We start from the raw sequence: 144,179 nt of genomic DNA on the forward strand, positions 1-144,179 counted from the left end.
ATATCATGACAGGGTACCCAGTGAAATAGAATGCTCATCTCGAGGACCAGAAATGAGAAGGAAGAAGGTTTCCCTTCAAGAGAATATTTCAATGGGCTGAGAACTTCCCATGAGATTTTACTTTTTTTTTTTTTTTTTTGTAGTCACAAACCATTGATTTTATTAATTGGAAATAAATTTCTTTTACTTAATAAATAAAATCATACACTACTTATAGAGTTCTATGTGTTAGTTGATATGTTTATATCTTGTTATATGTGGTGAATGTGTCTATCATTTCAAATAGAATCTATCTATCTATCTATCTATCTATCTATCTATCTATCTATCTATCTATTATTTATTTATTTAAACTCCAGAGACCTGGGAGGTGAGAGACTCTCAGGAATCAAAGGGAGGGACCTTAGAAGAAATGTCTGACAGTAGAAAGAGGAAACTTATAGAGCCCATCTCCAGCAGGAAGACAGGGCATCAAATGAGGGAGGGGTTACCATCCCACAGTCAAAACTCTTACCCATAATTGTTCCTGTTTGAGAGAACTACGGGGATGGAAATGGAGAGGATCCTGAAGAAAAGAAGGTCCAGCAACAGGCCCAAAGTGGGATCCAGCTCAAGGGGAGGTCCCAAGGCCTGACACTATTACTGAGGCTATGGAACACTCACAAAAAGGGACCTAGCATAATCACACTCTGGAAGACCCAACAAACAGCTGAAAGAGTTAGATTTAGATATTTGCATCCAACCAATGGACAGAAGCTGCTGATCCCTGTGGTTGAATTAGGGAAAGGCTGAATGAGATTTTACTTCTTAAAGATTCTAACTTGTTCCAATAGCACCACATTGCAAAACAAGCCTTTGGGAAGCATTTATATGACACACAGTGGCATATATCACCTAAACTATTTAGAGATATAAATAAGGGCTGTCTGAATCCCTTCCTTCCAACTTCCAGATTATGATTTTTGTAGAATACAGTTCTAAGATGACATTCTTTTCTCAAAAATTATAAAAATCCTACCACTGATATACAAGAGATTAAGATTTCTCCCTAAATAGCTGATATAGTTGATATTCTGTGTACAAACACATACACATATATGCACATGCAACACACATACACACACACACAGACACACAAAGTGAGAGAGTGAAACACATATATATGTGCATGTTTCTATTAATGGAATGTGCAAATTTGTGTCTTCTTAGAACTTATTGACAAAAAACATGCTTTGGAAGTCCTATGAAAATCATAAACTCCAGGTTAATGTAAATACACACAAAGGACTTTGTCTGAGTGGTGATGTTTATCTGTGAGTGGCAGTTATATCAATAAAATAGAGAAGAATCAGCACATGGATAAATTTTACATCTAACATATAAGACAAGCAATATATAGTCCTTCTGGGAAAAACTGTGCAGAGCATTTTTTCCCCTGAAGATTAGCAGCCAAAAGGTAGCCTGAAATATGCTGTGATGCGGTCAAGAGCTGACCCCTTTCCTTGAGGGTATCCTGGAAGCAAATGAAAGGCAGCTGCAATGACTTCTAACCTGTTACTTGCTGGGGTTCAGTTTATAGATGATTCATCTCATGATTGAGCCCAGACTCAGAAAGATGTAATGAAGAAAAATGTGAAATTGTGAGAACTTGGCTAGCTTTCCTATTCTAGGAAAATAAGACCAATTATTCCTAAATTAACTCTAGTCCTAACATTTTATGATACTTGAGCTATTCCCCACAATTAAGTAGTAGTTGACCATATCATGAACTGTTTTTTTTTAAATTTGCAGTGTGATCATGACTCAAGGGCAAAGTGACCCAGAAATGAAAGTTATAGCAAACCAGAGTCTGAGAGTCCATACATACTGAAACAGGATGAAGGAAAATTCCAAGGGTAATATTCTTCCAAGCTCCCAAATTTGCCTTCCTCTTTCCACAACAATCTATTAGGAAAAATGGACATTGGGGAATATACTGTTTTTCTTTCACTCTGGTGCAACTTCAATACAGGGACTGAACATATGTGACATTTAACATGTCATTAAGGGACATTTTCATTGGAAAAAAGTTTCATCATTAAGTAATAGTAAGCAATATCCTGAGCATATTCAAGCTCCTTTCCATGTCTTTGATTTTTCTCTGGGATATAGAAATTTGTAAGCTCCACCACTTTCTAGACACAGAGAGGGAAATTTATTCAAATTCATAGCCATTTTCATCATTGGCTGGAAAAAATTACCTCTGCATTAATAAGTAACTTGTCAAGCTCCATGTATTTAGACAATTTTTAAGTTAGAAGGACTTTAAAGTAAGACTTCCTCAATTACTTCCTGATTCATTTTCTGTCAACAAATATGAACTATGACCAAGCAATTTGGAGCTTTTAGCCTTTTAACTATTTAGCAGTAAGTAAGTATCTAGTCTTTGACTTAGTAGTATCTAAATATGGTGGGATATACAGAGCAGAGGTGATACCTATGACAATGTGGTACAAGATGTGATGGATAAAAGTAAATAATTGAAGCTGATCTAAATTAAAAACCAGCATACAAAACTCCAGTCCCAGGTTTCTGAAAGGGCTGAGAAATCATGACCATAGCTTAAGAAGCGACAGAAGCTATTCAAACAATATGTCTTGATAGGTTTATTATTTTTTGCTAAGTCATAGAAACCACAGTTTGCATGAATCACTAACATCATGAATCCCAGCTCTGTCCTCCTTGGTGGTCATAATCACAATCACATCCAAGAGTGAGGTGCTGTTTGCACAGCTGCCTTTGTTCACGAGGGTGGATTGTCTTCTGTGCCTGTTTCTTTTTATGGCCAGTTGCTAATTTTATCTCAGATAGTTGTAGCTGATCCACTATATTAAGAGCTTTGTCTCTCTCTTATCTACAAGGCTAAACAAGATAGCAAGTCACCAGACATTTACCTTCATTACTAGAATAAATAGATAAAGGGAAAGAGTAGAATTTAAACTTTAATGGAGTATATCAGTGTCTTTAGGCTGAGATGTTTTTTTGAGGGAGTCTTGTTTTACTGTTACTCTTTGAGCATATATATATTTTTTCTATGACATAAGTACATATATATATGTACTTATAGACATCGCATTTGATGAGGGAAAGAGGTCTGAAGTCCATGTTGTGGGTGTACATCATATCTGGCTCACTCTGTAAAGAACTATATTTGTTGTTGATCAGAAGGCCTTTTGAATTCTAAAGAGCATGATACCCCTTAGTGAGTGATTCTTATCACGTATTTTGGGTGCTGAAGAAACTGTAGTCTCTTTGTCCTCCTTTTGACCCCTGCCAATCTATTGGCCCATTTGGCACCTTCATGTCCTACACTGAAGAAAATGGGATATTAATCCTTTATTGGCCCTTCCAAATGCCCCTGCAAAGAACAGGTATGCACTCTATGACTAACCACAGAAGGCCTGCACTTGGCACAAGCTAATATCCTGTGTATCCTGGTGTTTTTCAAAGAATCATGTACCAGTTAAAGTTCTTCCAATCCTAGTTTCCTCCTCCAACTCACTAGATGGAAAGGGGGTGGCCTCCATATTTTTCAACAAACCTGTAAATACATGAGGAAGTAACCTTTGTGGATATTTTAAATTTCTTTTAAGGACAATACATTCCAAGGTTGAATGAACATGGTCATGATTTTAGTAGGAAACTGAAAGCAGCTGGGAGAAGCATGCACAAGGCATCAATTCACTTACTCACAGCCATGTCAGTACAAGGAGTCGGGAAGGAAGCAGGGAAGGAGTAAAATGTGGAAAGAGATTTCATAAAGGAAGCAACCCTAATCCCTGTGTGGAGGACTGGTGGTGGGCCTAACTTAGGCAGCTTTAATTATTTCCACACAGGCAGCCTATGGAGCCAACAACTGTACAATGCTATTAGAAACAGGGAGGTGAATGCTTTCATTATAGCCAGACAGAACTCACCTTTATCAGATTGTCTTTGTGTCTGATGGCCCACAGAAATGTCACTGAGTGAGTCAGCACCAGTATCTGACTCACTTCCTCCACCACCGTTGACAGCTAGAAGACAGGTGAGCATGTGAAGACTCAGAGAATAACTCTGAGACTGATGTGCACAACTAAGAAGTGCCGAGAATGCTTTTCTCTGTGTGAGGGAGATCAGTGATTAAGGACTGTTTTAAAGAGCCTATAAAGGTTCAGACCCAGGAGATTAGGTTTTCAGGAAAGAAAAGCCAGAAATATGGGAACTAAGAATCAAAGATCCAAGATGAAGGCAAGAACAAAGCTCAAGAAAGCAGCCATGGGGTAGAAAACTAGACTTTAGAATTTAGAGAGTCGAGTAAGTACACTGCAGGAACTGGAGATGGAGAAAGAGCCTTCAATTCAAGTAGTGTCAGAGGCAGTATTTCTTTATTTAATACTGTGACTTTCTGTAAATAAGTGTAGTGGAGGCTGGTATGATGGTGCACTCCTATTGTCTCAAAAGACCAAAAAGGATTATGTTGCCAAGTCAACATGGATTGCATAGTAAGATCCTTATCTTAAAAACCAAGGCTAGAGGCTGGGGAGATGATTTTGTTGGAAAAGCCCTTGATGTGCAAGCTTGAGGACCTGAATTAAATCTCAAACTCCCATGTAAAGATCCAGTTGTGGGGCTGTATATCTGTAATCCAAACACTGGAGGACAAGACAAAAAGATTCCTGGAGCTGCTGGCCAGCCTAAAAATAAGGTGGAGAGTAAGTAAGACAACAAGAAGACACTGACATTGTTTTCTGGTCTCTGTGTGTTAGTACACACACACACACACACACACACACACACGCACACGCACACGCACACGCACACGCACACAGAGATCAGGATGGGGACGTAGATTTTCTTGCCTCCTGTGTGAAAGTCTCTGGGTTTGATCTCCAGCATTATGAGAAAGAAAGAAATATAAGTAAAAGGTGTGGGAGCCTCAGTACATATTGGACAGCAGAGGGTTATTACAGCAGTATTTCCTGCAGAAATCTACTGGGTGGGAGAGAGATGACAGAAAACACTGAAATCCACCTTAGGTTCATATTGATAGTATTTCCTGCATTGAGTATTTGCTTATCAGAAATATCTATGGGTATATTACTGAGTCAATGAGGTGGGGATAAAATAAAGTTCTGCCTTCAAATAACAATAAGAGTGCTTTACATATACAAACCCATATAAAATATGAACACATGGAATAAGAATTTATCAGAAAAATTATTAAGTGGAAGTGACTAACTGATGAAGCCAGATGAAGCAAGAAAGCATTTTTCTTATTCAGCGAAAGGAAGACTCTTACCTATTTGATATAAAGAAACAGCTTGTAGAACAAAATGGATAGGGATAGGGAAATAGAGAACCATTATTTAGGGAAGCAATATAAATGAAACATAAGAAAGTTAGGTTCTAGTCAGGAGGTCAGGAATCGTTGGACTGTTATAAGACGACTCAAGAAGGAGCTTCAGCAGGACTCTGGCTGGACTGGGTTACTTTAACAGTACAGTTACAGAAACAGAGGACTGAAAAATTCTGGGACAGAGAGAGGAGAGCAGGAAATAGGAAATTCTCTTCTTGGTCATCTCTCTGCTCTCTTCTTGGTTTGATGACTCCTCATATTATGCTTTTAAATCCAGAACAAGCCAAGGCTCACTGCTTTCTGGGTTGTTTCTCACAGGAAATATAAGATTTAGATAGAGAGGCTGTTTGAAAAAAAAATGGGTAAAACACATTTCTTAGTTTTATATTCTTAAAAACTTTCCTGTTACTAATACTGCATAATACACTGTTTTATTAACTTATGCATTTCCTGTTCATTTTATTCCTCCTTAATTCTAAACAACTGGGAATAATGTTGGAATTTACAGAAGAAAAAAAAAATAGAGCCAGAAAGGAAAGGGGGGTTTATTTGCTCATAGTTTTTAATGCCTATTATAAGTGTAGTGTTTTTGGTTTTTTTGTTTGTTTGTTTGTTTTGTTTTTTTGAGTAAGGAAGTTTTGGAAAATAAAGGAAGAAAACAGCCCTACATGTCTGCAGCATCTCCAAGTGATAAGGAAAGCGCTGATGTAGGAGGAACTGAAGCTGTCTGGCCTTACCTCTGCTTTTCAATCCACCTGCCTCCCCAGGCACAGAGGTGCCCACACACTGCATCACCGAAAGAGAATCTGGCCAGGCAGGTTCCACAGCTGCAAGAACATTTGTTTGCACAAAGAATTTTCATTTCCTGCCAAAGGAGTTCTTGAGGTTTTTGGCAATCATCACACCACTTTAATTTCCTTTTATGGAAAAAGAGCCTTAAGTCTAGTCTGATCTTAGATGTACCTTCTCCTTCCCAACCCCAACCCCCATCCTCATCCAACCCCACATGACATTTTAAACAGCTTCCATTTTCTTAGAGTGAAATGGTAGCCATCTCCCTGATTTGATAGTTTCAGGTATGAAGCCTGAATTGTGGGTATTGTAGTTCTCTTGCCTTCCAGCGTTTCTGGTTGGGCAGCATCTGTGTCACGTTGGTAGGTATTTGAATTCCAGGTAGCTCTGTCAGGAAGAGTGCTGGTGCTCTTGGATCACGGAGACAGGCATGTGCCTAAGCTGAAGAAACCTGGCCTCATATCCACAGATGTAAGTGTTACTTTTAAAACATAATATTCCTTGCATTGTTGATGTGTGTTACGCACTGGGAAGTTCATGATTTTCAGAAGCATTAACTAATGGACTGGTTCTTCTTTTATAAGCACTGCTTGAAAAAAAAAAACTGGGAGGTAACTTATTCAAAATACTTGTGGGACAGAGTTAGAACAACACTTTGAGGTATGGTTTAAAATGGTTTGTTTTTAAAAGAAGGAACAGGAGTAACATGAAAAGCAAGTTGTAGAACAAAAACAAACAAACAACAATACCTAACTTTAACCTGGATTAACATTTGGTTAAAAGCCTCTGAAAATACTGTTTCAAAAGGCATCTGATTTGGATGTGTTGAAAAGATTGAGCTTTGGAATCAGGTGGAGTTGGTTTGACCCAAAGTAACGGGGTGTTTCACCCTATGAAGCCTCAGTTTCCTTATCTGTAAAGTGCACGTAGTCTATCATCACATTATTCTTAACACATGCTAGGCAGTACCTGATAGAGGTGATTTAACCTCATCAAACTTAAGCATTAATTAAGCTTTAGAAACCGATCAAAGAGACAAATAAATATATATATTTACTCACATAAGATAGCTAGATCAGTCAGTTTCAGAAACACAGAAAATAGAATGGTGGTTGCCAGGGTCTGGGAAAGAGAGGAAGCAGGCATATTTTTTTTTTTTTTATGGGTGTAGAGTATAAGTTTTGCGCAATGGAACCATTCAGGAGATGGTTTCCATAACTGTGGCATTTACTTGATGATACTGTACTTTATAAATAGTTAGGGTGGTGTTGTTACATTATGATTTCCCACGATGAAATGACCAAAAGGAATGCAGTAAAAATCACAATGCTATCCACTTATTAAGGTTCTTTGATTCCTTAAAGTGCATCTGAATCTGTATTCATTGTGCCCAATTTCAGGTAACTATTGTGTTGATGAGGCTAGGGTATTGTGTCTCCATCAGAATAGCTAAGAGCTGATGGTGATGTACTTTAGCCATGTTTTTAAAGGTATCTGGATCTTAGTGGTGATCATTTTATGCCCTCCTTTACATAACTACATTATTTCATTTAACTCATAATGACAAAATTTTCAGAATTTCCTAGGTAGAATATAGAATGTACCAATTATGAAGTTCTGTTAATTAATACAATGGACATGGAAGCTGTAGTTACAATTCATTCATAACACTTACATCAAATGCATTGTTTATTTCTGTTTCTCACCTTCCCTGTAGCTAATTTTGAAGCAGAATATTTTTACCTGCTTGTGTCTTAGAAATAATTAAGAATATTAAACCAAAGCTTGTAAAAGTCATCTTGTGTTACATGTACTAGCTAGTTTGAAGGATAACATAGTTTGAAATTATATTGAAATTGAATATATGGTTATTTAATTTTTAGTAAGTCTCCTATATGTTACTAATAGAAGTGACCTATGATTTGGTTTCGGGAAAAAGTCTCATCTATTTGTTTAATAAATATATCTAGTACTGCTTCAGTGATTTCCACCAGGGCTAGGCCTGGAGACCATAAGAATGTCTTAGGTAAGCCTCATCTATTCCAAAAGACTCTACTCAAAATAATTAGCAGGAGAAGGGGCTCGCCTATTAGTTACCTGGGATACTCAGGGAGTCACTACTGCTGATCCCTCCCCATAGAAAGTGTGATGATGAGAATCATAGGATTACAAAGAAGCCTCTCTAAGTCTTTATTTTGAATTGAAGGCAATGGAGGCTAGAAAAGTGAATGTGTGTAGGTGTCATTCAAAAGTGGATGCCATTGGAAGTAACAGTAACAGTGTAATACACTTTCAGAGGACACTGAGGAAAGTGGTGGACATTTAACTGGTCTAGAAGAATGGACAACGATGATCTCTCCAGAGAAAGATGGTGAGATTATTGCATGCACAGTAGCAGTTTTAAGACTGTATACATGAAATTATTTTAGGCAACATATAGGCTAGAGAATCATCACCATTGAAATATCAGACTTGGAAAGCTGCTATTTTCTAACATATCACACTATCTCAGGATAATTTTTTTTATTTGAAAATTCTTCTAATACTTGTTTTATCTTTATTCATAACACCACCAGAATAAGCAATAGATTTTATCAGGTGAAAAGTAATTCAATTACTCTTTTAAAACAACATTCATTTATAGGTACTGATTATTTATTGCACATATATTAAAAACATAACATTATTTTAATGTTATAAGTTGACCTTTAAAACGTTTATCTGAATTAAAAAATAATAGTGGATTTACAGGCATATTAAATGAGAATATTCTTTTTATGGTAATTGGCAACAAGTCTGAGAAATGAATACTAAAGTTCGTTGAATTCTGAAATAGGAAAAATGTTAAACATAAAAATCTGGCATTTTCTGTATGTTTTGGGCAAGAAGGGATGTTGAGTATTCTATAGAGAGGCCAGTGGGAGATTTGGGACAATAGCTCTGAAATCGGATTGACTATGGAAACTTAAAGAGATGTGAACTTCTAGATAACAGAGTATTCAAAAGTGTCCTAACTCAGTGACTTACAAACATTATCTTAGAAGTATCTTAGGAGCCTTGCATTCCTCAGCAGATGCATCCAGGAGATAGCATGCAGGTGAGCTGGGGAATAGACAGCAGAGATATAATGGAACTCATGAAAACAGACTGGCACTTTTAGCATGGATAAAGAGGAGTCCAACAGATAAGGAGAGTGGCACAGGTGTGTATATATACATGTGCACTGAGATGTACATACATGTGAAGGTTAGGCATTGGTGGCAGTTTTCTGCCTTTATCACACTTTCTTCCTTATTTTTTGACACTACGTTTCTTATTGAACCTAGTGTTCACTGGTCTGGACCTAATACGTAAAGTCCTTAATGTACAAGCACAAAAACCTGTTTCACAGTAAAGACCTGTTTGGGATGCAGAGACATGCAGATCCCCAGAGCTTATTGGCAAACAGTCTAGCCAAATCAGTATACACATGTACCTGTGCACACTACCTCCCCCCAACACACACTCATAGAGAAATGAGGGTATAATCAATCCATAAGAATGTTGAACAATAATGACAAAGTTTTCAAGCTTGAAAGCTTAAAAGAGAATGACTAACACTGTAGGCCATTGGAAATTGAGAGAAATAAATCTGTAAGCTGAAAGGGAAACTACAGTGTTCATCATGAGAAAAAGGTAGTTACAGTGCAGCCAGAGCATGGCAGGAACAGTGAATGCCACCCACAAGAACGAAACCTAGCCTATTCTTCACCCCGTCCCACTGGGGCTTTTGGGGAAGAAAACTGAAGAAAAAAAAATCCTCCAGGTGTATAGAGATATTGGAAGCTGGTGGAAAGACACAACTTTATCTAATGATAAAGTTCTCTGGGGTTCTCTCTTGATTACTTTGACTACCTTGCTCAGAGGTGTATGATGCTTCAATATCCAGGATAAGTAAAGATTTATTTCTCAGAACACATAGGAATGTTTTCATCTGTAGCCAAGAGATGGGTTGGGTTTTGTTGTTGCTATTGGTGGTGGTAGATTTTTTGTTTTGTTTTGGTTTGGTTTGGTTTTGGTTTTTATAGGAACAATAGAGGAATTTTGTATATTTCCTTTTTCAAATAAAGAAAGAAATTAATTCAAATGTTTCTTTAAATCATAAGCTATTTGAAGATAGCCATCACAAAGACTTGTATATTTAAGTACCAGATTCAGAAAAGAATAACATTTAAAATTTAAAAAAGTATTTCTTAATCCTGGTCTCCCCCAAACTCAAGGATCGTACTACACTGTGTGTAGACCCTGCAGAGTGTATATGTATACGAATTTTTCATTAGTTAATGTATTTATTTACTTTGCATCCAGATTGCAATTTCCCCTCTCTCCTTCCCTCGCAGTCCCTCCCTCTTCTCCCATCTCCCTCTCTCCTCTTTCTTTATAGAAGGAAAGGATATCAGCCCACCTTGGCATACCAAGTTTCATCTTCTTTTATTGAGGCTAGACAAGGCAGCCCAGTTAGGGGAAAGGGATCCAAAGGTAGAAAACAGAGTTAGAGATAGTCCATGTTCCTGGTGTTAGGGGTCCCACATGAAGACCAAGCTACATATCTGTTACATATGAGTAAAGTATATTTTTACCTTATATTTTTAAAAAGTTTTATTCTTTTCACTGCCATATGGGCATATCTATAGATGATGTATAGATTGCCTTGGATACTTGGGCATTGTGCACAGACATTAAAGTATATATAATTCATATATAACTCCCTCTTTGCTCTCAACATACATTTTGAGATCAATTAGGTTGATCCTTACAGAATGACCTATTAATTCCCACAGCTTCATTTTGTTATAATGCATAAAACTGTAAGATACTCTACCACATTTTCTTACAAACTTCAGAATTAGACTAGATAGTTTCTAGGAATGGATTTGTTGCACCAGAGGTATATTTGTCTCTTTTACGAGATACTGAAAACTGTTCCAACATGTTTATACCATGTTTATACCATGTTTATACTCTTTCCCCAGCCAAAATCAGACTTCCTGGTTTTTTTTTTCCCATTATGGAGAAGTTTGTTGATAAAATTGAAACAAATAATCTTCCTGGATATAAGAAAAGTGAAGCACTCTTGTCATCTTGGAGATTCTGACAATTTTGGAACATTCCAATCTCTAAAATATGGTGAACAATTTCATTTTAAATTATCTCTATTTTTAGCTGATGGTGCAAGACATTGCCTGACTTTTCTTTTAAATGACATTAGTTTTGTTATAATTCAATTAATAGAAATTGTGATATTGATAATAAGGCCTAAGAGTACTAGAATATTTTCACACGCCAAATAATGTATTAAATGCTTTATTTCGCTTACATTAAATTTTGAGGATCAGATGATATTTTTTTTTTAGATAAATCAAAAAAGCATTCTTGAAGGATTCAAATAAGCGCAGTGTTTTTTTTGTTGTTGTTGTTTTTTTGTTTTTTTTTTTTTACTAAACTGAGTAGAGTTTAAGTTTGCCTTCATGTGGATCCCCCAACTAGAGCAGGGGTTATCCCTAAAGTTCCTGTCTGTCTGGAGCCTAACTGGGCTGCCTTGTCAGGTCTCAGTGAGACCTAACTATGCAGAGACTTGATGTGCCAGCATATGGAGATACCCACAGGGGCCTTCACTCTTTGAGAGGAGCGGAAGGAACTGTGTGTGGGGGCCTGGAATGAGGAGAGCAATCAGAATGTAAAGTGAATAAATAAATTCATTAATTAAAAAAAGTTTGTCTAGTAAATACCAGATCTCATATTTACAATTTGACCAAACTTTACAAAACTTTGTATACTTGAGAGAGGAAATTAAAGGGGTAAAACTTGGAGGGGATAGCTTTTAGACAATGTGGACAGCAAATCTCTAGCTGGAAAAGTTAAGTAATTTATTCAAACATTAATTCAACAAATAATTTTGAACATACTATATGAGAGCTGAGCTATTTTAAAATATAGCAGTTATTAAGAAATATGGCACCCCTCCTTACTGATAAATAAGCTTGGGATGGAGTATTCAGGAAGAAAAACACCCAAAAGAACAAAGAAAAATGATGGAAAAGGTGGGTGGCCATAATGTGAAGGCTTTTGAGGTCATAATGTACACCTTTCACTGAGGTCTGAAAGAATATCTGTAAGTCAATATGGCAGCAACCATTATTTATTCATTTAATATTTATTCTACCTGTAGCTTGCTTAGTACTGAGGATGGAGGAAGTGGCACTTTTCATGAAATAGAAGCGACAAAGAAAGTATAAAATTTATAATGAAATATGAAAATGAAGTCATGGGTTTACATCAGAGGCCAGTGGAGGGAGGAACATGTAGGAGATATACCAAGGTGTTTTGAAGTGGTTGGATATCTTTTTAATTTTTTTTTTTAATTTTAATATATAAGTGCACCCTGTTGGTCCATTTGGTTTCTTGCATATGTATGATTTCAGGCTGACCACTTGGTATTGGATAACAAATTAGGTCATAAACTTTCTTTAGTGTTCAGCATTCCTTAGTTGTCTGTAGTTCTTAGTTTATGGGTGGGGCGTATGTTTCTATGTTAATAGGTATTTTACTTGTTCAGGACAGTTTAGGCAGTCTTGCTTTTTTTTTTTTTTTTTTTTTTTTCTTTTTGAGGTATTGTGGATGAAGCTTCCCTACCATTTTTAGGAGCCTCAATTTCAAAGCAGATTTCCTGGCCCTTGACTTTTATAATCTTTTTGCTTCTTCATCTGAGATGTTCTCTGGACCTCACAAGAGTTTCGTTGTAGACATAACAAATGGGTAAGGAACTCCTTGATCAACTGTGTTCTGCATTTTTGGACAGGAATGTTTTTTTGTAATGGTCTCTATTTATATCAAAAAGAAGTTTCTTTGATGAGTGATGAGAGGTACATTTATTAGTGGACATATGGATAAATATTTAGAATGCAATTAGGAATTATACTGATTTAGTAAAGTGTTTCTCCTTTAAGACCAATGGTTTCAGTATCCCTAGGTAGTAGGCTAGAGGACCAGGTATGATTTTCCTCCTGTTAAGAGAGTCTTAAATCCAATTAGAGAGCTGTTGGTTACTATCAAGGTAAAAGCACCACTTTGAGAGGTCTTTGTTGTGGTTCACAGGTATCATGCCTGGTTGTTTTCCTTCCTTGAAAGCACTTCAGTTACTATGAAAGCTAGTCCTCAGAGAGTTTCTCAGTTTAGATCTGTCTCACATTCTCCAAGTCCTGTGTCCAAAGGACATAGTATCTTTATCAATAGGGACTTATCTTCACCATCTGGGAGGCAACCAAAGGCAACAGTAATTGCCCATATTGTTTTAGAAGTCTGATAAACTCCTCTGACCAGGATATTGGATATTCTTAAAGAAGATAGATTTAGCATTTTATAAAAATATGTAGGGTTTTTTTCTTTCTGATTTAAAGGTCTTTTCTGTTTACTGTAATAAATTTAAGAATCATATTCATATTACTTTTAAGTTTGTGTGTCTGTGTATTAGTCTGGTTGTACCTAAAGTAGATATTCAGAATGGTAATTGACAAAAAGGTTGTGTGGCCTTTATGTCTCACTTATTATACATTACTAATTGTTATATCACTGTTACATATTATTCTACCACAAAATTCAGATTAAGGGCAGTTGAGGATATATTGCAACTATTTCTTAAGAACATTGTAGAACCTTCCCAAAAGATGTGACATTAGTGATGGAGTATGATGGAAGTGATACCAACTACTTAGAAATTAGTAGATTGAGAACAATGCCTGAAGGGCAGGGAGGGGTCAGATTGATTCTGGATGACCTCATTCTTTCTCATATGGGTATCTTATTGGGTGGGTAATAGTGTGTTTGTTTCTTTAGATAGGAAGACAGGAGCAACAGGTTTTTGGAGAAGGACTATAAGTGATTTGAGTCCAGGCTGGTAGACTTTGACATTCTGTGGTTTTTCACACAAGGAAGTAACTGGGCAGATATTTGAGTCAGCAGTGTAAATGGGTTAGACCTGGATATAGAATCAGCAGACCTTAGGTATAGCTGCCGTCATTGGTGTAACTGTCTTTTCCAGTTGATGCCTGTGACAAAGCAACAGCCAAAGTTGAGAATGAATAAGAAAGGCCAAAGAAGTAGGGGGAAATCCCACTTAGAAGAGAGGCAGTGAACAAAACAGGGGAACTTTTAAAGAATGGAGAAGTTGGAAGTGTGTGTCACAGAGAGGTCAATGAAGAATGAACGATGCCCTATTAAGTGTCATTGTTAGTTTTATCCAGAGCCATTTCTCCAGTGTTTCAGGGACAGGCATCAGATGACATAGGACTTGTGTTTCAGGAAAATTACATATGGGCAATATGTAGAATGCCTTACAAAAGAAAAAATAAAGTGACAAACTAATTTAATTGGAAGAGGGTTCTAGAAGGTGACAATAAAGACTAACCCAGAGCAGAGATTAAGGCATTAACAGAAAGAGACTAAGGTAGCTGGATATGTTGACTTGATGTCTTTGATATATGAAGAAGAAGGCTGAAGTTAAGGGAGCACTAAGATTTTAGTTGGAAATAAATGTGAAGATTGTAAAATAGTGAACAAAAGCAGTGTGATGGAAATTTGAAAAGGAGAGCTGTTGTTTGAAGTTTATTTGGAGGTGAACACCAATTTGGAGGTGTGAGCACCAATCTCAGAGAGATACCTTGCAGGTGAATGTCAAGGTTCCACAGCTCAGGGAAGGTATTTAGGTGAAATGTTAATAAACTTCTCCTGTAAAAGCTGAGATTTGGAAGGAGAAAAAAGGCTGGAATACTTCAAGGATATTGATGAACATGAGAAGAGAAGAAATAAGACAACCTTTAGATATAGCTAAATAAATATGTAATAGAGAAGAACCTACTGGAATAAACAGAGAAGGAATGATCAAGTAACAACAGTAAAATCATGGGAACCTTAGCTCAAGAAAGCAGAAGATGAGAGAACATTAGACATCCAAGGTTAAGGACAAATCAGACAACAATCACAGAGAAGCAGGAAGAGAACCAAGCAGATAATCTGGGCTTCTTCCAGTTCTCTCTTATTGGGAAAGCTATGTGATACTGTGATTTACATCTTCTCCAAGTAAATTTCTTTTCAATTTCTCTTTTTTTGTACATGCTATTAAATATTTACTGTAGATTTTGTAAAATGTACTTAAATGAATCCATAGGAAACATTTTATGAATTGGCAACATTGCCTAAAAATGATCTGCTTAGATACTATGAAAATTTATGACAGGTAAAGCTTATATTCTTCCATTCATATATCTCTTGCAATTTTCAAGAAAATAAACTTTATTGATGTCAGAAGTAGTATTGATGTATATATTAAAATGCATCTGTTGAAAATTGCTCCTTAATAAGCCTAGCATAAATTGAATTCTGGGATCTACACATTAGGATGATGGGGAGAACCTCTTAACTCTTCTATGACTAGAATAGGGAGCTTTCACTAGTGCTTGCATCTTACTAAGTTGGTCATTCTCTTTTTGGATAATTTTAATAAGCAGAAAAAAGTAGCAGCCATTATTTGTTGTTAATATAAAAATGTGATCTAATTTTTAAGTACAATGGTTAAACTTTCTTACTGTCACGTTACTTATGAAGTTATATGATGCACAGTTTGTGTTAGAATACTGCTCATGTTTCAACCTATTTTCTTTAACTCATGTATAAAGAAAGAGTTGTAGATCATCTGTTTACTGGAAAACACCAAGCCCCTTGTTCACTCAGAGTTTTAGAGGTTGGTGTAATTAACTAATTGGCTGATTATGTGCTTTTTACTTTGACTTGGGTTGAAGCTCCAATGTCTTAGGCTGCCGGAACTGAAAAACAAATGCTGGGAATATTGTGCAAGCATAAAGACTTTTAATAAATCAAACTAAAACACAGCAGGCAAATATAGGCTTCAATATATTTCCCAGTATCCATGTAAGGACAATGAAAGTATGTTGTTGGGCCAGTGAGATGGTTCAGGAGGTAAGGATGCTTGTTGTTGTCAAGCCTTACAATCTGAATTCAAGTGTCAAGACCTACATGGTAGAAAAACAGAACAAGTTCTAGTAACTTGTCTTCTGAATGTGGGCAGTGGCATGTGTGCATTCACTTGTATATATACATACCACATAAACACATAGACACAAAGTCAATAAATAAAATGTGAAAAAAATTCAATGTTGTTTTGTACTCTTAGGTGTGAAACCCAAGCTCCTGAACATACCTGGCAGGAACTCTACCATTCATCCCTGAATATAAAGTAATTCTTACAAACAAAGCAATTCCACAGAGTATAGAAGTGTATACATGCTCATATTTTATGTCTTAATATACAAATGCAGCATTTCTAGCTTCCAATAGTTTACTCATGATATTTACTGATAGAATCCTCTTGCTTATGAGGCATACCTTTCTTAAACCATGCTGATCATGCATATTCCAGTATCTGATGATAATTACCAGAGAGCCAATTTTGATCTGTATTGATTAGTTTTGCACAGAAACACAATGTAAATGGGGTGAGGATTATCTAAGAGTCAAAGACAATTGATTTCAGATCCCTTAAAGGAATCTGGCAAAAAATCTCAGCGGGGACATTTTCATAGCATTTAAACTGAATTCTACCTGCAACTAAACTAAAAGTGTGAACAGACATAAAGAATTTGTGAGAGTGATTTAGAAAGTTATTTCAGTCCTGATAGAGATAAAGTAATCTGTTCTCTCATGTCAACCTAGAGGATGGGGCTTCCTGTGTTTCTTTGCTAGCAATCAGAGCTCCAGGAGCCTTAAGAACTGAATGCCTCAGCTACTTCACAAACATGGCTGAAAAGTTTCTGTGGATCTCCCGAAATGTGGGTATGGGGACATATAGGACACACACACCACCACCACAACAACCACCACACCACATTAACAGTGGCATTAACAGTGATAAACATCAGCCAGGTCCATAATAGAGAACCAAAGGCAACTTTGTTTTTTGTTTGAGACAGGGTCTCTCTATGTAGTTCTAGCTGTCCTAGAGCTCACTATGGAGATCAGGCTGGCCTTGAATTTATAGAGTACACCTGCCTCTGCCTTGTGATGGAATTCACCACTATGTCTGGCCTCAAAGACAACTCGAAATTATTCTAGTAGAATACAAATGTTTTGCTATGGTTCTTCGCCACCTTCCTTATCCTCAAAATGGAGCCACCAATACTCCATCAACTCGAGGCTGGGTGATAGTAGAGGAGTGGTAGGCAAGAGAAGAAGCAAAATGTACCCTCTTCCCAATTCCCCAAAGGCTATAGACCCATATAATGGTGAGGCTGATCTATACCAGGACCTTATATACTGATGGAAACTTTCATTACAGACAGGCATATAAAGGTGAAAAAATCCACATTAGTCTCCTTGCAGATTGGAAAGAAAAATACTTTTGTCTAGTAGTTCCTAACTTGTTTATATTCATCAGAAGGTAAATATTAATCAGATAGAACCTCATCCTGTCTACTATCCAATTATTCTGACTTCAGAAACATGCTATTAGCTCAATGTCTTAACGGGTAGGCATGGTTCTCTTCTTTGTCAACTTGACTGGCTTTGGAATCCCATGGGGGCTGGTGAGGTAACCTCTGTTGTCGTCTATAAAGGTGTTGTTTGTTGTTTGTGTGTTTGTTTGTTTTTCAGAGAGAGAGAGCTATGACAGAAAATAAACCCTTTTCCCCTCAAGTTGTTTTTGTCAGTGTACTTTAATATAGAAACAGTAAAAGAAACAAGACAGTTATCCTTTACAAATGAAATTAATCATGGAAAAAATGTTGCTTCATAGTAAGAATTCCACACTATGAAGTAAACTTCTTCATTTAAGGGGAAGGGAAAGTTACAGGAGTCAGTAGGAAGAAAGTAAAAGACAGGCATGGGGATACAGCACTATAATCCCAGCACTAGGAAAGCTAAGGTAAGGGAAAATGAGTGCCAGTCATGGCTACAAGTTGAATTCAAGGCTCTCCTTGGTTGGTGAGATTCTTTCACAAGAAAAGGTGGTTAATTTACTGTACTTGGGATGTAAAACCTGCTTTCTGTTCAAGAAGACCGGTTGAATCTACCTTATCAGTTTCCCCCACCATATGAGTCTACAGCCATTTTGAAGTTTAGAAGAGGTACTGACTACTTTTTTTCTTGCCTACCACACCTCTCCTATCACCCAGCCTCTAGCTGCTGGAGTGTTGATAGTTCCACAGTCTGAGGATAAAGAAGGTGGAGGAAACAGAACACTTGTATTCTACTTGAATAATTGGAAGTTGCCTTAGACCCTTAATCAGGCAGGTAGGCATAAGTTAGCTTTTTTTTTTTTGGATGCAGAATGTTAGTGAAAATACAGTAGTGTGGAACGGGCATTGGACTTATCAGAATGGATGCTGGATAGAATATGGAACATGACTACTCCTGCTAGACATCAATTTTGCCTGGAAACAAAAGATAAACAGGAAATTATTTCCTGGACCTTGTGAAATTCCATTAGTGTATTGTACCCATGTTTCCTAGGTTGGGTTGTCCAGAGATGGCTTAAGAGTCTGAAGCTGCGCTCATGGAAATGTTTTCCCTGGATCAAGCAAAAAGAAAATTCACTTCTGAGTGTTGATACATTGCTTCAGCTCCCCTCTTATGCAACAACTGCTTGATTTCTTACATCTTGGGCTAAATCTGGGTGTTTGCTAAACTCAAAATTCCCTGTAATTAACCTATGCACTCTTGCCTGTTGCAATTTGACAACAATTTCCTTTCTCTTCCAGGACTTGTTGTTGTGAGCTGTAAGTTGGTCGAGACGACCAATACAAAAGGTCTTTTGTTAACCTCTCATTTCTTTGGATGTCATGGGGTGTTTTTCCAGTGTTTATTAGTTTGAACTGTAACTTCACACTGTTTGCTAATGGGAGAGGCGTTTTCTTCTGTAGCTATTTCTTATAAACAACTAAATGAGTGTGTAACATGTGTAGCTGCATATGTTTGCATATGTAGGATGTGGGCACTGGGTTTTCTTTGTTCCTTTTGTTGTTCATGACTGCACAGGCAAACCCATTTCATCTTTAAAGCTAAGTTTGCATTGGTCTCTTTCTTTTATGAAAATTTGTACAACTCATTACTTTCTTCTTGATTCATCTAGACCATTTAATTTGAGTTGCATTTGTCTTATAAAGCTTAAAAATGTCTATTTTAATTTTTTAAAAACAAAGCAAGGAGCCAGATTGAAGCAGATCCCTGGTATCATTTCTGAGTGAATCTCTGTGCTATGTCTCATCTGTGTGAATGAGCACCTTTTAATCAGTGCTGGGGGTTTGGTTCTCATAGTATTAAAAGATCTGTTTTCTCTACTACTTAATTTGAGGAATTTTATTTATTCTGTTAGAAAAAATTCTTTCTTGATAATTATGGAACAATCTCTTTGGTGTTATCACATGTGTAGTTAGAACGAGGTTGTTCAGGAATGGAACGCTGACATCAGACTAGGTGGATACCAAAGTGTCCATTTTGCCAGGCAAGGCCAAGGGTGGCCATCTGGGATCTCTCTGGCATCATCTAAGCTGATCTTCTGCCTCAAACACTACCCTCACTCTCCCAGGACAGCATGTCTTTTGCTTCAGATAACTGTTCTGATGGTACCTACATTCTCCATGAGAAATTGCTAGGAGAAGGTTTATATGAGAACCTATTTTCTCCTTTAGGAACTAATAATTTTCCCTTCTACTCACAGCTTTCTTGTACAAGCCTTATTTATACAAGCTGCATAATATTTCAACATCTCAATGTTTTAGGTGCACGTGGCACAAATGACATTGGTTGCTTCTCTTCTAAGACACTCTTGAGGACTATAGCACAAGTGTAAGATGTTAGACACTCCTTAAATTCAAATTACTATGATTTAGCCACCCTTCTTTTCTAATGTCACCCAAGAAGTAGCCCTGACAGAAGATTTGGCATCAATAGTGAGCTTTGCAATGAAGAAGGGTTTTACAGTGCCTGCCCATTTAGACAACTTCTTTTTCTGTAGTCTCAACAACACATTTATGTGGAGAAAGGATTTGTTAGATGCTCTCAGTAGTATTCTCTTTTTCATTTACTCTTCATTGTTTTGCCTATTCAAACATTATTATTTTATCCTTGTAGAGTCTTCAACTTAAAGAGTTCATCATGTGTCCTTGTCAGGCATCAATGGAAGAAGAGGCCCTTGGTCCTGTGAAGGCACAATGTCCCAGTGTAGGGAAGTTCGGGGCACACCATCATAGAAGCAGGAGGAGGGGGATGGGATAGAGGGTTTCTGGAGGGGGGGAGAAATTGGAATAAGCATTTGAAAGGTAAATAAATAAAATATCCAATAATAATAATAATAATAATAATAATAATAATAATAATAAAGAGTTCATCCTGTGGCCAGTCTATCAGGATTCGTGGGATTTATTATTTTGACTGAATTAATTGCATAGAATGTATATAATTTGCCTATATACATTGGTATCCTAAAAGAAAGTTAGTACTGGGGACCATGTAAGGGAGGTTGAGTGAAATCTAACTTGCTGCAAGCCAGCTTTAGAAACTTATCAAGTCACAACTGGGTAATCAAAGGGTGGAGTCTGTACAGAATATTTACTGATATGGATAAAACTGACATGCCTAAATTGGCTTATGTGTCACCTTTCTTCCCTTTCACCTACTAGGTGACTGACTACCTTTAAGCTCTCTTTCTGGACTGTGCTGATCTCTTCGTTGTTTACATTATGAGCAGGCATAATAGGCTTGGCTCTTTATCCTTCTGAAGGTCTCATGATGCCTTTGTATTTGATGCCTAGTGCTCTTCAGACAACTCTTGGGACTTTTCTCAAATACTAGTTTAATTAGTGCAGAGTTTCTCCAGCCTCAGAGAAAAGGACTCAGACATTGCTTTGCTGGGTATGTCTAACACAGTGTTTTAACTTCTGTTCTTCCTACTCTCATCCTTCCCTGGAGGATCAGCTCTTCTCAGGAAATCCAGATGCTGTGGTCTTCATGAGATTTCTAAGTCACATCTAACACCAGGCTTTCCCCCTATTCTCTTCCTCACCTGTGTCAGCCATGAGGCAGGCTTCCCCAGGACTTTGTAGGTTAAGCGTTTCCCCACACTAGAGGGTGTTGCCTTCTTTTGTGGTCTTTGAGACTGTTGAAATCACTCAGATAAATCCTTCCCAGTGATGCAGGCACATTTCCAGAGGATAAACAAGCAAGCAAGCAAACAAAAACTATATTGTAAAGAGTAAAAATTAAAACATTAGTGGTAGCTTTAGGAACATTTTTCCTTAAAGCTGTGATGTTAAATGCCAAAGAGGCCTTTAAAACTTTCCTGTTGTATGTAAAATTCAGGTGTAGGGTCAGGACTTTAATTTAAAGTTCAAATGAACCTTCTTAAGTTTTCCATGACCCGTCTAAATCTTGTCAGGAATCTCTATTCATTTTCCACAAGTGTTTTAATGTTTAATTCTCCCTGGAAATATTTATAAAGTGAAGCATACCTTCAGGCTACTTCAATAGCAGTTTATTTACAACAGGACCATGACAGAATGCTCAAGTTTTATTTCATAAAGAAGTTCCCATGGATATGTCAAAAAGTAAAGATAGGACAACATTTAAAAATCCCTGAGGATAGCACTAGTGAGAAGGTTCAGTGAGTAAAAGTGCCTGTCATGAAGCCTAAAGGCCCACACTTGATCCTGGTCACACAGGGTAGGAAAAAATTGATCCCTATGTTATTCTCTTACCTCCAAATACATTCTGTGGCAAATTACATTTATGCACAAATACTTTAATATATAAATATAATTTTAAAGTTTTTTTATTCTTACATCTGTATATATATCCGTGTGTAAATGCACCCAGTGTGTACACCTGCCCACAGAAGCCAAAAGAGGGTGTTGAATCCCTTGGAGATGGATTAACAGGTGATTTTGAGCCATCTGATGTGGGTACTAACAAAATTCAGGTGCCCTTGAAGATAGTAAGTGTGCTTAACCATCGAGTCATCTCCAGCACTATATAAAATACAATTTAGAAGCCAACGTTACAACATAGATGGGTGAACATCTCCAAGGCCCTGCTCCCAGTTTTGGAGCAACAGACAGTCCAGGGGTTCTGGAAAAGTTTAAAAGCAACAGTAAAAACTCTAACAAAACTGAAAACAGAAATGCACAGTTATACTATAATAGCTAGAAATTTCATTCTAAGACCATCTGGTTCCAAAGACTTATGACCACACTAACTGAACACTGACTTCAAAAGCATGAACATAATTATGATATTTTGGGCCAGTATTAACTTTTGGTCAATATTTGGATAGATCTTTCTATGTTAACAAAATGCATACTTGGGTATCATTGGATCCAGTTTTGGAAGAGACCTGAATATTGGGTAGGCAAGTTCTTTCAGATAACTCACAGCTGTGCTGTATTTCATTTTTCATACTGAAAGTGACTGAAGTCAAACAAGCATTCAGATTTTTTGCCTTGGAGAAACTTTGAATCATTTAGGTGACCTGAGAGCTTTCACTGCAGTGAAACAGGGGAGGTCACAGGTAATGAGGATAAGCTTTTATACTCCTACATTTCTTACTTGGTTTGTCTTTTCAATGTATTCTTTAATTTCTGGGAAATATTAGATTTGAACATTTCTGTGACTGTTAGCAGTAACATATTTTGTATAACTCAAATATACATGTCTGAGTTCTGTAAATGTAGCAGTCTGTAGAAGGATTTTAATCCATTAATATGGCTACTCTATCTGGATTACAGACATGCCACTAATTCACACCTTTAATCCCAAACAATGAAGACAAAGTTAGTTTTAGAAGGAAGCACTTATGTTTGATAATGATGCTTAGTTGAATGGCAGACAAAGTGACAAATCAATTACATTTGTTTACATGCATATACTGTTCTCCTCAATATGGCTTGATGTATGTATTCACAAAAATATATAATCAATAGAACTGGATCTCATTATAAACAAAAATCAAACCTTATACAATATTAACCAAGGATGACAGGTTGATAAATGCAATTATATATGTATTTTTAAAAGTCAGGTATAAAGAAAGTTACGCTTGTGGTCAAAAACCTAAGCTAAGTTGCCGTTGTAGCCTTGGTAAACTCTGAAACTCTTCAAATAAATGTCTTGTTGAAATTGACTTAAATAAGACTTGGCAATTGCTATGTCATGAATGGTAATCAGGACTTTTAAGAAATGTATATAGAGAGTTTTGAATTCATGCTGTGACATTTGAATTCATACTGTGATGCTTATGAGAAATGTAGATGCTGCTATTGCTGCCTGAAAATAGCAACATGGATGTTTGGAGTGACAATTAAATTTTTGGCATGGTTCTTGATGCCAATGTGGACTCTGAAAGATAGGGCCTCAGATCAGGCAGGATTTTGTTTCTGAATGAGTTAGGTGTTAGGGTACAATGAAAACAACAAGGCTTACTTAAGTAAGGCTCTTCATACACTGCCATGTGAGCAGAAATGAATGCTTTCTCTTAGTCTCATTTTTGAATATTTAAGAGCTTCTGTATTCAATTTTTAAAAATTTAACATTCTTTTTAATTCCTTGAGATTTTGATACAATGTATTTTGATCCTATTTACCTTCTACCAGCCCCCACACAACTCCTCCCAGATAACCCCTAATTTTCAAATCCCTCCCAACTTTGTATCTTTTTAAAAAACAACCCACCATGTCTAATTTATGTTCCCGTATATATTCATGGGTGTAATGCCTTCCCTTGAAACTTGGTTGACCTACCCAAAGCCACACCCTTAAAGAAAACTGACCTGTCTCCTCCAGACCCCTCGGAAGTCACCAACTGTCAACAGCTTCTCGTTTTGGGGCTCTTGTGAGGCCCTTACTTCTCCATGTTAGAATGTTGACTGGCTTCATCTTGTTCAGCTCTTATGCAGCTACCCACAGATTCTCTGAGTTCTTTGAATGTACTAATCTGTAGAAGGATTTTAATCCACCAACATGGCTACTCTAGCTGGAATACAGAAACACCATTAGCACACACTTTTAGTCCCTCTGGCTGGAATACAGACATGCCCTTAATCCCAAACAATGAATGTAAAGTCAGTTTTAGAAGGAAGCACTTATGTTTGAAAGTGATGTTTATTTTGAGTGGCAGACAAAGAATCAAAGAAATATTTGGCAAAATAGGATATGCCCAACTCACACAAGAAGAGAAAGGAAAGAGGAGAGAGAGCGCATTACAGAAAGGGAGAAGGTAGCTTTACTGAAAGAGTTTTATAGAGACAGGTTGAAGAGAGAGTTAGACACAGATAAAGACGCAACAAGCCAGAAAAATGAGAGTGAGCCAGAAAATTATAACACATTGCCAAAGTTAGTGTGAAGCCAAGCAGAATCATTCAGTCAGAAACAGAAAGAAGCTAATTTAAATCAGTCAGTTGAGAAATGAGTTTCGAGCCAGAAAGCTGAGTTGAACCAGCCAGCCAGAATACAAAAAGAACAATAAAGGGTGAGCTTTTTCAGCAGTAAGTCTCAGAGGCCGAAAACATTCTAGGCCTCAATTGGATTGCACAGAAGGTAGAAGCTTCCAGGACTAGAGCTAGGTTAGCAGACAGAGGCAGTAAGCCTCAGAGATGACAGTTACATCAGGCATATAAAGTTTACTTTTACAGCAGTTCCACCATATCCAGAAGATACTATTTCTTTCTGGTCTTCCCTGATCTCTCACTCTTACAATCTTTCCATTTCCTCATCAAAGATGGTATTTTGCTTTGAAAGATGTCTTACTTAGGGTTTTACTGCTGTGAAGTGACACAATGATCAAGGCAACTCTTTTAATTGGGGCTGGCTCACATGTTCAGAGGTTCAATCCATTATCATCAAGGCAGAAAATGGCAGCATCCAGGTAGACATCGTGTAGAGGAGCTGAGAGCTCTACATCTTCATCTGAAGGCTGCTAGCAGAATACTGGCTTTCAGGCAGCTAAGATGAGGGTCTTAAAGCCAACCCCCACAGTGATGCACCTATTCCAACAAGGCAACACCTACAAATAGTGTCACTTCCTCAGCCAAGTATATTTTAACCATGACAGAAGATGATGATACAGATGCTCTGTTTGTAGCTGAAAATTCCAGTGATACTTATTTTCTGCAGTTTGATCAACTGTGAGTTTCTGCATTCATTACCTTCAACCGCACAAAGAAATTTCTCTGATAAGGACTATCTGTTATATTAACCTATAGTCATAGAGATATTTAGTTTAGAGGGAAGTTTGATTCTAAATTCACTCAGCAAAATAATTGTAGTAGGTTCACCTTCAGGGTCCATGAGCTCTCCAAACATACATTATTGACCGAATTTATGGCACCAGGCATGCTTCCTCTTATAAAGAAAAATAAACACATTCATAAAACAATTATTACCCCCATAATATTTGTGCCTCTATTGTACCCATAGCATAACTTGTTATGCTGGTATATTATTATAGTTCACAGGGTTCCTAGCTATTGATAACTTTCCCCCACAGCAACCCATATAACACTTTTTAGCACTATGGAAGCTAGCCAGCAGGGAAGAACTTCCTGGTCAGCATCAACTTGATTTCTTTATGCCTTATGGCAAAGTGTATGGCATCTTCAGCAATTTGTCTTACTGAGTTCTTGTGGGCAACTAAGAACAATGACAACAGCCTGTATTGTGTTGCTGGTCTTTGGGATAGCCATGATGAACAACAGGTAGCTTATGTTTGGCATTAGGCTTTTCATTTGGCAGCTTATGTCTTCTGAGAGGAGCATTATATCTTTTATATGGGAATTCCAATTAAAGCCATTTGTATGATTTGTGTGTGTTTGTGTTACATATAAAATATTATATGAATATATTACATGAAGCATATAAGATAGTAGGTTTTCACATGGCATTTTCAAACACCTTAATGTTAGCTATACCTCCTGCAGCCCCATCCTCTGGAATATGAGCAATAACTGCCTCTTTGCTCTGCTGTGGTCAACATTTGGAAAAAGAATAAAAGCTCAGCTTTCTCCCCCTGGCAGCACTGAGCTATATATATATATCAGAATCTGGCTTACCCAGCAACTGTTTTATCTAAATTTATTTCTATCACTTAAAATGTTACCTTCTAAGCCCTTAGTAGTGATTTATAATTGGAATATAAACAAGAATAAAGAGGTTTTAAAATACTCAGGAAAGTGTTATTTCACATTTAATTTTTTTTTCTTTTGACAGGATCTCAATCTCTCTGTAGTTCAGGCTGGCTTGAAGCTCTCAAGTACCTAAGCCTCCTATGTACTAACAGTACAAGTGTATGATACCATGCCTGGCAACTATATTCTCTTGTTTGAAAATGGAACCATAATTTATGCATAGAACTTGTAAATGAGAACATCTTACTTCACAGATGGTAACAAGGAGGCTCCCAGAAGTCAAGGAGTGGTTGTAGGTGTTGGGAACCACATTTTACAAACCTAACTATACTCTGATGCTGCTGTTCCTACCATTCCTCAAGTATCCAAAATTTTGTCTTAAATAGTGTATTTTTTCTTTAAAAATACTTATTGGAGAGAGGAGTGGGAAGGGGAGGGAAAGAGGGAAGATGAAAAAGGAAGGAAGGGAGAGAGAAAACACATGTGTGTCTCTTTCTCTGGAGATGGTAAGAGGATAGAGATGTTGGCTTTTTATTTCCTGGCTCCTAATGGTTTTACTTTGATGTTGGTGAGGTAAAAAGGAGAACAGAAAGGCGCCAAACTTCTCTCAGATTCTGAGTTTACCTTCCTAATGATAGTTTGGTTTTTTCCACATTAGACACAACATTACATACAAGAAAGCAGGAAGTGGTATTTTACAGCCAGACATGCCTTGTTAGCTGGGCTATTAAACAGTTCCCTTGGTTTAGCTGTAACTTTTGCAGCATATATCTTATAAATATCAGAAACTAGTTACTGAAAGTGTTCGTATCACTTTCTACTAGCTGTAACAGGCTGTAACTAGATGAGAAATGAGAATTAGAAAGAAGTAAAAGGCAAAGTTGTATCTCATGACTATTACCTCAACCTAACAGTTTTCCCTTCTCCAAAATCCCCTTCCAGTTCTTATCTTTAATATGTGTATTGCATAATTGTAAGTAGACATTATACAGTCTTTCATATAGTTAAGGACTTTGTGACTTCTTTTTAAGATGACCATATGTCCTGAATTAATAACTTACAATGTATTTAATTATTCCTCTGTTGTAGAAATTTGGAATTTTCAGGTTACTTTTCAATCATATATAAAATGTTCTAACAAAAGAGGTCTATAAAAACACAGCTGTCCCTATTCTAAATTATGTTTTTGGAGAAAAGACTGATTACTGAGAATGTCCAAGAGAATTTTATGTTTACTGATGAGTATTCTTTAGGAATAAATTTTATATATGGTCTGAAATTTGTACAGCTTTTGGCTACTTGGTCTCCTTGGAAAAAGAAAAAGAAATTACAAACATTCTAGGTAACCTCCCACCTTGAGGTGACTCCACAGAGAAAAGCCACAGGCTCAGCATTTGCATTGTCACCGAGGCTTCAGGATACCATAATACTTCTACTTCATTAGAAGGAAGTGAGAGTTTGTTACCTTTAAAACTTCTTGAGTTTTCTGCTTTGTAATTTAAATATGTTAGTTAATTCAATCATATTCAGCATAAAGTCTGTTTTAGTATGCATTTTTGATTGTTGGGGGTAGCACATTTCATTATCTTTTATTACTGCATAGCAAAAATACTCCAAAGCTAACAGCTCAAAACAACATCCTTAATGTGTTTCGCAATCTGGTGGCCAAGATCAGAAGGGGGTTGGTCGCCTTGTTCTTCTGCTCACCTCTGATTAAAGCTATCATCTCCATCTTCTTCAGGATGCAAGATGTCTTCACAGTCATGTCTCATATTTCAAGGGAGTGAACAGAAAACACTATTCAGTAGAGACTGGCCTTAAGATCATCTTTATGAGGTGTCTCCTACATGGTGGTCTTAGGACAATGTAGCTTTTTATTTGGCAGATCTTTGGCAGCTGTTTCAAGAAGTTTCAAGAAGCTTTGAGCAGAAGATACAGGAATTTTTAAACCCCTAGATTTGGAAACCTCTGAATCCTTTTGTTATACCTAATATAACATATACAATATAGTATAGTATAATAAACTAATATTCATTTCTTTTTTATATTTATTTTTTCTTTTTATTGGGTATTTATTCCATTTACATTTCCAATGCTATCCCAAAAGTCCCCCACACGCTTCCCCACCCACTCCCCCACCCACCCACTCCCACTTCTTGGCCCTGTCATTCCCCTGTACTGAGGCATATAAAGTTTGCACATCTGGACACAAAGAAAATAAAGGCCATCTGTAACCTAGCACAGGCTGCTAATGTTTTCCTGGATGCTTACAATTTGTATAAGTTCATAACATCATGTACTAGACTTGGAAGACAATAATATGCAAGCAGAATATTTATGTGCTTTCATGGGAATAAGGAAAATAGATCTGGCATCAATTTGTAACTTGTATAAATCTACTATATGCTTTTTTAAAAAGTATAAAAATATTTTTTCAATAATAAACTTAGTGTCACTAGTTTATTGTTGTATTTTACATTGCTTTGTTTTTATCCTGTATTTATGTAGTTCATTTGTCTTTTTTATTAAAATTTTAATTAAATTTATTTTGTATGTGTTAGAGGTGTGTGCACATGCACAGTGCACACATTGAAGTCAGAGGACAACTTTTGAGAGTCAGTTCTCATTTCATTAAATGAGTTTATGGGATAGAATTCATATTTTCAGACTTGGAAGCAAGCACTTTTTGTGCTAAGCCATCTTGTTTTCCAAGGAAATAAAAATAATATATCAAATTTTAAAAATGGTCATTATGAGGGAAAAAAAACCAAAGAAACAAAACCTGTATAAAAGTTACCACTACAGGCAATGTTACATCTTGCCCCAGACATTCACTTCCTTTCTTTGCATTTTTCTGTTTACTATAAGTTTCTGAGATCTCTCCATTTACCCTTCCAAGTTTCTATTGCAGGATTTCAGTTGGATTTTGCCCAGAAGAGGTCCTGGAAAAAAGACTGAGAAAATAAATGTGAGTCAGCTGTTCCCAGCTTCTGACCTCCTTGAGTGTCAGCAAGAAGCTATTGACCCCAGTGCCCATAGCTCTGAAGTTCTCCTTAGTTCTCTCCTCTGTGGTGCTTCCTTGACTTAATCTGGGACCTGTAAGCAGAGCCTGTATATCAGCTCCGCCAGGTTATGCTTCCTATTGGCATGATACACACCCCACCCTTGGCTGTCCCAGAACTTCTTCCAGGCGCCTCATTCATGCTTCCAAAATTTTTTGTATTCCTAGGATGTCTTGAGTACACCTTAATAAGTAGGCCTAGGTATCTCTCACCACCTCTTCCCTTTTATTTCTCAGGGATAGTAGCTGCTTTCAGTTGTCAATAATATACCTTGGTTAGCTCACATGCTGGATTTTCTTTTTCTTTTGTTCTTTTTAAAACTTCGAAGTACATTTTAAACTAATTCTCTCTGCTTGAAATATCTCACACCATTTCTGTTTTCCTTACCAAACTCTCAACAATATGGTAGGTCCTGTGTTACTGCCAGTCATTTGTAGATAGGAGTGGTATATCCATTAAAGAAGAATACATATTAGTATAGCTGGAATGGCAAAATGGTGATTATATGAGCAAGCCATTTATCAAATACAGTTGCATTACTTTTCCACGATTTTTAGGTCATTCCTTATTTATTGGCTCTGTACAGAGAACCAATTGTTCTTCTCAGGGAAGCAAACATTTTCAGATGAACTATTTATTTTTTCTTGTCAAAGCCAAATTCAATTTTGTACAAGTTCAAGTGACAGAAATATGTCTTCTGATTATTCTGTCAATAACAGTTATGTGCATACTCTTACATCAAAAAGTGGGTTATTATTAGGAAAAGACATTTTAGTGAAAACACTTCCATTTTTCTTGATTTGAAAAATAGAAGTAAAATTCCATGAGTTGCCCCTTTGAAGCCATGAACTACTTCAGAATTTTCAGTCTTTATTATTAGCTGTGCAGCTGTTGAAAGTGGCAAAAGGTACACTGGCTGATTCCTTTAAACAAATGAATTAGCAAAGAGGGATCTTTTTTATTTTACATTGGTTCTTATATTAATTTCTAGTTATATACAGTTTATCTTGAGAAAAATTATTTAATATCATCAGATGATAGTTTATTAAATAATATCTGGCCACCAAATATGAATATTCTAAGTAATTTAAAATTAAAATGTTTAAGCTAAAGAAGAGACTGTTCAATATTAGGTATTTATTTATGAGGGATAACAATAATTATTTTTATATTGAGCAGATAAAATGGTTTAATGTGTTTGAACAAACACATAAGATCAGGTTTTTAAATTTTTATGCCTAATCCTGTACTTGTAATAGATAAATTTTCATGTTCAATTTGATCATTATATTTTTAACTTTGAAGGACTACTTATAAGTAATCATTCATATCTTAATTGTGCTTCTTTATTATTAAGTAAATCTTGTTTTACTTAATTTGAAAGGTGGGCCTCAGTGAAAGTAGAACTTTGTCCATTGAAGTCAGTTGTGACTGATTTAAAATGCTATTTCATGTAACTGCCTTTGTCAGCTGAGGTCAAGGGCTGGGACTTAATTTGCAAGCTAGGTCAAGAATTAATACTATAATCTTTAGAGTGGGCCTTGTGAAAACAAAAGGACTAGAAAATTAAAAGTTACCGAACACCAAGCCTCAAAATCATTAAGGCAAGAAAGTTTCTGGGGTTTCTTTTCCTTCCCTGAGCACTTTTAACACAAACACCACATTCAACCCAGAGTTAAGTAGCACAAGTTTTAGACAATACATACATTGTAAACGAACTTTCCATGTGTTTATTTTGAAGTGATTTTACCTGTGTCATCCTTGGTGACCACCTTTTAAGGATTTTCAGCTACATACAACTTAGTGGGCATTCAAAAATACCACTCTGTCTCAGAGTGAACTAATAATACAGAGTCACACAGTCACAAACTCATGCATTTGAGTCATTTAAATGTTATATAATGTCAATGCATTACAAAAAGAACATATTTGTAGGGGATTTATTGTAGGGTTATATGTGAAAATGACTCATGTGGCATTTGTTAGTTATTCATACATTGGGCTCAAAGGACATTGAGTTATGTTGATATGCTATTTATCATCTGGTGGTAGTTTAGTTCAAGCAATCAATATTCTCCATGACATTGAATTAATATGCTTATTTTGAAAGTTAATTTGTAGCTTATAAATAAGAAATTTTGGTTTTCTGCCTGCTGAAAAGTTGCCATAAGTATATTGAATTTAAGAAAATTGCAATGCAACTGTAGTAAAGTATATACATTTAATCTCATTATCATTTATACTTTCAAAATTTATATATTGAGAAATCTGCAAACCAGGGCAGTCCATGGAGTAAATGTTAAGTCACTAAGACTCTTAGAATATAGTAAAAATCATTTCCCTGTAAACCTTACTGACTTAATTTATTGTTACTTAGCTCCGTTTTAAAATTTAGTTTTATTGGAAGGTGTGGTGTTAGAACTTGTCTTTGTCACCTATAAGAGCCTAGAATGATCATATAGCATGAATTTTTTAACGTTACCCATTACAGGACAAAATGTCAGCCAGCCAGCCTGTTTCCAAGCTGATTATATAACAGACTAACACATCTACTGGCATGGCTGTGGTTAGAGATAATGACAAGGTCCTACCTGGCTGCTAGAGAGGGCAGAAAGACAACTTCTATCTGTGTCCAAAAGGACAAAGAGGTGGAAATATTTGCTGAAGGACATGGGTGAATGTTACAGTTTAGACACACAAATTATGTGGAGATGTACATCTTTATGTAATTTAAAAAATTCTTTAAAAATCTTCCCTAAGGAATCCTCACTAAATTCATTCTTCCTTTTTTTTCTTCAAACATAGCAATTCAAGTTCCTCAAACCAATTATTTGACATTTTTGTTTTTGTCATATGAATTCTCCCAAAGTTTCCACATACTATTTACATAATATTCCCAGTGGAATTAAGAATATAGACTCATCTTAAATTTTCAGTATGTTTGACTTTTGTATTTATTACTTTACTATTTTTTTCAATATGATCCTACAGTTTTATATATGTGCTCTCTCCTGAACACAGCCATAACTTCATAATCTGACTATTATTGGGTTGATTAAATAATAATTTATTTTAATTTTTAATTACTTTGTATAGTTTACTAAACATTACTAAACATAAATATTCTTCTGGACCATATTTTTCTGTTGAAGGTTCCCTGGACCCTTTATAATGTCAGTGTTGGTAAAATCATTATACTTTATTGAAAATCTCACAAAACATCTGAACCATTCTTTTCTACATCATACCAATAAAAAAATGTTCTGAGCTTATGAGAATTTATGGAAAGGCCACACAAGGAAAATATGACAGGAGAGGTCAAAGGTTTTACTGAACTGTAACAATTGCATCCGGGGTTCTGCAGTGCCTGAGGTGACTTGGAGGAAACTCAGACATCCCTTCCCCCAAAAGACTCAGGACTGTTGGAGCGTCTGAGGACTCACAACATATGCTGTTGAGAATGTGGACTGGGGAAAGGAGTGGTTAGCATTTGACTTTACTGATATTCTTTGTCAGCGGTATAATATTGAATAAGAACTGGTCCTTGTTTGCTACAGTTTCTCCAATTAGTGAATATTTACAACAATGTCTCTGACTAGTCCTATAGTGTTGCTGTGAGAATAAGAGTTAATACAAATGATAGCCAACTACATCCAACCTTTTCCAGCAGAGTTGCTGTGAGCTACTGCAGACTGGAAGTAACATGATTTAGACAGCTTCTTCCTTCTGCTGGATTTTCTTTTACTTACAGTCTAATCTCCATTGTCTTATTTTACTAAAGATGCTTTAAACTGCTGAAGGTTTTAGTTTTTACTTTGTTCTCTACCTTTGTCCTATACCATTTGCATAATGATGGACTCCTTTCGTTCATCATCATAAAGTCTGTCTGGAAAAACACTTCTGCTTTCTTCTGAAATATTGTAAGCACCATTTGTTCTTAGCTAGGATAATCCAGCCTAGTTGAGAGGTCTTTCTTAGTTCTATCTCCTTTTTCATGGCTTCATGCCACTTTAACTCAGTTTATGTTTTCTTCATTGAATTTAATTTGAGGTGTTTCTTTTGGATATGGTTCAAATGCCAGAAGCTATATATTTGAAAATAACACTTGTAATGTGGTCCTTTAAATCTTCTAATGGATATTTCCCCAGGATATTTATAGAAATGCAATGAGTGACTTATTTCTGTTCTTACAATAGCAAGTGGTAAGCCTTTGCTCAAAAAAATCAATTGTTCATGATTCAGATGTAGCCTTTTCTATTTCTTAATACCAATACTAATTAATGATATTTCACAGTCTGACAGAAGGTTGAAGAATGATGTGTGTTGTATACTTCAGAGTAGGGAGGACAATGCCTACTGATCATATTTGAAAGGCTTTCTCTTGCTGAGCTTCACATTTCAAACTGATGGCATTCTGGTCCCAAGACTAATATCTAAATGTGTAGATAAATATTGAATATCATTATTAATGCTGATCATCATAGAAAGAGAATAAGAAAGAAGGTGAAATATTAGTTAAGATATTTAATTTTCTTTGTTTGACCAGTTTCCTTTGACCTTGGTAGTCAGTCACAAAATAATTTGTTGCTTTAGGAAAGAAAATAATGTCATTTTTCTCAAAATTTAATCAATATTTCTGGAACCACATTCCATATGGAAAGAAAAGTATTTTTGTTAAGAGAAAACATGTTGATGATCTTGTAAAAATATTGTGCTGTAAGCCACAGATGTCTCCTATGCCTCAAACATTTCTAATGTGTGAGGAACAGGTCTATTTTCCCCTCTGTGCTAATTTTCTTGTAAACAGTTATTCAAGAAAAGGCATGGGTATAATTGAACAGACAGATTGCCCTAACCCAGGTAGATTAAGTTAGAAACTTATAAGCACTCTCTGCTTGTTCCTATCCTATCTTTTAAAGCAAAGTAAGTGTCAAGGGCTTTATCTAGGAGTAAAAAAAGAAAGATGGTGGCTGAAGAGATGGCTCCATGGGTAAGAGGACCCAGGTTCAATTCCTAGCACCCACATGGGAGCTCACAACTGCCTGTAACCCCAGTTCCAGGGGACCTGTCACCCTCACACATATATAAGCAGGCAGAACACCCAGGGTACATAAAATAAAAATAAATGTTAAAAAAAAAAGTAAAAGAAAGATGTGTGGTAAGTGAAATGAAAAGTAAAAGTAAAAAGTGCTTCAGAGAGTGAAGACATGGCTATGTAGAAAGATGTGGGATTTGATATGCTCTTCCTAAAGAATAATGGAAGGTTAAAGCCTCATAAAGATGTAGTCAATTTTAGCATTAGGTAAAGAGCTAGATGCTTGTCAAATTATTATTTTTTTTAAATCTAGGTTGTTATACTATAGCAAAAGTGAACTTGGGACTTGAGAGCAAATGTGTACAATGCTGGATAATAAAATCTAAGCTGGGAAGCAAATGAAGGTATTTGGAGGATAGAAAGTGGTGCTGAAAGTTGGAACCAAGTATTTAAAGCCTTTGAATTGAGTAATTTTTGGCACCACTGGAATATTACATGAAATCAGGGTTGGTGTGAGACTGAAGGAAGGCTTATAAGCCATAGAGAATTTCTCCTTTGCATGAATTTTATGGTCATTTATTACTCCAAGACAAATTACCAACTTAGATTCTTAAAATGAACAACCACCTGTCAGTTCACTGTTCTATATACTAAATCTAGCACAGTTAAGTGGGTCCTCTCTCTCAAAGGTATCTTGACACTTACATATATTTTCACTGGGACTAAATTCTCCTAAGGGTTTTGGTGAAAAAACTCTGTACTGCACAGAGTTAATTTGAAGGAATGGAAAGATGATTGGAATATTTGTTCTTTGATGTTTAGTTTTTTAAAATTATGTGTATATTCTAAATACCAATTCTCTGTTAAATAGAGTTGGCAAAGTGTTCTCCATTCTGTAGGCTGCCTCTTTATTTGATTGAGCTGGATCACATGATGGTTATAATCATGAACACACAGTAGCTGTGACTATCATCATGGAGCCTTGGAAAAAAGGATGAAAGGAAAACAAGGACATGAGGGAAATGGGGGACTAGTTGGGAGAAACAATGGGGTCAGCTTGGATGAGTGAGAGTAGTGAGTGACTGTGCACATGGTCAAAGTATACAAGTGAAACTCTTAGAAACAAAAGAAAGAGCATCAGCCAGTTATAGGAAGAAGCCACACACAATTCCTCCTCATTTCTGCTGCCAGCTAGAGAACTTTCTGCTTTTCAGTCGCTCGCTTGACTTCCATGTGCCTCAGAAGAATTTGCATTTGCCACATAATGTAACATAGTCATGCATTTGCATCTTATCAGAACAGGAAATGAACTCTCAGTCAAGGGAAGACATCAGAGAGTGGCGAAAGTCACTGGGATAAGGCCATCTTAGAACTCAGCCTCCTTACACTAGTTACATCACACTTAGTTAAGAATTTTTCTCTAGTGTAGAGGAGCTGACATCTTCACTAAGTACAAGGTTTATAATGGTTCTGTGCAATTTGTTTCCTAGATTCATATCATTTGCTTTTGCAGTTGCTCTATTTTATGGGTATTTTTAGTTGTTGATGGAAATTCCCCCAAGAATTTATTGTTATTTGATTCATGAGTATATATTTATTTTATACTTGGCTGCCTAGACTTCTCATTAATTCTAATAATGCCATCTACTACTCTCTTGCCTTTGTTGGAAGCATCATCACAGTTTTATAGATAGTAATTTTTCTCTTTTCAAATGTTCATATATTAATTTCTTTTTCCTTTTCACTGCCTTGGTTATAAAATCTAGTGTGCGAAAAAAGTAGAAATGACATGATTTCCTTTCCTCATGCCTCTAGACTCAGAGCTTTTTAACATTTTCATAACTATGCAGAACAGGCTTAAGGCAGGTAGTGGACATTAGAGAAAACATCCCATCATGTTCTTAGGTTGTTGACATATTTTGTATCATGTAAAGAATAGACTTCTAGTGATTTTCATAAGGCAGTAAAAGGGAAATTTTCATCTATTAAATTAATTCTATTGCTATTAATGCTATCAAAATGGAAGCTGACTGAGTCAGCATGTATCACTCTCTCAATGCTTTTTATGGATCTCATTTGTTTATGCTTTATGGATAATATCTAACTTTACTTATTTCAGTTCCACTGTAATTATGCATTTAACAATGTTATACTGATTAAGAAGAACTGTAATTATTTACGATGTGAGTTATTTATATGAGGTTTTATAACTAAAACTTTCTGTAACCATAGTTTATTCAACTATAAATCTAGTGAATTACAGAAAAGTCCATAGCAGAATAAGGGTGAGCACAGAGTTTATAAAATATTGACATAATTTTGATCAATTATTGACTATGTGTTTCAAATAAAATTAGCGAATAGACTAATAACAATAAACCTTTTCATTAGGAACAGATTCTTATGTTCAGTTCTGGTTTTAGAGTAGTAAGAAATATTTAGACATTAATATTTGTTATAATCTGAGGAATTGAAATGTAACAAAGAATAAAATAGGAAGTATTTAGAAATATGAACTAGAGAACAAAAGAGGATATTGAAATTTTTCTTAATGAAGTAAGAGAAAGAGATGAATAAAAGCAAATAATCAAAAAAAAACTTGTACAAAAATAAATAAAATCCCATAGTTTTAAAGATGATAATACTAGTAGAACTCAATTATTTAAACACAGCCTCTGTTAACCACTGTGACTTACTGGGGATCTGACCATTGTCTGCTAATGGTAGCATAGATAACAGCTAGTTATATAATTAAAATAAGGACATGGAATAAGATAATGTTCAATAAATATCTTACTTACTTTGAGATACAATTCATTTAAGATATCATTGTTTCAAATTACTCTAGGGAGAAAATATGGGGACAAAGTATGGAGTAGAGACTGAAGGAAAGGCCATCCAGAATGGCAACAAGTGCATGGTGACAGGAGCCTGAAATAGCTGTCTCCTGAGAGGCTCTACTAGAGCCTGACAAACACAGAGGCGGATGCTCTCAGCCAACCATTGGACTGAGCACAAGGTCCCTAATGGAGGAGTTAGAGAAAGGACTCAAGGTTCTGAGTGGTTTGCAACCCCATAGAACAACAATATCAACCAACCAGACACCCCAGAGCCCCCAGGGACTAAACCACAAACCAAGGAGTACACGTGAAGAGACCCATGGCTCCAGCTGCATATGTAGCAGAAGATGGCCTTGTTGAACATCAATGGGAGGAGAAGCCCTTGGTCCTGTGAAGGCTTGATGCCCCAGTGTAGATGAATGTGAGGGTGGGGAGGCAGGAGTGGTGGATGGGTGGGAGAACACCCTCATAGAAGCTGGAGAGGAAGGTTGGAATAGAGGGCTTCCAGGGGTGAGGAAACAGGGAAAGGGGATAACATTTGAAATGTAGATAAAAAAATGTCCAATTTTTGAGAGAGAGAAAGAGAGAGAGAAAGAGAGAGAGAGAGAGAGAGAGAGAGAGAGAGAGAGAGAGAGACTAAAACTAGAGTAACATGAAAGAAATTGAGATTGCCTGAGAATGTCTGTTGCCTGCCTAAAGTGTTAGGACAGAAGAGGTCAAGTAGAAGAATGAGACTAGAGATATGTCTAGGGACTGGATTATGAATCATGTAGAGATTGTTATGACAATAGGAAGCCTTGAGGAAACTGTTAAAGAGATTTTAGCACAGATCATTTCAAATTTAGACATTTGTTTTGTAGCAATGTATTCCAAATTGAAATATTCCCACAGGTAGGGTGAAGGGAGACAGGACACACAAAATGCAAACAACTCACAAGTCCCAGGAAATTCTCCAAAGATCCGTGATTATCAAAGCTTCTCCCCAGTATTACAAAAGCTGTAAACAAAGACTGAATTAAGAGACACTTGACCGTACCAGCCTACTTCCAAGTCATTTGGAGGTTTCCAGAGAGGTCATTTTTGTAAGCCATAATCTAGAGTGAAGTGGATTGCCAGTGATGGAGCTGCCTGTGAGCAGTCCATGTTCCTATATGTAACTCCCCACCCATATCTCTGTAAATAAACTTAAGAATCTCATTGGTTTATGAAAATAAAGATATCATTGTTTTACATAACACACACACACACACACACACACACACACACACACACACACACACAGATTGCAAGGGAGAAAGGAAGAAAGAAAGAAAATGAAAAAAAAAATCAACATGGTGACAATGCCAAATCCTGAAGTTAATTACCTGGGTTTCTTTTTCTTTTCTATTTTTTTTTTCAGAGTAGTTGAACCATGAAAATGAAAGTTCATAAAATTATGAAGTGTGACAATCCAAACAATGTTGGTATGTTAGCGTCAGTATCACATGAAGTATAAATTGCTTTACATTCTTGTCAGAGAAAAAGAGTACTAGAAAGAAATAAGGACCCTTGTCACCTTATTTCACAGAGAGCACCTATTTCTATGCAGCACGTAGGACTCACAGTTGGATGTGACCACTGATGGCTTTTCTCCCACAATGTGCTCAGTCATGGTCACACAGCCTCTCTGACTGCCTTTGGTGCTGGAAGAAAAAAAGAGAGGCACATGAGAATAGGGTTGGGAGGATGGGAGTCAGTGGGAGTGGGAGGAGAGAAGGCAGTCAAAGGAAATGATCACAGTGTGTTGTATACAGTTATGATACTGCCAAAAAAAAGATGACAATTTCAAAATCATGATATAAATCTATTCCACCTCTAACAGAAACATAAATCACATATGCATAAAATAACTAGTGAGGGCTTGTGAATAGCATAGTTTACAAACCTGTGTTAGATATTAGAGCTACAACTGGAAAGAAATGTCCTACCATATGCTAATAATTTGTTGTTCGATTTTGGATATTCTGTTTGTATTTTTCTAATATTTAGTATTTTATATTAAAATAATGAGGTATTCACAGTGAGAAAGATAATAGATCTCTCATCCAGCCTTTTATGGTACAATGTAAGAATGACTATATAATATCCAAACCAGGAAGCTGGTATTGGTATAATAGGGGCACATGGTCTTCTGTCGCTGTAGCTTATGCACAGATTAGTACTAAGACCCAATGCTTTATCACAGAACTCTTCTTATAGCTAGCCTATTATAGCTCTATCTGCTTCTCTTTCCTCTATCTCCTTTATCCCCTGACAATCACTAATTTGTCACTTAGAGTATTCCCTGTGGAATAAATCATAGTATGTATCTTTGTATGTATAGCTTGCCTTATATAGTATAACACGAGATATATACAAGTTGTACTTTACTGCTCTGCTGCTCTGTAATATTCCATTTTAGTTTAATCATGTACTCATCAAAGGGCATTTTGGTTATTTCTAGGTTTGAGTTAGCTATTAAAAACAAACCTGGTATAACAATTGTGTCAAGGTTTTTGCATGAAGATAAGTTTTCATTTGTCTTGGATAAATGTCTAGGTATATTTGCATTGGGCTACATAGCAGGTATATATTTGGTGTTGCAAAGGAAATTTAATGAAATTAATCTTCTAAGGTGAGAATTATTTTGTCCTCATTTGTAATGTAATAAATGAAAATCATAGTGACTCCAGCCTGGGATTTGGAAATAAGTGGACATTGTGTTAAATCTGCACTACCATTCTTAATTGTGTGATTAGGCAAATTAGCTTAATCCCACTATACAGTTCTATGCTGTTTTATTTCATATGAATTCCTCTAACTCTTCTTTTTAAATTTAACTTCTATTTCCACAGTTCTATTAAGGTAAAATTGTCAAAGATTCTTCAAACTTAATCCGTATAATCTATTTTCATATTTGAATACATGATGAAATGAAGTCATGGTCTTTTATACAGTAAGACAATATTCCCCATATAATTAGGAATGAAAACATAAATCTTGGTTTAAAAAACACAAGACCTTTATAAATTTTTATAGTTTATAGTTTGCATATTTGACATCTGATTTTATTTCTAAACCTGCCTTGTGAACCATGACATGCATAATCCTCTGCCCTAAATGAATAAATAAATATAACATTTTTCTAAAAATAGTCAATGGTGTAATAAATTGTTCTTGAAACACTAAGTGTAAAGACCAAATGAGTGGATATTATAGCTGTGGTGGTTTGAATGAGATGTTCCCCATAGTCTAAGGCATTTAAATACTTGATCACCAGTTAATAGTGCTGTCTGGGAAGGTCTAGGAGGCATAGCCTTGCTAGAGGAAGTACATTGCTGGAGGTAAGCCTTAAGATTAAAAGACCTCCTGCCAGTGATAATTTACTCTCTTTGCTTTGCGCTTACATCAGCATTCTGTTACAGATGTCATGCCTTTCACTTGCTGCCATGCCTCCCTGCATGGCAGACTCTTACTGCCTTGAAACCATAAGCCCAAATAAACCATTCTGTAAGATGCTTTGGTCAAGGTGTTTTATTGTAACAACAGTAAAGCAACTAATACAGAAATTGTGATTGATTACTCATAAAGGAATGTGAATATTAATTCACATATGAATATATAAATTAATTTTAACTTTATTTGGAACTCAAATTTTCTTGCTTTAGCCTCCTCAGTGCTGGGGTCTCAACCATCCATCAGTGTGTCTGGCCATATACATTCCTTTAATGTATGATTTATATTTTTATGATAGTATGTTATGTGAATAAATGAGAATGTGGCATTTGGAATGATATAAAGTAAATGTCAAAAGTGTATTTTGGGAGGATGAGAATTTTATTATTGTACTTTTCTGTATTAAATGTATTTGCATGCACATAAGACATCAAATTATAATACATATCTTGCTTTTATTTCATTTTATTATTTTTAATTATGTATGCATGTATGTACATATGTATGTATGTATGTATGTGTGTGTGTGTGTGTGTGTGTGTGTGTGTGTGTGTATGTATATATTCCTATCTCCACAAGACTGTAGGTGCCATTAAAGGCCAGAGGTGTTTAATCCTTCTGGAGCTAGAACTACAGGTAGTTGTGAGCTTCCTAACATAGGTATTGAGAATTGGACTCAGGGCCTCTGGAAGAGCTTTATATCTCTCCAAACCATAGATCTTGCTTTTGAACAAAAATATTATTACATTTTTTAGTAATTTCCTGTATCATTATGTATTTGCTAACATTGTTTTTGTTGACGATATAAAATTTACATAACCATTCTAAAATGTCTTTCTTCCACATGAGTTCTAGCAGGTAGTTTCACTGTCTTTTAACTTAAAAGGTTTGGAATAATTTCTTCACATTTTTTTCTTGCACTACAATGAACTCTGTGCATTTTAGATAGGGGAAGTCTCACCACGGTAATTATAGATAAGTAGCTATCTAGTTCTCTGGCAAGTCCCGTTTAATAGTCTTATATCTTTTGACACACATTGACAGAGTGCATTATTTACTTTGAACCATTCCATCAATACTGCTAAGAGCTTACTTCATGAGTCCTGGCAAGTGTTGGGATCCAAAGCTGACTTAGGCAGTCCCTGCTCACAGAAGTCACACTGCAGTGCTCAGTCTATGCTGCTCTTTCATTCATGTAATCATCTGTTCACTCACCCAATTCCTTGAGTCTGTTTATTTCTAAAAGTTACATTGGTACCTGTGTACTAAAAGAGAAGCAATTATCCATATTACACATGTTCAGGTGACACAATTACTCTTTAAAAGATAATAGAGTTCATTTAGCCCCACATTCAGAGCTAATTTCTTCAACAAAACCAAAAGTGCTAATCTCAGCTGTCCTTGTCAGCCCTAAAGTAAGCTAATAGCAGTGTCTCTGGTATGACCTGAATGATGGCATGGGCTAAGATGGCATGTAGCCAGGATGAATCAGATTGTCTGTGTGTCAGAGGCTTTTGAAATGAGTAATGGTGGGTAAATACACATTCATATGAGCAGCTAATCTCAGTCTTCACCATCTATTTACTTTGGTGCTGAGCTATGGAATTCCACCTGAACCACAAGAAATAATGTCATAAAGGAGTCAAGATTTTCCTATGCAATATTTAAGTGTTATGTCTATAACATGGTCCCAATAGGTCTCTTGGCCAGTGGACTATTGTCTTAAAAGAATATTATATATTTGAACTGCAATTTACTTTATATGCCCAGCAATGTGCTTACATAAGACAAAACAAGTGAAACATTCATATTCTCAGAACCTCATATTCCAGTGCCCCTTAGTAGTCTTTGTGTAACAGAAGCTCCCAGTGTGTGCGCGCATATATATATGTATGTAAGTATGAACTCTGTCTTAGACTCTGTCTGTTTTGCTGTTTCTTTTTTGTCTTTTGTCTTTTTTTAAAGCTCCAAATTGACTTTTATGCAGAGGAATGGTTTAAAGTCACTATTTTATACAATGCTGTCCAGAGAGGCCAGGGAGCAAGCGAGGATGGTATAAAATCTTAGCACTGCTCTCTAGAAAGACCCTGAGCTGACACCAGGTGGTGCTATGCACAAAACTCTAGGCATTCCTCCAGTAGCTCCTGATCTGGTGCCTGACTGCTGTTCCTCAGAATAGCAAAAGATCTCAGCAGAGAGAAAAGTCCATTTACCTTGGAGTAAAGGCTGTATGGACAAATGGATGCTCCCACTTACAAAGGTTCATAATGGCTTTGGGCTGCTTAATGACTTCAAGTTTTAAGTTGATTTTATGAAAGAAAAATATTGAAGGATGATTCTGACTTCTGAGGATTTCCTTTGCATTTGTTTTTCCATTTCTCTTATAAATATACTTAATTTAGTTAGAATCCACATACTTGTATATTCAAAAATACATTATGTTTAACAGTGGTTATATACAAAATATTGATCTAAGAGTATGTTTCTGTGGTTACTAGGATTTGTGATTAATTCTATACATTAATGATGGAGCAAGAATAGGCTGAAAGCCATTACATTTTACTGCGAAAATACTGATAAATTCTAATTATAACAGTATTTTTCAGTTATCCTTTCCAAAGAGATGCAAGGACTGCAGTCAGATTGAACAATTTAACTAGATTTAACTAGAATGACACTTAAATCTACATAGTGTTTCTCCTTTTTTCTACTTTCTAATATTTTTTCATGGTACTAGGGATTGGACTCTGAGCCTTTATCATATCAGTAAGCACTTTACCTATGAGCTACACATTCAGGACCCTCCTTTCTAATGTTCTTATAGCACATCGTATTCTTCTTTAAAACCATCACAATTAAAGCCAGGATTAGTGTATAACATCTGCCCAGGATTTTCTAGCTTTCATAGTCTCTGGTGAGAAGTCTGGTGTAATTCTGATAGGTCTGCCTTTACATGTTACTTGACATTTTTCCCTTACTGCTTTTAATATTCTTTCTTTGTTTTGTGCATTTGGTGTTTTGATTATTGTGTGTCGGGAGGAATTTCTTTTTGGTCCAATCTATTTGGAGTTCTGTAGGTTTCTTGTATGTTCATGGGTATCTCTTTCTTTAGGTTAGGGAAGTTTTCTTCTATAATTTTGTTGAAGATATTTACTGGCCCTTTAAGCTGGAAATCTTTACTCTCTTCTTTATCTATTATCCTTAGGTTTGGTCTTCTCATTATGTCCTGGATTTCCTGGATGTTTTGGGTTAGGAGCTTTTTGCATTTTGCATTTTCTTTGATTGCTGTGTCAATGTTTTCTGTGGTATCTTCTGCACTTGAGATTCTCTCTTCTATCTCTTGTATTCTGTTGGTGATGCTTGCATCTATTACTCCTGATCTCTTTCCTAGGTTTATATCTCCAGAGTTGTTTCCCTTTGTGATTTCTTTATTGTTTCTATTTCCATTTTTAGATCCTGGATGGTTTTGTTCAATTCCTTCACCTGTTTGGTTGTGTTTTCCTGTAATTTTTTTAAGCGATTTTTGTGTTTCCTCTTTAACAGCTTCTAGCTGTTTACCTGTGTTTGCTTGTATTTCTTTAAATGAGTTATTTATTTCCTTCTTGAAGTCCTCTATCAGCATCATATGATGTGATTTTAAGTCCAAATCTTGCTTATCCGGTGTGTTTCGGTATCCAGGACTTGCTGTTGTGGGAGAACTGGTTCAGACGATACCCTGTAGCCTTGGTTTCTGTTGGTAAGGTTCTTGTACTTGTTTTTCGCCATCTGGTTATCTCTGGTGTTAGTTGGTCTTGCTGTCTCTGGCTGGAACTTGTCCCTCCTGTAGACCTGTAAACCTTTGTCTTCAGTTCCCAGGTGCAGATGGTAACAGGAAGGACCCTGTCCCAGCTGCTCTGCTGTTTGTGTGCACTCTTGACTGGACCTGCCTTGGAAAGTTACCAGAGAGAAAACAGAGATCTTACCTCCAAGCCTGGGAGTCAGAGCACTCCCTGGAGACCAGCTCACCTCTGGCAGAACCCATGCACAGAGGGCTGTGGGACAGCCCTAGCTCCCGGGTGCAGATGGCTACCAGAAGGACCAGTGGTACATACCTGAAATTCTAAGACTTGGGAGACAGAGGCAGGAGAACCAGGAGTTAGGGTCATCCTTTTCTACAAGCAAATTTCAGACCTGCCTGAACAGTAAGCGCCCAAACACAAAACACACAATTAGCATCGGCTCAGGTGTGCTAAAAATAAAAAGGAAATCTTTTTAAGCAATGCCTGTTTTTTATTGAAAGTTCATAATATTTAATTTTTATTTAAAAAGATATAAGTTGCAATTTAAAGTATTATTTTATTTTCCTTCTGTAGATGAGAAAATTGGTGCTGAGATTAGTGAATTCATTTCTAGCTTTTGACTCAAAATTACACATTACACCTTTAATTACAATGGCAATTTTCCTTCTACTTCAGCCCACTATATATACCTCTGCTGTCATGAGTCCAGGCCTTCTTTTTGGCAGAAATAATGACAATAGATGGTAAAACTGTATGTGAGTATGGAAAAGAGATAATATAGGGTCTTAAGACATTACTAGTTGGCAAGTGTTTCTGTTTCTTAGTGAAGGAGAGAAGGAAAAAGGGAGGGAGGGAGGGAGGGAGGGAGGACTAGAGGGAGGAAGGGAGGACTAGAGGGAGGGAGGGAGGATAGATTCTCAAGACACCTCTGTCATAAGCCACTGTTAGAGCAGACCACTTCTCCAAGTTCTTTCTAACTTTTCCCTCTTAATAATTCAGAGAAACAGAGGGAAAGAAGATGGATCCTCTAACTCAGCTATTTTAATGCAACATTCCATTTAATCCCTGAGGTAGCTTTACAAAAACTATGAAATAATTAAAAATTAATAAAAGTAGTTTATCTTTTTACAGACAATACACTGAACCTATAAATGTTTATTGTTTCACAATTTTATATGAAAATATTGGAAACTAGAGAATTCTGACTCCAAACCTTTGTGATTTTTCAAAATGGATTTGAATGTAAAAACAGAACACCAAAAATGTGGCTCATGGATAACCAGGAAGTGCTTGTGATTTACTGGCAAGAATGTTTTGAAGCAAATAAGATAACAAACTCTGACACAGGTTCAGTTCCTTGGAATTTGAGGGCCTGAAGCTTCAGCTTCAATAATTACACTGTAAATCTCACTCTGGGTTCAGCCCTTTTGAGTCAGTAGTTGATCTGTGTACCTTTAGAAAAGTACAACCCAGAATATTTCTCTTAAATGGTAGGTGTGGGTGTGGGGTGTAGTGCAGAAGAGTTGTGTCTTAAGACCAAAAAATTATGTCATAGACATCACAGCTGGCAACTCAAGCAGCATCTCAACTTGCCCAGTTCTGGACTAATTAGTTCCCAAGAGTTTGTTAGGAATACATAATACTTAAGGCTAGTGTTGAGCAATAGGGTGCTGGGAATGTCCTATGTTAATGGTAGCAAACTCATTAACAATTTTCCACAATTGCTCACTCTGTAGCCTAGAAAAACTGCAACCTATTTTCTAGGATAGTATACAAATATAGAGGCACCTTCTGCTCAAATCTGTGCTTTAGCTCTTTGATGAGCATCTAACTTTTTTTTTCCAATTTTTATTAGGTATTTAGCTCCTTTACATTTCCAATGCTATACCAAAAGTCCCCCATACCCACCCACCCCCACTCCCCTACCCACCCACTCCCCCTTTTTGGCCCTGGCGTTCCCCTGTACTGGGGCATATAAAGTTTGCGTGTCCAATGGGCCTCTCTTTCCAGTGATGGCCGACTAGGCCATCTTTTGATACATATGCAGCTAGAGTCAAGAGCTCCGGGGTACTGGTTAGTTCATAATGTTGTTCCACCTATAGGGTTGCAGATCCCTTTAGCTCCTTGGCTACTTTCTCTAGCTCCTCCATTGGGAGCCCTGTGATCCATCCAATAGCTGACTGTGAGCATCCACTTCTGTGTTTGCTAGGCCCCAGCATAGTCTCACAAGAGACAGCTACATCTGGGTCCTTTCGATAAAATCTTGCTAGTGTATGCAATGGTGTCAGCGTTTGGATGCTGATTATGGGGTGGATCCCTGGATATGGCAGTCTCTACATGGTCCATCCTGTTGTCTCAGCTCCAAACTTTTTCTCTGTAACTCCTTCCATGGGTGTTTTGTTCCCACTTCTAAGGGGGGGCATATTGTCCACACTTCAGTCTTCATTTTTCTTGAGTTTCATGTGTTTAGGAAATTGTATCTTATATCTTGGGTATCTTGGGGAGCATCTAACTTTTACATTCTCAGAAGAAAGCTGCTCAGGATATAGGTATCAGAACTTGACTGTCTAACTTGAAACCTGTCAATAGAAATTTAGGTGAGAAATGCTGTGTTTGCTAGGTCTCAGTACGTAGACACATTGTGTTTCTTCTTATTTGGGGACTGATATGTGTGCATATGTTAAGATCTGAGGCAGAGAACTGTTTGGCTGGATCCACAGTTTCCTTCTGACCTGACAGAATTGGCCCTGGGTAAGATGATGGCATTGACATGTATCAAGAGATTTCAGGCAAGTGGATTTGTTGATGACATGGCTCTGAGACATTACTGTCAGTAGATTAATGATGTTTCTCCTCACTCCTCTTCCTTCCCAATAATGCTGTGTCTCTATTAAGTGTTTGATTTATAACACATGCTCACTGGAAAGCTTGGACATAATAGTGTTTTTCTAATGTAGTCACTTTTACAAGGAAAGTCCCATTTCTAGATCATTGCTGAGTAAACTGAAGAGTTTGAAAATATTTTTATTTTGCCCTTTTGACCAACTTCCTGCAAATGTCACCCCTAATTTCTTCTTTTATTTTAATATTTTTACTAAAAAATAATATACACTTCTATGTTTAAATTTGTGGTATTTAAGTATTCTTAAAATATTTTTTGAACCAAAGAATGGTGTATGGGTATATGCATAGGCATGCAAAAATAGATAAAATTATGTATGTATACACACACACACACACACACACACACACACACACACACACATACACACACACACACATATAAAACAAATATCCTAGGACAATTATATTCTTAACCTAATGCTAGATGATTACTGTTTTACAATGTATATTTCATCAGTTGTCTGCAACATTACTTTAACTACTCCTTTCTTCATATTTTATGCTCTGAACTTTCAAAAAATACCATATTTTATTAATTTGCTTATTTATTTATTTATTTATTTATTTATTTATTCATTTATTTCGATAAACCTCTGATATTTCCACCTTAGTTCTTTAAAAATTTAAGAGAGGAGTCCAACCTCAGTGGCTTCCAAATTTACTTATATCTAACTAATTACATAATAAATCTTTTTTTGCCATGTTTTCTATTCATCTAAAACACTAAGCCATGATGATGCTTGCTGGTATATAACAATAATTTTCTACACTGGTGGAGTTAATGGAAATAGCCCCATTCCCCTAACTCTTTCTTTCTACTGCAATTCATAGCCAGTTGGTAGTTGCTTTACTACTAAACCTACCAATCCTTCACTTCTCTGCAACTGATTTTATTGATAGTAAAACATGTTTTTCATTTAAATCAATGCTTTCCCTCCTTTTCAGGGCCACTTCACTTTGTTTGTTTGTTTTTTTAATTTAGATTAAATTATTTTTATTTACATTAAAATTATTTTTGATGTACTCATTTTTATTGGATATTTTCTTTATTTACCAAATGTTATCCCCTTCCTTAGTTTCCCCTCCGAAAAACACCTTCACCTGTCCCCAAGGTCACGAACCCACCCACTCCCACTTCCTGGCCCTGGCATTCCTCCACACTGGGGCATACAGCCTTCATAGGAAAAAGGGCCTCTCCTCCCATTGATGACCAACTAGGCCATCCTCCACTTCCCTACCTACAGAATCATCTAAAGTGGCTGCTGATATTTGCCTTCAGGCTGTCAGCCTACTAAATATTTGCTTAGAATAATCGAAAATAACAAATGCTGGAGCTACTCCATACCTGGTGTTGGGGTATATACCTCTCCATCAGAATGTTCCCTAAGGGTGACATCCTAGAAGGCCACATTTTCATCAGCATACAGACCATTAACATGCTAGTGAGCACCTTCAGTGACAGTGATTTCTTTGTGTGCCAGTTAGGTCCTTGATACCATTGCATTTGCATGGTAATATAATATTATTTAGACAGGTCTGACATTTAAAAGTAAAAGAAAAGTCTATTAGTCTATCAGATTATTTCCTGATATTTTAATGTTTGTTGCCATTTATAAAAGTGGTAGCTGGCATGGACATATTTATTTTTAATGCCATATAACACACTATGGAAAGAACAGGTCTTTGGAAATCAAAGGGACCCAAGATATTCAGACTATTGAAGATATTAGGAGCTTTTTGGTGCCTATAGTACTGATTTTCGCTATATAAAGACCACTGTAATAATTATTTTCCCTATGTAAAGACCACTGTAAACATTTCAAAGGGCTAGGGTTAGCTTAGTGCTCGAGCACTTCTAGAATGTTCAAGGCCTCTGGTTTCATCTACAGCATGGGAAAAACAGATTGACACCTTAAAAAAAATCTCTTTTTGTCTTTTTTCTAATTTATGTATTTATTCACTTTACAACCCAATATCAGCTCTTCCTCTCCTCCCATTACCTTAACAAACAAATCCTCCTCCTATTTCAACTTCTCTTTATCTTAGTCTGAGTGCCAGCTCCTCTAATAACAACCTCCCCACAACACACACATCAAGTTGCTCTGGAACTAGGCACATCTTCTCCTACTGAAGGCATGGGGTCCACAGGCAGTCAGGCAGGTAACAAGCTCAGGCACAGCCCTTGTTCCAGTTGTTCGGGGACCTGCATGAGGTCCAAGCTGCTCATCTGCTACATATGTGCAGGGGGGCTAGGTCCAATCTGTGCTCACTCCGTGGTTGGTGATTCAGTCTCTGGGAGTCCCCAAGTGTCTAGGTTATTTAACTCAGTTGATCTTCCTGTGGAGTCCATATCTTGTTTGGTCCCTCAATCCCAACTCTTCTGTAAAACTCTTCATCTCTTTCCATTGGCTGCTGGATGGAGCCTCTCAGAGGACAGTTATGCTAGATTCTTGTCTGCAAGCATAACAGAGTATCATTAAGAGTGTCAGGGATCAGTTCTTGCCCATGGGATGGGTCTCGATTTTGGACAGTCATTGGTTGGCCATTTTCTCAGTTTCTTCTTCATCTTTGTGTCTGCACATCTTGTAGGCAGGATACACTTTGGGTTGAAAGTTTTGTGGTTGGATTGCTGTCCTTATTCCTCCACTGTGGGTGCTGGCTACAGCTAGGAGTCTCAGCTACAGTCACCCCCCACAGATCCTCTGAGGCTTCTATACATCTCAGGTCTCTGACAAGTCCTAGAGATTGCCAACCCTCCACCACTGATCAATCTTCCTTCTCTCTTTTCTGCAATACCTACATACGCTCTCCCTTCCATCACCCCCTCTTCTCCATGTCCCCTATTCTATCCAGTTCCCTACTTCCGCCCACCTCTGATACCTAACTTATTTCCTCTTCTGAAAAAAGATTCAGCCATGCTCCCTTAACCTCTCCTTGTTATTTGGTTTCTTTGTGTCTGTTGATTATAGCATGGTTATTCTGTACTTTATGACTTATATTCACTTATAAGTGAGTACATACCATACATGTCCTTCTGGATCTGGGTTACCTCGTTCAGGATGATATTTTCTAGTTCCAACCATTTGCCTGTGAAATTCATGATGTCCTTGTTTTTAATGCCCGTGTAGTATTCTATTGTGTAAATGAAACACATAATCTTTATCAATTCTTCAGTTAAGGACATCTAGGTTGTTTCCAGTGTCTGGCTACTACAAATAAAGCGACTATGAACATAGTTGAGCAAGTGTCCTTGTGGAATGGTGGAGCATTTTTTGGGTATATGTCTAGGAGTGGTATAGCTGGGTTTTGAGGTTAAACTATTCCCAATCTTCTGAGAACTGCCATATTGATTTCCAGAGTGGTTGTACAAGTTTGTACTCCCATCAGTAGTGAAGGACTGCCCCCATGCTCCACAACCTTGACAGCATGTGAGATCCTTTGAGTTTTTTATCTTAACCATTATGATGCATGTAAGGTAGAATCTTAGGGTAGTTTTGATTTGCATTTCACCGATAAATAAGGCTACTGAACATTTCTTTAAGTTCTCAGCCATTTAAGAGTCCTCTGTTGAGAATTCTGTTTAATTCTGTGCCCAGTTTTTAATTTGGGCTATTTGGATTGTTGGTGTCTGACTTCTCAGATTCTTTATATATTTTGGATATTAGCTCTATATCACATGTAGAGCTAATGAAGATTTTTTTCCCAATCTGTAGAGAGTCCTTTTGTTCTAATGACAGTGTCCTTTGAGTTATAGAAGCTTTTCAGATTCATGAGGTCCCATTTATTAATGCTTGACATGGGCTATTTGTGTTGAATTCAGAAAGTTGTCTCCTGTACTAATAAATTCAAGGCTATCCTCCACTTTCTGTTCTATTAGATCTAATATATTTGGTTTTACTTTTCAGTCTTTGATCCATTTGGACTTGAGTTTTTGGAGGGTGATAAATGTGGATGTATTTTCATTCTTCTACATATAGACATTCAGTTAGACCATCACTTATTGAAGATGCTCTTCCTTTTCCACTGTATGGTTTTGGCTTCTTTGTCAAAAGACAAGTGTCTATAGATTTATTTCTGGGTCTTTTATTCTATTATATTGATCCACCTGTTTCTATACCAGTAACTTGCAGTTTTTATTACTATTGCTTTGTAGTACATCTTGAAGTTGGGGAAATAATATGTCCAGAAGTTCAGGATAATTTTAGCTATCTTGAATTTTTGTTTTTCCATGTAATGTTGAGAATTTGAATTGTGTTGGAATTTTGATGAGAATTTCATTGAATTTGTAGATTGCTTTTGGTAAGATGACCATTTTCATTATGTTAATCCTACCCATCCATGAGCAAGAGAGATCTTTCCATCTCCTGATACCTTCCCCAATTTCTTTCTTCAGAGACTTGGAGTTCTTATCATATGAATATTTTACTTGCTTGGTTTGAGTTACATGAAGATATTTTATGTTATTTGTGGCTATTGTGAAGGGTACTGTTAACTTCTTTATTAGCCCATTTATCACTTATGTAGAGAGGATCTACTGGTTTCTTTGAGTTATTTTGTATCTAGTTACTTTGCTGAAGGTATTTATCAGCTGTAGGAGTTCTATGGTAGACGTTTTGGGGTCACTTATGTATGTTATCATATCATCTGTGAATAGTGATACTATGACTTCCTCCTTTCCAATTTGTATCCATTTCATCTCCTTTAGTTGTCCTATTGTTCTATCTAGAACTTCAAGTGCTATATTGAAGAGATACAGGGAGAGTGGACAGTCTTGTCTTTTCTCTGATTTAAGTTTCTCTCCATTTAATTTGATTTTGGCTGTTGGCTTGCTGTATATTGCCTTTATTGTGTTTAGGTTATGCACCTTGTATCCTTGCTCTCTCCAAATCCAAGTTGGATTTTATCAAATACTTTTTGGCATCTAATGAGATGATCATGTGGTTTAGTTCTTTCAGTTTGTTTATGTAATAGATTATGTTAATGGATTTTAATATATTGAACCACCTCTGCACTCCTGGGATGAAGTCTACTTGATGGTGGTGAATAATGTTTTTAATGTGTTCATGGATTCTATTTGTGAGCATTTTATTCAGTAATTTTGCATAAATGTTCATAAGGGAAATTGGTCTGAAATTCTCTTTCTTTGTTAATTCTTTGTGTGGTTTAGGTATCAGGGTGACTGTGGCCTCTTAGACTGAGTTTGGCAGTGTTCCTCCTATATCTATCTTGTAGTGTCAGCATTAGTTATTCTTTGAAAGTCTGTCAGAATTCTTCACTAAAACCATCTGTCCCTGACCTTTTAAGTTGGTAAACTTTTAATAACTGCTTCTATTTCCTTGGGGGTTATAGAACTATTCAGTTAGTTTACCTTATCTTGATTTAGCTCTTATAATTGGTATCTATCTAGAAAATCATTCATTTCATTTAGCTTTTTCCATTTTTGTGGATTACAGGCTTTTGAAGTAAGATCTAATGATTCTTTAGTTTCTTATTTTATTTCTTCCCTACTCCAGTGATCATTGATTTTAGTTTCCATAAATACCTGGGCTTTCTGTTGTTTCTGTTTTTGTTGAAGTCCATGGTGGTCTGATAAATGCTCTAGGATTCTTTCAATCTTCTTGTATCTGTTGTGTTTTGGTTTGTGACCAATTATATGGTCAATTTTGGAGAAGGTTCTATGAGGTGCTAAGAAGGTATATTCTTTTGTGTTTGGGTGAAATGTTCTATTTGGTTTATAACCTCTGTTAGTTTCATTATTTCTCTGTTTAGTGTTTGTCCCAATGACCTGTCCATTGTTTAAAGTGGAGTATTGAGGCTTCCCTCTATTAATGTGTGGGTTGTGATATATGACTTAAGCTTTAATAATGTTTTTTTAATAAATGCCAGTACCCTTGGATTTGGGGATTTCGAAATTGAAGTGCCCTCTTAGTGGATTTTAATTTTGACGAGAATGAAGTATTCTTCCCTGTCTCTTTTGATCACTTTTGTGTGAAAGTCTATTTTACTAGATTTTAGGATGGCTACTCCAGTTTTTTTCTTGGGTCTGTTTGCTTGGAAAACTTTTTTTCCAGGCCTTTATACTAAGATGATGTCTATCTTTATTGCTGAAGTATGTTTCTTATGTACACAATGGATTCTGTTTATGGATCCATTCTGCTAGCCTTTGGCTTTTTACTGGGGAATTGAGTCCATTGTTTTTGAGAGATATTGATAATGATTGTTACTTCCTCTTATTTTGATATTGGTGGTAGTTGAGGTGTGTGTGTGTGTGTGTGTGTGTGTGTGTGTGTGTGTGTGTGTTCCATTGGTTTTAATGGTGTGAAAGTATTTATTTCTTGTGTCTTTTAGATTATGGTTAACCTCATTGAGTTTGAGTTTTCTGTCTAGTATCCTCTGTAGAGCTGGGTTAGTAGAAAAGTATTGTTTTAGTTTGGTTTTGTCATAGAATATATTAGTTTCTCTAGCAAGTGTGATTGAATGTTTTGTTGGGTATAGTAGTCTTGTCTGATATCTGTGGTCTCTTATGGGCTGCAAGAACTCCAGGCCCTTCTAATTTTTAGAGTCTCAGATAGGAAATCTGGTGTAATACAGATATGTCTGCCTTTAGTTATTTCTTGGCCTTTTCCCTTTGTAGCTTTTAAAATTCTTTCTTTGTTCCATATATTTAGTGTTTTGATTACTATATGGTGGAAGAATTTTTTTCTCGTCCTGTCTGTTTGGTGTTGTGTAAGCTTCTTGTAAATTTATAGGCATCTCTTTCTTTAGGTTAGGGAAATTTTCTTCTATGATTTTGTTGAAGATATTTTCTGGGCCTTTGAACTTGGGATCTTCTTTTTCTACTCCTATTATTCTTAGATGTGGTATTTTCATAGTGTCCCAGATTTCATGGATGTTTTGTGTCATAAACTTTCTAGATTTTGCATTTCTTTGACAGATATATTGATTTATTCTATTATATCTTCTACACTTGAGATGCTTTCTTCCATCTCCTGTATTCTGTTGTTGATGTTTATGTCTGTAGTTCCAGTTCTGTTTCCTAGGTTTTCCATCTCCAGAATTATTTTGGTTTGTGTTTTCTTTATTGTTTCTATTTCCCCTTTCAGGTATTAAACAGTTTCATTTATATCCTTCACCTGTTTCCTTGTATTTTCTTGTATTTCTTTATATTTATTTGCTTCCTTTTTTAATCCCTCTACCTGTTTGAATGCATTTTCCTGTATTTTCTTAAGAGATTTATTCATGTCTTCTTTAAAGGCCTATGTCATCTTTGTAAGATTGGATTGAGATCCTCTTCTTATGCTTCAGTTTCATTAGGATATCCAGGTTTTGTTGTAGCAAGATAGCTGGGCTCTGGTGGCACCATATTGTCCTGGGTCTTGTTGATTATGTCCTTACTCTGTCATTTAGGCATCTGTTTTTCTCTCGTGTTGACTGGATGATCCTGATGGTACCAGAACTTCTTGGGAAGGTGGGGAGAGCAGTGGGACAGACAGTGGAGGTCAGGGTACTGGACTCTGCTGGCTGTGCCTCAGGCAGACTCCACTTTGCAGACTGTGCCATGGGCAGACCCTAATCTGCAGGTTATGTCTCAGTGTGACTCAACTGGGATGACTGGAAAATCTGACTGGGATAGGATTGGTGGAGCAGGGCTACAAGCTGGTTAGTCTTGGAGCTCCCCAAAGGTTTCCAGTGGGAAACAGGATGCACTTGAGGTCCCTCAAGTGTTCTCTTGACTGCAGAGCAAGTCCAGAGCTAGACAATGGATCTCAGGGGACTGTGTGTAACTCACCTCTGCAGGCTGTGTCCCTGGAGGGATGGTGGGTCCGACAAGGATGAGATTGATCAGGCAGAGCTGTTAGCTGGTTAGTTTGGGGACCCTGACAGGTTTCCACAGGGAGGCAGGACGTTCTTGGCGTCCTGCAAGGCTCCTCTGGACCAAGTAGCAAGCCCAGAGCTAGACAATGGAGCTCAGGGGACCGAGCCCCACTCAGCTCTGCAGGCTGTCCCAGGATGACCAGCTGGGGTGGTGGGAAAGAAATCTTTTTAAATGCATTGTTTTTAAGGTTTGTTGTTGTTTTTTGTTTGGTATCTATCAAATTCTATACCCTCTTCCCACTCTTTCCTCCCTCAAAAAGCTCTTGAAGTATTTAAGTTGTATATTTGGTCAGTTTTAACAGTTGCCTAACGTCTGATTACTATTAGTAAAATATGGCAAGGACAAAACTTTACTCATCAGTTAAGTAAAACGTGGTGGCTGGGTTTTAAAAATTCATACTAAATAAAAGGCACATCAGAAAGCCTGTGTTCCAAATAAAGTGGGATTTTTTGATATCTGCTTATTCCAGAAAACACAGATTCATGCTTCTCTAGACAATGTTTGATGACAAATGCTGCTTCAGATAGCAGCTGCCTTAAGTAAAACAGCAAGAAAACACAAGGTAGTGATAAGTGTGACTGTTCTCTTTGCCACCCTGGATAAATAAGTCTTGTTCTCTGAAATGGGCACATGCTTTCCTTTGCCACTCCAGATTGTTTGCCATATTTCACCTCTCCCGTTGTCCATATTCTAATCCAGATTTAGGATCTAGTACTGTGGTGAATTTTGTTTACTGAGGATTGGGATAGGAAGAATTTCAGGAGGCTGTTGGAAGCAGCTTGGAACCCAGATGGGAAAGCACTGGAGTTTTTGGGTGTGTCTCTCAGCATGAGCCTCACACAAACACAAAATCATTGGGCAACTTTGTTTCAGATTCTTGGCTACAACTCCAGACTTTCTACAGCAGAAGCAGTGAGGTGAGCCCAGCAGGCTGTATTTGATTAGGCCAGCAGGTGAATCTGGTACTGGACTTTAAAACAACCAGATTGAGGGACAGCTGATGACTGGGGTGACTGTACTGAAGGGTAAATCTATGAAGAACTACAAGGAATAACCCTGTTCCTCTATTCCCAAGATGCTTCAATCCATCATAAAGGGTCTTGTGCTGGCCCTTCCTGAAGTGTCATGATCCTTCCATAGTAATATTTATTGTCCAAGGTCCTGTGAGTGTTTTCCCTGTGAGTGAAGGTTTCTTGTTTTATTTTAATGGGTAAGTTTTTTTTTTAACTTGGAAGGTTATTCATTTCAAAGGAATCTTGGAATGTAAATTGTTCTTTGTTGTTCTTCCCTCCTTCCCCCTCCCCCCAATAAGAAATGAAAGAGCTCAGGCAGATGGTTAAATTGGCTTTTCACTTAAAATGTACTTTATCTCTCTGAAAATGCTTTTCCACTGAAAGACCTGTTTTTCTATGTTAATTAGAGTTTGCTGAATTTTGCTAGAGGACTTGAGCTCTGTCAGACTGTGGTGTGCTAAGGACTTTTTACTTTGGACATCATACTTGGTGAAATCCAACCACGGAATTTTTAAAGGGCTGCCAGGAAACTTGAGGACTCAAAGAAATTTGCATATTGCATAATTCAATTTTTTAACTCAATCTTTCAATGTAATTTTCTATCAGAGGAAAGCTTGTCATTGGACCGTTTGGGTTGTTAAGTGTGCTTCCTTTTAAGTTATTTCTGCCAGTGTCCTTTCTTTCCTCCTTTCTGTGCCCCTCTTTTCTTCCTCCTTTCTTTTTCAATTTTCTCTTTCTAAAGCAGAAAAGGTTTTTAGTTTCTTTAATTTTTTTTTCTGTCTGTGAGTGATATCTTTCTTGGTACCTCACTGACTTGTAAGTCACCATGTAGCCCAGGCTGGCCTTGACCTCACAGCAATCCCACTGCCTCAACTTTCCAAGACCTGGTATTAAAGACATGAATCACCACTTTCTGGAAAACAACAACACCCAAAACCACTTCTTTTGAAAGGAAGTCAATAACTTTGAAGTATTATGCCAAATATGATGGTCAACTTGAAGGAGTTATAGTCAACACATTAGTCAGAAGAAGAAAAAAGGCTATTGCTAGAATGTGGGCAGGAATGCTGGCCAGCCTGAGGAGGCAACATTTGGAACTTTAGGATAGAGAAGAAGGAATTTTGTGTAACCAGGTGTATGTGCTAGCTCTAACATTAGGAAGAGAATTTTTCTATGCCAGTCTTACTTCCTTTGGAACTTAGTCATGTCCTATTACTTGGGCTTGAAAAGGTTTTCTTTTATAAGCATGGGTATCTTGCCTGCATGTGTCTTTGTAACAGCCTTGTGCATGCTGTGCCTTCAGAGTCCAGAAGGCTTTGTTGGATGCACTGGTACTAATGTGAGGAGCCCCTACAAGAGGATAGAACCTATGTCTTCTGGAAGTGTGGGACATGTTTTAAATATAGCCATCTCGCCAACATCTTAGGGCTTATTTCTACTGAAAATCAGATTTTTAAACATTTTCAGTGCTGCCAAGAAGCAAAGAGAAATCTACATGTAACACGAACTGAATCTCAGGAAATAAAAATCCTAAACATGATGTTTACACTTTCAATTGTAATTCATCTGTATTAACATGGAAAAGTACTCTATAATAAAATACTGCAATTTATCTATTTATTTGGTTAAAAGATATTTTGTTTAAATTCAGTTTATATTTACATAATTAATGGACATTATGTATAATGCCCTTTCAAAATTATTTCTTTCATATTTTAGATCATTGTATAATTACATTTTCCTCTTCCCTTTCCCCCCTCCTTCAAGCCCTCATGTATCCCACCCATGCTCCCTTTCAAATTTATGGCCTCTTTTTTTCATTAATTATTTTTACACATACATGCATATACATATGTATTCTAAATACAACAATTCACCTTTCTAAGTCTGTATAATACTACTGCATGTATGTTTTCAAGGCTGAACATTTGATACTGCATAACCAGTTGGAGTGTTCCTACTGGGGAAGACTTCTCTAGACTTCACCATTCTTTAGTTACCTACATAGTTTCAGAAAAGCAACTGAACAGAGTTGGAATCCCTGGGTACCAGGCTGTGAATGTCCTCACAGATCTTGCCAGATGGATTTCCAAGTGGTTTTGTTATATCTATTAATACTTCTACCAGAGTATATATAATTTTCCCTTTTATTAGGTTTTCTGTTTAGGATACCATATGAGATTTTACAGGTAAAGCTTTCCTGTCATATACAAAAGACACTATCTCAAAAAATATTTCCTGGTCTTCTAGTTCTATAATCTCTCACCCTGAAATGTTTCCTGAGCCTTAGGTATAGGGGTTGTATTGTAGATATATCTATTGGGGAGTAGGTAACCATAGTCAGTTGTTCTTTGTAATAGTCTCTTTCTGCTGCAGAAAGAAGCATCTTTGATGAATGGTAAGAGCTACACCTATCTGTGGGTAAAGGATGAGTATTTAGAATGCAATTAGAAATTATATTTGTAAAAAAAAAGAAATTAAACTTGTTTAGGAGAGTGGCAGTAATAGTTTCTCCTCATTTGACTAGGTTTACAGTGTCTGGTGTGAATTCCCTTCTATTATGTAGGCCTTAAGTCCAGTTGGATGACTGTTGGTTACTTTCAGATTTGTTATATGTAATTTTCTAGTAGTCAGATATTCTCTATTTATTAAAGTATCAATTTATTGTCCTTTGTCTTATCTTTGAGACGTTCTCTGATTATTTTATACTGACTCATTAATGAATTCTTTACCAGGTTAAACTGTGATTATTCCAAAACTGTCATAAAAGAAAATGCTAACACACATGTCTGGATATCTACCAGAATGAGAGACATATGCAGATATTCTTACATGAAGTTTTCTGTTTAAATATGAACATTTTTTAGATTATTTCCTCTGTCAACTTACTTATATGTGCTTACAATAAATATGCCTCTACTTGCTTTGTAGGTAGCAAAATGCTAATCAGTGAAAGAGCCTATTGTTGGCCACGAGAAATTGGTCGAAGTAGATCTGAAGGAAATTTGATTGACATGGAAGCCTCGAAACGCTCAAAAAATCAAAATATTACAGGTACAAAAGTTTATAATATGATAATATTATTATGTAAATAAATCAAATAATTACCAGTACATAGGGAATGTTTGCCTCTAAAAGGTGCTATCAAAATTATCGAGTACAAGTGCTATCACAGAATAGAAATCATTAAAAATAAATGATTTCTTAAGAAAGCACACTAATAGGGGCTAGAGAGATGCCTCAGTGGGTAAAATGATTGCCGTATGAGAATAAGAACAAGGCTTTGTTTTGCCAATATACATTAAAATCCATGTATGAGTGTGCATCTGTAGTCTCAGCATTATGGATCAGAGACTAGCAAATACCTGGAGCTTACTGCCCAGCAAGTGTAACTAACCAGTGAACTCCAGCTTCAGTGCTGTCTCAAAGATAAGGTAAGGTGTCATAAAGGAATACACCTGAAGTTGACTTCTGGCCGCCACATGTAGATAGAATTGTGTGTACCCCTTCCAACACATATAAAACACACACACACAGAGACACACAAATAAAGAAACCACACTCACAGATTAAAACAGATATCAAAAAAAGAGGCACAAATTAACAAGTGAATAGTATATCCTGCAAATATTGTAAACTTCGGGGGATAGAGATGAAGATACACAGGGACTGAGAAACCTAATTCTCGCCTGAGCTAGTATCTCGCCGGCAAGAATTCACTCGGACAACCGGATCCTTCTACAGCAAAGCTTTTATTGCTTACTTCTCAGGAAGACCCCGAACCCAGAAAATGGCGCTGCTTATATAGCCCACAGCGTGACGTTTCAGCACCTGATGTGGCGTGACAGCACCTGATTAGTTGCTCGCCCATCACCCCATTACTACGCCCTGAGATGGGCAGTGACTGGGTGTGAATTCACTCTTGCACTTGCGCATAAGGCTTGTTTACTAGTTAGGCGCAGTGGAAGCCAGCGCCATCTTATAATGGCGATTGCTCACGGCACAGCTCTCCACACCTAATAATCTTCATAGAGCAAAATCCAGTTGACCTGATACTAAGAGAGAAAAAAAATTAAGTTTTGAGGAGCTGGGGATTTGTAGTAATAAGGGAAATACTATTTCTGTTTTTCAAAACCTGTCTTATACCTTTTAATAGTAGCATAATTCACTTAACATAAAGGTTCCACAAATATTAGGAAAAAAAGTGACAATTTTCTGAAATTCTTTTTTCTAGAGAATTTTAGATAACTCAATTATCTATGATAGCTTTCATTGTCCCTAAAGCAGTATCGAATGCACAATGTCCACATGTTTGTGACTAGTATTTCTATAAAAGAGCCAAACAAATACTACTCTAAACATGAAGTGATCCTGATGCTACGGGATGTACTAGAAATGTTTTCTGTGTTCTTCTATCCCTTTCCAAGGATGTAGTAAAGTGTGTCTGTGTCTGGTGACATCCTACCAAATATAATCTCTCAAAAGTCCAGTAAAATACTTAGAGGCAATAAATTCATGGGAAATCTGTTTTTTCAGTGTTTCTTTTATACACATACAAAATATATCATTAAGTCTATTAATACAATGTCACCAGAAAATGAATAATGATAATGTTAACTTAGAAGACTGTTTTGAAAACTATTTGATTGTGTGTGGATATTTTTGACATTTCTTAGATATCATTTGAAAAAAAAACAATTAATCTTTTGGATATGATGAGATCAACAGCTCAATGTTTAGAAAAACTTGATGTTGCCTGTGTTTTCAGGAGTTTCCTTTTGGTAAATGAAACATAAGATAATAAGGTATAACTTTATGCTAGCATAAATAAATGTGTTAAATACATTATTAATGTATTGTATGTAACTATATACTGTACTCAACATTTACTTTATATTTTATGATACATTAAGATAAAATTAATATATCTCTACTCAAAACAACTTTGTATAAAATGCCCCTTCCTCATTATAAACAAATTAATATGATTTAATCCTGAGTTTGTATTAGACATCAGCCTGGGGATCAAAAGTGAAAATCTAAAGTAAATTTTGAGGTTTTAAGGTATGAAGAAATTAGTCATGGTTGTATCTTAGACTCTTATTTCATTTTATCTTTGCTTTGTTTTTGTTTAAATAACAAGCACGGCAAGGGCTAGGCTTGCCTCACAACTGGCCAGATGCTCCTACCCTCCATCGTGATAGTGATGCCAAAGCTACAAATCCATTCTGGAAGGAACTGTCTGCCTCAAACCCATTTCTGGAGGACATCACGCAGCTAAGAAACAACAAAAAGAGAGATAATATGTCTATCTTGAAGGAAGATCCTTTTCTTTTTTTAAGACAAATAGAAACAGAAAATTCTTTTGACTCCTCTGGTGATGAACTTGACATGGATCAGGGGTTTAAGTCATCTTCCTCTCGGAAGTCAGGAAGGTCTAAGAGTGTTTCTGAACTCCTGGATGTTTTAGGTGATAGGACACACACTCATCAAAGTATACATAGCTCTGATCAGATCCTAATACAAGACTTAGAATGGCTACAAAATGACCGAGAAGCATATAAAATGGCTTGGCTTAGTCAACGTCAGTTGGCTCGCTCTTGCCTAGATCTGAATACAATTAATCAGAGTCCTGGGTGGGCTCAAACACAAATTGCAGAGACCATTGCAGTTTGTAAATTAAATCACCAAGGAGGGTCAGTCCAATTACCCGACTCAGACATCACTATTCATATACCCCAAGGACATATAGCTGTGGGAGAATTCCAGGAGGTATCTCTGAGAGCATTTCTGGATCCTCCACCAAAGCTGAACCATGATCTCTCTTGTACTGTAAGCCCTCTCTTGGAAATCAGGTTAAGCAATCTGAATACCATGGAAGCTATTTTGTTGGAGATGAAAACTGGAGCAGAAGTAAAAACAGATCCTCTGAGCCAAGTCATGACTAAAATGGTGTGTTTGTACAGCCTGGACAGAGAAGGCCCTTTCCAAGCATTAAACACCTGCTATATCTACAAAGATACCATCCAAGCTAAGCTTCTTGACCTGAGCCATGTAATGTATATAGTCATAGCTGTACAAGCTACGATCATTCATCCACCAGCTGCTACTATTTGGGATTATATCCACAAAACCACCTCTATTGGAATTTATGGACCTAAATATCTCCATCCAAGCTTTACTGCTGTTTTCACTGTTTGTGGACACAACTATGTGCCAGGAAAGTTTACAGTCTCTGACATTAGGAAGGGTGGAAAAAACACATCTCCAGTCGTATTTCACCTCTGGGGGAAGCATTCATTTTCACTTGACAAGCCAAAAGATTTAATTATTTCAGCTTTTTCGTGTGATCCTGATTTTGAAGTAAAGGAAGAGGGAGAAAGAAAAGTAATTGCACAAAGGCAATTGGAAGCAGGTGTGGTAGTTCATCAACAAGTTTTCTTTTCTTCAATTGATCACAGAGAGATGCACTTGTTTGTTTTCCGGGTTCAGGTAAAGACCCCCAATGAAAAACCAGTGACACAGTTCTTTGTCACTTCACCTGATCCATCCCCAAATCTAAAAAGGTTCTCATATCTGCCAGGATTTTTCCAGAAGAGAGAAGACAAGAGAGTGCCTTTATTGTCGACAGGACTTGTTAAGTATCCCACTTTCCAAGATAAAAAATTGAACTTTACCAATTATGGGGTTGCACTGAAGACAGTACTGAGGCAAAATAAGATTGACTATTTGCTTGAATATTTAAAAGGGGACACAATTGCCCTTCTTGGAGAAGGTACAGTAAGAGCCATAGGACAGTCCAAAGTGAAAGAATGGTACGTAGGAGTCCTCCGAGGTAAGATCGGACTCGTGCATTGTAAAAATGTCAAAGTGATTTCTAAAGAACAAGTGATGTCAATGTCTGATGGCATTTTGACAACCAAGAATCTTCTGGAACAAATTGCCTTGCCATTTAAAAGTCTGACTTATATATACTCTGTTGTATTGACCTTGGTGTCAGAAAAAGTTCACGACTGGAAAGTTTTAGCTAATGTCCTGGGTTACTCACATCTGGCACAGGAAGATTTTAATAGAATTCAAGCAGACAAGGAACCAGAAAGGGTTTCTTACGTTGTCAAGAAGTTAAAGGAAGATTGCCATGAAGATAGAAATACCAGGAAGTTCCTTTATGAACTGATTGTGGTGAGTATTGGTTGATCATAATAATTCATTTTAGAGAATTTGATAAACTTGATATTTATAACAAAAATGAGAGGTGAAATGAAAAACTAGAGGTCTCAGATACATTGAATCCATTGAACACCCAAAAGGTTTTCCACTTTTTGTGCAAGGTCATAGCTTTGGATTCATGAACTAAGAGGTGTGATTTTTCTCAGAAAATTGGTCTGTAAAGATAATCTAAAAGTTGTGTTTGTGTTGGGCTTTTTATTTTAAACTCAAGAAATTATTTCTTCTTTTGTCATATATTTAGACAGCCCTTCAAATATCATAGGAGCTCCATAACATAAAATTAAAGAACAATAAACAATACTACTCAGGCTTATGTGAGGCTCGCTTTTGAGTTTTTTCTTCAAACACATAAGTATTATCTATTTACTTTATCAGTTTAATATTTCTTTGTATGTAATGCTTCATGATTCCAGCAATGATTCTGCTAACGTATTTAATATTCTAATGGAATTCTAAAGGGTCAACTCTTTACAGCATGTATTGACCCCAATTAAAAACCTTGAGGAGAATTATGAAAAAGTTGGTTTTAAAGCAGAAATTCAGTGTTATAGTAAAAAAAATCAAGGTGATATTTCTAAAGAACATTAACATATGGCTGTATGCGTATATCCAATAATTTCTAAATGCTAATACATTTAAATAATGTGTGTATATGTGTTGGGGGTGCTTAAATACATTGTAAATACATGTTAGTAAGTTTACTGAATAGAATAACTATGAAAACAATGCTTATAAGAACAAAAATGATGAATCAGGCAGTGGGCAGAGACAGTAAAAATGTAAATTCTAATAAATCAGGAAACAGAAGAAGAAAATGGTGGGTAAATTCAATCTGTGACATTAATAATAATTTTTATGTTAAAGAAATATACTAACAACCAAGAGCAGTTAAAACTTTAGACTTATCTAGTTAACTAGTGGACAGTTTTATTATGTTATGTTATGTTGTTATTTATTATGCTCTCAGTGACTATGGGCCAAGTGATTGAATATTAGAAACTTCTCTGCCTCCTAGAAGCCATGCATTCATTTTATAATAGCTTTTATTTTAGTAACTTAGATGTTCAGCACAGACTACAGAACTACAAACAAGAAGTTACTTTCTTTTCTTAGCAGCTGAAAATAAATTATCTTTTTCTAATGACCTGAACATTTAGGTCTGATCATACCAGAATTTGGGGGAGGGAATAATAAATCATAAATGTCCTGATTAAACAATCTGGTGGAGACTCATTTAACTAATGCTAAGCCTCAGTGGTGCCATTAAGACACCCTTCTGGAAGAGGCTTAGGCCTGGCTATCTTTTAGCAAAGCAATGGATCCTTCTGTGATATAGAGTTGAATATTCAAACATTCTTTGTGTAATTTTTTCTTGCTCAGTGTCTTGATGGGCCAATTTGAGAAGTTAAGAGTGATTGCCTTTGTCTACTTAATATGTGATATTTCTGAAAGTCCTTCAGCATATGATTTTTATCTTAATTCTAGAAGATTAGACAGAATTGTACTGTCACCATATCCATTATAAAAAGCATTGCAAAGATACAGCAAATATTTCTTACGAAATTATTCTTGCCACAAAAACTCAAGTGTACTTTGGAGATTGCTTCTTACTGGGGCTACCACTTATCAGTATAAATAGAGGGGTCAATAGAACTGACTACAGTCTATCTGACTATTTCTAACTATATCTGACTATTTCTAACTATAGGTCTCATGGGGATGTTAGTGCATTTTAATTGGTGCTTTTTTATTAATTTAGTTTTATTTACTCTTTTATATAGGTAGGATAAAACCCCTAGGTATCCTTACATAATGAGGAAGTGCCAAGCATGTTTACGGATATATATATATATATATATATATATATATATATATATATTCCTCAAAACATAAAAAAAAAACCTCTTAGACTTGCCTGAGACAAGGTAGAGACATGAACAATTAAAAAATAGTCTGATAACATTTCACTTTCCCATTGTATGAGAGTGTTCACTTTTATTACCTTTTGGTTTATATTAACAGAATCACATTAGTAGTGATTTAAACTCAGAAACTTCTGTGGCTTTGTTCAAAATTAAAGGAGTATCATAATATCTATTCAATAAACATGATTCTAGAAAAATGTAGTTGAAATAGATTCTATATTAATCCTCTGGTAGGGCAAGGGATAAGTTTTATTGGAAAATAGGTAATTACCTCTAGATTCAGAAATTATTAATTGCTGGAGTCATGGGTACTGATAAAGGGTGGATATTGTTCCATTAAGGGATTAAGACATATATCAGTAAACTGGTTTATCCATGATCCTATGGTTAGCTACTGAGGCTATAAAAACTTTCCTCTAACTCTAGAATAGTTATGATCACTGTAGTTGCTTGTTGAATTTTTTTAAAACGTGAATCAGCATTCTGAGTTTAAAAACCTCAACTATATGTGTGGTGGGGAAAGGGATTCAGATTTCTAAAATACATAATGCAAATTATAGTTTAGAGGGAAAAAAATCAATGAGTTGTTTCTAAATATGATCCATACTTGCTGCCCCAGGCTCTGCTAAAAATGGATTGCCAAGAGTTAGTGGCACATCTTATCCAAGAGGCTGTTATTCTGACTTCAGCTGTGAAACTTGGAAGAAGCTGGAGGGAACTTGCTGAGAAATCTGCAGGACTCACTAAGCATCAGATGCAGGCATATGAAATTCCTCACCGAGGAAAATCTGGAGATGTTTCAGCAGAGGTAAGATTTTCATATATTCCATTGAATGCTGACTGACTACAGGCAAGTAAAGAAAATGCGAACTAGTCTTCTCCATATTCATGAATAAATGAAAGAACATTCAGAAAGACCTACTAACTGAGGTTACCATCTAGATAATACTTTTGGACATGTCTGAAATATATCATACTTATAAAAAGCTCATTCATGTTTCTCTCGTTGGATTTCATATTAACATAGCTTTTGATTAAATTAATCTATTACATCAGGACAATGAGGACACAAGTCCACAAGAATGGAAGTCATAAAATAGGTTGAAGTCAAACAATAATATCAATTAAGTCAACCAACACAAGATATACTAATCAACATCACTATACAAACTTAATCATTTATGACAAATCATAAATGATTAATGATGAATATGAGGAGGGTGGATGATTTGGGGCCCCTAGAAATGACTGACAAGAGTCATGTCACCTCTGGGAATTCTATGCACAATAAGAACTATAAATTCCATACATAGAACAAAAGCATTTAATACAAAGATATTTATCAGAAAACCTTGAAAAAAAACAAAAAAAAAAAAAAGAAAAGAAAACCTGTTCGTACCAGGTTTATGTGGATTCTGCTATGCACAGAGCATACACATATTTCTTTAGATTTCCTTAAAAGTGATTTGATCTAATTTTCATTGAATTAAATAAAAATATTTACAGTGATGAAATATTTTTTAAAGTTAAAATATTTTTAAAATGTTAAAACTTTTTCAAGAGATTTTAGTTAAAGTCAATTTCTGTTTTGAGATGGTGATGTTAGAAGCACCAGCTGCATGTTCTTTGTCATTTTGAGTCATACACGTGATATTTACTTTGGAGATTCCTCTTCCTACTGTAAAGCCACAGTTCTGTTGGGTGACCAGGTTGCAGACTTTCCAGGAGGTGTTCAGTCAGTTAAATCAGTTAATGCCTTCCGGCAGCTGTCAGCTGGACAGCTGCTGAATCCCTGAAACTCAGCCCACAGGCAAAGACTTGTAAACAAAACTCTATCTAGGAGAGACCAGAGACTGGACACATATGCCTTACTTATGAGCTGCATGTATACCTGTAACCCTAGAAAGGAATTACAGCCTATTAATGAGCAGACTCTAGCATGAACATAGCACACAAGACGAACTTACATGTTTTCTAAGTGAGTTGAAAAATCAGGCTGAGAAAAGAGTATTATGAGAATTATGCTGCTGTGGTCCTGGCATTTCAGTTAACCAATTAAAAAGCTGTCTAATTTAAAGCTTTACTTCTTTTGTTTGTAATAGGGCTTTTTTTTTTTAAGAATTTTGTTTAGACTTACTGGAGAGCTATTTACCCTGCCAGCCCTCCTAAGCATCTGGATTCTCTCTAATTGTGTTTATTGTTTGTCTAAAATCTTGACACAGGCCTATTTTCCATTATTTACTTTCACCCAGCCCAAATCATAAGTGCCTAAGTCTATGTCTAAGGCTGATAAAATCTTGTCATAAGCAAAAGAAAAAGCCCCTAGATGTTTTCTAGAGGCAACAATTCAATTCCTTGTAACTAATACTAACAGCTAGTATCTGACACATGTTATAACCTAGGTAAACTCCAGAGCATTTTGTCCTGAAGCCACTTTAAATGTCCTATAGACAAATTTTACCAGTTAGGCCACTTAAAGGGGCAATGTATGCTCATTTCCATATCCTTAAAATGTCCTTGAAGAGTTTTATTCTCCTTGAAAGGAGAAGGATCTTAAACATGACCATTTTGACAAGTCAGTAGCTGATTTATGAACAGTTCTGAGTGAAAGTGCTGTGGGTTACCTGGCTTTGGGCAAGGAAACACCACTTTAGTGTTTCTTCACTACTTTCCTTTTATCCGGTCATTCAGTCTGGCACGAGATTTCCCGGGATGTCAATACCCACACTTGCCCTGTTTCCCTCCTTTTCAACTTGTTTTTCTTCTTTTTGTTTATTTTTAATATGTTCTGCAATTACTTGGCACTTATCTGGATTGGGTACTGTTTTAGGAATAATATAAGAAGTATGGTATTTAAAGTAACAAAACATATGAGGGCCACAAAAAATTCACCCAGCATGTAGACTACTAGAATTAACATGTCCTAAAGCTAACTGTGCAACAAAGACCTTTTGCTTCAAGACTGAGCATTCAACTCTGCACTTGGAATCCAAGATGGTGTGTTCAGGGCTGGAGGATTAGTCTACTCGCTTCCTCTTTCCTTTTTTATTTTCCTTTTTTCAAGAGACATTAATGTGGTGGGGGATTAACTTAGAAACTCATAAAATTAGTGTAGGGAAAGAAACCAGTTGATAGAACCACTGGAAGACCCTCCTTCTGGCCACAGAACCTGTGTGAGGGAAAAACCACAGTCTTCAGAAGTGAAAGAAAGGTATTACTTCACTGACTCTAATGACCTAGGGCTACAGCTTTCCCATCCCTCTGGCCTACTTCTCTTAGTAATCTCTATTTCTACCTCTGACTGTGCCCCTGGTACAGTTCTGTCCTCTGTAATACAGAACCTGGAAATATCAGCTGGTTTTCCCAGTACTCAGTTGAGCAATAATGGGATTGTGTCACTTCCAAAATTCACCTGATTTTTATCAAGCCTCAAGCTGATTGAAGAAGGGAGATACCGAATGTGCCTTTCACATGCATTTTAATGCTTTTGACCATTCAGTCTTCCTTTCTAAGTGAAGGAAAAGTCTTTCTTTGGAGAATTCTGAGAATATCACTTTTTTTTTTTAAAAAATAAAGAACAACTCAAATTATCTTCTAAGTTACTACAACTACTTTATTAATGAAAAACCATAATGTTTAGAACCAACCAAATGGATATAAGCAAAACACATTTTAAAAATTATTTTGTAGGTTTTTAAAAGGCTTGGTTTTATATTATGCATATGAGTGGATGTTTTGCCTGTATGTTTGTCTATGCACCAAATGCGTGTCTGGTGCCTGTGGAAGCCATATTTGGTATCAGATTCCCTGGAACTGACCTTTACAGATTATTGTCAATCTCCAGGTGGGTGCGGGGAATTGAACCTGTGTCCTCTGTAAGAGAAGTCAGTGATCTTAACTGCTGAGCTATCTCTTTAGCCCATGGGAAACATATTTTAAAGAAAAATGTTTCCTTCAGAAAATATGTTTATACTATACAAAGAGGTAAGAAAATGCTAACTTTTTTCTGTGAAAGTTAGTATCAACTAGTTAGTATTGCTTGCTGTTGGGACTCTTATCCTTCTACTGGGTTTCCTCATCTAGATTTAATATGAAGGGAGGTGCCTAATCTTATTGCAAACTGATTTGCTATATTTGGTTGATATTCCTGGGAGGCCTACCCTTTTCTGAAGGAAAATGAAAGAGAAGTAGAGGTAGTAGGGGAGTCAACAAGAAAAGGAGAGAGGGGAAACTGGGGTCAGGATGTAATATATGAAAAATTAATTAAATATATATAATAATTTATTTGTAGTTTTTCTGAGGATATTTCAAATTTTAATTTGAAATACTAGAAAAATAGCACAATTTAAAAAGTTTGACTTTACAGGAAGAAGATCAGAGGACTCCAAAGCTCACACAAACATAAGCCTGAGGTAGATCCTCAGCTAGCCTTCTGGATATTATTAACAAATGTGACATTGAATTCTCTGTAACTCTCTTCTATGGAATCTCTCTCTAACAATAAACACCAGGCTCCTCCTTTCCTATTCACTAAAAACCCTGAAGGTTCGTTTTACACTTTAAATTACCTCTGCCCACTTACCTCTTCTCTCTACAGGCACCAGCAGGCCTTAGGAGGAGTAGTTCCTTTGGCATGTCACACTGGGCCACTGTCTCCATGGAGACTCAGTAAAGCTAAGATTTTTAATCACCATCTGTTTTTCATCTCTGAAAATATTCACATGGAGAACAGTATAGCCAACCAGGTATAATTCTTTTTGCAGTCACTTTTTAGTTCAAGTTTAATTCCCTCTTGTATTTTCTAAAAGCAGTCTTTTTATATTTTCCCCTTCCTTTCTGACATCTGGAGTGCTCAAAATATTTTATCCTATATGTTGATTAGAAGTGAGAATTTAGAAACTGGTGTGATCTATTGTTAGTTTAAATATAAGGACCCTGGTTAGGTTTCTGTAGCCCTTTTTAAAAAGTCAAGCGTGGAGATGGAGATAGGCTAGAACCTCTGGGACAGCCCACTCAAACCAAGATGACAGGATTGGAGAGATGGCTCAGTGTGTTAAGAGTGACTACTGTACAAGTATGAGACTCTGAGCTCAGATCTCAGCACTCATATAAAAAGCCAAATATGGACAGGCAGCTTCATCTGCTTGTAATCATTGGTACTGGCATTCGGTCAGTCAAGCTGTGGGTTTAGTGAAAGACTGTCTCTTAAGGGAATAAGTAGAATAGTGTGTATGGGCATACAGCCTCTCCTTCTCAATGTTATAAACTATGGACAGACAGACAGCTGTCTGTCTATATGAAAAAATAATCTATAATTTTTATACGTGAATGAAGGTTTTATATAGACTTCACTCCTGTTTTGTATCTTTCCCATTTATCTTTTTCTTTAGTGTTTCATTCATCTACACGCTTAATATACTTTGTGAGTCAACCAGTTCCTATTTAGCATTGGCTCAGAAACTGCAAAGCACATAGACAGGAATAAAATAAAACCTTTTTTCATTTTAGGATAAAGTGCCAATTATTAAATAGAAAAAAATTAAAGGAAGCTTCACTATTGAGCTACATCTACATTGGGAAGTACATGATACCATAAAATGAAAATAACTGTCAGTCATATGAGAATCTTCTTCACGTATTTCATTAATCTCTGCAAACACCAAGACATTAAAATCATCTTTTTTATTACACACATGTACCCTGAGTATTAGTGCATTTATGTAACATTCAGTTGACACAGTGAGTGACAGAGCTAGGGTTTAAACCCTGTTTCTGTTACTCATGGTTCCATCCACTAATCTAGACAGAAGACGAACTTTTACAGAGTTGACTGATTAAGAAAAGCTCAAAGTGATCAGGAGACTTTGGGAGATGCCTCCAGATACCAAAGAACTAATAGCATTTTAGTTACTTAGAGAACCTGGACACCAGTGAGTAGTAGGCTCTAGGAGTGCACTAACAGGATGTCATATATGGAGAAGAGAGATGTGGTGTTTTCCTGCAGGGATTCCTAGGCAAGACTTCTGGTAAAGCTCCCTATCCTGAATTCCTGGTCCATTATTCTGTTCATTAGCCCCTGACTTTGGACAAGTTACTTGACTTTTCTAAGAATTTTTAAACTAAGCCATATAAAACTATCTTTACATGTGTTTAGATAGATGGTTGGATGATGTAACATATATAAAATATTTGTGATATTTGATGACAATTGTCATCAGGAAACACATAGTATCAATTGTTTTGTTGAAGAGAAAGAGTTGGATTTGACAAAGCTATGGCCTTGAGTGATTTTTTTCTGGAAAAAGGAATCAAATGGTGCCACTTTTAGTGACATGACTGAGAAAGAATGTAGGTAAGGAAAATGTCAGAGTGATTTCAGGGTCTTTGTGCTAAGAAGTTGGCAGGCTGTTAACATATGGGAAAAAATGAGAAAAAGTTTTAGCCGATCTGCTTTTCCTTATGGGCTTAACATTTAATTTTCCTTGGAAAATATTTCTGACAGAAGATACAAGGGATGTCCTTGGACCATTGGAACTCTCTGGTTTACAGATAACTCTGGGTTTATTTATTTTGGTACTCTGTTGTGTCCTTATTTCTCTAAGTCTGGAGCTGTTGCAGTCTTGCTATGTAAATCTTTGTTGTTTTGCAGTTAACACATATTTATTCTTTCTTAAAGGAAAAAATATTCTATGGAAAGTCACCTATCAGTAACAGCGTATATAGAATATTATCACGGAACTTCAGTGTTTGAATTAGAGAGTTAGGACAGTCATATATATATATATATATATATATATATATATTCCTATTAGGAAAAAGACAATAAGGAGTTCCCCTAATATATATATATATATGGAGATAGGGTGTCACATAGAGGTGTCACATAGAGGTGTCACTATACAGCTAAAAATGACTTTGAACTTATTTTTTTTTCCCCAGATTTCCACTGTAGACATGGGCCTTATACATGTTTATGTGGTAGGAGAGACTGAACTCAGAGATTGATAGCCAAGCATTCTATCAATTAAGCTACATTTCCCAGGCCTGATTTTAACTTTTCTTTATTAAGTCTGTTATTAGGGTGAGAGGGCTCTGTGGTTTCAGAAAATCAAACCCAGCTAAGTGTAAGACTCAACAGAAATGTTTTTAAAAACCACTTGGTAATAAAATTAATTTGTGGTGATCCTTTAGTGAAATGATGCTGGATTTATGATTTATAACTCAGGGACCTGGATTCTTGCCTGGATATGTGACTGTGATTCTGTTACTAAGCCTCAAACTCAGCAGTAATTACTTGTGATCAACTACCTAATGTATGTGAGAAATTTTTACATCTTTTGCTTTATGTGCTTAGTGATGCTTTTATGGCATCTTGTACAGTTTCTTTGACAGCAGGAAAAAGTAAAAACTTTACCCAGAGAAAAATTTATAGCTTATCAAAGATATTGGAGCTACACAGCCAAGAGGCTAACTTCCAACACAGCATGTGCACTTTTAAACCCTTGCCAACATATTTCCCAGAACTTGCTTTACTATTTATGTAGGAAAGAATGGATTAGAGAAATGTAAATTTTCCAAACTTTGACACGCAGATATGTCTTCAAGGGATGAAAGTTTCTATTAGGAAAAAGACAATAAGGAGTTCCCCTAACTAGGAATTTTGTGAGAATGGCTTACCCAGCAGGCTTCTATATCATAATAGACTAATTTGAGGAACTGACTTGCAAGGAATGCCTCCTCTGTCATTGTCTAGTTCATGATTAATCCAAGAAGTCCCAGAAGGATATTCTTTATTGAAAACATAGCTGGCTACCCCAAGATCAATATTTTTCTGCTTTCCGAGAGAATCTTTATTTTTCCTTTTCCGAGACAGGGTTTCTCTGTGTAGCCCTGGCTGTCCTGGAACTCACTCTGTAGACCAGGCTGACCTCGAACTTAGAAATCTGCCTGCCTCTGCCTCCCAAGTGCTGGGATTAAAGGCATGTACCACCACTGCCCGGCCAAGAGAATCTTAATCTTAGTTCAGATTTTAATCAAACAGTGTCTCTCTTGAAAAAAATAGGATATCCCAGAGGAGTTAGATTTATTTTTCTTTCAAAAACAACAGCCACTTCTTTTTAACAGTATTTACATATATACTAATCAGAGATGGTGTAAGGTCTACCTGGATTTTGGGAATAATGTGCTGAACACAGAACACATATAATAATCATTAGGAACGCAAACATGCCTCAATGCTCCTGCAACTAATGGTACTTAAAATGAAATGCTGCTCCTATAATTTTATGAGGTATGAGTAGGTGGATTATTAATCCTCTAGTGTGGCAAAATGCAATTATCCAAAGGTAATTAAAATCCATTACATTCTTTGTGTTATTTTTCTTTTACGAGCTAAAAAGACAGACTGGGATGCTCAGTTCTGAATTGCTCCTGTTCTTGGTGCATTTTGTCATCTGGTGCATTATCTAATGAGTTGCATTGGGTTCCTGGAATAAGTAACTTTATTGTTCTTGTCTCTATTTCTGTTTCATTACGACTAGCATCCCACATATTATAACATCATTGCTCCTTACTTATACTGTATCCACTAATACTGAGAAGATAAACCAAGAGAAAGACATTATTTCTCCCATACTGGGGCTTTGGAAAACGACTTAATTTAATAGACTAAATTTTTGGATGCTGCTCTGTGTATAAAGAAAAGGGAGTACATGGATGAAAAATGAAGAGTTTTAGAAAAGAAAAGAAAAAGAAAAAGAAAGAAAAGAAAAAGAAAGAAAAAGAAAAGGAAAATGGAGACTGTCGTGTCTCCATTAACCTCATGTTTCCTGCTCCAGGATGGACCTATACTGCCAGGAAATTAACATTAAGAATTCTAAAGGGCTGGGGAGATGGATCAGTGTGTAAAGACTTTTACCATAAGCCTAAGAACCCAAATTCTTAACTGAACCTCAGCTCCCATGCAAATTCCAGGTGGGCATGACATCTGTCTACAACCTTAGCAGTTACAAGGTAAAAATAAATAAATAAATAAAAGATTTGCTGGAGCAAGCTGATCATCTAAACTAGGTGTATGTATAAAATAACTGTGTCTTGAGATACAAGGTTGGATATTGTATATTGATCTCAACTTCTTCCTTCCACACATAAGTGCACATGTACTTGCATACCTACACACATATGGACACATATATACAAATGCACACCATATATACATGCACACAGAAAAGAAAATCTGAGAGCAGAAGAATAAGGAAAGCTATGTTCCTTAAGTGTTTGTGACAGAGATGAAAAAGTTGAGGGAATTTGCTCTGTGGCTAAGATTCACTCAACAAAACCAAACTCTGTCTTCCTTTTGATTTCCAGGGCACAAGAACAATGTCTGATATCTTATTTATTTATTTATTTATTTATTTATTTATTTTGCTTTTAACTTTTTTTGATTAGGTATTTTCTTCACATACATTTCCAATGCTAACCCAAAAGTCCCCCATACCCTCCCCCCACCACTCCCCTTCCCACCCACTCCCACTTCTTGGCCCTGGCGTTCCCCTGTACTGAGGCATATAAAGTTTGCAAGCCCAATGGGCCTCTCTTTCCAATGATGGCCGACTAGGCCATCTTCTGATATATATGCAGTTAGAGACACGAGCTCCAGGGGGGACTGGTTAGTTCATATTGTTGTTGCACCTATAGGGTTGCAGATCCCTTTAGCTCCTTGGGTACTTTCTCTAGCTCCTTCATTGAGGGCCCTGTGATCCATCCAATAGCTGACTGTGAGCATCCACTTCTGTGGTTGCTAGGCCCCGGCATAGCCTCACAAGAGACAGCTAAACTTAGAATACCCAAGATATAAGATACAATTTGCAAAACACATGAAACTCAAAAAGAATGAAGACCAAAGTATGGACACTTTGCCCCTTCTTAGAATTGAGAACAAAACACCCATGGAAGGAGTTACAGAAGCAAAGTTTGGAGCTGAGATGAAAGGATGGACCATCTAGAGACTGCCATACCTGGGGATCCATCCCAGAATCAGCCTCCAAACGCTGACACCATTGCATACACTAGCAAGATTTTGCTGAAATGTCTGATAGCTTACCTTAGTCATAACATTTAACTTGGAAAATTACTTTTAAAACTTAGATAACATATATGGCAAGAGAAACGAGAAGGTGATGTTTATCTACAACTCATCTTTGGTGTTTAACTTAGGTTGATATAAAACAAAAATTATTCATTCAACACATTTTATTTCTTCCATTTCCCGGGATGAAGATTTTATTTTCCCCGTAATTTCTCAGAAAATGTGAACCTTTTGCGAATTTCCTGGGGTTGTATTATATTTTAATATAGAATTTCACACAATTGATACATGTAAGTCATCTATATTTTTGACTTTATATTTCTTCATTTTATGGAGGCAAGTATAAATAAAATATAAATTCTGAAAATTAAATGTGGACATTTAACATCAATATCAAAGAATTTTAATCCAAGTCTCATATATCTTCTCCATAAGAAAAATTGATTAGACCATTCTGAGGAATGGTGGCTTTGTGAAAGAAAAGCTTAATATAGAAAAGTTATACACTCCTGATATTTGTTTACTAAGGAATGACATATTTCGTAAACTCTAGTAGTTCTTTCACTGTATGCAGTTTACAACTATTGGCAGAACTGTGTGCTTTCTCAATGTCACTATTACTTGTCCCTTTAATTATTGTAGTGGTTTAGATGGGACATTCTCACATAGGCTCATGCATTCATTCACTTTGGTCCCCAGTTGCTGGTGCTGGGGGAGGGGGAGGCGTGTTATAGAACTTTTAGGACCTGGAGCCTTTCTGAAGGAAGTTCATCACCTGGGGAAGGCTTTGCTTTCTCTGCTTTCCATGTGAGGTTGAGCTGTGTTCTCTTAGCTTCTTGCCTGCTGTTAGACCTCCACAACTATTATGGACATCTTGGCCCTCTGGAACCTTAACTAAAATAAACTATTTTTTTCTTAAATTGTTTTTTGGCATGAATTTTATCATACCAACAGAAAAGTAACTAATACAATTACTGACCTTCTTATCAAAATGATTCAAGCACCCTTTTATTTTTATGTTTCTGGCTAATGAAAACTTATCTTTTTTCTTGGATTTTTTAAATATGATATCTCTTCAGTCCTTGATAATCTTAAATTATCTGGAAAAGGTAGGACTTAAACCACAAATTGTTTTTCTTTATAGAATGCTTATTTTTAATTGTTTTCTTTTAAATAATTCACCTATTTCCTGCTGACTGTTCCTCTAGTTATATTACTCTTCTCCCCATACTCAAATTCCATATGTGATCCATTTGTTTGGTGGTTTCTGTTTCTTTGTACTTCTTTATAGCCAAAGCATATTCCTCTTTATGTACTTCACACTGGCATTTCTAGGGTTACCGCAGATGAGCAGATTGTCCACATCTTTGCTTGCCTGTGTTATGTTTCATTATACCACTTGGTGTTATAACATGTGAAGGAGGAGACAGAAAAGTTTGCCGTCTGTGTCATGGAGGTGAAGTTTAACAGCCAGCTTTGCAAGAGGGAAAACCCTCAATCACTGCTTTGGCTAACTTACACACACACACACACACACACACACACACACACACACACACACAGAGCCAGCTATGTGGGGATGTGGAATTGACTCCAGACAAGTCACTAGATATCCTTTGAGTCAGCTGTGAACCACTGTTTTTGAAACATTATTACTGTTCTACACTCTGACTCTAGTCTCTAGCCTTTGTTTCTTTATCTCACTAGTGTCTACTATAGTTTACTTTAAAGTATACATTTCCACATACCCACTTCTCTTTTTTGACATTTTCTTCTACTCATATATTTTTCTTGATCACTGTGATATGGATGATGTCCAGTCATTGACTTCTTTCAGGTCATCTGACCATTCTAAGTTCTTATCAGATAGCCCCTGTCTGTCTCACATATAGAATGTCTCACACTCCATAGGGATAAAAGGAGCTTCTGTATCTTGCCCCTATTAAAATTTTACCTATTTTCCTCAATATATACTAAAAAGTATTAAATGTAACTATAGTATGGGTGCCTTAGTGAAGAAACAAGCCTTGGAATTATTGAACATACTTTATAGCTTTAAAAATCCAAAGCTCAAACTGAACTATCAAATAAGCAATGGAATTTGGATGTGAGCATAAGATTCTGGCAGCAAAGCTCACTTTCCTTTACAGCTTATCATTCCTTGTCTAATGGCAAGGTCGTGCCTTATGGCAGGAGAGTTGGTTCATCAGATAAAAGTGTTGGCTGTTCTTGCAGAGTACTGTATTTGTTTCCCAGAACCCACATTGTGGCTCCAAACCATTTGTAACTCCAGTTTCAGAAGACTCAAAGCCCTTTTATGTCCTCTAAGGGTGCCAGTCACACACATAGTCCATATACATAAATACAGGGAGAACTCCCGTAAACATAAAATAAAACCTTTTGCAAAGTAAGACATGTCTTTCTCACGTTGATTGTTGCAAGTCAGTTGATAGACAGCTTTTCTATTTATTAATTACCAAGTCATGACTGTTCACCTATTTTGTGCTAATATTTGTCCAACTGTCTACCTTGTTCCTATCAGTAAGCTTCTAAAAAGTAAGAAAAATGTAAGAAATATGCTTATTCTTCATCTTATGCTTTGCTATAACAAAAATTCTTGAAGGGATATATACTTGCGGAGTCTTGACTTATCAAGTAAAACAATTGGTGGGCAAAGATGTATTTACCATCTTTACACTGTGTATGATAGTATTTTTCTACCATGCGGGTTCAAAGTCACTAGTGATTTAGTGTATGGAAAATCACATTTTATACCAAAGACATATGCAGGCTTAGTTTCCTGCATGAAAAAATTCATATTTTAGTTAAAATCAAGGTTATCTATGTCCTGTTTTTTCCATTCTAAGATTCTTATAACCATTTCTGTCTGAGTATGATTTAGACTTCAGGGTCTCTCAGATGAGTTTAAGGCAATATCCTCCCGTACATTTCTGATTAATTTCGGTATTCCTGGGTGCTTTATTTGTACTTTCAAAAGACTTACAGAGTAAGTACAGAGATCAGACCTCAATAATCAATCCATGTTTCTCTGAATTTCTAGGCCTGGATGCCCTATTCTGTGCTCTGTGCAAACTAGCTAATGTGAGGGGGTTATGTAGTACTCTGTACAAATGTATGGAGAGATGTAGGTTCTAATTTATGTTATATCTAATTTATGTGTCAATTCATATGTACCTCAAGGCTTCTTTGTATATACTAATATATTGTTGTGGACAAAGACAAAGTAGGCAAGGCTTGCCTGCTTCAGAAAGTCAGTGGGGTTGTATAATGACCCATGAGTATAAAGGCACTTGTTTGTGCATCATAGTAAATAATGTCAAAACTACTCACTGGAAATTCCCAACAGATACCTGCTTTCTGTAGTGTTCTATGCTATTCTGTGCCATCACCTATTACTCAGCGCTGCCAGCTACTGCCTGTTGTAAATATTTCCAAATACATTTCTTTAACTCAGCCACAAAGGGACTTAGAACAGTCTGAGAGGCCATTAAATATGAATAAACAATACATGAAAAATTGAAAAGTATTATCCCAGCTAATTCAGTATTAGTGAATGAGTGAATTCAATGTAGAATATAAATTCAGAGCATGTATAGACAAGATATGTCCACAGAGATTAGTCACCTGCTTAGTACATCTCTCATCTAAGCAGTGACAGTTAAGATAGAGCCTGACAGAAGCTTCTATTAATATGGCTTAATTTGTCTTTCTTTTTCTTTTTTTCTTTCTTTCTTTTTTTTTTTTTTTGTTGTTTTGTTTTGTTTTTTGAGACAGGGTTTCTCTGAATAGCTCTGGCTGTTCTGGAACTCACTCTGTAGACCAGGCTGGCCTTGAACTCAGAAATCTGCCTGCCTCTGTCTCTCAAATGCTGGGATTAAAGGCATGCACCACCACTGCCCAGCTAATGAACTAATACTAGTAAGAGTAGTGCACATAGTTTGTGTTCAACAAAAAACTTTAAGAAAAGGGGATACTGCATTGGTCTTATTTAAGTGGCAGAAAATACAAATTCCCATAAGCAGGATTAGTAAGGGTAAACTTTTATGCAAAACTCTATGGTAGTGGTTTTCAATCTTTCTAATGCTGCAGCCCTTTAATACAGTTCCTCATGTTGTGGTGATAGCAAAGCATAAAATTATTTTATCATTACTTCATAACTGTAGTTTTGTTTCTGCTAAGACTCATAATGTAAATCAGTGTTTTGGGTGATCTTTGGGGGTAGTGACCCACACATAGAAAACCACTACTCCAAGGTGACTTCTGTTTCTTTATATTATACCTTACTATGACATGACTTTGGTAATTACACTTCCTTCTCTATTTTTCAGAATTAACGTTTGCAAGAGAGGTGAGGGGATGGGTGTTCAAGTCTTCACAGAAATATCAATTTAAAAAAATAACATCATATTAACCCTTTGAGCCTTTTTTATGTGGACTGGAACAAAGCATAATGGTATTTTGTAGAGATTTATTCTTTCCATTCCAATTATAGATTGTATGGGTGATAGTGAAGGCAAGTGAAAAATTGTATCCAATTACATGGAATATTGATGTTAGTGGAGGTAACATTTTAAGAAAGCAATCCTATGCAATATTTAACTCAAAGTTGGCACTTTAACATTTTACAAGTGGTAGAATTACAAATAAGCCAATTTGATGATGCAAATAAGTAGTGAGTACCAATGTTTACATTCCAAATGTTCTAATTATATGTGTATGGCTTGTTATTTTCTTAAAATAAATCCATGTTAACCTCTGTATATGTCTGTATTCTCCCATTTGTCTTATTTGGTTTGCCTTTGTCTTCATTCCCTCTGAGCCTGTTGCCTTGGTAACCATCACTATGTGCTTGTATGTGAAGCTTTCCTTTGACGTGCATTTATTTCTATGGAAACAGTGATGTCATTGGTGTGGGCAGGTGCTCAGGGGAAGCAAAGTAAAGAAACATAGAATGTTGGTCTTTCTTTGGATCATAAATGTACCATGAAAGTAAGTTTTCAAGGTTATGAACTATAATTTTGTTTTTATTTTAATTTGATCATCAAGCTACAGTTTTGTCTATGTATAGATTTGCTGAAATAGAATGAATTAAAAGTGCAAAGCATATTTGATAGCACATTGTCATGATATGTAATACCATTAAACACAATACAATTAAATATATGTAACAAACCTTAACCTTAAAAGTCAGAGCATTAAAAATTTATTCAATTGTATTCATTATTATTAAAAAATATGGTGTTGATAGGATGGTTTGGTAGGTAAAGGTTTGTCATGAAGCTGACAACTGAGTTTGATCCCCTTTTCTCACATGGTAGAAGAGAACTGGCTCCAGCAAATTATCCTCTGACTTGCACATGCATTTGTGGCATGCATTCACCACCACGACCACACAAACACACTGAACATATACATAATAAAATTTTCATGCAAGGAATTTTATATTAACATGTACAGTAGTTAGTACATAAAAAAAAAGATTTGACACAGTCATTATATTAAAAAAACAACCTAGTTTAAGAAACATAGGGATATATAAAATGGTTATATTTTTTACATCCAAGGTTCACATAATAGGCATTCCATTTTATTTTAAGTATTAAGAAATTCTCTGTCTCTGTCTTTCTGTTTCTGTCTCCCTCTCCCTCTCTGTCTGTCTGTCTCTCTGTCTCTCTTTCTTGCTACTTGTCTGTTATTCACTTAATTATATTTTCTTTTCTTTATAGATGATGTGGAAACCTGCCTATGATTTTCTCTATGCATGGAGTTTTCACTATGGAAATAGCTACAGAGATGTGTTACAAGATCTTCAATCAGCTTTGGACAGAATGAAAAACCCTGTCACTAAACGGTGGAGAGATTTAACTGGAACTTTAATACTTATAAATTCTTTAGAGATTCTGAGAGTGACTGCTTTCTCTACTTCTCAGGAAATATAGAATGAAACAAATTTAGGGAACAAAGAGAATGGTAAGGGGGAAAGGGGTGTGTGTGAGAGGGGGGAGGGAGAAGGAGAGGGAGAGAGAAATAAAGGAGGATGAACTCAAAGATGTCTTACATTTGGAAAATTAAGTGCAGAAATCAAAGGTAGAAGACTACCCATGAGGCTAGTGTAAAGTCAGTTTAATGCCTTAAAAAAATCGGTTTTTAATTTTTGCAAAACCATACCACATAGCAGAGCAGTAAAGAGGACAAATAATAAAAATGCATACTGAGAAACAAAACATGTTCCTCTCTTAAGTAATTTCCAGAAGGAAAATATAACACCATCAGAAAAAATGTCTTCAAACATGCACTAAGAATTTTTTCAGCTACCTTCTGCATCTTGAGACTATATCTAATTGGAAGTTTTCTCCCATGATCAGAATGCAAAATAATCCTTTAGCCATCAGGCTATTTAATACTATTATTACAAACAATTACTATCACCAAAACACTCAGTCCTAAGATACTGACATATTTGTGTATATGCTCACATGAAGACATGCTCTGTGTGTATGTGTGAACATATCTCAAAGTACATTACAAAACTTGCGGAAAACAAGGCTAATGTGAGACCATGAATCAGTATATATAAATGTTAATGACTGGCAGAGTTGACAAAAAAATGGTCTCTGTTCAATCATTGCATGGCTGCCAATGTCTTTGTATTTGAGCCTTCCTTTACTTATTGTAGTTCTCTTAAAGGATAGTGAATCTAGTGATAGGCATACAGTTACTTGATATAAGATATTATGAGGAAGAATGCATGATTTCTGGATTCAGTGCTATTAATAATAAGGATGGGCAATAAAAAGATAACACTGTTATATGTAAAAATGGCATCTACAATGACAGCTGCTATGGAGAAGCTGTGAGGCTGGAGTAGAGGATATCATATGAATGGGGAAGAGAGTGGATTCAACAGAATTCTGAGAAGCAAAGCCTGTAGAGGCTTACGTATTGATGTTGGCAGGGTAGGAGGGATGGGAGCTAGAAATAATTGGATCCTTCAGATAGTGGACAGACACCTCAGGGTTGAAGGGAATAGAGGGACAGGGGTAAGACAAAGGTATAAAGGTAAAAGGACAAGACTGGAGTTAATTGGAAAGGAGGCTACAGTCAGGTCACTAAAACCTTTAGCACTTAGGAAGGAAAGATACACCTCAAAGGTAACTTGGATACGGTGAATAAAGTATTGTTTGTGAATTTCTGAATAAAACATGTCTCTTTTTTTGTAAAAACCAAGAGCATAATCATTTTAGAGCTTTTAATACTCACACTGCAAGGTATTTGGTATGCTGGGAAAGTGGACTAGTGTTTAGAACAATCTTAACAACATTCACTATATATTTGATGATGATAGAGTCTGACCAAAGGCTTATAGTTCAAGGACAGAATTTATTTTAGTTGAAAATAAATTCAGAGAGGAAAGAAAAAATCAGCCAACTTGTTAGCCTAGGGCACAGTGACTTGAAATAGCGACTTTGCTTCCTTTAGAACATTGTTGGAATCTTATTAATGTGTTAGCAAACTTGAGAATTTTAGGAAGGGATAGCAAGGATTTAGCATCTGGGTTTTTTCCAGGCTGCAACATCTAAGAATGAGTAGAGCTTGTTAGCTGATCAGTGTAGTAAGATCAAACAAACCAACCAACAAACAAAAAACCTACCACCAACAAAACAGTTTAGATTTGTACCTCATGACACCTAAAGACTGTGGTTGGGAATTTTAAGCAGTTTTAAAAAATAAAAACCATTTCTGTAATTCAAGGTTTAAATATCAACACATAGATAAAACTCATAATCTCCCCTCCTGGCCCCTCACATGGGTTTGAGAGGGTGGTATGATCAGAATGCAAAGTGAATACATAAATATATGGGGAAAAGAAAATCCTCATGGTCTCTTATTTTATTTTTTCAGGGGAATTTTAAAAAACATGTTCAGTCTGTCCTTTCAAATTTGTTTTGATATATTTTTATAAATTATGCCTCCTTTTCTGTATTTTATATTATTTTTGCTGTGGTGCATTTTCTTAATCAGAATAGATTGATTCAGTAATCACAAGCTGACTTTCCTATTTGGCAGGAAGTCAATGGAATTAATAAGGCACTTACAGTCTCTCTTTGACATCATTAAAGCATCAAAAACCATTAATCTAAAACGTCACCAAGCATTACAAAAATGGAAAGAGATTAGATGGTCCTTTTAGTTCCTCAGTCTTTTCATTTAATGATGCACAAATTAGTTCAGTCCCTAGCTTGAAATGTTGCAATTATTCATTAAAATTCTCAAATTCTTGGCTTCTTTATTCAGGGGGCTTCACATGAGCCCATCAGAGAATTCCTTCAAGTGTACCCCTAACTGTTTATACCAATCACAGGCACAGCACACTTTTATGTCATACAGATAACACTGCATAAGTTGTGAACTTGTACATAGGTAAGTTTGCAGAATAATCAATCAATGGATACCATTCAACTGAAAAAAGGGACCGATGGTAAACATCTTTAAATATGTGACATGAGTTTCCAAATTTGAATTTTTAGTCCATATTACTGTACATAAAATATTTTGTGAGTTTTTGATGTCTAAGGAATATTTGAGGTAATATAAAAGTCAAAACTTAAGTAAGTGTAGGTTTTTGAAATTAAAATGGATTTTCTACTGTTTATACAAACACGATTAGATCCTCTTTCTATATGAATCATGTACCCATGTGGTGCTGTATAGAACATTGGAAAGGGATGTATAGTCATAAGACAAAGACTACACATCACTATCATGCTGAGTAGGAAAAATACATAAACAGTGTCCAGAATAAAATAGCACCTAAGTGTGGTTTCTTGCATGCATACTTAACTGGTTTACAGACTATAAAATGACTACTTATACACAAAACCTTGAGTTTGCACAGATTTAGCATCTTATACACATCTGATATCTAACGTGTGTTAAGATCAGTTTCATTCCCTGGATATTGCTGCAGAACACACATACACAATACATTTATATTGATTTTATATATAAATATAAATTTTACATTTAATAAGTAGTTTTTCAATTTTTAATAATAGTATAAGTTTATAGAATGGGGAGTTGGGTGAAAAGATCAGAACTGAATAATAATTAGTAAAATCAAAGAGAAAAATTTTTTGGCATGGAAAGCTTCCTCTTCAAGTTGACAGTCCAGAAGTAGAGTGTTGTGGCTTCTAATCTTTGCCTACTAATCTAAACAAGCCTTTAGAGCAGTCACTCAGCCTTCCGGAATTCAGTTTCTCAGTAGTAAAAAACCTAAAACCAAGTGACTGTGAAAGCTTTCCTTTCAGTTAAGTGTTTTAAAGTATATAATAGGCTGTGCACATTGTGGTTTTATTTATTTTGTTAAGAGGGAGAATGTGAAAGACAATAATTTGGATACAAAACATCCATATCAAAATGATAACCAGTAAGGATAATGGATAGTACATATATAACATACTGTATTGGACATTATATCACTGAAGTAAATAATTAAAATGGAAACCCTGAGAAAGGAAAATTATATTTTGGCTCATAGTTCATACATTTTAGTTCACCATTCCATGGCTTTGTGTTATTATGCCTGTGTTGAGGCAGAGCATTATGGTGAATGAATGAGGAAAGCCCTTCAGTAAATGATAAATAGGAAGGGGGAGAGAGAGAGAGAGAGAGAGGGAGAGGGAGAGGGAGAGGGAGAGGGAGAGGGAGAGGGAGAGAGAGAGAGAGAGAGACAGAGAGAGACAGAGAGAGACAGAGAGAGAGAGACAGAGAGAGAGAGAGAGACAGAGAGAGAGAGAGAGAGAGAGAGAGAGAGAGAGAGAGAGAGAGAGAGAGAGAGAGGAGAAGCAGAGGCTAGGGGCCAGGTATAACCTTCAAAAGTACACTGCCAGTATCTCCTTCTTCCATGCGCCACATTCCTGGTATTAATCCCCAGAACCACAAAAATGAATTTCTCATAGTTATTTATTTGTATAGTCCACCGTGTCTTTTTTTTTTTAGCTGAATATTCTACAGTCTCTTATTCTCTGCACCTTGACTGAGTTTAGGTTTCTGTGTAAATTGTCATTTAATTTTAAAAGAAACTACTCTTGTGAGGTTTGAGAGATATACTGACCTATGGGAATAATAATCACTCAGTAGAAATCACTTTAATACTTTATTTAATACTTTATTTATGTGTTTGTTTAGCACAATAATAATAAAAGTTTTACTCCAAAGGACTTGTCTATCCACAGGTTCTTGGCCCAACAGTGGTCTGCATATGGATATCCAGTTATGAAATGGGACTTAAATACAACCAGAAAGTGATTGTATACTTCCATGATGCCTATGCCACTATTATACTAGTTTGACATGGATTTGCAGGGCTAATATCTGGTTAAGACTCATGATTAATTTTCTCTTCTGGTAGTGTGCATGGGTGCCTATCAGCATTATGATAGCTACCTAGTAGGGATGAAACCTCCAGGTCAGTATGAGTCTTGAAATCTATGACTCTTACAGCAGTATGTGGTGTCTTCAGTAATAGGGTCTTACCTCAAGCTCTGGAGAGTAACCTAGAACATTGGCAAAATAGCCTGTAACATTTGTGGTCTATGGTACCTCACTGGCTCTGGTGGTCTGAATAGATTTGGCCCCATAGACTCATGTGTTTGGATGCTTGGTCCACAGGGAATAGAACTATTAGGAGGTGTGGCCTTCTTGGAGGAAATGCATCACTGTGGGGCTGAGCCTTGAGGTTTCTTATGCTCAAGCTCCACCTAGTGTTGAATTTAGTCAGTCCTTCTGCTGCCTCTCACTTTCACAGCTTCACTCAGTGGCCTTTGAAGCCTCCATGGAGGGACTCTGCCACACATGTGTTCCTTGCAGCTTTCCCTAACCCTGGAGGAAGATTTCACAGCACCTTTACACCTGTCTTGATAAAGCCAGAAACCTGTGGCTAAAACTTCCAAATTATGCTACCTGCTGACCCCCTGCATGACTTACATTTGCATGAGCTTTGACTTATTCATGGTTTCCTTTCTTGCCCTGTGGATACCACTCTCTTTATTCCATTGAGCATCTAGCTTTTCTTTAAGCATCCATTTTCCTTGAGCACAGAACATGGCTCCCATGTTACACTCACTGGTTATCCTTTTCTCTGAAAGCTGTACAATTTGCACTTGTTTTCACCCTACTGCTCTTTTTCAATGTAGATCTGCATATGAGTGATCACTAACAACTGTATGACACAGTCAATACTAGGCTATTTTGAAATCTCCTCTGACAATGATATTAGTACAAAACTCAAGGGCAGAAAGCACCCATATTCTTTGACAAAATATCATAAAACTGGTCTCTAATATTTTTCCCTCTCTGAAACGACTTGAGCTGGGCCCCCATAGTTACATTGCTCTCAATATCACTGTCTTCCATGTTTTTATTAATGTCCATTAAGCTCTGCTTACAGCATTTAACCAGTTTTCTAGTAAAAAAATCCCAAAGACTTTCATATTTCTCCAAACAACAGCATGGTTCAGCCAGTCACAACAATATTCTAGTCTCTGGTACCAACTTCTGTCTTAGTTACTGTGCTAATGCTGTAAAGAGACACTATGACCAAAGCAGCTTATAAAAGAAAACATTTAATTGGGGTGCTTGCTTAAAGTTTTAGAGTGTTAGTCTGATTCTCATGGTGAGAAGTGTGGGGGCTGGCAGGCAGGCATAGCACCAAAGCAATAGCTACCTAGCTAAGAGCTCACATTCTCATCTTTCTTGTGTTAGGAGACAGTTGCTTGAAACCTGCCATCTCAAAAATGACCTCTACCTTGCCGACAGGGTCAAAACTGAGGTCTTGTCTCCAGGCCCAAGAAACAATGTCTATCCTGTTTCTCCAAGTGTTTCATGTCTGTCTGTTAACCAGTAAAGAATATAAAGAGGGAAGTTGGTGTTATCTAAATTAGGGCATACAAGTGACTATATGTGGTTTACCCCCTCCTTTGTTCCCTTATCATTTTGAATTCTGGACCAGAAATCCAGCAGGGGCCTAACTGTAGAAGTTGAGTCAAGGATCCTAAAATCTGAAACCTGGATAAAGCACAGTTGCCAATGCTTACTTCCTTACTTAAATCTTTGTGTTTAAATATGATTGAACAATACTACAGCCTACACTGATCCTCCTCACTTTGTAGTCCCATCCTTTAAAGAATGCTGTGCAATCTCCCTTCTGGGATGCTGTTCAGATCCCAAAATGACCACCTTCTTGCCCATGGAGAAAATAAAGCTTTCATTTTAAGCTTCTATCTTAGAAGTGAATTTTCTCAGCTTCTTCCCAAACCAAGGAATACAAAGAAAACAAAGATAGAGCAAGAATTGATGTCCCCCACCCATCTCTGCCACTGACTTGTCAATGAAAGCTGTAAGCTATCAGCTACTGCTCTTGTACCATGCTAGAGCATGCCTATCTGCTTCCATGTTTCTTACCATAATGGTCATGGACTAGCTCTCTAAAATTGTAAGTCCTAAATCTAATGATTTCTCTTATAAGCTGTCTTGTTCATGGTTATCTCTTCATAGCAATAGATAAGTAACTAAGATGTAGGGTATCATGTCTTATATTGAGGTCATTAATCAATTTGGAGTTGAATTTTGGGAAGAGTAAGAGATAAAGACCTAGTTCATTCTTCTAAAGATGCTGTCTTTTCTATAATATACATTGTTAGCCTATTAGTCATCATGGAAATGCAAATCAAAATGACCCTGAGATTCCACCTCACAACAGTCGGAATGGCTAAGATCGAAAACTCAGGTGACAGCAAATGCTGCCAAAGATGTGGAGAAAGAGGAACACTCTTCCATTGTTGGTGGGATTGCAAGCTTGTACAACCACTCTGGAAATCAGTCTGGCAGTGTGGAGAGCCGTGCCACGAGCAATCGCCATTATAAGATGGCGCTGGCTTCCGCTGTGCCTAACTAGTAAACAAGCCTTGTGCGCAAGTGCGAGAGTGAACTCACGCCTAGTCACTGCCCATCTCGGGGCGTAGTAATGAGGTGATGGGCAAGCAACAAATCAGGAGCTGACACGCCACATCAGGTGCTGAAACGCTACGCTGAGGGCTATATAAGCAGCACCATTTTCTGGGGTCTGGGTCTTCCCTCCTTAAGAAGCAATAAAGCTTACCGCAGAAGAATCCGGTTGTCCGAGTGTGTTCTTGCTGGCGAGAACGATAGCTCGGGACATGGCAGATCCTCAGAAAATTGGACATAGTGCTACTTGAGGACCCAGCAATGCCACTCCTGAGCATATACCCAGAATATGCTCCAACAAATAATAAGGACACATGTTCCACTATGTTCATAGCAACCATATTTATAGTAGCCAGAAGCTGGAAACTACTCAGATGTCCCTCAAAAGGAAATGGAAACAGAAAATGTGGTATATTTACACAATGGAATACTACTAAGTTATTAAAAACAAAGACTTCATGAAATTCACAGGCAAATGGATGAAACTTGAGAATATCATCCTGAGTGAGGTGACTCAATCACAAAGGAGCAAACATGCTATGTACTCACTGATAAGTGGGTATTAGCACAAAAGTTGGGAATATCCATGATTTAATTCAGACTATATGAAGCCTAAGAAGAAGGAAGACCACAATGTGGATACTTCAGTGCTTTTTAGAAGGGTGAGCAAAATACTCATAGGAGAAATTATGGAGAGAAAGCGTGGAGCAGAGGCTGAAGGAAAGTTCATTAGAGACTGCCCCACCTGGGGATCCATTGCACATACAGCCATCAAACCCAGATGTCATGGTAGATGCCAGGAACTGCTTGCTGTTGGAAGCCTGATATGACTGACTCCTGAGAAGCTCTGCCAGAGCCTGACAAATACAGAAGTGGAAGCTTGCAGCCAACTATTTGACTGAGTTTGAGGGTCCTGATGGAGGAGTTGGAAAATAGACTGAAGGAGCTGAGGGGGTTTGCAGCCCCATGGATGTAGCAACAGTGTCAATAGGCCAGACCCCCTGTAGCTCTCAGGGACTAGACCACCAACCAAAGAATTCACATGGAGCAATCCATGGCACTGGCCACATATTAGACAGAGGATGGCCTTGTCGGATACCAGTGGGAGAAGAGGCCCTTGGGCCTGAGGGTGTTCTATGCTCCAGTGTAGGGTAATGGTAATGTCAGGATGGGAAGCACCATCATAAAGGCAGGCAGAGTGGGGAAGTGATAGGAGGTTTCAGAATGGGAGACCTGGAAAGGGATAAACATTTGGAATGTAAATAAATAAAATACCCAATCCCCCCCCTCCAAAAAAAGTGTAATAAGGGGAAAGGCACTGAAAAAAAGAATAAAAAGGAGACCTTTTAAACTTAAAAATAAAAATAAGAGGATTAGAAGAATTAAGTGATGTGGCTTAGCTGGATGAAGTATGTCACTGGGGGTGGGCTTTAAGGTTTCAAAGGCCCATGTGAAGCCCAGAGTCCCTCTTTGCCAATCAGGATGTAGCTATCAGCTATTGCTCTAATACCTGCCTGCAAGCCTCCATGCTCCCCACCATAAGGATAATGGACTAAATCTCAGAAACTGTAAGCAGCCCCTAATTAACAGCTTTCTCCTATAAAAGTTACCTTGGTCATGGTGTCTTTTTTACAAAAACAAAACAGTGACTGAATCACTCCAACTATATCTAGTAGCAGCCCCAGGTTAAAGTTACCATTTGGCACTCTTTGAAGCTCTGTTCTTAAAATGTTTATTCAAATTGGTGTAAGCATAAAGAAAGTATTTTATCGACTGAAATCCCTGGGGAACTTTCAGTCTTCTAGTGATTTTGAACTTACAATGTATGATTCAGCTACTCTGGTCTTGTTTCTGTTTTTAGTTTGCTGTTGTTTGTTTGTTACTCTCTGAACTGGTGGTTAGTTAGGTATTTTCTCCTTCTCTGTTTTTATTATACAGGTTTTATTCTTCGGCTCCCCAAATCTGCCCAACACTTTTGTACTCACTTTATACTGCTCTGTATGAACAGCACCCCCATATTTAAATTTCAGTTTCAAGGTGTTCTGGCCTTGAATTGTGCTCTGATTGCTCTGGCCACAGAGAAATCAGGTTTAGATTTAAAAGGTAATAGTAGTGCCCCAAGTATTATATCCTAGGGAGTAGATACAGATCAAGTCATACTCCAGCTCTGCTTTAGCTTGTTGACTAGGGGCAGCTGGCAATGGTTTCCCAGGGTCCCATATTTTCATTCCTCAAATCCAGTCAGGAGTGAGTGCTGTTATATACTGTTGGGAACTAAAAAGGGGACCTTGGGTAAGAGGGGGAAAGGGGGAAGGCCTAACGCCCCGCCAGGGTTCCATCTAGGCATGGGAGGGCTGCCACAAGCTTTCCACTCAGCCCTGGGTGGGCATCCAAGCCTCTAACCCACTCTTCAGGGGGTAAACAGGGGACAGCCCAACCTGGGATCCCCGGAGCTACTTTTCTAAAGCCCCGGGGTTATAGGGAAGAGGGAAGAGGGAAGAGGGAATAGGGAAGAGGGAAGAGGGAAGAGGGAAGAGGGAAGAGGGAAGAGGGAAGAGGGAAGAGGGAAGAGGGAAGAGGGAAGAGAGGTTACCACACCTGGGAGAGTGAGCAAAGCAGATCTTGACTGTAGCACAGGAAGGCCTTCCATCAGGAGATTAGAAAAGGCTCATTATGTTGTTCCACCTATAGGGTTGCAGATCCCTTTAGCTCCTAACCAGTATCCCGGAGCTCTTGACTCTAGCTGCATATGTATCAAAAGATGGCCTAGTCGGCCAAAGAGAGGCCCATTGGACTTGCAAACTTTATATGCCCCAGTACAGGGGAACACCAAGGCCAAAAAGTGGGAGTGGGTGGGTATGGGGGTGGGGGGGAGGGTATGGGGGACTTTTGGGATAGCATTGGAAATGTAAATGAGGAAAATACCTAATTAAAAAAAAAAGAAAAGGCTCATTAGGAGAAAGCCTATCCCATCCTCCAAGTGCAGTGGGCCTTGATGAGTAGAGACATTCTATGGTTTTAGAGCTTTATTATAGAAAGGCAGGGAGAAAGAGAGAAGGTGGGAGAGAGAGAGAGAGAGAGAGAGAGAGAGAGAGAGAGAGAGAGAGAGAGAGAGAGAGAGAGAGAGAGAGGAAAGGCTAGAGAGAGAGTAAGAGGGAGATAGTGAGAGGAGAGGAGAGGAAAAGACAAAGAGAGAGTGAGGAGTAAGAGAGAGACAAGTAAGAGATCGAGGTGGGGCTGAACAGCCCTCTTATGGTCTTTACTGTTGCTAGGTAACTGGGGAGGAGTTTAGCCTGAAGGTCAGAAGCTCGGGCCATTGCCTTCATGACTTCTAGCCATGCTTCTCTTGTGGGGGCTGGGGGAGGGGTAACAGGCAGGAGCCAGAGTTCCAGGAGCATGAGGGAACGCCTACCGTGTCATGTGGGTGAATTATCACTATTCTGGGGTTCTGACCTCAGATCACCTGGAGACCAGCCTGTCTGTGCATAGCCCAGTGCTCCACAATATACACCTAGGTCATTGTTTCTTCTATGAACTCTTTACAGCAATAGAGCTATTGTCAAGGGAAGACTAACTTAGGTGCCAGTGCCCAAGGAATCTTAGAACACTCTTTCCTTCAAATTGACCTGTGGTTGAAACTAAAACAAAGAGCCAGTGGATCTTTCAGGCTGAGCATCCATCCCTCAGCCAGTCTCTGGGGGGAAGGGTCTAATAAGTGGAGTTGTGTGTGTTTGTGTGTGTGTGTGTGTGTGTGTGTGTGTGTGTGTGTGTGTGTGATAGGACTACTCTTAATCATCTGTTAATTTATTGGTACCTCATTTAAACCACAAGTTCAGAGAGTAGAAACCATTGGTCTCACAAGGTAGAAACAGGACCATTTCTTAGAAATTCAACGATGTAAATGGTAAGGCATTTTCCTACTAAAATTTATTCTAAAAATGTGATGTGATATTAACCTTGGCAACCTTTCCCCTTTAAATCTTTAGTTCTTAAATTAGAAGCTCATCATCTGAGTTATGTACCTGAGACTGGGCAATGGGCCTGTTTCTGTCAACTCCTGCACTAAATCAATGCTAACTAAACATAATGCCACAGACTATTTTCTGCCCTCGATATGCCAGCTTATAAACTGTCCATTATAGGACAGTTTCGTGAAACTTCTTGGAGGCTACAGGTGCCTTTGGGTTAGAACATCAGAAGTAGATCTATTACTTCGCAATCCCCATCACCATGTAGACACACTTCACCCGCTGTTAAGAAGAAACTGCTAAGCACACAGCGAGAGGATGTACTCCTGGAAGATCATTTCACCAAAGTACAGAATTGGGATCAAGTGTCTTGACACCAGCTAGAACATCTCACAGATCCCACAGAACAGTTCCTGAAGGAAGTTAAGAAGCAGGTTCAAGACCAGTTGTTTTTTTCCACCATTCTCAGCCCTTCTCATGAACACATAATAACCCTAAATGCCACCCAAATCCCAATAGGGATAAAGACTGAAATGAATTAGATGGTTTTAAGACATCATTGAAAAATAGAGTAAAATGAAAGGAATATTACGGGCAAAGGTGCTGTTCATTTTTAAATGCATGCCAGCTTTATTAAGATGTAATTTGCATATCATTTAATCCAAACATCTGTTCATTTTTAAAGCCCACAGTCATTTTCCTTTGCATTTAGTTCTCATTGAATATTTGTTTATTATAGTGCATGTTTAATAATATGTGCATGGATCAATGCTGTTCAGGAAAGAAATGTTATACTTTTCAAGGTTAAGTAGAATGCTATGAAATAATACAATAGGTGAACAAGGTCATTCATCAGAGGAAGAGGAGTAGACACTCCTACTGTATTTTGAAAGATATTTTCAAATAATTTACACTCTGGACAACCTTAGTATTCTGCCTCAAGCTAGGTTTTGAACCTATTGTTTCCACCAATTCGTAAATTCTGTTTATTTATGAAAATATGGAATTAGTTTGATAAAGCTGCCATATCAAAGTACCATAAACTAGGTCATCAAACAACAGAAATGTATGTCCTCCATATTCCAGGAGTGAGAAATAAAGTGAAGGTTGTGATGGCTTGAGAAAAGAATTTGCTCAGGGCCTTTATCAGATGCCTTTTCATGACCTTCGCTCCTTGGTTGAGCCATGACCTCTTTTTAAAAGGACATCATTGTGCTGCATTAGGGTTGGCTCTGTGTTTATCCTGATCTAATTATCTAATATCAAAGTCTGCCATCTATCTTTAAGGCTATCACATTCCTAGGATCAAGTCAAATGTACCACATGAGTAATGCAGAGCACAATTCTGCCCCAACAAAAATGACTAGGCATAACTTTTATTCATTTTTTGCTTTAATTATAGCAATTAACAACTTTGGTCAAATGAATTTTAATGTAAGTAAGCATGATGATGATGATGATTTTATCAGCAGGAAGTCAACAAAGGCTGAAGAATGAAGAAGAATGACAGATCTGGCTGATATCAACAGCTGGAACTGATTCTACATCATTTTTTAACCTCCAGCATCCTGTCAATTCAGATTCTGCTTATTAGTGCTAATGGCAAGCCACAGACATGTATGTAGACAATGTATGTTTATAGATGATGTCTAATGGCTGTCTTTGTTGTTCCGGTAAAATCTGAGTACTACAGTAAACAGTGACTTATTGAATTTTTTGCTTTGTTTTAAGATGGCATTTGCTGCCAAGGCTGTACTTATACATCTTGTTCCTAAGGCAAACAGGAGGGGTGTGCGTGGGTGTGTGTATTTGTATTTAGGTAGATTAAAAGCTCATTTGGCAGTTAGTTTCAACTGTTGCTGTCAGTACAGAGCAAACTTGATGTTTCTCCTTCTCTCTAGACTTCTTAATTCTATAGTCCTATGTCCTGGAAATGCAGCATAGGCACAATTTATAAGCTTTACTGCCTTCTCATCCCTATTTGTTTATTGATATCTTCTGTATTATTTAGGATTAGGACACACCTTCAAATGGAAAGTTTCTGAAATCCTATGCAAGTTTCCTTATTAAATATTAGAGTGAGGACTACATTAGCTTACTCCTTGATTTCCCTGAGATCAAAGAGCACTTGGAACACAACATTTAAACTCTGTGTAAATTCAGGGATCTATTAGTAAGTCCTGACTCAACAGAAATAGCTCATTTATGGGCGGGGCTTTTATATTAATAAAAGAAATTTTATTTCTACAGCATTCCTGTACTTGAGGGAGTCCTTAGAATACCTCTAATCTTGAGTAAACAATACCAAGAAGAAATAATTCTACCACTGGGTAGTTGAAGTTAGAAAAGATGTTGAAACAGGATTAGTTGTGAAGATGTGACTTTGACAAGGCTGTTTTTGTGTTATCAAAATAATAAATGTTTCATTGACTGGAGAAAAATCTAGGTTTTAGATAAGATGATAGGGAAAATATTGGAGCACCAAAGATTTTAGCAGAATTTTGTCTCCCAAAAATATATTAATCCATAAATCTGTAGAGTATCAAAGCAAATCTATGAAAAAGTATTATCTAAAATTGAACCTATAAGGGATTCTGTTAATAAGAAAGCCCCTTTCAATCAATCCATTAACTACAAGATTTTTAAAGAGAAATTTAAAATGCAAGATTTTTAATGCTTTTGTTTATTTTTAAAAGGTCTTGTTTGAAACAAAGAAAAGTTAAAGGCACTTTATTTAACTTATATAATGCCTATTTTCACTCCTGTTGTGCTCATTGTGACTTTCTTTTGACAGGAATGGCAGACATAGCCTATTTCTGTTTCTTTTCTGGTGGTTCTATATTAATACAACTATTACTAAGATGGTTAGATTAATTTTCTGCTGAAGCAATTTGCCACATTCATGTTGGATATACATTTTTAGAACTAAATGGCCTACCAAATAGAAATTTCTTACAATTCTATTCTGTAGTTAGAATATCTTATGATTAAGAAACCCATCTGTTATATGTTGAAGCATTACTTGGGTATATGCCCAGGAGTGGTAGAGCTGGGTCCTCAGGTAGAACTATGTCCAATTTTCTGAAGAACCACCAGACTGATTTCCAGAGTGGTTGTGCCAGACTGCAATCCTACCAGCAACGGAGGAGTGTTACTCTTTCTCCACATCCTCACCAGCATCTGCTGTCACCTGAGTTTTTACCTTAGCCATTCTGACTGGTGTGAGGTGGAATCTCGGGGTCATTTTGATTTGCATTTCCCTGATGATTAAGGATGTTGAACATTTCTTTAAGTGCTTCTCAGTCATTTGAGATTCTTCTGTTGAGAATTCTTTATTTAGGTCTGTACCCCATTTTTAAATTGGGTTATTTGGTTCTCTGGAGTCTAACTTCTTCACTTCTTTGTATATTTTGGATATTAGCCCTCTATCAGATGTAGGGTTGTTAAAGATCTCTTCCCAATCTGTGGATTGCTAGTTTGTCCTGATGACAGTATCCTTTGCCTTACAGAAGCTTTGCAATTTTATGAGGTCCCATTTGTCAATTGTTAATCTTAGAGCACGAGCCATTGGTGTTCTCTTTAGGAAATTTTCCCCTGTGCCCATGTGTTTGAGGCTCTTTCCCACTTTCTCTTCTATCAGATTCAGTGTATATGGTTTTATGTGGAGGTCCTTGGTCCACTTGTCTTGAGCTTTGTATAGGAGATAAGAATGGATTTGCATTCTTTTACATGCAGACTAGCTCTATATATGTTGAATATGCTGTTTTCCTCTGAATGGTTTTGGCTTCTTTGTCAGGGATCAGGTGACAATAGGTGTGTAGGTTTAATTCTCGGCCTTCAATTCTATTCCACATGTTCCACTATGTTCATAGCAGCCTTATTTATAATAGCCAGAAGCTGGAAACGAACCAGATGCCCCCTCAACAGAGGAACGGATACAGAGAATGTGGTACATTTATACAGTCGAGTACTACTATTCAGATATTAAAGACAATGACTTCATGAAATTCGAAGCCAAATGGATGGAACTAGAAAATATCATCCTGAGTTAGGTAACCCAGTCACAAAAGAATATACATGATAGGCACTCACTGATAAGTGGATATTAGGCAAAATGCTTGGAATACCCACAATACAACTCACCAACCTTATGAAGCTCAAGAAGGAAGACCAAGGTGGCTTCTTTAGTCTTACTTAGAAGGGGGAACAAAATAATCACCAGAGGGAGAGGGAGGGAGGGAGAGAGAGAGAAAGGGAGGGAGGGAGGGAGGGACCTGGGAACAAGAAAGGAAGGAGAGGGAAAAGAGTGTAGGATCAGGTGTGTGAGGAGACTGGAGGAACTACAGAGGATCAGGATATTGAATAGAGGTGTGTAGCAGTGGGAGATGGGGAACTGGCAGAGGCCACTAGAAAGTCTCATATGCCACGGAAGCAAGAGGTTCCCAGGACCCAATGGGGATGAGATTACCAGAAATTCCCAACAAAGGAGAGATAGAACCTGTAGAGATCATGTCCAGTGGTTAGGCATGGCTCCTAGTCGAGGGATGGGGCCACCCACTCATCTCAAAACTATTAACCCAGAATTGCTTCTTTCTAAAGGAAATGCAGGGACAAAGAGTGGAATAGAGACTGAAGAAAGGGCATCCAGAGACTGCCCCACCTAGGGATCCATCTAATCTGCAGACACCAAACCCAGACACTATTGCTGATGCCAAGAAGCACTTGCTGACAGGAATCTGGTATAGCTATCCCCTGATAGGCTCTACCAAACCCTGACCAATACAGATGTGGATGCTTGCAGCAAATCATGGGACTGAGCACAGGGACCCTAATGGAGGAGTTAGGGGAAGGACTGAAGGAGCTGACAGGGTTTGCAATCCAATCGGAACAACGATATCAACCAACTAGACCCTCCCCCCGCCCAGAGCTCTCAGGGACTAAACTACCAACCAAAGAGTACACACAAAGGGACCCATGGTTCCAGCTGCAGATGTAGAAGAGGATTGCCTTATCTGGCATCAACGGGAGGGGAGCCCCCTTGGTCCTGTGGAAGATCAATGACCAAGTGTAGGGGAATGCTAGGGCAGTAAGGTGGGAGCGGGCAGGTGGGTGAGGGAGCACCCTCATAGAAGCAGGGGGTACTGGGGATGGGGTAAGGGACTTGCTGGGGTGGGGGTGGGAAATCAGAAAAGGGGGATAACATTTGAAATGTAAATAAATGAAATAATCAGTTAAGAAACAACAACATAAAAACAACCCACCCAATAAACCCTTCTGATAGTTACTTAGATTTCATTTCAATAACTTACATATTACGAGACAAGTGTTGGTGGTCGATGCCTTTAATTCCAGCACTCAGTAGGCAGAGGCAGGCAGATCTCTGAGTTTGAGGCCAGCCTGATCTACAGAGTGAATTCCAGGACATTCAGAACTACACAGAGAAACCTTTTCTCAATAGAGAAACATACATTCAGGCAAACAAAAATAACATACATATTACAGAACCCATTATCTAAAAATGCAGGTTACTCAGGTTTTGAACATTTCTCCTTTGATACAAATCTGCTGGTACTTTACCCTAAATATGCCTTTTTATCCATTCATTCAGGAACTCATCATTTAATATATATTGATAAAATGTATAATCTGTGCTGTATGTCCTGCAGGTGAAATGATCTAATAAGATAGCTTCCCTATTTTTATTAGATATTTTCTTTATTTACATTTCAAATGTTATCCCCTTTCCTAGTTTCCCATCCAAAAAACCCCTATCCTCTACCCCCTCCCCCTGCTCCCTAACCCACGCACTCCCATTCCCAGTTCTGGCATTCCCTTATACTGGGGAATAGAACCTTCACAGGACCTAGGGCCTCTCTTCCCATCGATGGCTGACTAGGCCATCCTTAGCTACATATTACAGCTAGAGCCACATGTCCCACCATGTGTTTTCTTTGATTGGTGGTTTACTTCTAAGGAGCTCTAAGATCAAAAATTCAGGTGACAGCAGATGCTGGTGAGAATATGGAGAAAGAGGAACATTCCTCCTTTGCTGGTGGGACCACAGGCTGGTGCAGCCAATCTGGAAATCAGTTTGGCAGTTTCTCAGAAAATTGGACATAGTTCTTCCAGAAGATTAAGCAATACTACTCTGGGCATATACCCAGAAGATGCTCCAACATCTAATAAAGGCACATGCTCCACTATGTTCATAGCAGCCTTATTTATAATAGCCAGATGTCCCTCAACAAAGGAATGGATACAGAAAATGTGGTACATTTACACAATGGAGTACTACTCAGCTATTTAAAACAATTAGTTTATGGAATTTTTAGACAAATGGATGGATCTGGAGGACATCTTGAGTGAGGTAACCCAATCACAAAAGAACACACATGATATGCACTCACTGAGAAGTGGATATTAGCCCAGAAGTTCAGAATCCTTCTTAGAAGAGGGAACAAAATACCCATGGAAGGAGTTACAGAGACAGAGCAGAGTCTGAAGGACGACCATACAGAAACTGCCCCACTTGGGGATCCATCCCACAAACAACCACCAGACCCAGACACTACGGCAGATGCCAACAAGAACCTGCTGACAGGAGCCTGATATAACTGTCTCCTGAGGGCCTTTGCCAGTGCTTGGCAAATACAGAAATGGATGCTCACAACCACCCATTGGATGGAGCACAAGGTCCCCAATGAAGAAGCTAGAGAAAGTACCCAAGGAGCTGAGGTGTCTGAAGTCTCATAGGAGGAACATCAATATGAAGCTTCCCTATTTTTATGGTTTTTGTAGTTGGTAAGAAACTGCTTTTGAAAGTGCTTCCTCTAGACGTTTAGATATAACTATTCTCTCAATTGTTTAAACATTTCCTCGTTAAGCTGTGCTCTAAATTTTTCTTTATTTCAAATAGTTTTCTGACTCTCCACTACCTACATGACTTTCCTATGCCTTGATATCCACTGCTTACATGATATTCCTTGGGTATATGCCACATCACCTGAAGCACACATATCTATCTATTCAGTCTTTTACTTAGAATGCTTATTTAGACTTTATTACATGTTACACAAGCATGACTCCAGTCATGTTTTAGACAATCTTTTTTTCTGTGACAAATACTTGAGAAAAATAGTTTAGAGAGAGGAAAGGTGTGTCTCACAATGTCAGAGTTTAATGACAATGTCAATGTCTCTCTACCCATGGTAAAGCTGAACATCACGGTACTTCACTATGACCTTCCAGCAATACAATCAAATTATCGGATGGAGTCATACTCACATGACCCAGTCAACTCCAAAAAACCTGTCACTTGGCAACCAAAGTTTTAATACACAAGTTTTGGGGCATTCTGATACAAACCCAAACATGATGATACCTGAACGGAGAAGCTCATGACCCACAAGAAGTTTCAGAATGACAATTGCTTCCCTAATTGTGGTAAAATACTTCCATTTTTAGCCTATGCTCTGCAAATAAGGAAACGGTGCATCATAGGTTTGTGACTAAACTTTGTATTTTATCAGTTTTGTAGCTCCAGACACAGGCCAAATATAGCAAGTTTATTGAGCTAAGCAAGCAGTCTGTAATGGATGCAGTACAAGAGGCTGCAAAATCAGTATTCAGACATGAAATGGAACTGGGGATGGTGGCACACACCTTTAAATCTAGCATGTGGGAAGCGAACACAGATGGTTCTCTGTGAGTGTGTGGCCAGCCTGGACTATATTGCAGTTCCAGGACAGCCAGAGTTAGGTCATTGCAGTGGGTTTCTGTCTCAAAACTCAAACAAACAATCCACAAACAGGAGATATAGGACAGTTTCATGTGTTTTGCAAGTCAATCACCCATGGAAGGAGTTACAGAGACAAAGTTTGGAGCTGAGACAAAAGGATGGACCATCTAGAGACTGCCATATCCTGGGATCCATCCCATAATTAGCCTCCAAACAATGACACCATTGCATACACTAGCAAACGTTTGCTGAAAGGACCCTGATATAGCTGTCTCTTGTGAGACTAGGCCGGGGCCTAGCAAACACATAAGTGGATGCTCACAGTCAGCTATTGGATGGATCACAGGGTCCCCAATGGAGGAGCTAGAGAAGTATCCAAAGAGCTAAAGAGATCTGCAACCCTGTAGGTGCAACAACATTATGAACTAACCAGTACCCTGGAGCTCTTGACTCTAGCTGCATATGTATCAAAAAATGGCCTAGTCGGCCATACTGGAAAGAGAGGCCCACTAGACAGGCAAACTTTATATGCCCCAGTACAGGGGAATGCCAGGGCCAAAAAGTGGGAATGGTTGGGTAAGGGAGTCGGGGGGAGGGTATGGGGGAACTTTTGGAATAGCATTGGAAATGTAATAGAGGAAAATACGTAATAAAAATATTTATAAAAATTTAAAAAAAGAAAAAATAAATGGCATTCGTAAGTGGGAAAAAAAGGAGATATAGGACACTAGGACATATGTAATACAAACCTTTACAGGACAGAGGTGAGCTAGAGCACACTGTCATGTTTCTAATCACTATCAGTTTGAAAAGATGAAAATATTTGTGGCATAAGCAAGTTTACATATTGTCAGCTTTATGAAATAATAGTGTATTGTTTTGTTTTCTTTCTCCTCCTCCCAGAAGTGTCAGCTTCTGTGACTGTGGCTCAGTCCTCTCAAAAACATCTTAGATACAAACATCACTTCTCTGACATTTTATTCTCAACTTGGGGTGCCTTTGTACCCTCCTATGCTCTGTGCTAGAACATTTAATTTTGAGAATAGTTCACATTTCTGTTACAAAGGTATAATCTGAATGGGAAAAGTTCCCCGATATGCTCATGTATTTCAGCACTTTGTTTCCAGTTGGTGACACTGCTTGGGATGGTTATGGAGCCTTTAGGAGGTAAAGCTTTGCTGGTGAAAGTGCATTACTGGAGAAGAGTTTTAGAGATTTATAGACCTCCCCCAGACTTGCTGTCTTGTCTCCCCCTCTGGCTTCCTTTGGTGGAATGAAAATGTTATTACCAGCTTCTGGCTTCTGCCATCATGCATCTCTTCACTGTATTAATGGACTTTATCCTGCTGGAACCTTACACCAAAGTAAACCCTTCCATTCTGAAGCTGCTTTTGATCAAGACTATCAGCAACAAAACAGTGACTAATACAAAAGGGAATTAATAATCAAAATAGCTTCAATCACATGCTTACTCATCCATCTACTCATTTCATTTATTCATTAAGTTTCTAAAATAAATTTAGTGCTTAGATTACCCTTGGAATTAAGTTTTGTAGGTTGAATGAATAAATAGGGCAGGGCTTAATAAACCAATCTTACTTTTTCATAGATTACATTATTCATTGCTTCATAGGCAGGAAGATGATTGCGGTAATGGTAGCTAGATGAACCACTAGTATCTGATAGAAAGATAATTTCAATAGTACAAGAGGATTGATGTCCAGTACTGTATCTGTCCACTGTCCCTGTTGTGATTCTGGCCTCAAGTGATTAGCATGTCAGTGATGTTATTCTAAGAAAGCCAGAGCTTCAGAAGGATATTTGGTAAATGTCGGTGTTCTTTTGAGTCTACTTCATGGTCAGTTTGAAGGTGTTTCACTGCCATGGCTTTTTTTATTAGTTATCAAATATTTTAAATATAAACCCTACCTCCCTGAGATCTTACTTCACATCATCTATCATTTCAGAATATCTCTTCCTGGTAGGAGTTTATCCAGCAGTCTTACCATGATAGAAGAAAAGTCACAGGTGTGCAGATTGGTGAACAGTGTTGTCAGACTAATAACATAGGCAGGTTCATTTCCAGGATGATAATAAGTAGATTGCCTGCTTTGTAAGATTAAATATACTCATAGAGATCCATTGCTAAGTGTTCTTGAACTGTGAAACTTCCATAAGCAAAGGTTGAGAAGGTCCAGATAGGGAAGTGATCAATCCCTAGAGGAAAACAGAAACCAAGGGAGGACAACAGAGAGAAGACTGAGCAGAAAGCTAAACTGCTTCTCTACAGTGTCTTAGTGAGGTGGAAATGAAGGCAGAGTCATTTCAGAAACTTGATGTAAGCATATATTTCTTGGTCAAATTGAACTTCATGATCATATGAGAGTGATAGGGAAAAGAGCCTCAACCTTCTTGAAGAAACTGCAACTTAAATGTGTCATAGATCAAAGTTCAAATAGCTGGATGAAGCTGTTCTATCATATAAGCCAGTACTTTATAATAAGCACAGTATACAATGAAACATTGATGATATTATGAGAGAAGCTGAACTTTTATGCTGAATGGTTGAATACTCTTTAGATATTATACTCATGAGATTTTTCCTTTTGTCAGGATAAAATATTCTGACAAAAGCAATGTAAGGAAGGGTTTATTTTTGCTCACATTTCCAGGGTATAGTCCATCAATGTGAGGAAGGCATGGTGGCAGGAACTTGAGCAGGCAGATGTTCACATTGATTCTATAGTCAGAAGGTAGAGAGTGATAGATGTTAATACTAAAGCTCAGCTTGCTTGCTCCATATATGCATTATATATATATATATATATATATATATATATATATATATATATATATATAACCAAGCCAGTTCAGTCAACAGGGTCTGAAGTGAGGGAGTAAGGACTGAAAATGAAAAACTGACAAAATTTTAGCATGACTCCCATCTGAACTGAGACTGAAGCATCTTTATTTCTCTCCAGCCTGCTTTTATATCATAATAGGTACATCCAAAACACATCGTCAGTTCTTTCAAAGTAATCAAGTGAAGTAGTAAACAAGGAGATCACACAATAAAGTAATTAAGCAGAGTAGTAAGCGAAAAGATCACATAAGAAAATAATTAAGCAAAATAGTAAACAAAATCCCATAGTCACTGTTATTCTTATCTAAGCCTCCTTTCTTGTCTGAGCCCAGTGACAAATGCCAAACTCCTAGAAATAGCACCAAAAGCTCTCAACATATATATGATATGATGTGTGTGTATATACATACATATATGAATGATATGTGATATATACACATATAATATTTGTATATCTTATTTTTTATTGATTCTTTGTGAATTTCACATCATGTACCCTAATCCCACTCATCTTCCTATCTCCCTCTGCCCTTGAGAATTCCTTCCATAAAGAAAAAAAAACACAAAAAAGAATTATATCACTTTCTCTTTCCTTATTTTGCCCCTCTTACCCCTCTCAGGTACCATGCCTTAAACTCCTTTCATGTGCTCCTACTCTCAAAATAATAGCCTCTCATTTTTGGTTAATATTGTTAGAGAGGGGTAGAAAGAGAACAAAAATAGTACTTCACCCCACTGCCCACAGTGAAAGTGGGTCTTCCTACCTCAATTAATGTAATCTTGATAATCACCTACAGAGATACCCAAAGCTAACCTAATTTAGATAATGCCTCATAGGTGTTCCTGGAGGCTTTTCTCTAAGAAGATTCTAGATCTGTCAAGTTGACCATCAATATTAACCATCACAACTGCAGATATTTCTTTTCACTGTTCAGGATTTAACGCTACCAGGCTTTTTATCTATCATCAAAATCCATGGTATAAAACATGATTGACAAAGAATGATTGTTCATTCATTCACATTCTGACTGTGAAGCCAAACAAAAGAGCCCACAGCACTACCAGCCCCAAGCATGGTTTATGTCAAACTTACCTCTTCTTTTGAATTATAAGGCTAGATAACCTTATAAATATCAATACTTCGTAAAAATATCAGTAGCCACTTACACAACATTAGAGGGTGAACATTTCCCTGGAGAGAAGGCTCTATCTATGGGTATTGTGTCTCTCAGAGTGTTTATGGTGCTTTACTCTTTCACTTGGCACTGTGAAAGGCTAGCTTCTGTTTAGGTTTTTATCTCAGTGTTCTATAATGGATGCTGCTAGTAAATATGGAAGCAAAATTAGGAACAGTAGTCTGCAGTTTTAAATGTGGTGATATTTTAAACTTTTCATTCCCAGGAACATCAAAAGAGTTAATGCAATGTAAATAAGTTATTTGTAAAACCATTATATAATGCACACAGGCAAACCATTCCTTTGTAGTGCCCTTAGCTCTAGAGGTGCTGTTGGAGCATCTGAAATTTAATTAGAGATTAGGATAATTAAGATTTAATCTTTCTATTTGAAAGGTTCAAGCAGCAGACATTTTTATATAAAGTGGCAATAGAGACCTGAAGAAACAACACAAGAGAAGCTAAGGAGCTATTGAAATGACTTATGAGTGCTTATGTTCTAATCACACACACACAAAATAGGTACAGAAAGTAAGAAATTTTGTGTCAAAAGGAATAACATGGATGCCTTGGGTGCTAGTGTCTCAGATTAACAGCATGTATAATTCAGCAAATCACAAGTGCAGTGTCATTTGTCTTTAAAGGTAGGATGCTCCACAAGAAAGCTTCTGAAGTAGGTACAGACTTTCAAGGAAACTTTTGGGGTTGTAACCTTTCAAGAGAAAGGATGGCAGTCTCTTCTGCCAGAACTCCAGCAGGACCAAGCTACGAATCTTAGATGATGTTTTTTAAGCATGAGCATGAAGCACAGAATGTGCAATTATACTTGCTGAACAGGATCAGAGCTAAGGATGTTTGGGGCTCTTTATTTCTCTGGTAAGAGCAAGAGCAAAAAGCTTTGCCTTGTCTCTAGTCCCAGATTCCCAATATTTTACAGCCTGGTTTCAGTTTCTAAGACACAAAATTATTTGTAGCTCATTTTGTCAGTTTTTCATCATTATTTAAGTAATGTTATCATTGACAAGTCCCTTCCAGTCTACACCAGCACCAGGGTACCTTGGGCGCAGAGTCTGCAGACACCCACAAGGTACCCACAGGACCCTCCACAGGATCTTAAGACCTCTGGAGAGTGAATCATAACTTCTGCTAGGAGGCAGGATCCGAACACCACGTATCTGGCACCTTCCCTGCAAGAGGAGTGCTTGCCTGCAGAGAGTACTCTGAACACTGAAACTCAGGAGAAAGATAGTCTTCCAGGTCTGCTGATAGAGGCTAACACAATCACCTGAGGAACAAGCTCTAACCAGAGACAACTACAACAACTAACTCTAGAGATTACCAGATGGCAAAAGGCAAAAGTAAGAATATTACTAACAGAAACCAAGACCACTCACCATAATCAGAACACAGCACTCCCACCCCACCCAGTCCTGGGCACCCCAAAACACCCGAAAAACTAGACCCTGATTTAAAAGCATATCTCAAGATGATGGTAGAGGACATCAAGAAGGACTTTAATAACTCACTTAAAGAAATACAGGAAAACACTGCTAAGTAGGTAGAAGACATTAAAGAGGAAGCACAAAAATCCCTTAAAGAATTGCAGGAAAACATGACCAAACAGGTGATGGAATTGAATAAAACCATCCAAGACCTAAAAAGGGAAGTAGACACAATAAAGAAAACCCAAAGTGGGGCAACGCTGGAGATGGAAAACCAAGGAAAGAAATCTGGAAACACTGATGCTTGCATCAGCAACAGAATACAAGAGATGGAAGAGAGAATCTCAGGTGCAGAAGATTCCATAGAGAACATCGCACAACAATCAAAGAAAATACAAAATGCACAAAGATCCTAACTCAAAACATCCAGGAAATCCAGGACACAATGAGAAGACCAAACCTACAGATAATAGGAGTAGATAAGAATGAAGATTTTCAACTTAAAGGGCCAGCAAATGTCTTCAACAAAATTATAGAAGAAAGCTTTCCAAATCTAAAGAAAGAGATGCCCATGATCATACAAGAAGCCTACAGAACTCCAAATAGACTGGACTAGAAAAGAAATTCCTCCCGACATATAATAATCAGAACAACAAATGCACTAAATAAAGATAGAATATTAAAAGCAGTAAGGGAAAAGGGTCAAGTAACATATAGAAAACAGGCCTATCAGAATTACACCAGACTTTTCACCAGAGACTATGAAAGCCAGAAGATCCTGGACAGATGTTATACAGACACTAAGAGAACACAAATGCCAGCCCAGGCTATTATACACAGCCAAACTCTCAATTACCATAGATGGAAAAACCAAAGTATTCCACGACAAAACCAAATTCACACATTATCTTTCCATGAATCCAGCCCTTCAAAGGATAATAACAGAAAAAAAAAAACAATACAAGAAAGGAAACCACGCCCTAGAAAAAGCAAGAAAGTAATGCCCCAACAAACCAAAAAAAAGACAGCCACAAGAACAGAATGCCAACTCTAAAAACAAAAATAAAAGGAAGCAACAATTACTTTTCCTTAATATCTCTTAATATCAATGGACTCAATGGACTCAATTCTCCAATAAAAAGACATAGACTAACAGATTGGCTACACAAGCAGGACCCAACATTCTGCTGCTTACAAGAAACCCATCTCAGGGAAAAAGACAGACACTACCTCAGAGTGAAAGGCTGGAAAACAATTTTCCAAGCAAATGGTCTGAAGAAACAAGATGGAGTAGCCATTTTAATATCGGATAAAATCGACTTCCAACCCAAAGTTATCAAAAAAGACAAGGAGGGACACTTCATACTCATCAAAGGTAAAATCCTCCAAGAGGAACTCACAATTCTGAATATCTACGCTCCAAATGCAAGGGCAGCCACATTTATTAAAGACACCTTAGTAAAGCTCAAAGCACACGTTGCACCTCACACAATAATAGTGGGAGACTTCAACACACCACTTTCATCAATGGACAGATCGTGGAAACAGAAACTAAACAGGGACACAGTGAAACTAACAGAAGTTATGAAACAAATGGACCTGACAGATATCTACAGAACATTTTATCCTAAAACAAAAGGATATAACTTCTTCTCAGCACCTCACGGGACCTTCTCCAAAATTGACCATATAATTGGTCACAAAAGAGGCCTCAACAGATACAAAAATATTGAAATTGTCCCATGCATCCTATCAGACCACCATGGACTAAGACTGATCTTCAATAACAACATAAATAATGGACAGCCAATATTGATGTGGAAAATGAAAAACACTCTTCACAATGATACCTTGGTCAAGGAAGGAAAAAAGAAAGAAATTAAAGACTTTTTAGAGTCTAATGAAAAAGATGCCACATCATACCCAAACTTATGGGACACAATGAAAGCATTTCTAAGAGGGAAACTCATAGCTCTGAGTGCCTCCAAAAAGAAACTAGAGAGAGCACACACTAGCAGCTTGACAACACACCTAAAAGCTCTAGAAAAAAAGGAAGCAAATTCACCCAAGAGGAGTAGACGGCAGGAAATAATCAAACTCAGGGGCGAAATCAACCAAGTGGAAACAAGAAGAACTATTCAAAGAATCAACCAAAGGAGGAGCTGGTTCTTTGAGAAAATCAACAAGATAGATAAACCCTTCGCCAAACTCACTAGAGTGCACAGGGAAAGCATCCTAATTAACAAAATCAGAAATGAAAAGGGAGACATAACAACAGATCCTGAAAAAATCCAAAACACCATCAGATCCTTCTACAAAGGGCTATACTCAACAAAACTGAAAAACCTGGATGAAATGGACAAATTTCTAGACAGATACCAGGTACCAAAGTTAAATCAGGATCAAGTTAATGATCTAAACATTCCCATATCTCCTAAAGAAATAGAAGCAGTCATTAATAGTCTCCCAACCAAAAAAAAAAAGCCCAGGACAAGATGGCTTTAGTACAGAGTTCTATCAGACCTTCAAAGAACATCTAATTCCAGTTCTGCACAAAGTATTCCACAAAATAGAAGTAGAAGGTTCTCTACCCAATTCATTCTATGAAGCCACAATTACTTTGATACCTAAAACACAGAAAGATCCAACGAAGATAGAGAACTTCAGACCAATTTCCCTTCTGAATATCAATCCAAAAACACTCAATAAAATTCTCACTAACTGAATCAAAGAACACATTAAAATAATAATCCTTCCTGACCAAGTAGGTTTTATTCTAGGGATGCAGGGATGGTTTAATATATGGAAATCCATCAATGTAATCCAGTATATAAACAAACTCAAAGGCAAAAACCACATGATCATCTCCTTAGATGCAGAGAAAGCATTAGACAAAATCCAACACCCATTCATGATAAAAGTCTTGGAAAGATCAGGAATTCAAGGCCCATAACTAAACATGATAAAAGCAATCTACAGCAAACCAGTAGCCAACATCAAAGTAAATGGTGAGAAGCTGGAAGCAATCCCACTAAAATCAGGGACTAGACAAGGCTGCCACTTTCTCCCTACCTATTCAACATTGTACTTGATGTCCTAGCCAGAGCAATTCGACAACAAAAAGAGATCAAGGGGAAATAAATTGGAAAAGAAGTAAAAATATCACTTTTTGCAGATGATACGATAGTATATATATATATATAAGTGACCCTAAAAATTCCACCAGAGAACTCCTAAACCTGATAAACAGGTCGGTGAAGTGGCTGGATATAAAATTTACTCAAACAAGTCAATGGCCTTTCTCTCCACAAATAATAAACAGGCTGAGAAAGAAATTAGGGAAACAACACCCTTCTCAATTGTCATAAATAATATAAAATACCTTGGTGTGACTCTAAATAAGGAAGTGAAAGATCTGTATGATAAGAACTTCAAGTCTCTGAAGAAAGAAATTAAAGAAGATCTCAGAAGATGGAAAGATCTCCCATGCTCATGAATTGGCAGGATAAACATTGTAAAAATGGATATCTTGCCAAAAGCAATCTACAGATTCAATGCAATCCCCATCAAAATTCCAACTCAATTCTTCAACAAATTAGAAAGAGCAATCTGCAAATTCATCTGGAATAACAAAAAACCTAGGATAGCAAAAACTCTTCTCAAGGATAAAAGAACCTCTGGTGGAATCACCATGCCTGACCTAAAGCTTTACTACAGAGCAATTGTGATAAAAACGGCATGGTACTGGTATATCGACAGACAAGTAGACCAATGGAACAGAATTTAAGACCCAGAGATGAACCCACACACCTATGGTCACTTGATCTTCAACAAGGGAGCTAAAACCATCCAGTGGAAAAAAGACAGTATTTTCAACAAATGGTGCTGGCACAATTGGCGGTTATCATGTAGAAGAATGAGAATTGATCCATTCCTATCTCCTTGTACTAAGGTCAAATCTAAGTGGATTAAGGAACTCCACATAAAACCAGAGACACTGAAACTTATATAGGAGAAAGTAGGGAAAAGCCTTGAAGATATGGGCACAGGGGAAAAATTCTTGAATAGAACGTCAATGGCTTGTGCTTTAAGATCGAGAATTGACAAACGGGACCTCATGAAACTGCAAAGCTTCTGTAAGGCAAAAGGCACCGTCAGTAAGACAAAAAGGCCACTAACAGATTGGGAAAGTATATTTACCTATCCTAAATCAGATAGGAGACTAATATCCAATATATATAAGGAACTCAAGAAGGTGGACTCCAGAAAATCAAATAACCCCATTTAAAATTGGGGCTCAGAGCTAAACAAAGAATTCTCACCTGAGGAATACCGAATGGCTGAGAAACACCTGAAAAAATGTTCAGCATCCTTAATTATCAGGGATATACAAATCAAAACAACCCTGAGATTCCACCTCACACCAGTCAGAATGGCTAAGATCAAAAATTGAGGTGACAGCAGATGCTGGCGAGGATGTGGAGAAAGAGGAACACTGCTCCATTGTTGGTGGGATTGCAAGCTTGTACAACCACTCTGGAAATCATTCTGGCAGTTCCTCAGAAAATTGGACCTAGTACTACCGGAGGATCCTGCAATACCTCTCATGCGCATATATCCAGAAGATGTTCCAACTAGTAAGAAAAAACATGCTCCACTATGTTCATAGCAGCCTTATTTATAATAGCCAGAAGCTGGAAAGAACCCAGATGCCCCGCAACAGAGGAATGGATACAAAAAAACGTGGTACATTTATACAATGGAGTACTACTCAGCTATTAAAAGAATGAATTTATGAAATTCCTAGACAAATGGTTGGACCTGGAGGGCATTATCCTAAGTGAGGTAACCCAATCACAAAACAACTCAAATGATATGTACTCACTAATAAGTGGATATTAGCCCAGAAACTTAGAACACCCAAGATATAAGTTACAATTTGCAATACACTGAAATTCAAGAAGACAGAAGACCAAAGTGTGGACACTTTGCCCCTTCTTAGAACTGGGAACAAAACACCCATGGAAGGAGTTACAGAGACAAAGTTTGGAGCTGTGACAAAAGGATGGACCATCTAGAGACTGCCATATCCAGGGATCCACCCCATAATCAGCCTCCAAACGCTGACACCATTGCATACACTAGCAAGATTTTGCTGACAGGACCCTGATATAGCTGTCTCTTGTGAGACTACGCCAGGGCCTAGCAAACACATAAGTGGATGCTCACAGTCAGCTATTGGATGTATCACAGGGCCCCCAATGGAGGAGCTAGAGAAAGTACCCAAGGAGCTAAAGGGATCTGCAACCCCATAGGTGGAACAACATTATGAACTAACCAGTACCCAGGAGTTCTTGACTCTAGTTGCATATGTATCAAAAGATTGCCTAGTTGGCCATCACTAGAAAGAGAGGCCCATTGGACATACAAACTTTATATGTGCCAGTACAGGGGAATGCTAGGGCCAAAAAGTGGGAGTGGGTGGGTAGGGGAGTGGGGGGGAGGGTATGGGGGAATTTTGGGATAGCATTGGAAATGTAAATGAGGAAAAACCTAATAAAAATATAAAAAAAGAAATGTTATTATTATGTTACATCTACATTTAAGATGATAAATATGTGTCTTAAAATATACAAAAGACTGCCTTAAAAATTGTGTTACCTATATATTTTCCTTTGTTATTGTATCTTTTACGCATACTTTCACAAGCCTCAACAGCCTACAGATGTAACTAACAATGTATCCAAAGACAGAAATTCATAAATAAAAATTACATCAAAAGCATAATGTAGTATGAGTGTCAGGTGGACATGGTCATGTGATAACCTTTCATGAATCTGTTTAAGAACTCAAAGTAATTATATATTACCAATGATCAAAGCATGCATATATGGTAAAGGTATGAAAGACGTATGTTCCACAAATACACTGTAACTTCATATTCAGAGAGGAAATACTGGGGCATTTACTAGTTTTATAGTAACATTTGTGTATTTCTTTTCTAAATTGACTGCAGAGACATTTGCACCAGGTAATATTATTTGTTTAGTGATATTTTTGCAAATGAGTCTTCGGATAAATAATATATCCTGTATATTTAATATGGATAAATAAGTTATGTCATAGAGTCTATACTCTATGCGTTTGCTAGGAAGGATCACCCTCATGAAAAACAAAAAGAAAAGGTCAAATCATTCACTAATTTCTAGCTAATATCACCATTTAGTAGTTAAGACTACTTTTTCACCTAACATTTAGGTACAACATTTTAAACAATGCTACATGTAAAATATTTTATAAGGATAATTTTTATGTCAAGAGAATAGTATGCAATAAAAATTGAAGTCATTATAGTTTTCCTGTAAAATATTTAAAATTGCACTAATTTTTTTAAGAGGAATTATCTCTCATACAAGAAGAAACAGTCAACCAAAATATTCTAGAGTAAGGATTGGGAAAATTGCTTTTAACACTTTAACTATTGGTGAAGCAGATTATCTCTCTGAGTCTGTAACTCTTTAATATCAAAGGAAGACTTGACATGTAAGTCCACTCAGTCAATGAAAAACAACATAGTATTAAGCAGTTTGACTATAAAGTCAGTAGTCATTGTCTTATATGATGCTTGTATAATCAGACAACATGAGAATCCTTAGCTCTTTTTTTCTTTTTTTCAAAGATGAGGTATTGTGGGAAGCCACATGTGCCGTTGCTGAGTGGCACTGACTACTGCTGGCCACCACGCATAAGATTGGACAAACAACCAATGTGTACATATGCAGTAAAGTTTTTTGCAAAGACACTGCCTGTCCCAGGCATGATAATGAGGTTCTGTAAGGTACTGAGAGTATAACCAATCAGATGTGAGACATGCAAATGAGGTATGATAATGAGGTTCTGTAAGGTACTGAGAGAGAGTAGCCAATCAGATGAGGAACATGCAAATGAGGCTTAGTGCATAACCAATCCGGGTGTGAGACACGCCCCTCCTAGGCCTATAAAAGCAGCACCAGTTCTGGGCTCGAAGTCTTTTCGCCTCTACAATCAAGCTCTCCCAATAAACGTGTGCAGAAGGATCCTGTTGCAGCGTCGTTCTTCCTGGCCAGTCGAGCGCGCGCAAGAAGGTATGACCATGCTGGGCCTGTAAGCTGTATAAAAATGATTCTGTGGGAATCCAGATAAATCTTAGGCTCTTATCTTAGGCTCTTCTCAGATATTGTCAGTATTAATTAGAGGGATGAAATAATAAAGGCATGAGTGGCTTCATTACTAAAAAGTGGGTTCTGGGATATGAGAAGAATTTGGCTTATTCATTTACCACCTAAGGCAAGAAAATTATATGCTAAAATTGCATTCCTCCATTTAAATTATCAATTCAATTTATTTCTGAAGCTCAAATATTTTTTCTGAACAAGCTACTTTTTTTTTAAATTTCTCTGTGTCAGGAACTTCTACAAGTGCTCACTGCAGCAGTGAGACTGGTCTGCTGTTTAGGAAGAACAACTCAGGCTTGAAAGACAATTCAGCCTCATTAAAGTAAAAAGTCAAACTGTAGGCTTAATTTTTCAAAACCTACTTTAATAAGGGTTCTTAAACACTTCAATCTCCCTTCTAACTCACTCACCAAAGGTAGGGAAGAAGAAAGGTTAATAGGAAACGGATATGTGGATTTGCTTAGAAATAGTTCTTTGGGGCAATTCCAAACACGAATCAGGAGGAATCAGGAGCAGTAGTCCAGTCCAATTGTAAACACCAAACACAAATCGGTAGCAGTGGATCAATCCAGAAGGAACCTTGATGCTTTGCTGAATTGGCACAAGAAGCTGCCAGAACACCATGAAAAGTTCTTTGGCTCTTTTCTTTTTATGAAGTCACGACAAGCGAAGATCAGCAAAGACCAGTAAAGCGTTGCAATATCAACCAAGGCAATAACGTTTTCTCACTATCTGTAGGGCTATATTTATATTCTTTCTAAACATCACATGCCCTCTCAAGTGTTTGCTCCAGCAAAACATCACATGCCCTTTCACAAGACAGCTTCTAGAAAAACATCACTGTCTCTGTTTTCAGCAAGACATCCTTTCATAAGACAGTTTCCAGAAAAAACATCACATGACACAACTGAGTCTCCAAAGAAACCAGAAATTTCCACTTCATCAAACTTAAAATTCTCTTGATGCCCACCACTCTCTAGATTGCCAAGATCCTCCCCCTTGAGAAGGCAGTTTCCCAAAAACATGTAGACCTCGATTGACCACTAAACTCTGACATACAGAGACTATTTTGCTAAATTATACAACTCCTCTGAGACCATTTCCTTGTTATTATAGATAATAACAAACAGACACATCTTACTAAGTTATTGTGAAGGTTAATAGAATACTTAATATAAAGTACTCTGCAAATAGAGAACTTCCTGGTCTGGCCTCAGTGAGAGAAGACATGCCTAACCCTTGAGAGACTTGAGACCCTAGGGAGTGGGGAGGCCTAGCAGGGGTGTTGGGGGTTGGGAATATCCTCCTGGAGATGGGGGTTGGAGAAATGTGATGAGGAACTGTGAGATTGTGGATCAGGAAGGGGGTAATAACTGGACTTCAAAAAAATAAAAGTAATTAAAGAAATACTCTGCAAATTAACCACTCAAATATGGGGCAGGCATGTGTGACACATAGAAGTGAATATATCTCTGTTGGTTCCCAACTGTTTTTTTTTTAATTTTTAATAAGACCACAACATTTTAAAATAGTGATATTAATGCTATTATTTTACTGTCCCCAAACATACAGACATTATTTGGCTCTCTAACAATTAAAATGAAATGATGACTCTAGTTTATTAAGAGAATGGAGTCACTGCACAAAGAGCTCAGCTATGGTTCTATATAGCCATTTCCAACACAGGCTCCATCATTTCATTTGTCAACAGTCCATCTCCAGGTGGATCATGTTTCCCTAACACATCTTATTCTGTGCTGCCTAGTTTAATGTCAACCTGACACAAGCTAGAGTCATCTGAGCAGAGGGAGCCTCAATTGAGAAAAATGCCTCCATAAGATAAGGCATTTTTTTAATTAGTGATTTTTTTCCAGGTTCTAAAAGAAAGTAGGTTTAACAAGGCAAGAAGAACAAGCTAGTAAACAGCATTCCTCCATGGCCTCTGCATCAGTTCCAGATTCTAGGTTCCCACCTGGTTTGAGTTCCTGGCTTGGCTTCCCTCAGTGGTCCTGACTCATGATAAGCCAAATAAATCCTCTCTTCCTCAAGTTGCTTTTAGTCAAGGTGTTTCCTGACAGCAATTGTATCGCTAGATAGGACACTGTACAACTGCTAGTCATCTACTATCCTTTTGTTTTTATTCAAATTTCTTGTGTTATTTGTTGTAAAAGGATTCTCTGAGTAATGAGCCTTTTCTCTGCTGCATCAGGTAATCTTAGAAATCAGATTCAGAACCCATACTGAGTTACTGTGTTCCTCTTTGGTTCATACTGTTAATTTTCTCACTTCAGCTTTACCTCTAGTCACAATACCAGTCAAATAATTGAAACTCTTTTGTGTGTTGTTTCATAAGCAATCAGAAACAAAGAGTTCTATTTTTGACTGAAAGGAAGTCACAGCAAGGGGCTAATGATGATCTTTGCTTTTACATTGTGTGTCTGTCTATATCATCAGTGAGTCTGAGAAGAGAGGGCTGCAAACAGCTTCTCCAAGACAGCTCTGAGCCCCTATAGCTTTCCCATTAGTAAAGGCATTTCCGGAACTGCATTCTCCTCTGTTCTCCTTACTTTGGCTTAAGAAAACATCAAATTTCCGGACTGCTTTCTAAAATGATCCAGACAAAACCATATATAGCTAAGGAGAGAGGGGATATAATTATGTGATCTCTCACTTGTTATCAGCTAAGTGAAATGAGAGCAGATTCCATGGGGATTTTCCATTTTCCTCAGTCCTTGTCTTCTGCCTGCATAAAATCATAGAAGTAACTGGTTTGTTAAAATTAACTGTGGTCAGGTTCTTTGTACCAAGAACCTTAATATAAGCAGATCGCTCATGATGACCTAGCTCGTAAGGTGAACTAGTTGCTCAACTTTGAGTGCTTGGGTGAAGCACCAACAGAACCACACTTGGAGAGTATAATGATGAGGATATGACTTTTGTCAAAGATACTAGTTTTAGTTGCCATTTTCTGGGGATGTATACAGGATAGTTTGGAAACAATCTATATACTAAAATATAGGTTCCATTTTTTAAACATCTTTGCCTTAGCTCTGAGCACTTCACTTGGTCTAATGCATAACTGATCTTCCCATTGTTCTCTAAACACTACAGTGCTGGAGAAACTTTTAGAAAACACATAGATAATATTAGACTTTTGACTAAGGACCACAATAAGATTTTTCTCTTAATGTACTATGAATCTCCATACTCTGTGCTAGATAATATGTGCTACTGCAATGCTCCATTAAATTTTAGAGTGTTGGTGTTTTGGGAAAAGATAAAGTAAGCTTCTACAGAAAATGTGTGTTTTACATTCTTTTTCAATGTATAGATTTATTATATGTAGAAATATAGAAAAATGCTTTGTCTTTCTTTCTGGTGTTAAAAATGAACAAGTAAAGCCTTAATTCAGAGATACATGTTGTAGGTGAGTAGATAGCAATGAATAAATTTTAAAAAGAGAGTGTGATTCAGATGTACTTAGAAGAAACTAATTTCCATTACTATTATTAATAAATAATGAAACAAAAAAGCATTTTCAGCTATAGCTCAAAGGAGGTAAACAATGATGTTAATTTGTGATAGGGGACAGAGAGCATGACTTCATTATTGGGCATACTTTTTCTTTTGCTTGTGACAATACAGAACAGTGTGTGTGTGTGTGTGTGTGTGTGTGAGTGTGTGTGTGTGTGTGTGTGTGTGTGTGTGTGTGTGTGTGTGTGCGTAACTGAAATGTATTTACAATGAGAACAAGTGTTCTTTTTCCTAAAATTGTCGAGGAGCCTTGCCAGGACATAGAATGTTCTATAGACTACGGTGTGAACCATCAGGTACTAGAAAGTCCTTATTTCTAGTGTTCTTGCTTATTAGCATTATACATATCCTTACCACATTATACATTTTCTGAAGATTGTAGAATATATATTAGACAAACTGCTATTATGTATGGAGACCTGCTTTCTTTGAACATAAATATCATAAGTGGGTACAACTGAGGTACAAAAATTTTAAATGACCTAAATACTTTCTTTGGGAAAATGTCAAAATGCATTGTAATAAAGAACTATATTGAGATGCATTATTTAAAATATTCCATGAGTGCAGAAAACACGCACATACATGTGTGTGTGTTTATAGTCTTTAAGATAAAACAGTACTAATTTTGTCTAGAATTGTGCAAGTGTTCCATATAAGCTTCATCTGTTCAAATAAAACATTTCCTACTTTTCATATATCATTCCTTTCATAGTTTTAAACATTTTATCCCAGCCTCTAAAAAAATATTCTAAATTTTCCTACCTATGCATACTATGTTTCCTCTACACATAATAAAACCAATTCTGATAATTTAGGTTGTTTGCATTGTATCCTCCTTACCCTTTCTTAGAAATGGGAACAAAACACCCATAGAAGGAGTTACAGAGACAAAATTTGGAGCTGTGATGAAAGGATGGACCATCTAGTGATTGCCATATGCAGGGATCCATCCCATAATCAGCTTCCAAATGCTGACACCATTGCATACACTAGCAAGATTTTGCTGAAAGGACCCAGATATGGCTGTCTCTTGTGAGACTATGCCGGGGCCTAGCAAACACAGAAGTGGATGATCACAGTCAGCTATTGGATGGGTCACACCGCCCCTAATGGAGGAGCTAGAGAAATTACCCAAGGAGCTAAAGGGAACTGGAACCCTATAGGTGGAACAACAATATGAACTAACCAGTACCCGGGAGCTCTTGTCTTTAGCTGCATATGTATCAAAAGATGGCCTAGTCGGTCATCACTGCAAAGAGAGGCCCATTGGACTTGCAAACTTTATATGCCCCAGTACAGGGGAACGCCAGGGCCAAAAGGGGGCAGTGGGTGGGTAGGGGATTGGGGGGGTGGGCATGGGGGACCTTTGGGATAGCATTGAAAATGTAAATGAGGAAAATACCTAATAAAAAATAAATAAATAAAAAAGTTTTAAATGGAGAACAATGGGATGATCAGTTATGCATTAGACCAAGTGAAGTGCTCAGAGCTAAGGCAATGATGTTTCAAAAATGGAACCTATATTTTAGTATATAGATTGTTTCCAAACTATCCTGTATACATCCCCAGAAAATGGCAACTAAAGCTGGAATAGTAAAAAATGGGGCTTATTTAGTTTTTTTAATATGATATCTCATTTTATCTCTGAAAATGACAATTAGTTGAAACACAAATTTGCCAATAATAATAGCTCATCTTTAACATGAGACACAGAGAAAAGAATTACTCATGTTCTCTTCAGACAGTTCTGGAGTCCTCTTCTGTCTACAGTAGGAGAGCTTGGAGATAGGTCAGAGTTCTTCACAGAAAAGATGATGTATGTGGAAAATTAAGTAAAGTGTATAAAGAGTGGCAATAACAAACTGAAGTTTTTTTCATCATTGCTGTTAAATACTTACGCAGTAATCATAAGCTTAACTTTTATGTAATAAAAGAGATGTCAAGAAGGGAAGTGGCTTGCTTAAAAAACAAAGATAAATATATAGGAAGGTCTTTCTAATGTTCACTTTTCCTGTTATTATGACCAAATGCCCAGCAAAAGCAACATAAATGAAGAAAGCTATTTTGTCTTGGTTTCCCCATTATGATGGGGTAGGATCGGTGGGGTTGCTGATGAGAACATTGTTAGTGAAAATTTTAAAGTGACGATTTTTCTTTATCCTGACTAGCTCCCAAATAAATGAGACAGAGACGATAAGATTTAATCAACCTTTATGGCACAATAGCTGCACAGTATTAATTTATTTTAATCCTCCAAACTACCTCTCAGCCACTCCTGAGATACATTCATTTTGTAATGTTCCCATGATGGCTTCTTGGCCCTTTCCTCAAGGGGAATTCTCTCTTTTCTTTCTTGTTCTCTTCCCCTGGCTGGGATCAGAAGTCCAGCCCTATTCTCTCATCTGCTCAGCCATTGGCTGACTAGCTTTTATTGACAAATCAGAGAATAAATGGAAGCAGTGTTTACACAACACTGAGGCAGAAGATACTTAGAATAAATATTATAGTGGATTGCAACCAGGCATGGGGGCAGACAAATCAGCATAATACAAGGACAATCCTTACACAGTGCTTATTAACATGCTTATAGAACATTCTACTGCTGCGCCTCACATTTAAGTTTAGACAGGAAGCAGAAAATTTAGATGGATAATGGGGCCAAATTATAACTTCCAAAGGTACAAACCTGGTGATCCACTTCTTCCCACTGTGCTTCTCACCTCAAAGGTCCCACAGCCTTCCTAAACAGTGAACCAACTGGAGAGCAAGTGTGCCAACACACCAGTGTGGATGGGGATGGGTAACTCATTTCCAATTCAAACCAAATGATACTCATAAGAAGCTATGAGAATTTAGCATCAGCGTTGAGCTGTTCCCTCAGGACTGTCAGAGTCTATCCTCAAGTATGCTAATCATCTGCTTTGAGACAGATTCTTCTGTATTTTGTAACCCTAATGATGGTGGTGATAGCTATGATTTTATTAACAGTGCAGTTCTGCATCACTGTTTTTAGCATTGATAAATCTTGGTAAGTAAAGTGTAGGAAAGATGGAGTATACGATGTTTATTTCAGTCTGTTAACTATTTATAAAACTTGAGGAAAATACCTAATCCTAACTTTTAACTTTAGTGATAGGAAACTGAATTTTTGAAGAAGTCAGATCAACTTATGTTTATGGAATTGCAAGGATGTACATGGAGTACATTTCATGCACTTTATAATTCAGCATATTTCTCATATCGTGGGTACTCTTATAATAACCAGACTTTAGAGGCTCGGTTCCTAAATAAACAGGGACAGTGAGAAGTAGGACCGAAGTGGTTCAATATCATAGGCCTTCACTCCTAAGTTGATCTCTTCTTTGGTATCTATACAGGCATGGTAAGATGAGACAGTATCACTTATCATTAGAAGGGCAAAAATCAGGTTTCAGCAAAACAACTCTATTTCTGCTCTACTGCTAGAATGCCAAGGGCACAGTTCAAAAACACAGGACTATCCAGTATCGCTATGCTCTCCCATGTGTTTCCTTAGATGACATCAGCATTGGTCTAGGCATCATCAAGTTTCAGATGCTATCTAAGTTTGATACTCTATAATAACAGTGGCCTATATCAATGTCCCACACTCAGATTTTGTGGGGTTGGTGTCAGTAATCTTATATAAAAATATGTATATTTAAGCTTTTTTAGTTATATTTAAGCTCTTTTCATTAGCCTGCTCATTTTCATCTAATAATGGAACATGCTTTCTGGTGTATTATTAAATATTCATTTCTAACAGAATTAGCTTGTTATATTTTAATAAGCTTGGACTATTCTCTTTTCTTGACTAATAAGGAATCCCTTGAAAATGCATTAAATAATACAACTTTTTGGAAAATGTCACGAAGAGTTAGGATGTACTTGAGGTTCTATAGAAAATGAATCAAAGTAAAAAATAAATGACCATCTATGGAACCCATCTGAGAGTAACTGTGGTAGAAAACATCCTTTTACTTAAGGAAGCAGTACACACAATATTATAAAGTGCAACAGGAAAGACTTATATATGCTTTGCGTATGAGGACTTATGAGATTCTCTTAGGAATAAGTTTTCAGGAGATGCCTTAATAGTGAAATTAGAAGCAACCTTCCAAGAAGAAACCAGGAAAGCTGAATCAGTTTCATTCTAAATCGTCATTGTCTGTGACCTGGAACAAATCGATAGAGGTTGTTCAGATCATCTTTGGAAAATATAATTAATTCAACTTTCTAATTCAAGTCAATTTATATGAATTGATCCTTCACCATGTTCTTGGGATAGGAATAGTTAGCTTTATTTCACTCTGTGTGATGGTTTGAATATGCTTGGCCCTGGGAATAGCACTATTAGGAGTGGCCTTGTTGGAGGAAGTGTGTTGTTGTGGGTGTGGGCTTTAAGACCTTTGTCCTAGCTCTTTGGGAGCCAGTCTTCTCCTAGCTTCCTTTAAAACAATAGGTGGAACTCTCAACTATTCCAACCCCATATCTGCCTGGATGCTGCGATGCTCCCACCTTGATCATAATGGACTGAGCCTCTGAACCTGTAAGCCAGCCCCAATTAAATGTTGTCCTTATATCAGTTGCCTTCGTTATGGTTTCTGTTCACAGCAGTAAAACCCTAACTTAGATACTCTGGTAACCCACTATTTAGATAGGAAGCCAAACAATACACATCAAATCTTAATATAAAATTTAACCACTATTACAAGATAAGAAAATGAACATGCACAATAGCTAAATGTTGGTTGAGGCTGGAGGGAGGAGAGGCTGGCTTCACAGATGTCATTTAAGCCAGATAAAGAACACTTCCCTTTTCCTTCATTCGGAGAAGATGCTCATTAATTTTTTTGAATAATATATCTTTTCTTTTTGACTGACCAATATTTCTTGATATATAAACTCCTTCATTTGGTAAAGAATTAGTTATTAACTAAATTGGCTTTTAAAACATAAGCACTTGCCGGGCGGTGGTGGTGCACACCTTTAATCCCAGCACTTGGGAGGCAGAGGCAGGCGAATTTCTGAGTTTGAGGCCAGCCTGGTCTACAAAGTGAGTTCCAGGACTTCCAGGACTATACAGAAAAACCCTGTCTTGAAAAAACCAAAAAACAAAACAAAGCAAAACAAAACAAAACAAAAACAAAAAACATAAGTGCTCTATTGTGTATGTGTCTTTGAAGACCAGAGTTGGAAATAGATATTCTTATTTTTCAAATGGAGAATTTGAGTAAGAAAATAATACAATAGCAAACTAGAAGAAAATTGACATTTTTGTCTATACAAATAAACATGATCTTATTCAGACATTTTAATTAATAAGTCAAAATATCAAAGTAACAAATTAAAAATTCTAACATTCAACAAGGTTGTATAAAATATTTTATTACAGGGATAGATTCTGAGAAATGTATGGCTAGGGGATTTCTTTATGGTATATTTACACAAGTGAAGATGATTCATCACTATTACCTTGTGACCCATCATTGGATGAAAATGTTATACAAGGTGCTGGGAAAATAGCTCATTGATTAAGAGCTCTTATAGAAGAACTGTGTTCAGTTTCCAGCACTCACATGTTAGATCACAAACACCTATAACTATCCCCAGGGAATCCAATGTTCTCTTCTGGACCCTTGGGGCACCTGCAAATATACATATGTGCACATACCACATATGTGGTATACTTGCAAATAAGCAGATGCACATATACACATAAAATAAAAATTCTTACAAACCTTAGTTAACATAAGATTGTATTTGTACATGGTTAGGCATTTAACTGTTACTGTTTCATTCTAGAAGTTAGAATAGAGTCAATAATTTAATATCTGGATTTGGGCTTGATAAAGACTCAACAATATGAATGTCTCAACATTCAAATGGAATGACTTGGGAAAAATGAATTATGATTATGAAAGGGAAGGTCACCACTACTCAAAATAAAGTTAATATTGTCTCAAGAAGCAACTTTGCATTTATTCAAATATGTCAGACACGGCAAGTGAAGCGACAAAGCTCTATTCCACTGAAGAAGAGGAGAGGACTGAGAACTGAGGTATAAAAAATAAAATGAGCAGCTGAGAGGGAAAAAGGCCAAAAATACTGATTCTTTATCCTGAGCCAATTGTGAATGTTATGTGTCCTCAAGATATATAAAGAAGCCAAACTGAAAAGAAAACAGATGAATTTTCCCCCCTTCCCATTGTGAATTAGGTACCATCTGCAAAGACAAAATGCCGAAGCAAATACAAGTATGTGAATATGCTACAGACAAAATGACATATATGTATGCAGATTTCTCTGTGATAACTTTAAAATGTACATCTTCAATTATAATGAATGGATATGAATTGACTTCTTTAGTACTTTGATTATAATTTTAATAGTTACCAAACTTACATTTGAGAAGCTGGATTTTAATTCTAGTCATATGGTTCTGAGCATCCATTTTCAAGCCAATAAAACAGTGCTGAGTAGGATTTTTCTATTAATAGATATTGATTTGTTATTAACACGAAATTGGATCACTTCTATATTTATTCTTATCAACCAAAGGGGAAAGAGGACAGTTATTTCTACTATTTCTTCACAGTCGATGGGGAAAAGCTTGCATTTTGCATATTGTTTCCTGTCTGGAGATTGTTGGGATTGGGCTCTTTGAGTTTCAAAGCAGGTTTGTCACTAGTTACTTGGCTATTCACCCTTCTCCTGGATATACTTAGCTATAACAGAGTGGCAGTACAAGGAGAAGGAATTTTATGAGTTAGAACATAATCAGTTCTCAATATTTGTTTCTGAGGGATGCATGAAGATTCCCAATTCCTTTGCTCAAAGTCTTCTGTTTCTCATATTCCAAACATAAGCTTATACCATTCTGTCATGTTAAGAGCTGCAACACAATTGCCCAAAAGTTCCACTCTAACCACTTATGGTTCTTTTTAATAACATATACATGTGTGTATACAAACACACACATACACATATGTCTTCATCTTGACATAACTATAGGTGGCAAACATGTTCACTTTAAAATGTGACTAGTTCATAATTCTTGCATAATGTGGTACCCATTCATATACCTTTATAACACAGTGAATGTATTAATTGTCAAGGACATGAGGTAAGTACAGTAAGGACATAAACTAAATCTCTTTATGAATTACTGCACACTTCGGTTGTGAAACATAGGCACAATACACCCAGTTTTAATAAAGTATGACATATCTTTTCAGAGAAAATTAATTATGGAGATGCTGCAATTTGGTACACTTAAATCTGGTTTAACAATTAGATTCTGTGTTTATCAATTAATGGCTCAAAGAAAGATACTTTATAGGAGAACATGCTAAAATGTCATTCTGGAACTATTCTGTTTCAGAATTACACAAATCAGAGTAACATCCTAGTCACTTATTTGTATCAACATTTAAAAGAACATAAGAATTTACTAATAAAATGACATTCAAATAGTCTTTCCCTCTCCCCACTCTGTTTAGGTTTGGTCTTGCTGTGAATTTTAATGCTAAATGCAGTCCCCCAAGACATGGAGTCAGCATGTAGACCCAAGTGACAATATGTGACCTTGCCCCCAAGTTATTTCTGACTGATAAATAAAGATGCCAACAGCCAATAGCTGACATAGACACATAGGTGAGATTAAGGATTCCCCAGCTTAGTATCATAGGAGAACTAGGAGGATGAGTAAGTCACTATGAGTTAGGTGAGTTTAAGAGAACATGGCTCTGAGGGCCAGCCAATTGGAGTTAAGAGCAGCCCAGATGAAAAATAGTAAGTAGTAATTCTGGGTTATTGATAGGAAAGTAATTTCTAATAGCATAGAGGGTCAATATCTTCCCAGTTCATGTGCTGCTTAAGGCTTATTATAAATATAGAGGTTGTGTGTGTCTTTTATCCAGGAACTGAATGGTCAAAGGTGGGGCAGAAAAAAATTCTACAGTACCCTGCTCCTCTCCCCCTCTCTTGTGTGCATATTGTGTATGCATTAATGCATAGGAATGAGCCAGCATGTGAATGACAGAGCAGGATGTTCAGAGTCTATCTTTCTTTCTTTTTCTTTTCTTTTCTCTTTTTTTTCTTTTTTCTTTTTTTATTTTTTCATTTATGAGTATGAGTGTGGAAGTCAAAAAAGGACAACAGATCCCAGAACCAGAGTTACAAGGGCTTATGAGCCACCATATGGTTTCTTGAACCCAAGTCCTGTGGAAGAGCAGTAAGCACTCATAACCACTGAGCCATCTTTTCAGCTATAAGACAGTTTCTTACTGAAATGCAAGCTGGAGATTTTTGCTTGGCTGACACCTGTCTCACCAGCCTCTATCTTTAGTGCTGGGATTATAGGCACCTGCAGCCATGCTTTGCTACTTACATGGATACTGAGGACTCAAATTCAAGTACTTTTGCTTACAAAAAAGCAATATACCCACTGAGTAATCTTCTTAGCTTCTTCAGATAATCTTTTATTATTATTATTTATTTATTTATTTTAAATTATGTGTGGATATGTGTGTCTGAGTGTGGGTTGTACAGGTAAGTGCAGTGCTTGTAGAAGCCAGAAAAGTGTGCTGAATTCCCGTGAAAGTGGAGTTATAGGTATTTGTGAGTTGATAGATGTGAGTCCTAGGCACTGAACTCTGGTCCTTTGTAAAAGCAGTACATGCTCTTAACTGCTCATCCATGACTTCAGCACCTCTTATAAGTTACATATATGCATAACATACATCTGTTTACATATATGTTCATGAGCCCAAGAATACTATGGTGCTTGCATGGAGGCCAGAGGACAACTGTAGGCGTTAATTCTTTCCTTCCATTATATGGTCTCTACGATCAAGCTCATGAACTTGGGCTTGGCAGTAAGCATTGTCTTGCCCATTCAAATAATCTTTTTAAAACATACTTTTTGTTTTCAGTTCTTCATATGAAATAAAAAGAATTATTTTATAAAAATCCTTTTGTTAAGTCGGTGCGCAACTTTGTTCTTTTAGATTACATGTTGGCCTAACTTACTTCATAGATATTAGCAAGAAATTTGATAATTACAGTGAAGCTCTGGATTTGGTATGTAGTAATTTGGAACACTGCAACAGCTAAGTGACAGCTTAACCTCATCCCATGGATACTGGTGTGTAGTGTTCCAGTGAAAGAAGGATAAATATAAAAGAATTAATGTTTGGTTTCTTTATGAGTTTTTTAAAAAAATTCTTTTCTTTTTCTTACACAAGTAAGTAAATTTGTACTATGAAAAAGCTAATCTCTGTTAATATCCACTAGAATAACAATTACTTTTGCACAACGAGTTGGGATTGTAATACAAGAAACTTGCGGGGAGGTATTCTAACTATATGCAAACTATAGCAAGTATTAAACGCCATGCTGAGGAAATTGAATGTTTTACCTTATAATTCTATTTATTAATGTTAACTTTGAATTTTATTGGAATGAACTGGTGAATATGAATGTTGATTGGAAATCCTATGAAGAGTTTATTGTGCTTTCTATCAAAGGACTCCACTGAAAAAGTCCTGATTCCTGGGAAGGACTTCAGAGTCACTGACCTCCATTCAACCTTAGGTAAAAATTGGCCAGGGTGTCCATGAAGATTTACTGGATTGAACAGAGTAGTGAAGGTGAAAAAGAGATGCAATGCAAGTGGTTGCCTTAAGGAAAAGTTCCTTGAAACATAGCAAAGGTCATCCAAGGAGTAATTGAGAATAACAGTCTCACTATGTGGAATGGCTTCCTTATACACACCTCTAGGAGCATACAGGCTTTGAAAGATCCTGACAGAATGTAAAAGGTCACAGAAGCCCTGAAATTGGCAAGATAGATGTCAGTGTTAGTAGAACTAGCTTCACTGATTTAGAAAAATAGAGGTGCACAATGCTCTGGCCACTCCTTGAACCTGTGTGTCTGCCAATGTTCTGACCAGGTGTGTGCCCACTGTTGCACCTTCATTAGACTCTTTCCTTGTACCCCTCCCATACCCATTTCTTGAGAATAGACATTGTTTAGATCTGGAAATCCCATACTCTCCCCCTTCTCCTTTCCCCCCTGAGGGCCTATAAAAACTGGGACCTCTTTCCCCTCGAGGTCGACTCCTCTACCTCTGCGTGGGATATGAGTCGTCCCCAGAGCTCTGGCTTTTCCCGAATAAAGCCTTATGTGGTTTGCAACAAGCTCAGTCTGTCCTGAGTTCTTGGGTGTCCGCTATTGTCCTAAGGCCTGAGCGAGGGGCTCCTTTCGGAGTCTTTCAGCTTAATTCTGTATTATAAGATGAACATTTATTAGGTATTTCTGTTACTTTTGTACAGCTATGGCAAACATCCCTGTAAGAACAACATAGCAAGGAATGAGTAATATATTTTGCCCCACAGTTTCAGAGATTTCAGTTCAGAGTTCTCTGCAATATTAACATTGAGAAAACCATGGTATAGGAGAATTTCATGGAGAATAGTCTTCAAGTCATGATTGATAAGAAAATAATAATAGGACTAGAGAATAGAAATAACCTTGGAAACCATATCCCCAATGACCCACTTCCTTCAAATAAGCCCCATCTGCTAAGGTTCTGCAACCTTCCAAAAATCACCACTAGGTGGAATCAAGCATGAGCCCATGGGGAAATATTTCAAGTTCAAGCCATATAGTTCTATTCTGTGCCTCAAATGCCAGCCTTAGTTTTGTTTCTCAGAGTCTGATAAAGTAGCCTCACAAAGAAACTAATGAAGAAGAGTGTTGCTTTAACTTACTATTTCAGGTTCCATTTCAGTTCAGCATTTCATCTGTGCCTTTACTGGGCAGTAATCCACATTTACAGTGTTTCTGTCATTTTGGGGCCTCCATTGCAGCCTAGGATGTACCTTAAAGCTTCATACCCAGCACACAGAGACTGTCTGTAGGAGCTTCAAACATGCTGCATATTGTCCATCTTCCTATTTGTTTCCTTGAAATGTGAGTCAAAACATTTATGATCCCATAACTCTCAAATTCTGTATTCCTGAAAAACTATTATGTAGAAAATATTATGGTCTGCTAGCAGCTGAAGCAATAATTGGATCTATAAGAACTGTAGGCACATTAGCTTTTCAGTGCCTAAATGGTTGAACACAGGGAAACAGGTGCTTGGGAGATGACTTAGGTGAATCTGCAGGAGCAGGGTTTCCTAGAGCATTCTTTTCTCAAGGGAAAGTCTTAAATGGCTTTAGTCTTTCATATCCATGAACTTACCTTAGTTGAAGCATGAATAATTTCTGAATTATTCAAGGCATATTTTCTATTGTTTTAATTAAAAGTAGGTAGTTTCTACTTAATGGTAACAGGCTCTTCAGATACAATGCTTCTTTGGCTCTGACTTTACACAGGCTTTTCTGAGCATATTACAAGTTCATCAAACTATTCCAATCTACTATTGTTTCTGAGACTCATTGTAATTTGCCTAACGGTGCCCAGCAGTAATGGTGCCACTACCCAAAGACTATAATGCCTTAATAGTTCCTCTGCTGTGAATATTAGTTCATCACTTTTACACTCAACCTCCCACAGTTTCAGGGAACAAACAAATCTAGGTAAATTATTTGCTATGATATAATATAATTTGTGTGACTTCTAGACAGAGTTCTTATTTCTACATACAATATTATAAGCATATATATATATATTCAGATCCCACAAAATGGTCTAAAACCATTTTAGTTTTTCTCTTTTATTCTTCTGAAAACCTACTCAAATTTTCTCCTGAAAACCAGTTCCAAACTTTTAACACAGACAGTCAAGCTTAGTCATACCAAGCCCATTTTTCTATTCTTATGACAAAATACCTGGCAATATATCTCAATGGAAGATAACATTTCAGAAGTTAACAGTTTTAGAGATTTCAGTCTACAGTACTTGGCACTATTTAGTGTTTATCCCACAGTGAATCACTGTGGTAGAGAAGTTTTCTACCTCATTATGAACAGGAAACAGAAACCAAGAAAGGACAATAGGTCCAACCCTCACAGATATGCCTTCTGGTATCTATTTTGCCAGTGTTGGTCATACCTGCCAAAGATTCTGAAACCTCCCAAGACACTACCAGCTAGGAACCAAGTAAGACTACTAGAGTAGTTCACATTTAAACCATGACTACTGGGGTAGCTCATACTTTAACCACAACATGTACTTGATTAAAGTGTATTAAGTGAATAATGAATATTCTCCAAAATGATTCCTTTACAAAAGATTTATTATTGTTCTGCTTTGCTTTTATTGCCAAAAGTATTTCAAATTGGTGTGATGGTTAATTTTGACTGTCAAAAGTGGATGTGTCTGTGAGGGTATTCCCAAACACAGGATGCAAAGGCTCTGATTTAATCATAAATTACTCCTTTGATGGATTCATATGATATTAATATTGCAATGTGGTGGAAAGCAAAGAGATGGTCTTCTTGGAAGAAACAGGTCACTGGATGTATGTCCTTGGAGCCATAGCTCACTCTATCTCCTTCCTGTATTTCCCTATTCTTGCTCTCGTCCACCAAGCAATGGAGGAGCTCATTTTTCTCACATTCCTATGGTTGTAATATTCTTCTGAAGCATATGGTGCCAAATTACCAGAGCTGAACACTCTTAAGCCTTGAACCAAAAATGAATTTTTCCCTATATTGTCATATCTGTTGTATATCTGGTCACAGTGACATGAAAAATGACAAAGACAGCAAAGTATGTTTTCTCACTAAAATGTATCTTTCGTTATTGTATATATAGCAACAAATAGAAGATATTTGTGTGTATACATATTACATTGAAAGTGAATGTCTTAGAATGAGGGAATGAATGTGTACAAAATTTTCATAGATACTTACATTGGTAATCATGACACACTTTGCTTACTCCCATATCTTCACTTTCTTCCAGGATCATTCCTGCAATTTTCTTTTTTTTTTTTTTTTTTTTTTTCTTTTTTTTTTTCCATTTTTTATTAGGTATTTAGCTCTTTTACATTTCCAATGCTATACCAAAAGTCCCCCTTACCCACCCACCCCCACTCCCCTACCCACCCACTCCCCCCCCCTTTGGCCCTGGCGTTCCCCTGTACCGGGGCACACAAAGTCTGCGTGTCCGATGGGCCTCTCTTTCCAGTGATGGCCGACTAGGCCATCTTTTGATACATATGCAGCTAGAGTCAAGAGCTCAGGGGTACTGGTTAGTTCATAATGTTGTTCCACCTATAGGGTTGCAGATCCCTTTAGCTCCTTGGGTACTTTCTCTAGCTCCTCCATTGGGAGCCCTGTGATCCATCCATTAGCTGACTGTGAGCATCCACTTCTGTGTTTGCTAGGCCCCGGCATAGTCTCACAAGAGACAGCTACATCTGGGTCCTTTCAGTAAAATCTTGCTAGTGTATGCAATGGTGTCAGCATTTGGAAGCTGATTATGGGGTGGATCCCTGGATATGGCAGTCTCTACATGGTCCATCCTTTCATCTCAGCTCCATACTTTGTTTCTGTAACTCCTTCCATGGGTGTTTTGTTCCCACTTCTAAGGAGGGGCATAGTGTCCACACTTCAGTCTTCATTTTTCTTGAGTTTCATGTGTTTAGGAAATTGTATCTTATATCGTGGGTATCCTAGGTTTTGGGCTAGTATCCACTTATCAGTGAGTACATATTGTGTGAGTTCCTTTGTGATTGTGTTACCTCACTCAGGATGATGCTCTCCAGGTCCATCCATTTGGCTAGGAATTTCATAAATTCATTCTTTTTAATAGCTGAGTAGTACTCCATTGTGTAGATGTACCACATTTTCTGTATCCATTCCTCTGTTGAGGGGCATCTGGGTTCTTTCCAGTTTCTGGCTATTATAAATAAGGCTGCTATGAACATAGTGGAGCATGTGTCCTTCTTACCAGTTGGGGCTTCTTCTGGATATATGCCCAGGAGAGGTATTGCTGGATCCTCCGGTAGTACTATGTCCAATTTTCTGAGGAACCGCCAGACTGATTTCCAGAGTGGTTGTACAAGCCTGCAATCCCACCAACAATGGAGGAGTGTTCCTCTTTCTCCACATCCTCGCCAGCATCTGCTGTCACCTGAATTTTTGATCTTAGCCATTCTCACTGGTGTGAGGTGGAATCTCAGGGTTGTTTTGATTTGCATTTCCCTGATGATTAAGGATGTTGAACATTTTTTCAGGTGCTTCTCTGCCATTCGGTATTCCTCAGGTGAGAATTCTTTGTTCAGTTCTGAGCCCCATTTTTTAAGGGGGTTATTTGATTTTCTGAGGTCCACCTTCTTGAGTTCTTTATATATGTTGGATATTAGTCCCCTATCTGATTTAGGATAGGTAAAGATCCTTTCCCAGTCTGTTGGTGGTCTTTTTGTCTTATAGACAGTGTCTTTTGCCTTGCAGAAACTTTGGAGTTTCATTAGGTCCCATTTGTCAATTCTCGATCTTACAGTACAAGCCATTGCTGTTCTGTTCAGGAATTTTTCCCCTGTGCCCATATCTTCAAGGCTTTTCCCCACTTTCTCCTCTATAAGTTTCAGTGTCTCTGGTTTTATGTGAAGTTCCTTGATCCACTTAGATTTGACCTTAGTACAAGGAGATAAGTATGGATCGATTCGCATTCTTCTACATGATAACAACCAGTTGTGCCAGCACCAATTGTTGAAAATGCTGTCTTTCTTCCACTGGATGGTTTTGGCTCCCTTGTCGAAGATCAAGTGACCATAGGTGTGTGGGTTCATTTCTGGGTCTTCAATTCTATTCCATTGGTCCACTTGTCTGTCTCTATACCAGTACCATGCAGTTTTTATCACAATTGCTCTGTAGTAAAGCTTTAGGTCAGGCATGGTGATTCCACCAGAGGTTCTTTTATCCTTGAGAAGAGTTTTTGCTATCCTCGGTTTTTTGTTATTCCAGATGAATTTGCAAATTGCTCCTTCTAATTCGTTGAAGAATTGAGTTGGAATTTTAATGGGGATTGCATTGAATCTGTAGATTGCTTTTGGCAAGATAGCCAATTTTACAATGTTGGTCCTGCCAATCCATGTGCATGGGAGATCTTTCCATCTTCTGAGATCTTCTTTAATTTCTTTCTTCAGGGACTTGAAGTTTTTATCATACAGATCTTTCACTTCCTTCGTTAGAGTCACGCCGAGATATTTTATATTATTTGTGGCTATTGAGAAGGGTGTTGTTTCCCTAATTTCTTTCTCAGCCTGTTTATTCTTTGTGTAGAGAAAGGCCATTGACTTGTTTGAGTTAATTTTATATCCAGCTACTTCACCGAAGCTGTTTATCAGGTTTAGGAGTTCTCTGGTGGAATTTTTAGGGTCACTTATATATACTATCATATCATCTGCAAAAAGTGATATTTTGACTTCCTCTTTTCCAATTTGTATCCCCTTGATCTCCTTTTGTTGTCGAATTGCTCTGGCTAATACTTCAAGTACTATGTTGAAAAGGTAGGGAGAAAGTGGGCAGCCTTGTCTAGTCCCTGATTTTAGTGGGATTGCTTCCAGCTTCTCTCCATTTACTTTGATGTTGGCTACTGGTTTGCTGTAGATTGCTTTTATCATGTTTAGGTATTGGCCTTGAATTCCTGATCTTTCCAGAACTTTTATCATGAATGGGTGTTGGATCTTGTCAAATGCTTTTTCTGCATCTAACGAGATGATCATGTGGTTTTTGTCTTTGAGTTTGTTTATATAATGGATTACATTGATGGATTTTCGTATATTAAACCATCCCTGCATCCCTGGAATAAAACCTACTTGGTCAGGATGGATGATTGCTTTAATGTGTTCTTGGATTCGGTTAGCGAGAATTTTATTAAGAATTTTTGCATCGATGTTCATAAGAGAAATTGGTCTGAAGTTCTCTATCTTTGTTGGATCTTTCTGTGGTTTAGGTATCAGAGTAATAGTGGCTTCATAAAATGAGTTGGGTAGAATACCTTCTACTTCTATCTTGTGAAAAAGTTTGTGCAGAACTGGAGTTAGATCTTCTTTGAAGGTCTGATAGAACTCTGCACTAAACCCGTCTGGTCCTGGGCTTTTTTTGGCTGGGAGACTATTAATAACTGCTTCTATTTCTTTAGGGGATATGGGACTGTTTAGAAGGTCAACTTGATCCTGATTCAACTTTGGTACCTGGTATCTGTCCAGAAATTTGTCCATTTCGTCCAGGTTTTCCAGTTTTGTTGAGTATAGCCTTTTGTAGAAGGATCTGATGGTGTTTTGGATTTCTTCAGGATCTGTTGTTATGTCTCCCTTTTCATTTCTGATTTTGTTAATTAGGATTTTGTCCCTGTGCCCTTTAGTGAGTCTAGCTAAGGGTTTATCTATCTTGTTGATTTTCTCAAAGAACCAACTCCTCGTTTGGTTAATTCTTTGAATAGTTCTTCTTGTTTCCACTTGGTTGATTTCACCCCTGAGTTTGATTATTTCCTGCCGTCTACTCCTCTTGGGTGAATTTGCTTCCTTTTTTTCTAGAGCTTTTAGATGTGTTGTCAAGCTGCTAGTATGTGCTCTCTCCCGTTTTTTCTTGAAGGCACTCATAGCTATGAGTTTCCCTCTTAGAAATGCTTTCATTGTGTCCCAAAGGTTTGGGTAAGTTGTGGCTTCATTGTCATTAAACTCTAAAAAGTCTTTAATTTCTTTCTTTATTCCTTCCTTGACCAAGGTATCATTGAGAAGAGTGTTGTTCAGTTTCCATGTGAATGTTGGCTTTCTGTTATTTATTTTGTTATTGAAGATCAGCCTTAGTGCATGGTGATCTGATAGGATACATGGGACAATTTCAATATTTTTGAATCTGTTGAGGCCTGATTTGTGACCTATTATGTGGTCAATTTTGGAGAAGGTACCATGAGGTGCTGAGAAGAAGGTATATCCTTTTGTTTTAGGATAAAATGTTCTGTAGATATCTGTCAGATCCATTTGTTTCATCACTTCTGTTAGTTTCAGTGTGTCCCTGTTTAGTTTCTGTTTCCATGATCTGTCCATTGGTGAAAGTGGTGTGTTGAAGTCTCCCACTATTATTGTGTGAGGTGCAATGTGTGCTTTGAGCTTTACTAAAGTTTCTTTAGTGAATGTGGCTGCTCTTGTATTTGGAGCATAGATATTCAGAATTGAGAGTTCCTCTTGGAGGATTTTACCTTTGATGAGAATGAAGTGTCCCTCCTTGTCTTTTTTGATGACTTTGGGTTGGAAGTCAATCTTATCAGATATTAGGATGGCTACTCCTGCTTGTTTCTTCATACCATTTGCTTGGAAAATTGTTTTCCAGCCTTTCATTCTGAGGTAGTGTCTATCTTTTTCTCTGAGATGAGTTTCCTGTAAGCAGCAAAATGTTGGGTCTTGTTTGTGTAGCCAGTTTGTTAGTCTATGTCTTTTTATTGGCGAGTTGAGACCATTGATGTTAAGAGATATTAAGGAAAAGTAATTGTTGCTTCCTGTTATTTTAGTTGTTAAAGGTGGCATTCTGTTCTTGTGGCTGTCTTCTTTTAGGTTTGTTGAGGGATTACCTTCTTGTTTTTTCTAGGGCGTTGTTCCCGTTCTTGTATTGGTTTTTTTCTGTTATTATCCTTTGAAGGGCTGGATTCGTGGAGAGATAATGCGTGAATTTGGTTTTGTCGTGGAATACTTTGGTTTCTCCCTCTATGATAATTGAGAGTTTGGCTGGGTATAGTAGCCTGGGCTGCAGTTTGTGGTCTCTTAGTGTCTGTATAACATCTGTCCAGGCTCTTCTGGCTTTCATAGTCTCTGGTGAAAAATCTGGTGTAATTCTGATAGGCTTGCCTTTATATGTTACTTGACCTTTTTCCCTTACTGCTTTTAGTATTCTATCTTTATTTAGTGCATTTGATGTTCTGATTATTATGTGTCGGGAGGAATTTCTTTTCTGGTCCAGTCTATTTGGAGTTCTGTAGGCTTCTTGTATGTTCATATGCATCTCATTCTTTAGATTTGGGAAGTTTTCTTCAATAATTTTGTTGAAGATGTTTGCTGGACCTTTGAGTTGAAAGTCTTCATTCTCATCCACTCCTATTATCCGTACGTTTGGTCTTCTTATTGTGTCCTGGATTTCCTGGATATTTTGAGTTAGGATCTTTTTGCATTTTCCATTTTCTTTGATTGTTGTGCCAATGTTCTCTATGGAATCTTCTGCACCTGAGATTCTCTCTTCCATCTCTTGTATTCTGTTGCTGATGCTCAAATCTATGGTTCCAGATTTCTTTCCTAGGGTTTCTATCTCTAGTGTTGCCTCGCTTTGAGTTTTCTTTATTGTGTCTACTTCCCTTTTTAGGTCTAGTATGGTTTTGTTCATTTCCATCACCTGTTTGTATGTTTTTTCCTCTTTTTCTGTAAGGACTTCTACCTGTTTGATTGTGTTTTCCTGTTTTTCTTTAAGGACTTGTAACTCTTTAGCAGTGTTCTCCTGTATTTCTTTAAGTGATTTATTAAAGTCCTTCTTGATGTCCTCTACCGTCATCATGAGATATGCTTTTAAATCTAGGTCTAGGTTCTCAGGTGTGTTGGGGTTCCCTGGACTGGGCGAAGTGGGTGTGCTGGGTTCTGGTGATGGTGAGTGGTCTTGGTTCCTGTTAGTAAGATTCCTCCGTTTACCTTTCGCCATCTGGTAATCTCTGGAGTTAGTAGTTATAGTTGACTCTGTTTGGAGATTGTTCTTCTGGTGATTCTGTTACCGTCTATCAGCAGACCTGGGAGACAGATTCTCTCCTCTGAGTTTCAGTGCTCAGAGCACTCTCTGCTGGCAAGCTCTCTTACAGGGAAGGTGCGCAGATATCTTGTATTTGGACCTCCTCCTGGCCGAAGAAGAAGGCCCAAAACAGGACCTTTCTCAGACACTGTGTTGCTTTGGCAGTTCCCAGGTGGTACAGACTCTCACCTAAGCAGACTAAATTCCTAAGTTCCTTGGAGTCCCGGGACCAAGATGGCGACCGCTGCTGCTGTGGCTTAGGCCGCCTCCCCAGCCGGGCGGGCACCTGTCCTCCGGTCCGGACGGTGGCCGGCTGTCCCCGGCCCACAAAGGGTGCTGCCTCAGCGCCTCTGTGCCTCCGCCTGTTCCAGAAGCTGTCAGGTTCTCTGGCGCACCCTCTCACCTGTTCAGACCAATTTCCCAAGTTCGGCGGGTCCCGGACCAAGATGGCGACCGCTGCTGCTGTGGCTTAGGTCGCCTCCCCAGCCGGGCGGGCACCTGTCCTCCGGTCCGGAAGGTGGCTGGCTGTCCCCGGCCCACACAGGGTGCTGCCTCAGCCCCTCTGTGCTTCTGCCTGTTCCAGAGGCTGTCAGGTTCTCTGGCGCACCCTCTCACCTGTTCAGACTAATTTCCTAAGTTCGGCGGGTCCCGGACCAAGATGGCGACCGCTGCTGCTGTGGCTTAGGCCGCCTCCCCAGCTGGGTGGGCACCTGTCCTCTGGTCCGGAAGGTGGCCGGCTGTCCCCGGCCCACACAGGGTGCTGCCTCAGCGCCTCTGTGCTTCTGCCTGTTCCAGAAGCTGTCAGGTTCTCTGGCGCACCCTCTCACCTGTTCAGACTAATTTCCTAAGTTCGGCGGGTCCCGGACCAAGATGGCGACCGCTGCTGCTGTGGCCTAGGCCGCCTCCCCAGCCGGGCGGGCACCTGTCCTCCGGTCCGGATGGTGGCCGGCTGTCCCCGGCCCACAAAGGGTGCTGCCTCAGCGCCTCTGTGCTTCCGCCTGTTCCAGAAGCTGTCAGGTTCTCTGGCGCACCCTCTCACCTGTTCAGACTAATTTCCTAAGTTCGGCGGGTCCCGGACCAAGATGGCGACCGCTGCTGCTGTGGCTTAGGCCGCCTCCCCAGCCGGGTGGGCACCTGTCCTCTGGTCCGGAAGGTGGCCGGCTGTCCCCGGCCCACACAGGGTGCTGCCTCAGCGCCTCTGTGCTTCTGCCTGTTCCAGAAGCTGTCAGGTTCTCTGGCGCACCCTCTCACCTGTTCAGACTAATTTCCTAAGTTCGGCGGGTCCCGGACCAAGATGGCGACCGCTGCTGCTGTGGCTTAGCTCCTGCAATTTTCAAGAAAGAATCTTGGATATTAAAATCTGAGGAGAAAAAAGTTCACAATACATATGTGCCCAACTTAAAACAAAGTGAATGCTGTTAAATCTCACACCATTAAAAGCAAAGCCTTCTAGAACAGAAAGGGAAAAGACTAAAATAGAAAGGAAAGAAGTAAGGGAAGGAGGAAGGCAAGAGAGGGAGGGAGACAGAAGCCCTCCTCTGAACTCTTGTTCTTGGCAAGATAATTTCTTGCTATTGTCATTTGCTCCACTGTTGTATTTTTCTGCAACTAGAAGACCTTTCAAAGACAAACACAGTTTTGACTTTATTTTACTTGTTCTTGAACATACTTCCCCCTGTAAATTTGCCTGTTGTTTATATTGGACACTGGTCTAGTGTTCATCCCTCTAGTTCTTTTGGCATTGGTTGTTTATTAATAATTACATTTAATCGTAAAAACACAATACTAACTGTCAGGTAAAATAGCAAACCATTAATACAAAAACTTCTTTAACTTTTAAATAAGAATATTTATAGAAAGGGCCAGGAGGGGATTTGTAATGTAATTAATTTAAAAAGAAGCATATTTATGTGTTATTTTCATTAATGCCATTAGGAAGATGTTATTCCATTTTAAAGATGAGTAGTAAACAAACAAACAAACAAACAGAATAGAAAAAAAAAAGAAAAAAGAAAAAGCCGGGAGGTGTTGGCGCATGCCTTTAATCCTAGCACTTGGGAGACAGAGGCAGGCAGATTTCTGAGTTTGAGGCCAGCTTGGTCTATGAAGTGAATTCCAGGGCAGCCAGGGCTACGCAGAAAAACCCTGTCTCGAAAACAAACAAACAAACAACAACAACAACAAAAACAACAAAAAAAAGAGTAATTAGAGACATACCTTGATTGATTAAACACCTGTCCAAGGTCACACAACTATTAAATTCCAGCTGAAAAACTAGAACTGAATACAGCACTTTGCTGAGTCGTCAGGCAAATTCTGGTGGTCCTTGCACCCTTAAGCTAACCCTTCCATTGCAATTGACTGTCAATGGAACCATCTGACTATATAGAACAAATGTATCTGGTTGCTCCTTTCTGAGTCTATTTCCTCATAACATAAGCTACATTTTAGTAAATGCTTCTGAAAACTTCAACAGTGATGCTTTTTTACACTTATGTTATTTAATTCCTCTCACTTGTCTCTGAGCAGTTGGATGCCATTCTCAAAACTGTTCAACTTCTTTTCACATAGTTTCTCCTTAAAATGTAGTTTATAATCTGTTAATCATCTAAGTTTTCTAGAGAACAAAGCCAACAAGATCACACACACCACAGGGCAAAGTAGCCTGATGTATAGGTTACTTTCTGTGGAGCCAGAAAGCTGTGTGACTAGAGGAGCCAGTATGGAGCAAGAGTAAGGTTGAGACATGCCCAAGCCCCAAAAATCTCATCCTGAGACCTACAGGAGTTGGGACTGTTCCCTCTTTGCTGTGGGCCTGCATGTCCTTGTGCATGTAGCCTGAATGACCCCCACCTCTGCTATCCTTGAGGTCATCACATAGCCTGGTGGCTAAATCACAGGTTTAACTTCCTCTTTCCCTATAAGAACATGTCCAGCTAGCTCATGGAATTCCTCTTAAAACAAATGAAGTATTTCCAGCACCTCAATACCAGCCAATAATGTACACTTACCTTAAAAATCCTCTACCCACTCCCCAAGGTTTTTATAGCCCTTGTTACACCCAATAAAAGAGAGCTGTTTCACTGAAAACCATCTTGGAGAAGGCTGTTTCTTCTGGGCACTAAAGCTGGCTGAGTTCTTGTAGACCCATCTGCCCAGATAAGCTTTGCTCCTTCCACTCCTGCAGGGTATATAGTGGTGCCTGGATACTCTGAGGACAGAAGCAGAACCAGGCTGACTATGTTTCTCCTGTTTGGACAGAAACCTACAAAAAGCATCTCAAGTAAGGGTTTATTTTGTTCAAAGTTCAAGGTTACAGCCATTCATCCAGAGAAGTCATGGGGACAGAAACTTGTGGCAGATGGTTACATTTTATTTGAAGTCAGGATGCAGAGTACAATGAATGCTACTGCAGTGCTAGTTTTCCATCTTTATTCAGTCCAGGACCACAGCTCTTGGAATGGTACTGCCTGCAGAAAAGGTGGTTTTTCCCACTTTAGTTAATTTAATCTAGATATTCCCTCAGGTTTGCCTGGACTCTTGCCCCTCATTGGTTCAAGGCTTGTCAGGTTGACAACCAACACCCATTTAGCTTCTGTTCTTTAGTGTGGTAGAGACTGGTCTCATCCTACCAGGCAAGGCACAGTATCAGCAGCAGCTGTAGGCAAATACTGCTCACACCAAATTCATGTCCAAGTCCGGTAGCTTAACCCTCCAGTCATCTGTCATCAGACCATTTTCTTCTGAAACTTTCCCTTTTTGTTTAATCATCATCTATCTTCTAAGATGTTTGCTGCAGATTTCTTACTCATTTCTTTATTTTTACTCTTTCTGCTCCAGTGATAGGCCATTCTCTGCACATTTATTAATGTGATTCAATCTATCCATTTGCCCTGAGATAAAGATCCCTAATCTTTCTTGTCCTGGACAGGATTTCCACTGGAAATTACCCACTCTAACCTATCTTGCTCCTCACAGTTCCCTTTAAACTGATTTCGTTTATTTAATTAAACAGGCCTGCCTTTCACAAACCAGACCACATACTATTTTATTTCCTCTTCCTGAAGCAATCTCTCTTCACTCAGCTAACCTCTGGCCTTCCTTCCTACAAAACTTAGTTCATATGCCATATTTTCATCCAACATTATGACTCCTCTGAAATGTCAGTTTCCCAACTTCCAGCAGCATTCATTTCCCTTTGGTTCTATCACCACTGAGGTATATTTGCCTTTCCTTGACTAATTATTGGAATAGGAACTTTGAAGGAGAAGCTTAACAGTCCTTTAAAGCTCATCATTCTCTACTTCCTTGAGTACACCTCACTGGTTATTCTTTGAACCCCAAACACATATCCTACCAAATATTCACTATTGAAATTCACTACATCTAGAGATGCTTTTAGTAGAATGTACCTCGTCTGCCTGGCCAGCTTGTGTCTGTAATGTGTAGATTTATGAAGTGTCCCTGTGGTGATGAAGAAAGGTTAATCACACAGCTAGAACAAAACTATGGAAATAATGGATAAACATAGCATACTATTTTATTTCCTCATAGCAGCCAGAGGCCTACCTGTGATAACTCAAGTCATAAAGTCTGAGGATCATTCAGTCCAGAACTAAAATACATTAAAATGTCAAAGCAGGAGGTGTATTTGGTAGGTTTCAGCTCGCCAGAGAGTGCTATGATAGATCTCATTAATCTACAACCTTTGCTAATGAAATGTGAAGCTTCATGCTGTTGACTCATGCTCTTCTTATTATATAAACACCTTTGTTCCCTGTCTCACAAGCCACCTAAAAGCAGGAAGGTGACTATTTTAAGCTGGTATTATTTTCATTATTTTATTCATTGAATCAGTTCAGCAGATGGTAATTCAGTTGTTTCTCCAAGGCTAGTAAACACCATGCCCCCTGTGTTGAACCTCATCCACTGATACACATTTAGAGAAAGAACCCCAAACATATGACTAGTATTTAGCATATATAAGATGGTCAATAAATACATGTTTGATTGATATTGACTTTCTCACAGTTAGTCTTTCTATCTTGGACACACTTACTCCTGTGGGGAAATGTTAGTTCCCCATGCAATTAGATTGGACACCTGTGATAAAGTTGGATTTAGTCTAGTTTGAATTTCAGAGGCTATTTACTTCAGAATATAAACAACTGAGATCAAGTAAAACATGTGTGCATTATTTTTCCATGTTCTAGCAAATGATAAAACTTGGTTTGAGGTTCTTTTGTAGGAAGGTGACAGATCTGCTATGTATTGGTTCCTGTGTAATAAACACAATAACCTTTCTTCTATCATGGAAAATAGTTCAAACCAGAAATCCTAAGGGATTTTTGTGAAGTACTTGATTTTTGAGACTAAATTGTGAACTAGCAAACATTGCTTATTCTGTCAAAAACATAAGTGAAAATTTGCAAGATATAATTGTGTGTGAAAAGTTTCTAGGGAACATTCAGTTTCTTTTCTTCCCTTGATTATTCCATTCGTTACATTCTTTTTCTAAATGTGTATCAGTGGATGAGGTTCAACACAGGGAGCATGGTGTTTACTAGCCTTGGAGAAACAACTGAATTACCATCTGCTGAACTGATTCAATGAATAAATGTATGCCACAATTTACCCAGCACTGTGTGACATTTCTCCTGGGGAGAGGTAAGAAAACATCTATCTTCCCAGGTAGGGAACCAACAACAAACCACAGTAAGGATCGCCTCAAAGTCCAACTGATGAACCAACCTTTTTTATTCAGATTACTGACAGGAATATGGGTGATGGTTACAGCGATGGGAGCAGAAATAGCTCAAAAGCAGCATTATTACCAAAAGCCTAACCCAACATGGATGACATAGAGCTCACGGCACAACTTGTGGACCGTTCAACAATATGGAGGGTCTCCTTTCTAGATCACTCTGTTCATTTTGGCCTCTTTCGGGCCTCTTGATATGTTTCAGCGTTGTTCAGGCAACTTGGATCATCTGCCTCTTCCAGAAAACTCACCTGGTCTAATAGTGTCTCTCAGTCCTTATTATGTAGATGTTGTAGGGAAATACTAAAAATGAACAGCAGTTCCCGCACTACGCTGGACACCAGTGGGACACATAGCTCCAGTGGGGTGTTCTCAACTCGGTGGGTTCTCTGGCTTGGAGCTCCCGAAACACCTGAACCCGACTCACTTCAGACTCCTTGGCAGGTCGCTCCATGCAATGACGGCCCACCCCTCAGTCAGCCGCCACAATACCCGGCAACCCAGTAGAGGCAAAACTTTAGAAGCTTAAAATCAGTCAGATTTATTTATCAACAAATTCTCAATTCACAAGAAGCTCACACAATAATTTCAGAATCAATTGATAATGATACAAGCTGCCCACCTAGATTAGACAAGTTGCCTCAATTATTTTATCCCTATATGATATTATATCTCCCTGTGGCTATTTAAAGCTACCCTGAATCTGAATCTTCCTGTTCATTCTCCATTTTGCTTCCTTCTCCCTACCTGTTTCCTCGGTCTTTGCCACTCTTTGCTCTGCCTCCCTTTTCCATGTCCAATCACAGCTTCTTGTATAAATAATTAAATTAATTGGACAGGGAAAATCCTGCAACATGTAGACATGGGAGAGAGGAATGTAATGAATTTGTTCAGTTTCAGGGGCATCCTGAACTTTTGTACTGTTTACTTCCTGAGCTTAATGAGATTCATCTCCCTTTGGAACACTAAGTCTTTATGAATTTCCCTCTAGGACACAATGTTTTTGTTGAGGGGAAACTGCTTTACAATACTCAGCAAGTGCACAATATGTACCAGGTTCCTTTATAACTAATTAAGAGTCAGTTGTGAGATGTCTCTGGCCTTGCTCTCAATGTGCTAACATATCTAATGACAATTAGGGAGAAATAACTGTGCTGAAGGAGAGATATATATCATAACTATGAGGCAAAAAGAAGGATCAATTTTCATTTATGAACAGTTAGAGAATGACTTTATAACTAGAGTGATATTGAAATCAGATCACCAAAAGATGAAGAATTTAAACAAAGGCATAGGCCCACCACTGACAATTCCCTATAATAGAAACATTCATAGTGTCTTTGGATGGTTCAATTGATATGGTGACTGGGGCAAGGATTGGGAACAGAATATAGGAAGTGAACTTTCCCATGCTTACTTTCTTGTTATCACTTTACATAATTTTAGCTCAGAATAATGCTTTCAAATGGTTTCTGATATGTCATGGTAAGTTTGCATGAACATTATAGACAAAAAATAGTTTTTATTGAAGACCAACATGAATGAAAAAATAATGATACTAACCACCTCTTTGATCTCGTGTTCTCTTGATTTCTAGCTTTTTAGTTGTGTGTTTGACACGTGAATGTTACACCTCTCTTCTCTTCTTTTATGCTATGCCTCCATATAGACTCTCTTGTCCTTGTATTTCTGGTAGTGGTGATGTGCAGTCATGCATGCATGTATGTGTGTATGTGTGTGTGTGTGTGTGTGTGTACAGGTATGTATGCAGGGAAGGCCAGAGAACATTCTAGGAGTCCTCCTCTACCACACTTGACCTTATTCCATGAGACAGGCTTTCTCATTGAAACTAGAACTATATTGGCAGCCAGGAAACCCCCAGGCATTTGCTTGTGATCTCACATCCAGTGCCTTTATTTTCACCTTCATGCCCCCACCGAAGCACAGGTATTACCTGCATCAATTCTCATGATCATGCCTGGTCTGTACTTTTACATAGGTTCTGAGAATTCTTTTTAAAATTTAAATATAAACTTATTTTTATTGTTTATTATTAATATTGTTAACATTAATTATTACTATTGTGTGTATGATATGTGTGTGAGCAAGTTATGGTGTACATGTGGAGGTCAAAAGACAACGTTGGAGGTCTAGTTATCAAATAAAATCCAGGCCATGAAGCACAGGAGGAGGAAGACAGAAAGAGATCTGCCTTCTGCCATGCCACACACTACAAGCAGGGAAAGACACACACAGACCTGCCCTCTGCCCCCAACCCCTGCATGGCAGAGGTGGGCTATGGACATACAGAACCCTGCTTACCACCACACAGTGCAACATGGGAATAGGAAGACAGAGATCTGCAGACCACCATGGCACCCACAGACCTACTCTCTAACTTAGTATAGGTAGGCCATAGATACCTGCTTGTCAAAGGATGTTACCCAGGGGCCTGCCAGGTACACAAGGTGGGCAGATGGGAGAGAAAGAGAAATATAACAGTTTATTATGAGGAGAGATGGAACTAGAGGAGTAGCTTGTTGTGAGTGCCAGCTCTGCTACCTGGGGCCATAGTGAAGTCCCAGCCTAAGGCCATGTCCGCATCTGTTGCTGTGGAGCAGCAGGGGTCAGTATCCATGGGTCATATTACCACTAGAAAACATGGGGACATCCCTGGTTGGGGCAGCCATCACGGACCATGTGAATGCCCAGGGTCTGTGCAAAACTGGCTCTGTCCCTCACTGGCTATGGGGCTATGGAGACCTGGTCCCACCTCTCACCAGAAACAACATTCTAAGTAGCAGGCCCTGTGCATTGCCCAGGCAGCACAGTGGAGCTGGCCCTGGTGGAGGGGGTGTAGGTAAGCCAACCCCAGGGCATGAGTGTTGGAGAGCTGACCCTGACACTGGTACAGAGGTGAGCCTCTTGATACCTCTAACAGTTGGGAAAGTTGCCCACAAGCCATGAGCATGGGATAACTAGCCTTGCCCCTCACCAGCTGCAGAACTCAGGAGAACAAATCCTGCACCTCACCTGGGCAATACAGCACAGCTGGCCCTGATGATGAAGGCACTGGTAAACCAGCCTAGAGGGTTGA

The 144,179-nt window shown here is 37.6% G+C and overlaps 1 protein-coding gene across 4 annotated transcripts; it reads left to right on the top strand.

The window, feature by feature from the left end:
• The first annotated feature begins 6,294 nt into the window (after window positions 1-6,294).
• On the top strand, window positions 6,295-82,831 carry Macc1 (metastasis associated in colon cancer 1). 4 transcript variants are annotated; one of them, XM_006515861.3, is made up of 6 exons: window positions 6,295-6,637; window positions 8,463-8,537; window positions 59,299-59,421; window positions 61,511-63,549; window positions 66,142-66,330; window positions 81,357-82,831. In XM_006515861.3, exons 2-6 carry the CDS (start codon window positions 8,516-8,518, stop codon window positions 81,567-81,569), a joined length of 2,586 nt encoding a protein of 861 aa, XP_006515924.1. In that variant the 5' UTR covers window positions 6,295-6,637; window positions 8,463-8,515; the 3' UTR covers window positions 81,570-82,831. The 4 variants fall into 4 exon arrangements, with proteins under 4 accessions (XP_006515924.1, XP_006515926.1, XP_006515925.1 ...); XM_006515863.3 differs by lacking the exon at window positions 8,463-8,537 and adding an exon at window positions 29,296-29,352; XM_006515862.2 differs by lacking the exon at window positions 8,463-8,537 and having other exon boundaries at window positions 6,296-6,637.
• The last annotated feature ends 61,348 nt before the right edge of the window (window positions 82,832-144,179 follow it).

This window comes from Mus musculus, chromosome 12, assembly GCF_000001635.26.
Source record: "Mus musculus strain C57BL/6J chromosome 12, GRCm38.p6 C57BL/6J".
NCBI lineage: Eukaryota > Metazoa > Chordata > Mammalia > Rodentia > Muridae > Mus > Mus musculus.

What these genes read in the sequence shown, in the direction of transcription:
- Macc1 (XM_006515861.3), top strand. Translation starts at nt 8,516, where the DNA reads ATGATCTCTCCAGAGAAAGATG. An exon ending in GATCTCTCCAGAGAAAGATG is followed by an intron (nt 8,538 to 59,298) that starts GTGAGATTATTG and finishes CTTGCTTTGTAG; the next exon opens with GTAGCAAAATGCTAATCAGT. An exon ending in TCCTTTATGAACTGATTGTG is followed by an intron (nt 63,550 to 66,141) that starts GTGAGTATTGGT and finishes TTGCTGCCCCAG; the next exon opens with GCTCTGCTAAAAATGGATTG.